General features: G+C 46.8%; 2 protein-coding genes and 1 long non-coding RNA gene across 4 annotated transcripts; 2 read left to right on the forward strand and 1 right to left on the reverse strand.

Annotated features, from left to right (window-relative positions):
* Positions 1-1961: 1961 nt before the first annotated feature.
* On the forward strand, positions 1962-9555 carry LOC146186884 (uncharacterized). Of its 2 annotated transcripts, none has more exons than XR_014708175.1 (3): positions 1962-2098; positions 3981-4130; positions 8987-9555. It is a non-coding gene; the product is annotated as an uncharacterized LOC146186884 (long non-coding RNA). The 2 variants fall into 2 exon arrangements; XR_014708176.1 differs by lacking the exon at positions 8987-9555 and adding an exon at positions 4383-4863.
* A 5082-nt stretch (positions 9556-14637) lies between these two features.
* Positions 14638-106583, forward strand: LOC146186885 (uncharacterized). Its single transcript, XM_084608135.1, has 12 exons — positions 14638-14680; positions 54726-54776; positions 57293-57391; positions 60341-60382; positions 60431-60452; positions 67625-67816; positions 75903-76071; positions 76199-76338; positions 80986-81115; positions 96256-96423; positions 103898-104029; positions 106407-106583. The coding sequence occupies exons 1-12, from the start codon at positions 14638-14640 to the stop codon at positions 106581-106583; spliced, it is 1365 nt and encodes a 454-aa protein (XP_084464261.1).
* Positions 106584-110829: 4246 nt separating this feature from the next.
* Positions 110830-111354, reverse strand: LOC146186886 (uncharacterized). Its single transcript, XM_084607482.1, has one exon. It carries the CDS (start codon positions 111352-111354, stop codon positions 110830-110832), a length of 525 nt encoding a protein of 174 aa, XP_084463608.1.
* Positions 111355-143455: the final 32101 nt, after the last annotated feature.

Below are 143455 nucleotides of genomic sequence, written 5' to 3' on the forward strand. Positions count from 1 at the left end.
ACCATTTTAGTTTTGGGCATTCACACGGTGGTAAAAAAAAATGACAGTTTTTCGTGCAGACTGCGAGCATGAAGGCCCCGGTACATTTATATGGCGCACAACATATATATCGCCAATAAACAAAAAAAAAATAGTTTTTTCCGCCTATTAGTTTAGAGTCTGACCATTCCAACCGCGCTAGGCGGTGGCAAAGGAATACAAAAAAAACTGTACAGGAATGAAAATAATGTGCGCTGTCGAGTCATTCGAAAAAACGAATGCAGCCTACAAACACTGTTTTAATGAGGTAGTTTTCCATGCCCTTTCCAATTCTTTCATTCTACTAAAATGATTTGGAATACATTGCTTGCTCATTGAACGTTATCGTCTTTTTGTGCAATCCGCGTTAAGGTGAAGGTGATTGGGAAAAACGTCTGTGTATTGCCTGATGCCACAGCGCTTCAGGACCTCGACGCGCACAAAATTGATTCTAAATCATTCATTGCTGTGTCTGTCACCGTCGATTTGCGAAGTCGAGACAAAACATGAGCGAAGAAATATTGTTACAGCTGGAGAATGATGAGGACGAAGTGGCGCGCTCGTTTGTGGAAGATTAAGAAAAAGAAGTGCGTCGAATGGGCGGCCCTCGTAGCCTGGCTCCTTGGCTGTTCCTCAATGTATATATCTTTAATCCTCTTTTGTAAATATATTTCTCCCTGTTACAAAATTATATGCCAAAATTTAAAAACCTTGAACAGTTCACAAATTCCGTAGAATGTTCAGAACAGCGCGGTGCGCTATAATTGGACAAAAGCTTTATCGATGTGGCCATAATTACTTGCGCAACAAAATTATGCAAGGTGTTTTAATGGTTTTGAAAGCTGAGGTAGTGTAGAATAGGTGGAAAAAGTTTAAACAATGTGAAAACTGTTTTTGTTTTCCTAAAAATTTTCAATGTTCGCTGTTTTCTGTAAATTAGCGCGATCGTATCTCTGTATCCAAATGTCATAAAAATATGAGCTTTAGCTGTTTGCGGATAATTATGCTGAGAACATATTGTGGAATTATTGCTGCTCTACCATGAACCTTTTCTGAAATAAAGGCCTGCAAATTAGGAAAATTTTCGTTTCCTGGGCCGATGTTTAGAATTTTTATAAAAACATCTACTCATACCCGAAAAGCGAACATTAACTGAATACAAATAAAAACATGTATATATTTAGTCGGATAATTTTCAGCTAGCTAACTTGAGCATAATTTGTATAATCTATAACCAAAGTTGGCCAGAATAGAAGAGAAGCTCGGAACTCCACCTCTTTGACATTATTAATCAGTCATCACGCAACCGTATATAATATTTTGAAGCAAATATAAAAGGTCGAACGACCATCCTTTGTTCGATCATATGTGGCGATAGGTAGGGGACGCGCGCATTTGTCGATGCACCAGCTGTATGGATTTACGCAAGAATGTGGATGGTAGATGCGGAGGCTTTCTATTTTTTTAGAAAATGTTTGTCCGTGGTTGGCTTGAAGAAACAATGCGTTTGCGAACACACAAAACAAAACTATTTATTAGAACTCGACTCGAGCGGTGCGCGCTGGCGGCCGCTCATCGGCACGGTCCGAAGTCACGGCTGGCCGGTGCAAGCAGAAGAGGGCTGGGTAAAGGAGGAATGGAATGTTGAGAGGGTCGTTGGTCCTTCGTTCCCACGCGCAGCCCTTGCGAACACAACACCGCGGCGGGAATCACGCGCTGGTTGAGCGGGTCGTTGTTCCCCCTCGCCTACGCGTCTACGTGCAAGACACAACAGACAGCATCCCCAGCTCCGCTGCTGTGCGGCCTCCTCCCGAAGCGTTCATTTCAGAGCTTGTTGGAGACGCTACAAGACTTGTGACAGCTTCTTAAACCTTTCTTTAATTTCTTCCCTGATTAATTTTCTTTTTCATTGTGCTGTGCATAATTTTCTCTTGCGCCTATACATGTCCATGTGCTCCGGTTGGTGCTTGCTACATATCAGTGAATAGCTGAGCTGTGAAATGTCGCCGGAGTGCGGATTACAGCAACGGCGGGATACCATCGGCATTATCAGACTCAGTGAACGCCGTCATCTTAGACCGTGAGTATATATCTTTGCAGCATGCCATTGCTTCATAATTGGTTCTATATAATCTCCTACCAGTCCCAAATGTTCTCTTTCCTTATTCTCCTCGAAACAACTGCGCGAAGCATGACTTCAAGAACTAAGCGAATTTTCGTCCGGGTTACATGCAAGCAATAAGTGCGTGGACGTATTTGCTGGCTGCGATATGAATAGCATTTGCGCCGAAAATAGAAGAGCCGTGCGTAACAGGTGTGTATGCCACCAACACGTGACAGAACACTGCAGGCAGCCATTTGCGCAGTTTTTTGACTGTGCAGCGCGCCGCAATCAATTAGTAACCAGATACTATGCGCCCGGCTTTGTACATATATTTTGGACAGCCTCTCTTCTGCGCGCAGGAAGCCATGTTCACACAGTTTTTGGATTTTGTTAAGAGTTAAGGGCAGTTTTTTGTTTTCAGATGTACAGACGAAGTTTTGAAAACTGTTCGTGCCGTCTGTGCAAGCGAATTTTACAGTGGGGCAGACATGTGCGTGATGCCGCTTGATGACTAGGCTATAATTAAGTCATAATGAACCTCCACTTTTATAATGGTTAATATCATATTGAGGAATTGAAAGCCGTGAACAGCGCAAGTGAGCCCCTTTTCAAAATTTTCTTAATCGACGCCCCCCTTCTGAGCACGTGCCTTCAGGTGAGGGCGTTATCAGAAAGCGGCGACAATAGGAGAGCGATTTCGCAGACGCGCTTCGAGGGTGGGGGAAAATAACAATACAAGCAAAAAGGCACATCAGCCGTGTGTGCACTGCGTCCCTGTCACTGCAAAGTAAACAACGTGCACGCGGGACACAATGTACAAAACATTGACGGCCGGTATGAGGCAACCATATCGTCCGAAATATTGCTCGCGAAGCGCTCGATGACGGCGCGCACTTTCAGGCGAAATGGGACAGGACGTCAGGTCCGCCTGTTCGGCAATTACAGCTCTTTGTACCTCACGTGCCGTACCGTATGCATGAAGTGCACGCCATAGTCATCGTGCAAGAATGTTGAAACCGAAGCAGCGATCCACGTATTCTAATTCTATAGGAAATCATTTGGGAGTAGAAAAGAGCAACTTAATATGATGTGCATGGTTCTTTAATGAACGATATGTATAAATGGACGGTTGAATAGTTACAGTAATGGAGTGTTCTGCTAGAATTGTTTACGGCCGTGACCGCAATAAACATGACTCATATTGCTCTTAGCTTTAAGCTCTGGCATTGATAAGCCTATCTAAAGAACCGACTGGCAGTGACAGGTTGTTTACAGCTGTTGATCAAAAGGTAGGCCATCATGCTATTATTGCAGGCATATTTGCTTCTTTTTGTACCTCTGTTTACTAAAACTTAATTTTGTTCCCCATTCCTAGGGACGCTGCATCTCTTACAACACTCACTGTTCAGTCGCTTTTATTCAAGTATACAAAAAGGAGGAAATGCGCATGCACTCATAGGATAGCCTGTCTTTCCGTTAAAAGCTGCAAATAAAACGCCACTGCTCCTCGGTACTTTGGATGAAGTTTTCAATGGGGTTACCTGAGATGCCTAGCAATTGCTGTAATATTTATACCAATCACTGCAGTGAAACAGAAAGGTAACACTGCATCACTGCATCACTTTAACTGCTGCATGCACCTATAAACGTGCCTTAATTTATTGCCTATTCTTATAGACGCAGGACCTCTTACTATAGGCTTTGTTCAGTAAGCAACCGTCTTTCATTGCTTCAATTTCTATCTCTCCACCACTTTCTTGTTGCTCTGGGTGTGATCATTTGATTTCATTGTTCAAATCATATTGTTTTATCATGTGTGAATGATTTAGCCTGCACATACATGCTTTCATTTTTTTAGATGCGCATCGGGAGCGTTTTCTACGTAGAAGTGGATCGATTGAGTTGTATCACTGGTGCGAAAACCGACAACCCCCAGAAGATATGTGTCCTGTGGTTGGAAGGGCAATAAAGAAGAAGAAAATCAGCGGAAAAGCCTGCCTAAAAAAAGGTAGCACTGCATCACTGTAACTGCTGCATGCACCTTTAAATATGCCTTATTTTTATTGCCTATTCTTATAGACGGTGGACCTCTTGCTATTGGCTTTTTGCAGAAAGCAACCGCCTTTCATTGCTTCAATTCCTATCTCTCCACCACTTTTTTGTTACTTCGAGTGTGATCCTTTGATTTTATTGTTCAAATCATATTATTAAATCGCCGGTGAATGATTTCGACTACACATACATGCTTTCATTTTTTTAGGTGCGCATCGAGAGTGTTTTCTACGTATAAATGGATCGATTAAGTTGTATCACTGGTGCGAAAACCAACAGTTCGGTACCCCCAGAAGATTTGTGTCTTGTGGGTGGCAGGGGTATAAAGAAGAGGATAATCAGTGGAAAAGCCTGCCTAAAAACTTACAAAGATGGCGCAAAAGCGAAATGCTGATCAGGGTTAGAGTCTGATTACTTCTGTTATCCCATTTCACTTGCTAGGTGATGTGACATATATGAAGCACCTTAGTATAATTTGTGGTATACTCACTGAAAATTGTGTAGACATTAACTTTTTTCTCGTTCAATTATTTTGAGTGACGCACGAATTGGAATAAAACGAAGTCATCCACACGTCTAATGCCCATAGACATTAGATGCGTGGATGAGCTCATTAATTGTGTTCCTATGTGAGCATGCAATAGTTTGTCGAATATATTAATATGTTAAAAGTTGATTTTTTTACTGTTAACCGGAGTAATACATATGCTCCATATCATAGCATTATTCGCCTGTAGTTTGTATCTGCTCTTTCCTAAATTGTGTTCTACAAAGTATACGTGTGTCATCTCGTACGTCTATTTAACTAGCGAACAATTTGCAATCGAATCCCTTTTGTGATGTTTCAGCTACAAATAATGTATGACAGTTGTGACAATATAGGTAGCTTTAGGTATAACATATAGTGCGAACATCTTTAATATATGCGATGATATTTTTATTCACCGCATTGGCTAAACCAGCCTGTTGAAGAGACGAAATGAAAACAAATATGGATGTCTTCGGACAGGAACAGCAATCGTGGTGCCATGACCGTTTTTTAAATTAAATTTTCATATGTCGTGGGCTAATGTCTCGACACAAAGGAATGACCCTTAGGTTTGCCAGATGCGGCGTAGTATTCTCGCAAAAAAAAAAAAAAACGCCTATCACTAAAGCTGGAAAACGCCGTTTTTGTCGTTTCAAAAAGTTGCACGTTTGGAGGCCGGCTGGTAGCGTAAAATTTTGTCATCCACTGTTTTTTACTCACCGCATTTGGGTAACGTTTACTTGTATAAGAAGTATTAAAAGTGTGATTCATTCATGCAGTTGATTTAGTAAAATATCGCAAACTTTGCTTCAAGAACAACGCGCTACAAAAATGTTAATGTTCAACCTTACATACTGGCGTGACGCATTGCGTTGTTTGCACTAAAATATTCTGTGTTTATTACGCAGGTCATATTGTTAATTTAAGGCAGAATTTGGAGCTCTAAGCTGCTATGTGTGTTCTCTGTAACGCCACCAAAAGCATTATGCTGGAAAGCGATTTGCTTAAGATTGTAATTATAAAAATTACACATTGAAAAATCATCTTCAAAAATATAGTATTGTTAGTGGTGGTCAAAGCTGACAAATGGAATAATATATTAATAACCTAGATTGAATACTATTGCACCTAGCAATAAAAAAGAATGCAGGACAGAGAAAAAGTTCAGCCTTCACTTGCGTTCTGCCATGAAATTGACAGAAATAGTGAATTAATACCATTTTAAGCTATATTAAGTATTTGTCCCAGAAGCAGAAAAACGGTGTTAAGCGCTGACAATGTTTTAAATTTTACTTAAGGTAAAATGTAACTAAATTAAGCAAATACTAAATTGAAGTTTTGATGCCTATTCCATAAGGGGGAGCCATATAAGCACATCTATAGAACAAAAACAAGCATTTTTATATTTCTAATATTACATTTTGCAGAATTCAATATATTTACTGACTCAAATTAACAAAGTACTTTGCATTGTTTCCACAGATTTTGATAAAAATTGATGTTGCGGCCGTTTCTTCAATTCTAATCAGTTTTCCTTATTTTACCATTTTTTTACTTTTGTCCAATTTCAAAATAATATGCAGATACACACACAAATCTAGAGCTTCAAATTTTTTCAGAAATAAAGAATGGAACCTAGATAATGTAGAAAAATAGTTTCTGTGCCAAGATATTATTGGATCTTGCAAGAATGCAGGCTGAGTTTGGCCATTATCAGCACAAGCACTCGGTTTAATATTTAATGTTATATTTTTAAACAGTATAACGCAACACTTTTTAGTCCGTGATATTTTTGAGGTACTGAAGATTTTTGAGAGGGATTTGAATGAAAATCGAACATGATCTTTTTTTAATTGCAGCAAATGTGCCCTTTACTGCTGTTTTCGAATTCTGAGCAATTTTGATGCGTTGTGGAGAACACACCTAGTGGTCTGGAGCTCCAGATACTGCCTGGAATTAAGAACATGCGTCAGGAAGTGAAAACATATTTAGTGCAACCAACCTAATGCATCATATGCCAGTACATAAGGTTAAAAATGAATATATTTGCAGCGTATCGCTCCTGAAGAAAAGTTTGCGATTTTTTAATAACACAACTGCAAAAACAAAATAGGTTTCTAATAGTGTTTGTAAATATAAAACCTGCATATATTTAGTGAGTAAAAAAGAGCAGCTGACAAAATCATGGCATCCAAACTTGCAACATTTTGAAATGGCAAAAACAGCGTTTTCTACCTCTAGAGATATACCATACAATTGTTTGTTTTTTTTTCGAGGAAACTACGCGTATCTTGAAAAACTAAGGTTAATTCTTTTGTGCCTAGATACTTGCCCACCACATATAAGAATTTCATTGGAAACGAAAGATGGCCATGGGACCTCGATTATGTTTCTTATCTAAGGCACCCATAATACGCTGTGAGAAAGCCAATATCAAGGGCTTTTTTTAATATTCCATATTTCGAACGGTTGTGCCATCTAAGAAAATTAGAAAGCTAGGCACACCTTAGGTGTAGCCAGCTCTCACTTTCTGTTACAGCTGCATTTGCTAAGCTGAATTAATGCGTTGATTACTTTATTTTAGCCACGAATATAGCGCTATTACGTGTCAATTTTAAAGAAAGGCCGCAGTGACGTGATTCCTGTAGAATTTGTAAGTGAAATCTGTAAACCTTACAAATCTACCCATATATATGATCTCTTGCAGGTTTTATTCAAGCTACATTACACCTGCTGCGCCCCATAGCTTGAGCCAAGGGTTATAAATAAACCATTAGAAACAGACGATGGAAACCGGTGGTGCATTGCTGGCAGCCACTTAGGACAGCGCAGAAAATTTTTATTTTGTACGTGGGGAAGTGAGGTTATTCGCTTCAAGTACCAAATATTCACTTTAGACAATAAATAGAACTTACAGAGTCGGTGAGCACGTTCGGAAACCCCTGTTTCAATATTTGCGGTTAGAAACCTCATGTGTACCTTTTTTTTCCAGCTGTAGATAAATTCCGGGTTATGTAGATACCGAAACCGTTACCAGCCCATTCGCGCACCTCAACTGTGCTGCTCACAACATGATTTTGAGCGGACAAAACAACCTGCCGCTGAGATTGCTAGCCCCATGCATGAGTAAGGGTGATATGCTGGCGATGGTTGCTTCGAGTCGGCCCTTTGGCGCACATGAAGGCTCGAGTTACAATGAGCGCGCCGAACTTTGCAATGCGGATAATGACTACAAAGCGGTAAGGATATAAATGAGTTTAACAGTATCTTTCAGCTGTAAAATACAAATACAGTCTTGTTGGACGATGTGCTGGCGCGGACGAAGAAACCATAGGCAACTTGTAGGTCTAACGCTACACAGGGCTGTCGAGCCAAGCCAAGTCCTCAATTGTATTGTCCGGGAATCAGATTTCTGTATTTTCGTGGTTTCCTATTGTATCTGGCGTTCAAAATGCAGACGTGAGGGTTCTTTATCACAAATAATCAAACGTGGATTGTGCCGGTACTCTTCAAAGTAGCAACACCCTTTATTGTGTAAGTCATTAATCAGTAATTTAGGTAAATAATGTCAATAAGGATTCCAAACAAAACCTTTTCTGTGGCGCTCAAGGTAGCTTCCAGCAATATATATCTGGTTTCCTTTGCCTGGCTCCGAAATGTTTTTTTTTTTATCCCTTGGATCAAATTTGCTTGGACAAGCAGTATATGTGTAAAAATGATGCACCTGTGAGCTACCCGTTTAAGTGAGCTCCCGTTTAAGTGAACTACCCACAAAACCAGTCAAAAGCGTATATCAGCTAACCAGCGGCCAGTGCAGCAGTCGTAGGCTTAGATCGCTTGTGTATATTATATCTAGCCATTTAAAAAAAATGAAAATGGTCGCCGAACATTCTCTTGGTAACGATTATTAGTATAAACTGTTTGCACATCGCAGAAAGCGTAGGAGCGGCAAAAAACTAGCGCGCAGGTCATATGCGGAGACAGCCGATAATCAAGCACTAATTCCTAGTGTGGGATGAAACACTGGCTGTCTCAGCCGTATTGCTGTGGAGGCGATCAAAATGCAACAGGGCACATGCTATGCAATGTATGTGCGTCTTTCATCCTAATAAACCCAAGGCAGCTGAAACTAGTCTGGAACTCATCAGTATAGTGTTTCTCATTGACCATAAATTTCGGTACATGAATCCTGGAATTTTCTACATCTTCCTAAAATAATGCGCGCGATTTTATATGCCTCGTAATAGTGTTGTAAATTTTGTTTCCTCATTGTTTTTGTGCAGGTGCCATTTGCGAAAAAGTTAGGGTGGACGATTTGGAGGCACACGCATTTATTCGCAGGTGGCTGCCTGGTTCCTGTGACAGGGGGGGGTGGAAGAAAAAGGCGTTATGCTGAAACCTCCCCTGGCAAATCAGGCATGCCACCTGTGAATGCAATTGCAGGGTCAGCCCCCTCACTACGCCTATGAGTGTGCCCTCCAACTCCCTGGCCCCTTCCACTTCCCGAGAGCCCGCCCTGCCCTGACCAACCCTGCCACTGCCCCGCTAACTGCTGCTGTGTGTGCCCTCAGCGCTGGCTAGTAACAACTGCCATCTATAGTAACAATTGCAATAAATATTATCTTTTTGTGAACCATGCCCTTGTTTTGTGAATATCTACTGGTTGCTCATGAGCAACAATTTGAATTTATATGGCCACTCCTATTTGAAAGGCCATTATTGTCCCAGCAAGTTCGATGTGCTGTCACGAATATGGCTAGAATGAAAAAGGCTGCATTTTATGGCCTGCACAGGCAGTGCCACAAAATGTGTAATCTTGACATCATCAATGGCACATGAATGGAGTAGCCGGTGTACCCATAAATCATTGGATTAATATTGGTATCGACAATATGCGGCATGAATGGAGTAGCCAGTGCACCTGCAATGGCTAACCATTGGTATGATATTGGCATTGACAATGGGCCATCTATGGAATAGCTGGTATTAAACAAATATTGGCAATACAATGATGGTATAATGCTGGACAGTATTGGCAAGAATCATGGTGCATGAATGGAAAGTCTAATATTGTGCCTACATTGGTGGCTCCAGCTTGGTTGAACACTGGACCAATCTTGGAACGAAAGATGGGCCAAGAATGGAGAATGTAGTAAAATGCCCAAATGCCAATATCAGTCCAATATTGATGCCATTCTTTTCCAGTGATGAACCATTGTTGGACCAATGCTGGTGTGCTGCTTGGGGTCTAATATAAAAAAATAACAAAGCAAAAATTATGATCCTCCTCCCTCAACTTGGCACACGGCTGAATGGCAATAAAATATGTAATATATCTGTAAACTAAGGGTCCACGCTCCGCATTAAAAAGTAGGCTTCAATTCTTAGAGACAATCTACAGACATGCATCGTTAGCATATGAAAGTCAAATTGTTTTCTGGGCCCTTTAAATCAGTAAACTGCTTTCAACACATACATTATACATTTTTTAATAACAGTAAGTCGCAAATTTGCCTGCAATATGCGCACTGTGATGAGCAAAGCAGGTAAACATATGCGACTAAGGCTATGATAACCGCTTCATATGTACATTTAAGCAAAAGACACAAAAAAGTAAACATCTGGTCAGAATCAAACTCTGTAATAGCAACATCCGGTACAATATTTGGCCACAGAATTCAAGCTGCCGACCTCTACTTGAATGCTGAGTAATGCGGTAATGCGGTAATGCGGTAATCAAGTAATGCGGTCAAACAGTTATGTTGAAATGTGACCACAAAAATAATGAAAACTGGATGGTTTGAACCACATCAGCTGACTTAGCACGTGTACAAGTGCCTTAATTGAAGTCTTGCTGAAAATAAAATACGTACCTAAATGATTCTTCGAGAACGAAAGTAAACGCCATAACAAAAGCAGCATAATAAAAATGCAACTTCACACTCCATGCAACCGCAAAATATGGTCCCCGTAAAATGAAAAATGCTGTCATTGTGATTAAAAAAGGCAAATCCAGACGCGGGGAAGTTAATATAGGCTGATGATAGCGGCATATAGTTTACGCAGTTTGGAATAAACTATTATGCAACCAGGCCGGCCGACCAGCGCACTTCGATGCCGAGAGCGCGAGCGCAGAGGCGTGCCGCGCTGAACGGCCGCCGAGAACGAACATAGCCTCCTCGAACAAAAAGTGTAAACAGAAGGGCTGCGGCAGGACGCTCCCCGAGCAGCAGGACGGCGCGCGCCTATGCTCCGAGTAAATAAAAAAAAAAGGGGGGGGGGGGGGGATCGCAGCGCTCCGAGTGAAAGAAGGTGACGAAGCATGAAGGAGGTTTCAGGAGAGCGAGCGCGAAGTGTAAGAGATAAGGGAGGAGGGGGAGTCGAGAGAGTGCTAGGAGAATTAAGGTAGTACGCCAACATGACCTTGCCGCAGGAACGGAAACGGTAGAACAAAACCGAGTCGTTGCGAACTGAGCGCAAGTATCACACTGTCAAGAAACGAAAATCGTTTCGTGAACCTCCTGCGCGTACAAAATGCAAGGAAACGTAGCACATAAATTATTTCTGTTCAAGAAAGTTGATACATGTTCTTGCGCGAAATCTGCGTAACTCGCCGCGACATCTACCACATGTGCGATGTCATTTTGGCAGCCAGGTGAAAACAAGCGCGTGTCCCACGTTTTCATTTCTGCACATTCTGGAGCGTTCCGGCACAAAAAGACACAGAATGCAGCAATCCGGTAAGACACTGTTCCCACAAAGCGCAATATGCGTGAGAATATGCTTACCTTTACAGACGATTGCGTCAGCAGCGCAGTACGCTGTCCGCCTTCGTATCACCGGCACCGAACCAACTAGTGCGATTTCAGCGCGAGTGCAATGTAGTCGGCGCATATACCTCTTAGTCAAGCAGAAAAAAAAATCGTCCATGCCTTCTTCTTTCGAACATCTCAAACATAAAGCGGTGCAGCAGTCCTTCCGCCTGAGCAAAGCAAAAAGAAGCCCGGACACTTGCCGACACGATAAATGCCCGTTTGCGTTTAAACACATGTAGAAGGCACTTCACAAGCGTACACACTTCTGTAACACATATGCATGGGAAATGCAACACATTTCACGAGGCTAAACAATCAAAGAAGCACATTCAGCATTCGCCGAAACGTGGTCGAAACGCACCCCACAATGCTAACGGTCATATTGTGAAATTTGAAAAGAGCGTTCGTAGCTACCGGCGGCCTCCTGGCGGTGAAATTTTGTTTCAGTTTCTGTTTCATTTTTAGAAAGCACTCGTGTGTAATTGTAATTTTAGCGGTACTTTTGGTGCTTTATTTAGGTGTTGGGTTGTATTAGCAGCACCGCTTGTGTATAAAAGGCTACAAAGTTACGCAGCCATATACCCCCAGCATGATAGGTGATATTGCTTGCCCGTAACACCCTAAGGCATATTCTCCAACCAAAGCACCCCTTTGGCATGCAAGAGGTGATTTCCAATGGCACGAACACCCTAGACTCAGGGTGTAAGGGTGTTTTGAGTCAGACAAATGCCCAAAAAGGTGTTTTTGTTTTTACAGTGTGCGGTGCTGGATCACAGGGTTCGCGCTTCGCAGCAAGGTATCCCAGGCACTTGTAATGATTTGTCCTATCCTTGGAGATTGTGGGCGCTCGCAAATGATGTGGTCGAGGGTCCCTTTCGCCCCACAGTGTTTGCGCAGATCATTGTCCCTAAGGTATGGTAGCGCGTGAAACGCCCAGACCGGTTTCATGAACGTATTAGTTTGTACCCGCCTTTACGCAGCAGCTTCTCTATAATTTAGTCTAACATCTGGCGGGGGTACCAGTCTACGTCCCAATTTATAACGGTCGATGATTTCCCCGTAATTTTGCAGACGCTCGTCGTATGCCCAGTGTTCGGGGGGCTCGACGGCTACCCGGAAGTAGAAAGCTCGGGCTAGCTCGTGAGCCACCTCGTTACCAGGAACGGCAGCGTGAGCGGGTGTCGAAATTAACTGAATTTTCCTATTCAGCGTTCTTTGGGTGAGGATTCTGGCCGCCTCCGGCGATATCCTCTCCTTCACAAAATTTTGAATGGCAGTTTTGCTGTCGCTAATTATGAACTTGGCTTCCGTTCCTACCCAAGCTAGCGCTATCGCAACTTCCTCCGCAGTCTCTGTGTTGCGGCCTCTGATGGCTTCCGCGGATACCGGTGCCCCTCAGCCATCGACTACCGAAGCTACTGCCGCACCTGTTCTGCCACTTACCGCATCAACATCGACTACTTCCTTTGCTCCCATGCTCTTGAACCGTCGCTCTAGAGCTTCGGCTCGTTTGGCCCTTCTTTCGGCATTAAATTCTGGATGCATATTTCTATAGGGAAAGGGGGAGGACTACCAAGGCATTCCTGATTTCACTATTAATTGTGACTTTTTTTTAACTCCTCTGTCTGGGTCGAGGCCTACTTTTGCAAGGATTACCCTGCCCGTCTCGGTCGTGCTTAGTCTTCTAATTAGGAGACTCATACTGCCTCCGCCAATTCTGCTCACGTGTTATGCACCCCGAGTTCGAGCAGTAGTTCGCTCGAGGTACCCATTGGCAGTCCTAGCGCCTTCTTAACGCATCTTCGAATCAGGCAGTCTAATGTCTTTTTTTCTCCGGCCTTGATGTCCAGGTAGGGCATGGTGTAACTGATTCTGCTTATTACGTACGCCTGGATTATTTTTAATAAATTGCTCTCCTTGAGGCCTCTTCCTTTAGTGGCGACCCTCCTCAAGAGCCCGAGGGTTTGCATCGCATAACTTACTATTTTTTTCAGGACCTCTCCGTTATGGCCGTGGGATTGAATGACCATCCCCAAAATCCTGATCCCCAAAATCCGGTTGCCCAGCGGCAGCTGGTGGACTGGGCTTTGGAAGTCGCCGGGAAACGTCACCTTCCGGCCACGACACGCACCCAAGAGCCATTCCATCCCTAGCATGTCACAGCTAAGGCTCATCTTAATAAAGTTTGTCACTACCACCACCACCACCGCGCTTCGCTTATTGTTCATTTGTCTGGTGGCAGTTGTGTACTTTCTAAAATTCTTCGTTTCCCCAAGGTACGGCGACTGGCACTCAAAGCAGGATTTGGTACACCAAGCCTTGGGTTCATTTCTCACAACAATGACCTTTCGTGTGGGGCGAGAGGCTAATTGAGACGGAGGTAATCGGCTAAGGCATTGTTCGCTGCCCTTCCTTTCCAGGAATATACGCGCCGAGGTTTCGCTGAGGGCCGTGTAGTTTCTGCTTTTAACGACGCACACTACTTCTCAAAATGCCTTACTCTAATCAAAGTAAGTTTTCATTCCAAACCTACGCTTCCCACAACTGAAGTGCAGCATCATTTGTGGGCGCATCTGGGACTGGTACATGCGATGAAAATCCCGATGGTCATTCGTGTGGAAATGGCATGCCATAATGACATTCACAAAGCCGCAGACAGCTGCGATCAGCACACAGCACACAGGTACATGCGGTGAAAATCCCGATGGTCATTCGTGTCGAAATGGTATGCCATAATGACATTCACAAAGCCGCAGAGAGCTGCGATCAGCACCCAGCGCAGCGAATAAGCCGCATCGGCAGCTTCCCCGGTCCTCCAAATGTCGTCACGCAACGTCTTGGCCAACCACAGGCGGCGGCATGACCCGCGGTGAGCCTCGTCGCGCGGGCTGCGCATTTCTGCTCAAAAAAGGCAATTTCTGCTTTCTTCTGCCCAATTTCAACCAGATAGTCGATTTTGCAGCATGAAAAACTGTGGGTTTCTGCTGAAAGCCCAATTTTCGCAAAAAGTGCTGCAGTGTCCCTTTAATATCTATAGCAACCCGAGGCAGAGGAAAATGAAATTGGGAACGATGTTTAGAAAAGCCATCAAACTGGCCGGGCCAAGCCCGTTGGTGATCATGGGGGACTTTAATGCGGCACACCAGGATGGGGGCACGCAAGGCAAGATCCGAAGGGTAGAATTCTCCTTGAGGAGTCCCAAAACCTCGGACTAACCTTGCATACCGACACGTGTGCGCCTACTAGAGTAGGTGGCAGTGTGAGCAGAGACACCACGCCGGATCTCTCCTTCAGTAAAAATACAGGCAGAGTAGAATGGGTAAACACCATGGAAAATCTGGGCAGCGACCACTTCACTGTAGCCACGAAGCTGGGAGAAGGAGTCAGGCTGAGGAAACTCAAACAGGCGAGAATTGTGGAGTGGGACAAAATCCGGGCGATTCGAAGAAGCCACAAAGCTAAGGGAATTGAAGACATTGCAGACTGGGCAAAACAGTGGAGGGAAGATGACAGCGACGCGGAAGCGGTTGCCGAAGGGAAAGATGTACCAGAGATAATGGACAGCAAACTAATGAGCATGTGAAGAAGAAGAAAAGGCTCAAGAAGAGAATGAAATCTCAAAAGTGGAACAGAAACTTATAGCACTCGTTAGCCAGACACATGAAAGAAATGGAAAGGTATGCGATCAAACTGATTGGATTGGATTGGAAAACATTTATTTCGTCGCTCAAGCAGGTCTAAGGAGAGACGTACTAGATGGCCGCTAGTCCATGGCTGGTGGCGACCTTATTAGCCCGCTCGATGGCCCGTAGTTGAATATTCGTGTCCGAGCTGACCAGCACGGCTTCCCACTGCTCGAGAGAAGGGAGCTGTATTAATTCCACCGCTGGTGGATCATTTGCGGAGTTCCAGAGAATGTGATCGTATGTTGCTCTTTCGCCGCATTTGCTGCAGTTTGGGTTGTACTGGCCTGGGTAATTCAGGGCAAGCACCGTCGGATTTAGGAGACAGCGTGTTTGTAGTCGGCGCCTGGTAGCTTCCTGCGCTTTTGTTAAAGATTTGTGGGGGGAGGGGTATATGTGCGCCTTTCCAGCCTGAAGTGATGGGTAATGTCATGAAAAGAAATTAACCCGTCCTTCGTGAACTTCGGGTCGGAGGGGCCGCTCACTGCCCGGTCGACGAAACCTCGGGCTTGCGCGTGAGCCGCCTAGTTCCCCGGATTAGACGAGTGGGCCGGGACCCCGATTAGTTCAATTTCCCTAACCGGAGCAGGGGTGCTTTGGAGGATGCGGAGGGAGGTAGACGTGAGGCGGCCCCTCACGACATTGCGAATGGCTGTTTTATAATCACTGAATATAATATCGGCGGACGTGTTTGCAATAGCTAAGGCTATAGCCGCTTCCTCCGCCGTCTCGGAGGAGGCGGTTGCGATGGATGCGGCCGCATACGGGGAACCGTTCCCATTCACAGTGGCCAGTGCGAACGCTTGTCTCTGGGTGTGCCGTTATTCCGCCGCGTCCACGTATGCTGCATTAATGTGTCGGCCGTACTTAGCATGTAGGGCGCGAGCCCTCGCCATGCGTCGGCCTTCGTGGCGCGCGGGGTGCATATTCTTGGGCAAGAGTTTAATGAATAGAGCTGTCCTAATGTGTGTAGGTAACTGTGTTTTCGCGTCCTCTTCTGAAAGTTGTTCGCACATGTGCAGTCTGTACAGGATGGACCTTCCCGCGTTCGTGCGAGTGAGTCGTCCGAGGTGGGAGACAAGGTGTGCCTCGCACAGCTCCGATAGCGTGTTGTGAACCCCAAGGGTCACTAACCTTTCCGTAGACGTGCTGTGCGGGAGCCCAAGGGCAGCCTTGTAGGCCTGTCGGATTAAGCTCTCGACCTTCATTCTCTCCGCGAATTGCAGTTTCAGGTACGGGAGGAGTAGACAATTTTGCTCAGTACGAAAGCCTGGACAAATTGACAGAGATCTTTTCCTTTCATTCCTTTTCTTTTGTTGGCGATTCGTCTGATAAGTCGTACAGTCTGATTCACCGTGGCAGTGCTTCTGTTGATTGTTTCGGTGTTTTTGCGATTGTTCTGTATGTACATGCCCAATATGCGAATGGTTTGAACCTCCCTGACCGGTTGGCCTCTCACACATACATTCAGGGCGATCGGGGGTGCCTGGATTGCATTTCTTCCTCGTGGCTTGGCCCTGAAAACCAGCAGTTCCGATTTCGCGTGCGAACATTCAAGGCCCGCTCCCGACGCGTAGGTTTCGATTATGTCGACTGCCTGCTGCAGCGTATCCTCTATTTGGCCGTTATTCCCCGTGGTTACCCACAGTGTGATGTCGTCCGCGTAGAAAGTGTGCTGCAGCCCCGGCAGGGCAGCGAGCTTGGGGGGAAGTGTAATGAGTGCAAGATTAAATAGGAAAGGCGAGAGCACTGAGCCTTGTGGTGTGCCCCGGCTTCCCAGAGGAATGGGATCTGATTTAAGCTACCTAGAGTGAGCTCTGCTGTCCGCTCGGATAGGAATGATTGGACGTATTTAAATATCCGTTCACCAGGGTCCAATTGTGAGAGATTCGTGAGGATTGTCTCATGACTGTGATGACGTCATCCGGATATCAGAGCTGCCCCGTCGGGCTTTAGATTCAGTCGTCTGTGCGGTGCCTTTCATTTGGTGCTTCCTCGAACGCCGCACCACAGACCATATAAACTCTATTCACTATCAAGTTTAGCAGGCGGCCGTTGTGGCAACCCTGCTTTGCGGAGATGCCATAACGTTGAGCAGTTCGAAACTAAAAGCACACAAAAAATGCTTCCGACGCGTCGGCGCCGGTCTACCAGCGTCCTCCCTGCTGCGCACCGCTCATTTGTCGGATACTTGAGACGCCATTCCAACCAAAGCTCGGATTTCACAGACACCGTGTCATGATTCGCCGTAGGCCCTCTACCCCCTCTTTCTTTCCCCCTCTCTGGTGTTGCGTTGTGGGTGCCATGGTAACCAGTAAAGGTGCGTTATGTGAATAAGCTCTATAGAAATATACGCAGTACAGCAGGCATCAGCGGCATTTAAAATTGGTTGATATAAAAAAAAGCGCAGTATCTGTCACAATTCTGCGCGGACACCTTAACTGTGCTGCGAAGATAAAGGTTTGGTTTGGTTTGTGGGGTTTAACGTCCCAAAGCGACTCAGGCTACGAGAGAGCCGTAGTGGAGGACTCGGGAAATTTCGACTACCTGTGGTTCTTTAGCGTGCACTGACATCGCACGGAACACAGACGCCACTCCGTTTCGCCTCCATCGAAACGCAGCCGCCGAGGCCGGGATTCAATCCCGGTTCCTTGGGCAAAGTATTCGAGCGCCGTAACCTCTGCGCCACTCCGGCGGGCCCCGCCGGGGTGGTGCAATGGTAAGACGCCCGACTACTGTGCCGGAGTACACGGGTTCGAACCTGACTTCAGCGGCTGCGCTTCGATGGAGGAGAAACGAAGAGGCGTCCGTGTGCTGTGCGGTGTCAGCATACGTTAAAAGATCGCCAGGAGGTCGAAATTACTCCGTAGCCCTCCACTACGGCTCCTCTTTGTCTCTTTCCACTTTCACTCCCAACTTCCGCCCTTCCCTTACGGCGCGGTTGAGGTGTTCACAGAAAACGGGAGACAGTTACCGCGCCTTTCCTTTCCTATAAATGAACCACTACGGCGGGGCCGAGCGGTTAATGTGTAGAGCTAAAGATAAAGGAGAAATGTGGCAGTGGAAAAAGAAAAAGCGGTGCCGTAATAGAAGCCTTCGGATGACCACAAACACGGCCGCTCGATGGAAGCGCACTGAGTGCGGCCTGCTGCGTCGCGCCGCCGTCAATGGGCAAGCGCGTCCTTGGGGAGTTTACAGTTGCGCCCGCTATTTCTCCTGAGAGCGCCACTGTTCGGGGACACGTCGTCGCCGGGGTCGCCGGCTCCGAGCGCGCGGTTTGCTTCCTTTCTGGACGCGTTCGCCTCGTGTCTGCGTGGTAAACGCAAACGTTTTAGTGTGCGTGTGTGCAAGCACGTTAACGTTGAGACGGGATGCGTTTGTTTTTTAAGGCGAAAGCCGCTCTAGGCTCACGGAGCGAAAATCTGCGCAGAAGCTGTGGCTGTAATCTGTGCGTCGCATCTGTGCACTGGTGTGTCAGTCGCAAAAGCGGACGTGCAAGGAGGGAGATTAAGAATGAAAATGATTGATGGTGATAAGTAATCAATAAAAGTTATAAATATACATTGATAGAGGTAATGACTAATGCTAATGACTAATAATGGTTAATAATGACTAAAATGATTGGAATGACCGCAATTGATTAGAAATGAGTACAAGTACATAGCGATGTGCGGTAATGACTATAGTAACTAGGCATGACTCATCATTACTGCAAATGACTGCGAAATGACCAATATGTGAAAGATGACATGTAATGACCACTGCTGATTCTAAATGAGTAACCTGCTTAGTTATGAGTGGTAAGGGCAACAATGACTACGCAGGCAGACTCATCATGACTGGGAAACGACCAATATATCAAACGACGACTTGAAATGACGAACTGTGGCAAACGATGAGAGGCAAATGATAGGACAAGGGTAGGCTTTCGCTGTCCTCCGCTTAAGAGACATCTAAGCGCCCCTCAAATTTTATCTGCTGAGCTCGCTTCAGACAAAGGCAGTAGCGAGGAGTGGAAATGCACTCGCTTTCTCTGAAATGCGCGCTGAGGTTAAAAAGTCCAGATGCTGAAGCATAATACCCTATCAGCTGCCATTGAATTTGCTAGAAGGGACAGCAGATTGGACTTGTTGGTGATTAATTATAGGTTAACAGTGCAAACAACGTGACAGGAACACAGGAGAAGAGGACGGCACAACCGCGCTAGTTGTGTCGTCCTCTTTTCCTGTGTTCCCGTCACGTTGTTTAACCTATTTGGTTACCAGGGAGCTGGCCAGTGAACTAGGATTTTTAACGATGTTTTGTGAAGCAGATGAACACGATGAAGTAGCACCAGAAGCTTTTCTCGCAGGTTATGTTGCGAGGACATATCAGAAAACGGTACGAAGCGTTTTTTTTTTAATATAAGCATACAATTTGTTCTAAATTTTGCCGCGCTAGTCTGAGTGGCCTTGCAAGCAAAGGAGCCTGTGCATACAACATCTGGGCCCGCTTGCACAAAACAATCTTAAGACTGTCTTAGCTAAGTCCAGACTTAACTGGAGTCTAAAGAATAGGCCACTAGCATGGCCGCTTAAGACTGGAGTCAAGACTGGGCTTCAGTCCTGACTTGAATAAGTCGCTTGTATGATTACGACTCTAGTGCTGTCTTGGTTAAGACACAAGGACGCCAGGTGTCTAAGTAGAGAAATTAGGGAAATACAGGGATGCGCTGGCACTGTCCCTGCTGTAAGATGTACACATTCCGTCAATGTTGCGTTGTCTAAAATCTGTGCCATTGCTTTTTGCGGCTTAAGGTTGTGTTACGAGGAAAAATGCCCCAAGTGGTTGCTGAGGCCGTTCTGGGAAGCCACTCTGGTGAACATGAACCCGAAGCGTTCGACGTTCAGAACACGAGCCGTCTTAAATAAGCTTAGTCTTTCTAAAGACACCATTTAAGTCTGGACTTAGCTCAGACTTTATCGTGCAAGCCGGCCCTATTTATGCTCTTGAGACTGTTTGAGTCGACGCGATAAACTGAAGAGCCACGTTCCACAGAAAATCCGGCGCCCGCTATGTCGGCGGAAAGTCGGAGAAATACCTCTCTGGTAAGAGGCACGTTCGTTGATGATATGGCCAGACACCTTTGGCGCAATGAGAACACGTGACATGTTCAATGTGGCAGGAGCTGCCAAATCAGAGAGAGTCAATAAGATGTAAGGGTGAAATGGGAATTATTGAAAGTGGGACCCTTAGATCTATACTCCTATAGGGCACGTTCGTACGGCTTCAGTAAAGAGGGGCTTTATATTGCTATGTGTAGGATGCTATTTCATATAATGCGGTGGCTTAAGGCTGCATTCTAATGGTATGCGACAGAGGCAGCAATTACGGGATACGGTGAATAAGCAGGTAGCAAAGAGCGGGTACTCTAACGAGGCTCTGCAAGGAGATTTAGGAGCCCCAAGTTTTGTTTACCACTACCAGGTTGTCGCTTAATTTATGCGATATTTGGTAATGGTTTTGAGGCGACATGTCAGTCGTGCAAAAGCCTGTTGCAGGAAATATGAGTCAACTGTACCAGTTACAGGTTGATAAAAACCAAAGAGAATGGAGGCTTGATGTACCCCGCAAAGGAAGTAATCAAGTTTGTCAGCTTACGAGCACCTTCATTAACAAGATTATGAAGTCTTAAGAGGTCCGGCAAAGTAGCAAGCTACTCGGCTGCTCGCTGAATCTCGGCTGCAGTTGCGCTTCAACATTGTTGAGATCGCTGCTAAGAGTTTCGCAACAGGAACACTCGATGCGCGTTCTTCCATTGAAAATTACAAACCAGCAAAAATTGTATGGGTTTACGAGAAGCTAATAAAAATAGTAATAAAAAATTACCGACGATTACGTTACTTCCTAATGCGAAATTTGAGCGCAGCAAATAAGCTGTTTCACCTTTTCGATAGATTGAGGCAAAGAAATTGAGCAACACATGTATGCGCTATCACAGAATTTTTTCGTATCGCTCATGGCTCAGAAAGAACTGGCAGATAATTTCGCAGTGGCGAACGGCAGCAGGCTCGGGCGGTGCACATATACAGATCCGCCGCCACCGATCTGGCTCTCTGATTGCCACCGCACAGGGGTTGCATTAGAGGAGGAGCGAAGAAAGGAATTAAGTTCGAGCCGCCGCTTTGACAACCGGAGACTCGCAGGAAGAGGGGGGAGGGGGGCGGCGTGTACACCCTGCGCAAACGATGGGGGCAGAAGCGCGCGCAGCAAGCGGACAACGCGATAAAGGGAGGAGGGAAGAGATAGCAGCGACTGACTGATGCTGACGCCGATAGTGAGTCAACCCCAGCTGCGGAGTTAGTTTCAGTGACAACGCCACCGATGCCGACGCATACAATATGATACCCTCGCTTCCGCAGCGCCAAGAACCAGGCCTAGCCGTGGGAAGGTACTCACGTATTCGTCGACGTGCCGGGGCCTACGTGAAATAACCGGCGCGTCGGCAACTGAAGAGCACCCTATCCGCCACACAGGAACAGGGGGGGGTATAGTGCTCTAGAATATTGGGCAGTGTGACAACCGGCGCCGGAGAGCGGGCCGCTTTTGCGATGACAGGAACCGACTCCCGCGAGAGGGCGCGACGTGCAACAGGGGTGCCACGTTCGCCGCTCGGCGCGTAGCGGCCGCGGGGATAGCGGGGGTAAAGAGGAGGGGCGCGGTTCTCTTTGGAGCTATTTTGACACGCTACGCAATTGGTGCGATATTTAATAAAGGGGCTACTTATTACAAGTGCTTAAACTCATCCCTGCCATTCCATTACGTTAATCTGGAGACGCCGTGCTCGTTTGGGCAGTCCTACGGGCAGCGCGCGATGTTTGAATCGCTATTTCAAACTCTTTCAGCATTTCTTCCTGCGGACAGCTATAAAACGTCCAGATGAGCTTGTACTTAATGTTTTCAACGAAGCGTGGTGTTTTGCATTCGTTCTTCTAGTAAGGGAATAAAGGCTACTGCCGAGGAGCGCTATTGACACGCGGAGAAAAACAGTATACATGCGAATCAAAGCTTGTGCTTCGTAAGATCTTTTAGTAACAGCTTATTTTTTACGAACCTTATTTACGAACACCTGCTTACATTTTGCAGCTTGTGCTTATTAATAAATAACAACGTTTATCTTAAATCGTCAGTAATCTGTAATATATCTCTTTAATAGGTGTTCTTTATGTGCCCTAATCACCGCTTATAGAAATTACAAATACAGTGTGCGAGCAAAACACATTTATTTATTACCGTTCTAACATAAAGCACTGCGGTATTTAGCGGCAAAAAAAAAAGGAACACATACACGCCCAAGCATTTATTCTCTGTTCGTAATTAACAAATACATATATCGCGGACATTTGTTTACGTGCCGCTGACCAAAGGGTGAACCAGCTGTTTAGATTTTAAAAATGTCAAGTACAGCTAGGGCAATACTTCAGATAAAATACGAAAAATTAAACCTGTCACATATGTATACGAGGGAATACGTTCATAGTGGGCACTTGAGAGCGGACGCTTTGCTGGCATCAAATGGTACAGAGCAAAAAAAAAAACACTTATAATTGCGCGTCGTATTGGCAAATATGATGCAGTTCTTGGCGCGCACCGCAAGAAAACGAAAAATGCGAAAACGTTGACGGGAACCAAATGCACGTCCAATTAATATAAGGTCTAATTCAGATGCGGACACTAATGCGTGTTTATTCTTCGAGTGTGTGGTATGGAAATGTGAGTACTCGACTGGATATACTCGCCAACTACTGCTTGCCGGACTATAATCGGGCTACTTGCCGCGGGTACTCTTTGCAGAACTAATCAGGCTATGATTGTTAACAAGGTTGATATTACGCGTGGAATACTTCCAAGGGAATTCAATTATTTTCCCTTTGAGAACTCTTGTCGTGGTTTGCTTACTTCGCAAAGAGCGAAGCCGCAAAAACACATGAGATTTCATTACTTCAAGTGTGAGCTTTCTGGTGCTCTAAGTATAGGTAAAATTTTTGAACCTCCACATTTTAGATGAAGGTTGCAAAATCTGAAGTGCAAAGGCGTCCAAAAGGATCGTACACCCGAGCCAAATTTTTGGGTAAATTGCGACTATAGCTTGGAGTCTATGGCGCAGTTTTTGTTCGTGGCGAAAAACCGTGCCGGCCTCACAACCTCTCTTTCGCTGAAGGATTATGTAGCGGAAGCGAATTAGGCGTGCACGATAGCCTCTGCGTCCTCTATTTTCCATCGTTCTTTCTTTTTCAAAGCTACTCTTTTTTTTTTTTCATTTGATATGTGCAGCAAAACAGGACTAGAGCGATCTTCTGGGGTCAATGACTTACATATTACCGGTTGCTTGAGCACGCAGAATAAAAACTACCTAGAATGAAAACATTTTCTGGAACAATTAAGTCATTGTCAAACTATAATGCATTGAGATTAAATGTCTTTAGTATAGCGCGCATCTCTGGGTACTTAAAGCTACCCGTCACAACGATGTTCCAAGTTATGGAACAAAAATAAATGGTTTGTTCTTACATTAGTGTACAGTTTTACAAAGTTGACTTAAATTTCGACGCCTATATGTGCGCGTTCGATTGCAGCCTTTTTGTGCACTGCTTTCTTCTTAATTCCCAGGCCTCCATGTGGTTCTTAAACTCGATTGTTTCCTTTTTTTTTTTTTTTGTTGCCTGTCATATTTCTCAATTTTTCTTCGTCTTTAGCTGTCTGCTTTCTTCTCCGTCGTGCGTTTGCCGTGCCGCACGAGAGTTCCAAACCTTTGTTCACATTCGCGGTCGCTCTTTTCACGGCGCTGCGGGCCTCCTTTCTCCCTCCCTTGTAGGCGACACGTTTCTTTTCTTTGTTTCTCTGCATCCTTTACTTCCCACTTCTTCCACCTTTCCTGACCCACTGTGTTTAGTTATTTAGTAGCCGTTTACCTGGTGTAGTGTCGTTAGTTCGTAGTACCTCTATGCGGGGTAGTCCATATTTAATTCATTCGAACTGAATGCCAACTTTTTTTGTGGCTTCAGGTGACTTACTGTAGTCGGCATAGTCTGCGCGTGAAATAACGGAATATAACATTTTTGACTGTTTTGATAATGGGGTTACTGTGGCCAGCTTTAGTCAGCGCTCGAACACACATGTTGCATGTTTGACTTCTTCATACATCCTGTCTCCGCACTGCCCTCTTTTCAAAACGAGCGCATTTCTGGACGTCAATTAGGTGCTTCAGGAATGCTAAAGCAAGCTGTACGGCGAGTGAAGCATGGTGTGCGAGTCTGAATTTGTACGCCCTCTCCAAGCTGTTTTTTTCAGAGCCCAGCTCCTGTCATGTTGCTTCCGCTAGGTGTTGCCGACGGCCAAAAGGGAAAATAAATTAGGTGATTGCTAACAGTACTCAGCCCCATTAACCGGCATATTTATAAAATCTTGTCTCGAACAGCTCGAGACGACGCACAAGCAAACAAAAACTTACAATGCGCGCGCTATCCACCCTGCTGCAAGCGCGCATACGCGGGCGCCCGGACGGCTGACACACCAGTTGCTGGTGGCGCCCTCTGCGCTGCGGCGCCTCCGTCATCGCAAAAGCGGCCCCCCGCTCCCATGCATTTCGCGGCGCGGTCGACACACTGCCCAATCTTCTAGAGCACTATAGGGGGGGACCCTCCCCTCCTCTTTCTGCATGGCGGCTGCGGTGTTCTATGCAGTCACGTTATCTTGACTCTCTAGCGGCGTCAGCGGCATCCAGCGGTATCAGTCGGTCGCTGCTAGCGCTGGGGGGATGAAAGGGGGGCGGAGCTGGTTACGAAGCCGACGCCGACGCGAAACCCAGGAACGGACGCCAAAGAGCTGCGCTCTAAAACTTTCGGCGCATATACGTAGCAAGCTTGAGGCAGACCGGCTCTATGAAGCGCGCTTAGTTCGGTCATGCAAAATGCGGGAATCCATGACGGATAGTCTTCTGGCGTAAAAAGTTTAAGGTCTCCAACTGAGTCGAAGATCCCAGGTTATCATGTAGATTTAACCTAATAAACATCTTCATATTTACAACGTAACATTTGTCAGAATGAGATAGAAAGGTTGGTTACATGTCGCATTTTCACAAAGGTTGTTAACACTAGTACAATATATTTTTATTGGATAGCGTTGTCAGCTTAGAACAGGTTAACATCAATTTGCGCATAAAAGTTGTATGCAGGAATGAGTAAATGGTATGAAAATGACACACGGAATTCGCGACATAGTTAAGTGGTTATGCATTAGGCTACCATGGAAGCTGAACAGCTTGGAGTTGTTCACAGCCGGGTGAGATTTTCATGTGACAAACAACTTGATCCGAAAGCAACATCACGGTAATGCGAGCTCTCCAATCGAGTGGCCTTGACCCACCGTATACATCGTTGCCGAGCAAGCGCTAAGTGCTGACATGGTCACACTAGACCTGACAGTATATACTAATTCTTGTTGCCAAATTGTGTGAAGCGGAGTTCTTATATCCTTAAAATAAAAGGCTTCTACCACGGCGACTCCTCCCTGAAAGCGCAGCCAGGCGCAGCATTCCGCGCGCGGCTGTCCCCGAACGGTGGCGCCGCGGCGGTGGTGACGGGAAGTAGGCGCCTCCCGCCGGTTTCGGGCGACGTAGCAGGCCGCACCTAGTGCGCTTCGATCGAGCGGCCGTGCCACAAAGCTTCCTTCGTGGCAGTCGAGAACTGTTAGTGGACTGTTTCTTGAAGGATATGGGTGAAAAATTAACATAAAAGCTATTCTGTAATTGTACGTACATGTCTTGCCCGAAATCTTTGCCTCAGTCTATCGAAAAGGTGAAACAGCTCATGAGCGGCGCTCAAATTTTGCATTATAAAGTCACTTATTTTTTGACAAATTTTGTGCTTTCTTAGTAACAGTGTACATATCGAAACCAGCATTGTGCCCTAAATTACAAGTACTGCCATTCTACATTCGCTACAGCAGCGTTGAATCATTGTGCCCTAATTAACCAGTGCTGCTATCCTACATTCGCTTCAGCAGCGTTGAACACGTTTCATCTAAACTCAAGCCAAGGTAAGCGTATTGCAAATATTTATTTGAACAGAGTCTTACTTAATGCTTCTTTTCTTTATAAAGTTTGATAGGTTCACTATAAAAGCAATAGATGTTCTGCAATTCAGATGGTAATGCTTTTATGATGCCTCTCTAGAACAGGGAGAGATAAATTGCAATGCGCAAAATGTTCGCACTTGTTTTGCAGCTTCTCCCTCGTTTTTCATCATGACATGTGAGCGCACCGGTTTCAGCGTAAGTTTGAATTTTGGAGTGGTTGCAGTTCGATAAAGTCAAAACGGAGAGGCGTCTGTGTGCTGCGTGATAATAGTGATATCAGAGCACGTTAAAGCTCGAGTGGTCGAAATTGTTCTGCGGCCCTCCATTATGACAATATCGCTTTCACTCTCTCTTTAGGCGTACTTCAGAGCTGTCCACAGAACATCCTCCACATGGTTTGGAACGGCCCCGAACAACTAATTCATACGGTTTGCAGAAAATTAGTCATGATCAGTGGGAGGTGAAACTGGCTCACACGGAGCTCCCCCTTGAGCGCCAGTTGATCAGTCAGGCCTGGAGGGCCATTCGCCGATGGTTTCCTGGACCTGGGTGAACCACCCGCGTAATTAATTTGTATAAATATCGTTAATTCTCTCTCTGTCTCTCTGTCTCAGTCCCGCCCTCCCATGTTTAGGAGCGGAAGCTCCTGTCTTTCATGCTTTACTGTTAGTGTAGGTTCGTTCGGGGTCGTGTCTCGTTGGAGGCGAAACAGGAAGGCGTCTCTGTGCTGTGCAATAATAATAATTGGTGATATCAGTGCACGTTAAAAATCCCCAGGTGGTCGCAATAACTGCGGTTCCCTTCATTACGGCACCTCTTTCTACCACGGTGCAAGCTTTCTACATTCACTCCCGTCTATTTCCCTCCCTTATGGCGAGGTACAGGTATCCACAGAACAAGTGTGACATATACTGGGGCTTTCCTGCGAAGAATTATTTTAAGCAGTGTTCATCATGATGGTATGCCAGTGATCCAAGATGGCGTCCACCCTAAGGTTCGAGGTTCGGATCGGTGCTAAACGATGTGTTTGTTAGGTTAACTCACAAATTTGTTAGTCGCGTCGACCTTTAGGATGTGGGACGTACGTTGTCGTACCGTCGCCTTTTAGGCACTGCAACCGTAGCGAGGGTGCAACATCCTGCGGCCGTGGCGATACATTGGCCTAAAAGAAAGGCGCATGAATCTGTCGCACATCTCAGTGAGCACCTAACCTAAACCGCACAGTAAGGAAAGTGTGGCGGTGGGAATCAGAGAAAGAGGTGCTGTAGTGGAGAGCTCTGGAATAATTTCGACCACCTGGGTATCTAACGCGCACAAGACATTGTTCTTTATTATCAATCTTGTCATAGCCTTTACCCTCGCCCAAGTAAAGGTCTATCTAAGACGGAGGAGCGGCTTCTACTCCGTCTTTATACCAACACTCTGCTGTGCCCGGCGGCACTAAAACATTTTAATCCCTCCTTCACGGGCAGTTGTCCGCACTGTGCGGAGAAGTCTTCGGACATCTGTGGGCTTGCCCATACAATCCAGCTATTCCTCCTCACCCCAACCCCACTCGGGAGGACTGGGAGGCGACCCTGCTCGGCTGCTATAACCTGCAGGCCCTAAAGGCCTTGGTCGAGCGCGCCCGGGCAGCGGCCGACGCTACTGGGGTCCCGTACTAGGGACCCCACCCGGTATCTGTAAGGGCTGGATGTTCAAAGATCCGGCCGGTGCATACATCTACCCCTTTTTGATTCAATAAACGTTTGTCACCACCACCACCCCTGACCTCGGACCGCACTCGGACGGCTTTGCGTTTCGCCTCCAACGAAACGCTGCCGCCGCAGCGTATTAGCAAACCATATCCCGTAGGCGCACTGGAGCAGACGATGCTTGCAGCGAGACAAAAGGCGATTGTTGCTGAAACGTCTCTCTGAACGCAATCTAGAGGTAACATACACTCACTGAGGCAGGAAATGATTATGGGAATGTAATTGCTTAAGGTAATCTGTTGTCATACCGGTTGTTACTTAAAGGTGACTGTGAACGCAACCTAAAGGTAACATACACTCACTGAAGGCAGGATATAATTTCAAGGAAATTAAAAAAAATTTATAAAAACATACAATACAGGATTCGAACAGATGTTTAAGTGGCATCAGTACAGAGATGGGTGGTGTTATTCCATTGCGCCACCAAAACGACGGGAACGGAGGCCTTTCATGCGTTCTTATTCGTTTAGACAATATATCCACTATTTGTCGCCAGGTGGCACTGCTCAGAGGAATCAGAGGTACAGTCGACATTAGAAACAAATCAGAGATCCGTTGGACGATTAGCGCTAGGTGCCCACGGCAAAACTACAAATGAGGCGGTACAGGGAGATATGGGCTGGGCATCTTTCGAAGGGCGGGAAGCTCAGAGTAAAATATTATATGAGGAACGCCTGAGGAAATTGGACAGTAACAGATGGGCAGGTAAAGTATTTAAATACCTGTAACTAAAAAGCGTTGACTCACAATGGAGGAAAAGAACTAGGAAACTAACTAGTAAGTATGCTATTAACAAGGGCGGAGAAATAAAGAGCATTAAGCAACAGGTGAAAAACACAGAAGGTAAAAATTGGATAAATTCGATGGAAAAGAAGCAGAGTGTAGAATTATACCGAAAGTGGAAAATGCAGATCAGGAAGGAAGATTTCTTTGATAATTCAAGAGGCAGTGCCCAACTTTTTGAAGCTAGATCAGGGTGCCTTAGAACACGCAGCTACAAAAAGAAATTTAACAATGGAGATGACGCATGTGCTGTATGTGGAAACTCCAGTGAAACAATTGACCATATTATACTCGAATGTAATGGTATCCATCCGGAAGTTGGTGCAGGCGCAATCACTATTCCTGAAGCTCTGGGATTTAGAGATAACAGTGGCCGGGTGAATAAACCGGTGGTGGAAACTAGCAAAAAACGACTGGAAGATTGGTGGCTTAAGAGAGGAGAAGTGATATAATATTAGTAATGTAGGAGCAAAATTTAATGAATAGAATGATGGTTTAGTTAAACATTCTAAATCAATAATTAAGATATAGGGAGAAAAATGAGCGTGATAGCTACTGCTACCACCCCGTTTCGAAGGGGACGCTCCTATATTCCATCCATCCATCCATCCATCCATCCATCCAGAGGGGGTCCGCGAGGACTCCGTGCACAGAGGTACTTAGAAGTGAAGCAGAAGAAAATGTAATAACGGAGGCTGGGCCCCCAAAAACGGCAAGGAGGAGGCCGAGAATGAAAAGTACAAAAAAGAAATTTACCACTAGGATCAGCTACATAAGCATGCAAGGAGGTAGAAAAAGGGCGGAATGGCTAGAGATAGAACAGCAGTTGAAGGATGACAAAATAGGTATGTACGCTCTTTGCGAGACTCATCTCAGCGATCTAGAAGATCCGCCGTTTATAGACCACGTCTGGGAAGGGTGAAACAGAACGAGAACGGAAAAAAAGGGTGGAGGGGTAGGTAGTTGATACACCAGGGAGCAAATTGGCAAAGAGTTAAATAATCTTGTAAAGAACATATGTTGGTACCAGGAACAACTGCCGGCATAAGGACATGGCTAGGGGTAGTTTATTTAGGAACAGGACACCAATGCAGGCAAGAAAGCAAGGATCGTGTTGAATGTCTCAGTGACGATATAAGCCAGTTTGGAGACGGGGACAATATTATTCTGCTGGGAGACATGAACGGCCACATCGACGATCTGGATGGATACACGGATTGTAACGGGAAGCTAATGCTAGATTTCTGTGAGCGACACGATATAGTTATAATAAATAGAGAAACAAAATGTGAAGGCCAGATCACGTGAGAATGCCGCAACAGGCAGACGACCATTGATTACTGTCTAATGTCGCAGGAAGTTTATAACAAGGTCACAAAAATGGAAATAGACGAAGAAGGGGAGGGTAGTCTGGGAAGTGATCATAAACGTATTAGTCTGCAGATGGGACCCTTGATGAAACGAGAAAGGAAACTTAGACAAAAAGTAAACGCAAATTTAAACGACGATCAAATAGCGCAGATAGCAGCAGACATAGAGGAAGCAATAGAGAAAAGCCCCATAGAAGACTGGGATTATGAACAGGTAGAACTACTCATAAGGAGGAAAATTTAGGAGGTTAAAGTAGCAAACCGCTGGAATGGAAAGAGGAAGCCACGGAGCTGGTGGAATAAGGAAATTAGGGAAGCTATTGAACAACGACGGGCTGCTTTAAGGGAACATCGAGTGGCAAAGGAAGCACAGGTATCTCAGGAGGAAATCGACCAAAAATGGGAATCATATCGCCAAAAGAAACTTTAGGTACAGGCCCTGGTCCAAAGTAAAATAAAACAGTCCACTGATCGCTGGATGGCTGATATACACGATGCCTCTAGAGGCGGAGCAAGAAAATTCTGGAACCATATAAGCTGGCTAGGGAAAAAGAATAGAAGAAAGCAAGTGGGATTCAAGATAACGAGATAAATTTTTTAAAGGGAGACAACGCAGTGAACTACATTACATCAGTTATAGCCGAGTCATTTAAAAGCGACACTAGGGTAATCTCCGGAAATCACGAAGCAACACAAGGTAGCAGAATACAAAGCAGCTTAGAACTGACCAATCTAAACTGGAAAGAGGCAGAAAGAAATATTCCTAAAACACATCTACAGTAATAGATGGAATTCCGATCAAGCTGATTAGTAAACTTGGTCCGAAAAATAAGGAAACATTGTTAAAAGCTCCGGAAACAGTCATAACGAATAAGCAAATTCCGGACAGCTGGCGGCTGAGTAAAATGAATTTGATTTATAAAGGGAAAGGAGAAAGGATACACATAAAATCCTGCAGGCCGATTACCATAGCATCTGTTATGTACAGGTTGGCCCTGCAGGCGGTGAAATTAAAGGTTCAATCATGGGTAGAAAGTAACAAGATACACGGAGAACTTCAGAACGGCTTTAGAAATGGTAGGCGCTTACATGATAGCCTGTTCGTGCTTACCCATATCGAAATATCTAGAGTGGAAAATAGACCTTTGTATTTGGCCTTCCTGGACATAAACGGGGTGTACGACAACGTAAACAGGAAACTCCTGTTGAACATATTAAAAGAAGAAGGTGTCGGTTATGAGATAATAGAGTTCCTACAGGAAATATACCGGGATAACAAGGTAGAAATTACACGGGAAGGGATAAGAAGCACGGAAAATGTCAAAGTATGCAAAGGATTAAGACAAGGCTATCTATCACCGCTGCTGTTCATGCTTTATATGATAAACCTGGAACGGAGGATACAAGACAGTAACCTAGGTTTTAACCTGTCATATAGATTGGGTGGAAAGGCGGTAGGGCAGCGCCTCCCCGGTTTGATGTATGCAGACGACATTGTGCTGCTAGCTGAGAGTCTGCAAGAATTGCAAACTCTAGTTAAGTATTGCGGACACGAAGGGGACACTGTAGGCTTCAGTTTCAGCGCAGTTAAATCGGGTCTGATGATTTTCAACGGCTGAACTGATCAGGGTCTTAAAATACAAGGGCATGAAATACGTAGAGTAGCAGAATATAAATATCTAGGGGTATAGTGAACGAAGGATTGGCATACATTGGAAAGCATGAGCAATCACTTAAAGCCAAACGGCGAATGACTGCCGGGATAATAAAGCAAAAGGCATTATGGGGATACAATAGGTATGAGGTTTTGAGGGGTATTTGGAAAGGAATTATGATGCCCGGACTTACTTTCGGAAATGCGGTTATGTGCCTAAAATCAGAGGTACAGTCGACATTAGAAACAAATCTTAGAAACATTAGAAACAACAAGCTAGATCAGGGCGCCTTAGAACACGCAGCTACACAAAGAAATTTAACAATGAAGATGACGCATGTGCTGTATGTGGTAACTCCAGTGAAACAATTGACCATATTATACTCGAATGTAATGGTATCCATCCGGAAGTTGATGGAGGCGCAGTAACTGTTACTGAAGCTCTGGGGTTTAGAGATAACAGTGGCCGGGTGAATAAACCGGCGGTGGAAACTAGCAAAAAACGACTGGAAGATTGGTGGCTTAAAAGCAGGGAAGTGACATAATGTTAGTAATGTAAACAAAGAAATTAAGAAATAGAATGATGGTTTAGTTAACCAATTTTAATCAATAATTAAGATATAGGGAGGAAAATGAGCATGATAGCTACTGCTACCACCCCGTTTCAAAGGGGACGCTCCTATTCGCCGCGAGATCGACCTGTAGGTGGCGCCACCGTCACTCCGGTAGTTTGGATCAGCAGCCGGCGGCTCTCGCAGAAACGCACGCTGCGTATAGGTCTGCTTCCGAGTTTACGGCGGGTTTGTTGGCGATGAAAACGTGTCTTCTGCAGTATTTCTGCAATATTGCAGAAAAAAAATCCAAGGATTTCGCCAATGCAGCAGAAGAGTGGATTTTAGGAAAACAAAGCACGCAACCACCAGTATTCTAGATTTACTTTGCACGTTTCTTGCGCTGTACCGCGCTTACGCGCCTAATGCTTGGGCCTGCCTAATGATAGCTTTGTTTTTCTTATCGACTTTTAAACAGTTTGCACGTGTCTCATGCGAGTGAGACCGGCGAATTTAGTGTCAAGCCCACGCAGATACAAGGTTAGTGCTCTGACCTGCAGTAATTTAGATTGAATCGAGGCAGCCTGGTTCACTATATCGTACTTGACTCGATGATTAGGCAGGTTAAATATAGCATTGGCAGCGCACTGCATGGCGAGTTGCTTTAGACTGAGTGCACATCAACTCTGGCCCGGACAACCACGCACAAGTATTCCCCAAAAATTAGATCACGCCCACACTATACAGGAAACCTCGGCCCACAGGAAAGCTGATTGTTCACGTGTACAGCGCTGAGTGGATTGAATTTGCCGATATGCTTTTTGCGGCCACTGTCATAGAATGTGATAATTTATTAATGCATGCGCTACTAACTGTAAATGATTTCCTGAAACCGAGGTAAGTATAAGGGATTTCTGATGTGTGTGGTGGTAATATATAACCCTAAATTAGAAGTGTAATTATTTTGTTTTGCGGTGCGAATAAATTTCACCCTGTGAGAGAACGTTTACACACTTGACAGAATTTACAATAATCAGCGATTAATTTTCAGTAGCGTTAAAGTGCAAGCTACGAATTACTCGCTGCGAAGACATCGTTATAAACTGCGCATGGGCACTGTCATGTTCTGGGAAGCAATTTTACAGGCTGAAAATTTCTTTATCACTAATTATTTAGCAGTGACTAAATCTTATGCGAAGTAAAATATTAAGGTTGCTTCCAAAACAGATGCCGGACATAAAACTATTCCGAAAGAAATGGAGGTATCTTATCATGCGACTATAAATAGGTATTTATTCCGGAACTAAACACTGATATTTAAGCCCGCATGAAGCTGTTTTACTCCCCTTGTCAGAAATGACGAGTTTTGTAGGAAGACAGCACTTGGACGAAAAGGGATTATAATGTTATAATAGACTACTAGTAAAGTACATTGATCTAGGTGTATTATGTAATATTTATGGTAACAATTAGGTGCAGGGAATATGTTTCCCAAACATTCGAGCATTTCTGTAAAGCAAAATGTGCTCACTAAAACTTTTACGGATGCACAGAAGCCTTCAACAACAAAAGAAAAGAAATGCATATTGGCCCGGGTTTAACGCATGAAAGCGGCATCGGCCATGACGGATGATTGCAGAGGCTGGTTTCAGTGTAGTTTTTTTTATTATTATTAACACCACATTTACCACGTGGGATTGTTTATTGTGCAGTCAAATCCCACAGCAGATGAACGCCTTTCGAAACGGTTGTAATTGAATCCCCCGTTCTTAAAATCAGCAGTCGAGCGCCCTTACCATTGAGACACCGCGACAGAGGTTTAAAAGAAAAAAAAAATACTCACATAACTCTATCGTTCATACAGACGGCGTAGCAGGCATAGAGTGGTCTGTTCAAACTGCATTCTGCTATATTGGTTGGTTTGGTTGGTTTGTGGGGTTTAACGTCCCAAAGAAACTCAGGCTATGAGAGACGCCGTAGTGGCGGACTCCGGAAATTTCGACCACCTGGGGTTCTTTAACGTGCACTGACATCGCACAGCACACGGGCGCCTTGCTTTTCGCCTCCATCGAAAAGCTGCCGCCGAGGCCGGGATTCGATCCCGCGTCCTTCGGAGCAATAGTCGAGCGCCGTAACCACTGCGCCACCCCGGCGGGGCGCATTCTGCTATATGAAGCAGTCTGCGGTGGCATATGTTTTAGTAGCGGCGGTATTCCAAACAGCAACGGGAATATGCGATTTCTGAGCGTTTTCATTAACTTTTATTGACGGCAACGACCTGTTTTGCTTTGACACGGCGGTAACGACAGTACCACTTCGTTTGAGACATTGCATGTCAAAGGATCTCAAGCGCCGAAGACCGCAATGTACGATGTCTTTATCCAAGCATGACATGCTCGATACGGACAAGTATATGTATTTTTTAAAGAAGCGTGGGGTTTATAGACATTTCATATTTATTTTGCAAGAGGCATATACGTAAGCGAAATCTCACAGGAACTGCGAAACAAACAAAAACACTCCTGTACACGCCGCATGCGCGCGCGTAAGTCGCTGCGGACTGGCACGCGACGTGAAAACGCATCCACACTGAGTAGGTTTCGCCGCCGAGCCGCAAGGTGGCGACTCTGCTCGATCTCGAGGCCAATATTCCATCCATCCGTCCATCCATCCATCCGTCCGTCCGTCCGTCCATCCATCCATCCATCCATCCATCCATCCATCCATCCATCCATCCATCCATCCATCCATCCATCCATCCATCCATCCATCCATCCATCCATCCATCCATCCATCCATCCATCCATCCGCCCGCCCGTCCGTCCGTCCGTCCGTCCGTCCATCCATCCATCCATCCATCCATGCCAGAGCGTCGTCTGCTCGAGTGCTCCTACGGGATATGGTTTGCTAATTCTTGCCGCCCGCAATGGGTGGTGGTGGTGAAAAACGTCATTTGGTGGAGCCGCGAAATACTTGTTACAAGGCCTGGGCCGGCTCCTGATAACGGGTGGTGGCCGGCAGGCCGTGCCTGATAACGACCGCTTCGCCCCAGTCGACCAGTCTCATTTGTGAAGCCGGTTCTGAGCTGGAGACCGCGATCTCCCAAGCCTCGTCCGTAAGGCCCCATTCGGCCGGTGGTTGATACTCCGGGTATCTGAACAAAATATGCTCGAATGTAGCTCTCGGAGGCTCGCAGAGGAGATGTTCGGATTGATGAGTAGAGGGGGAGATGAGTGTCAGCAGTGCTGGAGAGGGACAGGTGCGGGCTTGAAGGTGTCTCTATGTTATTTGCTGTGGTTTAATTAGGGAAGGGTGTGGGCGAGAGTAGTGAAGTCTTTTAGACCGATAGTGTAGTGTAATGTCGTTGTAGGTGATCAGCCAATCTCTGGCGTTGCCTAGGTCTTCGGTATCTGTTGCTCAGTCTACGTGTGCTCGAGCAGCAGAATGGGCCGCTTCGTTACCGGGGTTGCCTGAATGGGCTGGTACCCAGACAAGTTCTATGGGTCGGGGTGTTTGAACGTTGGTAATTAGGATTTTGTGAGAGGTAGCATGTAGCTGGCCTCGGGCGAAATTTTGTGTGGCAGTTTTAGAATCGCTGAGGATAAGGTGGCAGTGGAAGAGACTATAGCGATGGCTATAGCTGATTCTTCGGTTTCTATGGACGTTCGGGCAATGATAGAGGCTGATGTGATGTTTTCGAAGCGGCTGGATACCGCGCATATCGCATAAGATGAGCGGATATTCTGCTGCGTCCACGTAAACCGTGTCGTGTTCGTTTGCATGTGCTCTGTGTAAGGCACATGCCCTCGTTTTCCGTCTGGCCTGGTTATGAAGGGGATGCATGTTTTTAGGAAGTGGGTGGATAGTGAGATGATCGCGGACTGTCTTTGGAACTGCATAAGCTTCTACTGGAGGGGCACCTAACTGCCTAAGTTGGAGATGTGAAAGAATGTAGCGACCAGTTGTGGTAGTGGAGAGCCATCCTAGTTGGGCGATACGGTGGGCTTTCACCCATGCCTAAGGGTCGATAGGTTGGGGTGCGTTTAGGTAAACCGAGGGCTGCCTTATAAGTCTGTCTGATGAGAGCATCCACCTTGTCTGTCTCTGATTTTGTTAGATATAAGTACGGAAGCGAGTAAAGAATGCGGCTTATAATAAATGCCTGTACTAAGCGTCTGAGGTCACGCTCGCGCCTTCCACGGAGCTTGTTGGCTATACGTTTGATTAGGCGGGTGATCTGATGTGTTGTGCTAGTGAATCTGGAGAGTGTATCCGTGTTAAGGCCGTTGACGTTGTCATGTATGAACATACCTTGTATACGAAGTTTGTGAACTGGGTAGTACTGGCTGACCATCTATGATGATGACCATAGCGGGGTGATGGTCTTTCTGCAGGCTTGGGTGGAGTATCAGGAGCTCAGATTTGGTGGAAGAACATGCAAGGCCTATGAAGCTGCGCATCTCGACACCATGTCCGCCCTCTCCTGAAGTGTTTCTTCCATGCTACCTATATTCTCAGTGGTGGTCCACAGGCGGATGTCTTCTGCATATAAAGAATGGGAGAGGTTTGAGATCTGTGACAGCTTTTTAGCCATGGGGATGAGAGTGATGTTAAATAAAAAAGGGTGAAGGACTAATCCCTGCGGAGTGCCTCTATTACCGAGGGTAAAGACGGGGACTTTAAGGGACCGAACCGGATTTCTGCTGTGCGATCCCGGAGAAATGCTGAAATGTAAGTATGTGTTCGGTTTCACACATTCAGAGTGGATAATGGAAGTCAAGAGCCATCAATGCTCTTGCGCGTTTGCAGTGTCCGGGATGGGGAATTTCTTTGGATATCTGTAACATGACACCTTGGGTGCATAGGTGGCTGCGGAAACCCAGCATTGTGTGAGGAAAAATTTCGCGGGTTTGCATGTGTATGTAGCCGATTCAAGACGTGTTCAAAAAGTTTGTCGAACCCGGTTACTCTGGTTCTGTAGCGGAATGCCTTACTCACTCAGACACTGTGGCGGGAAAACCAGTTGCAGCAGGATGCGCAGGTGCTTCAAAACGAATCGTGGTTTCGGACTCGGTATTTTTATACCCGAATGTTGAACCTAGAATTAAAATCAAATGTGCCTACCACTCAGCGCGGAAACGTTTTCGGCAGGTAATGCTCTTCAATGATAGTGCGCTGTTGCTGTCGATGTCATTGCACGTTAAAGAACCCCAGGTGGTCGAAAATTCTGAAAGGATTTTCGAAAGGATTAGGTGCGTCTTTCTCTCCCTCTTCTTCTCATTTTTCTCTACTTTCTCTGTCTGCACGAGGCAGCGGAGGTGGCTCAGCTACAGAGCCAGTAGCAGGTCCGTGCATTTTCATTTCTTTCTTCCCACAGCCGCAACAACAACAACATAATTAGTCATTATGATAACATTGTGACCCTATGGATGGTAGTACAGAGACTGCAGTGGTGTCTATGGATTAGTTGAATTCATACGCGTAAAATTGGAATTGAATCTACATTTATTTCAATGGGGGAGTCACACATTCGACCTTTGTTGGTCCAAAATAGTAAAAAGTGAAGAGCACTGCCGTATCTGCATTGGAGTAATGCGAAAGCACGGATGCAGCTGTTGATTGCTTTTACCTGCTTAATTTACTTTTTGTTTACCCAATCCCTTCCTATGCCCTTTTGCGACTGTACTTCTGATTGCGTGACGTAACATCCTCTATGTCGCAATACCTCTTGTTTATCAATTTTAGACTACGGTGCTTTAAAATTAAAAGGCTGACCGCCGAAGAATTGACGCGTTTGAATTGTGGTGCTGGCGAAGACTCTTGAGTGTTCCTTGGACTGCCAGAAGATCAAATCCGTCGATATTGTCGACCATAAACCCTGACTGCTCATTGGAGGGTCAAATTCTAAAGTTAAAGCTCAGCTACTTTGGTCATCTCATGAGAAGAGAGGAGTCGCTGGAGAAAGATTTGATGTTGGGAAAGGTTGAGGGTCGCCGGAGAAGGGCTAGACAGCGAACGCGATGGTTAGATGGTATCTTCGAGGCGCTGCAGATGAAGTTATGTGATGTTAGGAACATAGTGAGAGACCGGAAAGCATGGCGTGACATGGTCCACAGGGTCACGAAGTGTCGGACACGACTGAACGACTGAACTGACTTTAAAATTGTGCGCCAATTCCTTCCTATGCCCTTTTTCGGCTCTACTTCCGGTTGCCTCACGTCACATTCTTCACAACACCCTAATTGACTACCCTAATTAGGAGAGAGAGAGAGGACTTTATTTACACCGACATGGACCTCGGGGCCGGGACTCAACACTAGGCATGTTGGCCTCAAAGGACACAAGTGTTTACGCAACTCGCGGGGGGACTCGGCTCAGGTGGCTACTGTGGTAATAACAAATTATAATAAAAAAAAATCAGGCACTCTCTTAGATGTCTCTTAAGAGGAGAACGGCGAAAGCCTACACTTCCTATCCTAAAATTTGCCTCCCATCGTTAGCCTCTTGTCAGAATTCGTTGCAGTGCTACATACAATTATAATTGCTTTACAGGAAGGAAAGGCGCAGCATCTATCACACTTTCTCTGGCAAGTGTGAGTTTGAACGGTGCACCATCGCTCCTGTCGCGTGGTGTCCCTTGGTGCGCGTTCAAATGTGGCATTGCTGATGGCAGGGACGTATCCAGCCTCGGCCAATCAGAACGCCGCAAAAGCGGGACACAGTTTGTCCACGACAGCATAAACCATTAAAGGCTTTCGCCTTAAACGCAGTTAAGGTTGCCAGCTGCGACCCACTTCTAACCTGCGGGGACTTTAATGCTAAACACCATGAATGGAGATATGATGCACTATGCCGGAAGGGGAAAGTCCTGTTTGAATCCATATTATCCAATGGGCTCTCTCTAATCACGGATGCGGCGACGCCCACGCGCATGGATAAGAGTGTCTGTAAAGACACCACGCCGGATCTTACACTAACTCACAGGTGCGGCCCAGTTGAATGGTGGAACACGGGAAAACACTACGGCAGCGACCATATGGTCATAGGAATTCGGCTTAGATTTAATCTTCGGGATACCGTGATACGAGGCAAAATAATAGATTGGGATAAATTAGGTCCATCAGAGGCGTTGCAGAGTACTCTCCTTCTCTGACTGATTGGCAAAAAGATTTTAATCGGCGTATAAAGGAGGCCACGAAAGAACCCTACTGAAAAAACCTGGCCTTATTTCAGAAATCATTAGAGAATTCTTCTTTACCCCTTGACTGGAGAAGTGCCATGTCGTTCCGATTCATAAGAGTGGTGATAAAACTAAAACATGCAACTATAGGCCCATATCGCTGACGAGCGTGTCGTGCAAAACACTGGAACATGTCATTTATACTCAGTTAATTAACCATCTACAAAACAATAGCTTTTTCTGTTCGACACAACATGGATTTAGGTCCGGCTTCTCATGTGAAACACAGCTCGTGGAATTCACACATGACATTTCTGTTTCCTTAAACTCTGCCGGTCAGGTAGATTGTATTTTTTTAGATTTTCGAAAAGCATTCGATTTAGTTGCTCACAACCTGTTGCTACAGAAGCTTTCAGAATTAAATATTCCTACCTCACTCTTATCCTGGATTGAAGCGTATCTTGCGGAAAGGACACAGTGCGTGGTTATCGACGGTGTCAGCTCGGAAAGTGTGGGTGTGACTTCAGGTGTTCCGCAGGGGTCGGTTTTGGGCCCTCTTCTTTTTCTCATTTTTATAAATGACCTCAGTAGTAACATTTCAAGTAAAATCAGACTTTATGCTGATGACTGTTGTGTCTACCGCAACATTTCTTCCGAAGCAGATGCAATTTCACTACAGCATGACCTCAACTCTGTATTTTCTTGGTGCAACAACTGGAATATGGCGCTGAATATCTCCAAATGTAATCTGGTCCAGTTTACAAAAAACAAACAATTCCTCCAAACAGACTATTTCCTTGGTAGCTCTGAATTATCCACAGTTTCAACTTATAAGTACTTGGGAGTCTTTTTTTCTACTGACCTATCATGGAATACACACGTAAATTACATATCTGCTAAAGCCAGCCGCACATTAAATTTTCTCAGACGTAACTTTAAGGACGCTCCCCTTACGCTGAAGCAGACATTATACATGTCTAGTGTACGTCCGATACTTGAGTATGCTTGCGCGGTTTGGGACCCGCATACAAAACTGAATATTGAGGAGGTGGAGCGCGTTCAGAAACGGGCTGCTAGGTTTGTGTCTGCCGATTATAATTTCCAAAAAAGTTCTTCTGGTTTGCGCGAGAAGTTGGGATGGCCGTTACTTGAAAACAGGCGCAAATATTTGAGACTCTCTTTCTTTTATAGTGTGCTTAATAATAAAACTGGAATTCCAAAAGAGAAATACATTCATGAACCCAGCTACATTTCCGCCCGCACTGACCACCCACTTAAGGTACGCGAGTACAACTGCCGTATAAACGTATTTAAATATAGTTTTTTCCCACGAACAGTGCATGACTGGAACTGTCTCCCTTCGCGGGTCGCTACCGCTCCTCCTACATCGTTTCTGACTGACCGATTTGCAAAGCCACCTGTCAATATAAGTGCAATAATTGTTGTCCGAGTGTATTATTTGCTTTTTTTTTTTAATTTTTTTTCAAGGTTGATTATGCCTAAAGATTTATTCTTTAAGCAGTGCTGTATTTTAAAATGTATCGTTTTTTTGTGTGTGCGTGTGTGTGTGTTAAGGGTATGTTTGCCTTTCTACAATGGTTTTTATTTTTTCTTTGTTTCTGCTTCCACAGTGCTTGGGTTTTCTGTATTCTGTGTAGACCGCATCATTTGCCTAATTTATTGTGTACTAGATGTTAGTTCTTATTTATGATGTTTCCCCCTACAATAATGCCCCTGTGGGGCGCTGTAGGTGCTGTGTATAAATAAATAAAATAAAAAATAAATATACAATTCGCACAGAAAATCGTATACAGGTTTACTGTACAGAATCTGGGATAAGGATTGGGGGGCTATTTCAGGAAATTCCTATACTGCCTAGGAAAGTCCGGAATGAAACCGCACGGAGCTCTGATACCGGAATGGCCTGTATGGTTGATGGCCCTCGTTTCCGGAAAGAAACGCGTCGCCAGGGTGGAAAAAGAGTGCAACAATATAAAATAAAACGACTACATTTAAAATAATAAATAAAATAAAAAAATAACAAATGTACGACCAAGTGTGGAATCGAACCTCGGTCCTCATGGTCTTTAGACGGGCACCTTAAGCGCTAATCTACACTATTTTTTCTTTATTGCCTGACTTCGACACAATACACAAAACCACTTACAGGGCACAGTGAGCTTTCATTAATACAACAATCATCCAGGTGGGTTGTGGCGTCGTCATGCTAAGATTCTCTTAGGGTCACTAATGGCTCCAATCTTCCGAGCCACTCGGGAGCTTCAGGGGCAAGATTCTGAATTTCAATATATCTATTCATGCCTTCCCGAAAATAAATCCGTGCTGGCCGTGCGTCAGGATCGCAATGGTACCCTGGCACTCTCGAGCACCAAATACAGTGGAGGGCCATTAGCATAATAAGGTCCAAAGGCACCTCGTCCTCATTCTCTACTGGCAAGTACCTAATACCATGCGAGTCTAATGGAAATTCCTTTTTTAAAGTCCTTTGTAAAATATCCCAAAAGTATACCCCTTCCCAACAATGTAGGAAAACGTGGTCTATAGTTTCTGGCTGTATACAAACTAGGCAATGCGAAACCCAAGGTAAAAATAAATTCTTCCTTTCCAAGAACTTCTTTACTGGCAGTGTTTCCGTGTGTAACTTAAAGAAAAAAGGTTTTGCATTTGACGGCACCTGCATCGCTTTCATCCGCTTAAGTACGTCGCGTCCTGGTCCTCCACTGTATAAGGCCCTGTACATTGGTTTGGGAAGAACTACGTCACACAAATCCTTGTGCAGCTTCTTCCTGCCAACACAAGAAAAATATTCACACGAAAATCGAACAGACAGGAATCGCACACTAGCGATAACTTCTCTAAAATAACCAAAAATGCGTCCCGATACACTTTCGGTCGAGACAACAAAGTCCGGCAGTGCATTTCCGAGCTTTAATTGGCACACAGCACGCAAAACTGGATCTTTTACATCGCGAAGAAAAAGAAATCTGCTGACAATCTGTCGTAGAAATAAATGCCCCAAACCCAGACCACCGTCCTTCACCCGCCTAAACAAACTGGTCCGGCTACATCTTTCCCATTCTGCTGCCCACAAAAAAATGGGAAATATCCGGTGCAGTCTCTGTACGTTCATCCTTGCACAATGAAACACTTGCATCACCTACCAGAGCTTCGACAAAAAAAACATATTGCACACTGTGGCCCTGGCAAAAACTGACAATTGTTGCCCTTTCCACCCCTCCACCTTTTCCCGCATGGCTTGAGTCTGTGCCCTCCAGTACGATTCGCTATCGCGATAACTATCTAGTGGGACTCCCAAGTACTTTACTGGTGTTGTCACCCAGGACATGTTTGCGAACTTCTCTGGCGTCGTTGGCCATTCTCCGTGCCAAAGCCCCAGGGACTTTGACCAACTAACTTTACTGCCGGAAACTTTTGTGAATTATTTTACAGACGAAATGGTCTCGATTACCCCTTCGCGATTCACTGCGAATACAGCCACATCGTCCGCATATGCCAGCAGCTTAACCTCTGCAGCTTGCAAATAGAATATGACCGCTTTCTGTAGATAACGTCCCGCCCAATTCGATCAGTTCAATGTGGTTTCTCTGAGCACGCGTCTTCTCGATTCCTAGGGCTCGTTTCGACGGTGTCTCTCCAGCAGCTATATCTTGCGCCTTCGCCCGCACAAGCGCACCACGATAGCGCTCTTCTTCGAACAGTTCAATCCTGTTTTTATTTTCCTAATATCGTCCATCCATTTACCAGGCTCTTCGCTTTCTTTTTCAAGTAGTCTAGCCAGCAAGGATCTTAAATTGTCCTCCTCACGCTTATCTTCTTGTCGTATACAGCTTGACCGTTCGATTGCTGCTATCTTTATTTGCTCTTTGCAAAGTTCCCACTGCTGCCATATTTTCATCTCCTCTCTAGACTTCATTTTGTCAATTTCTTCGCTTACTATCCTACTAAAGATATCGTCTGAAATGAGCTTATTATTTAATTTCCAAGTCTCCCATGAAAACTGACTGCCTCGATTTTTTGTCCCTATCCCGCACTCCACTAAACAATGATCAGAAAATGAAATCGACACTACATTTTAACTACTGCATTTTGATATGACGTCCGTAGACACATAAATGCGATCCAGCCGCGCGTGGCTTGACCGCTGGAAATGTGTAAACTTCACACAACACGGTCCTTCTAAACATTCCGCCACGCCGTCAAGGTTGCTAGTGTCTATAATTTCTGAAAGAGCCTCAGTACTTCTGTCCCTAAACGCTCTTGTACTGGATTTATCGCAGCCTCTCAAGACGCAGTTAAAGTCGCCCATGACAATAAGGGATTTCTCACAACTGATGTACTTTTGTACGTTTTGAAAAAAGGCTACCCTCTCATCCACAACAATTGGAGCGTACACACTAATAGTGCGCCAATACTTTTTGTTGTACAGAAAATCAACACAAACGGCGGGATATGGTTAAAGTGGTTATTATTCAGTATATGTACATACTTTTGCTCTTTCGTACTTTGTATATTTTCCTTGGCTGTATAATTTGTCGCCGTAATTCACCGATCGCCCTTTAAACGTGCTGGATATCTTTTCAGGCTATCACGAGGGTTCACAAATTTGCCGTATCTTTATAATGCGTCGCTTTATTGAAGACAAACCTCAAGATATTATAATTTACTAGTGCTGATGTGTTTTTCATCGTCTACGAATGCTTGTAAGTTTTCCTACGTACATAGATATCCGGTTCACTAATACTTGTAATACTTGACATTTTAGCTCCACGTGCTACCAGCGGAGTATCAATGTCAACGAATACACTTCCGACTGAGCGGTTTCAACATGTAAACATTCGAGAACGCGTCGCCCGGTGTGCGGCTATCTGCGCATCTTTCGATGGTCAGCGATGTTTGTTTATTTTTTCTCGAACAGTTTTTTGTCATCGCTAGCGAAACGATACGTTCCTACTTCCACTTTCGCGTTGAAGGCGGCAGATCTTCAGTCGCAGATATGAAGACGCACCGCAAGATCGTACGAGCTGCAGCGACTGTTGTACGCGCAAAAGCGACGTGATGTGCGTATATGCTTGCTAGCGCACACTTCGACGGCTTCGCATTTTCGAGGTATTTGGGAAACGAAGCGTGCCCTTTATATACAGAATAGTTGTATAATATGTTTGGTATCATGCTTATTTAGTGCGCTGGCGTGTCCGGCATGGTCATTCTGGTTGAGCTTCGTCGATCGGCCCGGCTTCTGTTCAGAAGCGGAATACTCTGCCCGGTATCAGTTCCAGAAATGACGCGTTCGTCCGGTTTCTGGTTAATTGACACAGGCTGAACCGAAATGAAACCGCGCGGAGCTCTCATTCCGGAAATTCCTGTATGGTCCGTGGCCCTTGTTTCAGAAAAATACTGGACGCCAGGCTGGAAAAAGCATGCAGAGCTATAAAATAACTCCACTACATTTGAAGAAGAGAAAGAAAATATAAAAGAAAAAATTTACATGTGATTCAAACTTCGATCTTAGCCTGCAAGCACGCACTTCAACCACTACACCACGGCAGGGTACGGTGGTACGGTTATATTTCTGCTTATGTAGTCGCCATTGCTCTTTTGTAGTTTGTGTATTTTTGTAGGGTGTAGAGTTTGTGGTCGTAATTGACCGATCGCCCTTTAAACACGCTGAATCTTTTTCCTGGCTGTCAGGAAGGGTTATCCGTGTCCTACATCTTTACAATGTATCACTTTCTTGCAGACAAACCTCAGAATGTCACAATTTACTAGTGTTGATGTGTTTTGTCATCGTCTTCGAACGCATGCAATTTTTACTACATATAGATGTATGCGGTGCACCAACAATTGTAATACTGCTTGTTTTAGCTTCACCTGCTGCCAGCGGATCCGCGAAGTCAATGAATTTACTTCTGACCAAGTGTTTTGCATACATAAACACTCGAGGAAGCGACTCCCGATGTCCGGCTGACCTGTGCATATTTCGATGGTCAGTGATATGTTTCATTTATTCTCGAGCGTTTTTATCCTCGCTAACGAAGCGCTACGTTCTTGCTTGCACTTTCGCATTGAAGGTGGCAGATCTTCAGTCGCAGATATGAAGATGCACCGCAAGATCGTACAAGCTGCAGCGACTGTTGCACACGCAAAAGCAAAGCGCGATGGAAAGGGTCTGCTCTGTCTTAACTCGATACCGGACTGGACCGTCCGGTTTGAGATTCATACCGGATATGACCTGTGCGATATAAACCCATTTAAGCTTCATAAAGGACTGGTCGGCCCTGTTTCGTATCCATACCGGAGTGGGATGTCATGTATGAGATGCATATTAGAAATGGTCTGCCCTGTATTAACTCTATACCGGACTGGACCATCCGGATTGAGATTTATACCGGACATGACCTGTCCGATATAAACCAGTTTAGGCTTCATACAGGAATGGTCACACCGGTATGAAATTTATACGGGATAATACAGGACCAGTTCAAACCCGTTTGTCGCGATACGGGATTTTTCACTAGGAAACAGGCAATAAATCTCCAAGTCCTGAAATTAGACAAACACCTCTACAACTCATAAATCCAAGAGAGAATTGGAGGGCAGGTGGAAAACTCAAAAATGGAACAGAAATCCTAGAAGGTGGCTTGCTAAGTTCAATAAACAAATTGAGCAGTACGCAACCAATCTGTCCGAAAGAAGCTGGGCCGAGGTGTGTGATTGGATCAGCTTTAGCGTGAGACTTCCCAATACCTGGGCTATCCTCCGCTACCTCATCGATCCCGATAACACCAAGAGATGGACCAGACTAGACCAGAGTAAGATCAAGCATAAGTTCTAAAGGGGAAACGAGGAACTGCTATACAAAATAAGGACAGCATGCACATGTTAGGATTTCGGCTCCCCTCTGCCTTGCTATACCGGGCCCGACAATAAAGCCATAGATGCTCCAATTGAATTAGCAGCAATTAGGGTGGTCCTGCAAGATCTCGAAAACATATCTGCTCCAGGGCCAGACAACATCACAAACACTATGCTTAAAAATCTGGATGAAGACTCTTTACACTTCATTTGCGAAGTAATGAATAAAATTTGGGAAGGGACCGAAATCCCAGAAGAGTGGAAAATATCCAGAAATATCCTTATTCCGAAGCCGGGTAAGAAACTTGAACTATCCAACATGAGGCCCGTATATATCGCCTGTTGTCTGTGAAAGCTCATGAAAAAAGTGGTCAACTAAAAAGCTGTAGGCATATAGAAACCAAGGAACTCTGGCTAGTGGAGATGGTAGGGTACAGGCCGGGTTTAAGCTCACAGGATGTCATGCTCATATTACAGCAGGAATTAATGAACGCTGCCGAGATGATGCCTCATATAGAGCCATTATGGGACTTGATCTCACTAAGGCGTTTGCCTTCATTAATTCATTAACTACTCTAGTCTTTGTTACTTTCAAATTGCGCGCCAATCGCTTCCTAGCACTAACGCTCATAGCCACGCCACGGCCCGCTTCTTCGTCTATATCGACTGGCCAGGTCTGCCAAAATTTATTTTCGGAAAAGCATGGACAGGTTTTGGGCAATCTAGGAAGCTGCAGCATAACCTCGCGAGTGGCTCTCAAGGCTAGAACCTTTGTTTTGTATGCGTGAATTTTAGTGTGTCGTATGTATATAGCGTATGTAAGTAGTGTTTGTGTGATTTTTGCTGATTTTGTTGGAAATAAAAAAAAGAACGGACGTGGGGCAGTTAGTTGTAAAACTAGGCTGGGGATCAGAGAGATGGAGGTTCGATTCCCAGTGGAGACAAATTTTTTTAGTGAAGAGGAGACGCACACCTCTTAAGCGTTGCTGGGCAACGCTGGCAGAGCTTGACGAGAGGGCTGCGCAGCTGGCCTTAGCTGTGACGTCGTGCGCATGCGCAGAACTAGGCTATGTGGAGCCACGCGAAGCTGGTCTGACACGGGTAGTGAAGCTTTCGCTTCAAAAATTTGCGTTTGAAGTTAGATGCGTACCTGGCGAACCACTGGTCGTATACATCTGCGGATGGTAGCAATCGATTCGCATCGTCAAAATCCATGCGAAATGAGATTGCGACGGATTACAGCTTAAGATCTTGCATTTCAACACCTATTGGCTGCGGCTGCATTTTTCTTTTTTTTTATTTTTCTTTAAACAAACACTGACATGCTTGCAGATGAGTGGAGTTTACGTACATGCGCTTGAACCTTGCAGATGATGCACCACGAAGAAAATACACACCGCATGTATCAAATTCATGCTAACCTGCAAAGCTTGAAATGACCTTTTTTGCTGCTCTCATGAAAATGTATTGTAATCATAGTAGGTTAAGACTTAAGTGTTATTTTGAATTCTGTGTCTTACTTTGCTTGCTCGCTATTCCCCAATTAGATTGCGATGCTGAAGGTTGAAGTTTTTCTCTAAATAGAGGCTAAGTATTGTATAAACTATTACCTTCCTTCTAGATCTATATTCTTGAGATGGAAGTGAAGGAAGATTGGAGTCAATTGAACCCACTTATCAGCATGACTGCACTCATTTCGCGTCAATGGCATCTTTCCTTTTACTGAATTCAAAGTCTTCATCGCATCTTTGCATTTGAATTTCTTCAGACACAACTGCAAAATGTATTTGCAAAATATCTTTTACTTCAAGTAGGAGAATGAAACTGCGTCTGAGAAACATTTTTTTCTTCATGAAAAACGAATGTGCGCTGCAGCCGAAGGCACGACAATCAAACAGGGGCCGAGTACGGTCCCTTGCCAGCTGCCGCTTAATAATCTCGCAAGCTTTCTATTCTCACAGACCTACCAATCTTTCTGCCCCTCTCTGGTACGCTCACCTCCTCTTTACAATCTAATCTGTCACATTTAGCGGAGATGGTTCTGTTGCCTTGCTAGTTCGTGTCCTGCACACGCCCGTTTCTTCTGGTTCCTTTCGCTATGACTGTTAGTAACACGCTTTTGTTCCCTTACCACATCTGTCAGATTTTTCAACGTTGCGCCTTTTATTTTCCTCTCCATTGCTCTGCGTTGTTCTCAACGTAAGTTGAGAGCATCAATAAACTTGAATAACACAGCGGGGGCTAGTTGGTTCATCTCAAGGCAGAACAGCGCAAGCTGCATAGGGACAGGAAAGGAAGAAAAGACACAAAAAGCTCTGTTAAGATGCGTGATGCTTACTGCTTCAAGGATCTCTGTGTGTGTCTCGCTGTGTCGGTCTCGTCTTTCTTTCTTGTCCCTGTTTAGCTTGCGCTGTTCTGCCTTGAGAGCATCAAATGATGTTGTGGTGCTCTATGTTCTATACATGGAGTTGCTTTGTGCCAAAAACCGCAAAAGCGTATAAACAGGCAAGAAAGATAGCACAGCTCAGCACATGCAGATGATTCATTGTTTAGCTGTTCACTTTCTGATCAGTATATAATAGACGACAATCGGCATTACGAGGCATTTCATAGCCGAGCGCGTTTCTGTGGACTATGCCAGGGATACAATCGAGCCCAACAAAGCAATCCAATGCTGATTATGCAATTCGGCGAAGACTGGCAGGTGCCATTCAATAATATCATCTTTCAGGCATGACTTTAAATCAGTTTGCTACTTTCATCGGAAAAAAAATGGCTTTTATTGCGAAAGCAATACTACTCTAGATTTCGAGCCTTCAGCGTGGCGCGGCCGCAACCATGTGACGCTGAGACGTCACACCCCACGGGACACTAGGGTGAGAGCTGGGCTACCAACTCAAGCGGTCAGCGTAGCGCGGCCGTACCCACGTGACGCTGTGACGTCACACCCCCCGTGACACTAGGGTGAGGGCTGGGCTACCAATTAAAGTGGTCGGCGTAGCGGGATCGCAGCCACGGCACAGCGCGGGACGTCACACCCCACGTGACACAAAAGCGATCGGCGTGGCGCGCTAGAGGCGCAGCAGGTGCTCACGTGATACGTGAGGTCCGGAACGTTCATACGTCTCGGGTAAAGCGGGGATTTATATGTGGGCTGGCAGGAGCTGCCAGCTTGGGTCTCTGGTTTCACATGGGGCGGTTATGTCAGAATAAGCCGGCTAGGACTCTGGCATTCACGTTACCCCTATAGGCCACTAAGGCACGTTCATACGGGTTGCTTAAAGCGGGATTTATATGTGGCCTGAGGGAGAAGAAAAAAATATAAGAACGCTCGGCAACCCGCAGTTAATGGTTTCGCTCAAAATTATGTTCAGCAGCGTTGAACACTTATAATTGTTTGAGTCTGCGGGCTCCAAATATAAATTCTAAACGTTCTACAAGCTCTAGCAGGCGTGTGTTGTTCAGCCACACGTCGCGAAACCAGCCATTCGCGTCAAAGGTGGAATCCGTATTAAAAGAGGGATGTGAACAGACATGCCTTAGCTTCCATGTGTTGTTGTCGAAAGAGCGGGCCTAAAGCTTAAAGAGGGTGAAAAAGATTAAAAAATGATTTATGTAGATAACCTGAAGCACTTGACCTAAAGCTTCACTTTACGGGAGAACGGGGCAGAAATAAACGAAGGGGATATCGAGGGTGGGGGCGGGGGTGCATTATGAGCAGCACAAAGAAGTGCGCATTGTGTGGCGGTGGTCGCTACCCTTCCGCGAAGAGAGGTTCGCCGGGAGAACAGGGCGTAATACTGAGAGCTGGAAGTGCATTGCAAAGTTGCTTTACTCAATTTCTTCGTCCTGAGAAGCAATTAAATGACGCGATAATAGGAACCCTGCTTTCTCGATAGAAGCCTTCTGAAAGAGAAAGCGCCTATCTATGCCTTTGTTTTCACTAAAAGAGGGGACAGGACCGAACCGAACCTTGAGGAATGCTTTTCGATTGAGAAAATGTGCGAGATGAAAGGCCACCCTGATAACAGTAAAAAAAAACCTTCATGATAAAAATTTTTCAATCGAGCGACTATGTAGTTCGGAATTTGAGACTTTGTCAATTGTGAAATTAGTAGTCTGTGATCAGCACTTTTTTAAGGTTTAGTAGAGCAGGGTAGTAGAGCAGAAATTTCACGAAACCGACGAGCCAGACGAATTATCCTCTCCAGTTCAATGTAAGCAGACCGTATTGAGAAATCTGGACGGAATCCAATCTATCTGGAAGAAAAAATTGTATTTCTTGAAATGAACAGAGAGAAGCGCGCATAAATTATGCTGTGTATTATTTCATCAGAATAGGAGTTAAAGAAAACGGTTTGATATTGTCAATGACTTAGCCAAGGCTTTAATTCTTTAGTAGTAGAACCACTTTGGCAAGCTCCCAGGAGCTAGGTATCCTGGATTACTTTAGCGAACAGTTAACAACATTTAATAATTCCTGTGAAAAAAATCTGGAATAGGATTTTTAGCATACCAGCAGTAATACCGTGAGGGCCTGGAGCTGAAGCTGTTGCTTTTTAAATTGCTAATTATGACATTGTCGCTTCGCAAAAATCTGTCGCAGCGACCGGGAAAGCGAGAGCGGCCTTAGGCATGGCGACGAAAAGCAAATTTCTAGACCCGCGCCTCGCTAGGACTCAGTACCACAGATGTGACCAGACTACTTGCTGCGGAAATTTAGCACAACTCAGGAAACGAAATAGTGCACTCCGGTGCTTACTATGAGAACAAATGTAATGTAAATCAGTATTATCTTTTTGCTTTGCTGATGACACAGCACGTCTAAAAAAGGCAGCATGAAACGTACTGTAACCAATTAGAGGGGGACTGATAATAATGCAGGCTCTTCCATGCAGCTATTCGGCACCGATAAGCACTAGTGTTGTTAAGATCTCGCCAAGAGGAATTTGAGGGCTGACTAGGTGAGACGACAGAAAACTCAGCCGCTTCAATCGCATCGTGCAGCCATGACACCACAGACACCGCCCGTGAATGAGCGTTAGAAAAGGTAATAGACGAAAGGTAATATCGAAGAACGGTTTAGCATTTACAATAATTTAAAAAGCGTCTCTGGCGAGCCCTGTAGTCAGATTTTGAAAGAAGTAGATTATAGGTAACAGGAAGATGATCACTGCTGATTCCGCTATCTATGGTCGCCCATGATGATATAAGAAGGCCTGAAGATATAAAAGATCCAGAGCTGAGGAGCACTGTCCCCACAGGAAGGCGATATTCCCAGAATTCTGGCAATGAAGGCAATTGTCCTGAATCCAGTCCCACAATTTATGCCCACAAGAATCCGTTTCAGACAACAAGAAACATGATGCGAATTGAAATCACCCCCTAATAGAAAGTTTTGAGAACAACGACTTAATAAAGTATTCATGCTGCCAAGTATAAAGAACATCATCTGGAAAGTACGCATTGGCCAAAGTGAAAGGGGTACAACTGGGTAGCGTAAACTCCAAACCAAACTTTTCACAATCTTGACAAACTAATTGAAATGGAACTGAAACCTTACGGCATAACTTGGAAGAAACTAAAACCACTAACACACCGCACCTGCCAGGGTGATCTAATCTAAATGCGGGAAAGTTGTTAAGCGAGAACCATTCTTGATATGAAAGCCGAGACGCTTGAATTAAAATATTGTCACGGAGAATTTTAGGTAGTAAGCAGAGGAGATCATCAAAACCAGAAATGAGTGGCAGTTCCGTTGCAAAATTTTTCAGTTCAGTTCAGTCGTTCAGTCGTGTCCGACTCTTCGTGACCTTATGGACCATGTCACGCCACGCTTTCCGGTCTCTCACTATCTTCCTGACATCACATAACTTCATCTGCAGTGCCTTAAGGATGCCATCTAACCATCGCGTTCGCTGCCTACCCCTTCTCCTGCGACCCTCAACCTTTCCCAACATCAAATCTTTCTCCAGCGACTCCTCTCTTCTCATCAGATGACCAAAGTAGCTGAGCTTTAAGTTTTGAATTTGACCCTCCAATGAGCAGGCAGGGTTTATGGTCGATAATATCGACTGATTTGATCTTCTGGCAGTCCAAGGAACTCTCAAGAGTCTTCGCCAGCACCACAATTCAAACGCGTCAATTCTTCGGCGGTCAGCCTTTTTTTACAGTCCAACTCTCGCATCCATACATCACAACTGGAAAGACCATAGCACGAGTTATACGGATCTTGGTTGGCAGACTAATGTCTCTGCTCTTTACTAGGCGGTCAAGGCTTGTTTACGAACAAAAGGGGACGCTCGCGAAGCCGCAGCCGACTGGGGGTTAAAAGTAGGGTTAACGCCCATAGGTTTTGCCAAGAAAACCCTATGGCAAAAGTTTTACAAAGCCTGTATTGAATCAAAGAGTAGACATCAGCACATCATGTGTCCGCTGGGGCTCACGCTAACGATTTCTCTTAGCTCGAGATTAAGAGGGCTGATTCTGGAGATTTTGAAATGGAGAGCTCCTGCTCTTACTGCATGCTCAAGCGATTTCTGAAATAGAAGCACCGGAACTGAGAGAGCCAGGGGCCTTAGAATTGATAAATGACTTAATTGTAGCGTAGGCTTCTTTGTTGGGAGGCGCATTTATGTTGGAGACGACGGGCATAGCAAGTACTACAGAGGCATCGGTTGCCAAAGATTAGAGAAACGTCTCCATTCTTGCCACAAGCATCTGAGAAAATGTCCCCGCAAAAGAAACAAAGAAGCGCTCCATCACAGCTGGCATAGACGTTTCAATGACAGAGGCCACAGCAGACGAAACGGTAGATTCTAAAGAAGCTGACTGACGCTCAGTCCCAGCAGTAAAACCCGAGTTGCTATCCTTTAATATTGCCGCAGGCTGTGGCGGTCGGGTTTTAACCTGTACTACTTATTTACGGTTCAATACCCTGTAATCGTAACCACTGTGCCTCCGCGAGGGTCCCAACTGATACTGAGTACCAGGATCCGAACCCGAGTGTGGTGCTGCTAAGTGCCGCTGTGTGCTTTGTGATGTCAGCGCACGTCAATAGTACCCTGGCAGCCGAAATTGTTCCGGAGCCCATCACTACGGCATCTCTTGCTCTCTCTGCCTTCAATCCCATCTTTTCGCGTGGGTGAGGGGCCCGTGGATATATGCGACAGATACTGCGCCTTTCCTATAGAACAACACCTTTTTTACGAACAAAAGGGGGCGCTCGCGAAGCCGCAGCCGACTGGGGGTTAAAAGTAGGGTTAACGCCCTTAGGAATACATGGAATTGAAAACTTTCAAAGCCGTTTTCTCATTTCTCAGGGCACATATGAGGTCGTTATTCGGTGCAGAGTAACCGTAAACATCCTAGAACAGATTGTGAAAGTATGAAATCTGATTACCGAGGCAAAGTATTTTTAAAACAGCGTGAAACCTATGGGGATGCGAGCTGGGAGGGCGACCCATAGAAACACAAGTAAATTCAACTTACTGCAAAATTTTTCTTGTTTCGCAGAGCACCAGAAGTGGTGCCCGGTCGTTAAACGTTGGCCAGCGCTTTGAAGAAGTGTGTGACAAAGTACGCTGTGTTATTGCAGAGGCATTCTACTTTTAAAACTCCCCTAATAATCTATGTTGTGAATCCGGACACCCCCAAAAGGCTTATGTTGCGAATCGCGCAGTTTTGTTTACAGTTTGATATGCTGCCGCATGGGTTAAATTAGCTTGAAGATACTGTCACTCAAGTGATACATCCTGGACAGAATTACATTTAAAAAGCAGTTATCAAGCACCATACGACAATATGGACCGAACTAGAGTCGCGTATTGCAGCAGACGATAGCACCGCTTGCGATACCCATCGCGGCCGCCTCCAGCTCCGGAACCTCTGCTAGCGACGGCGGCGGAGGGGCATGGTCGTCTGCAACTGTGCGCGGTCAGTTTATCGTGCTGTGAACAGTCCCGCAAGTCGTCAGACTTGCAGTACTTGCGAGGAAGTATATGTGCGCTGCAGCAATGTCGGACTAGGTTAAAAGCTAATCGGAATCTGATGAACAGTGGTACAATTAAAAGCTGTACGTTGACGGCGTTGTATACCCGGACCCATTTGCTGTGCCTCAAACACATTGGGAAGTCCTCCAGACTGACTCGGGCGCTCTTCCACCATCGGGCATGGAAACCATTGTATGGTATTTGATTTTTTCTCCGTTTGGCTTAACTGCAGAGACCGTCAAGGCGTACAAGTCCCTGGAGGCATACAATTATTTTAAATCAGGTGGGTGCGCGCAAGGTAATCAACGGGCATGTGTGCTAGGTAAATATTTTCTCGCTTATTTTTTCCCCGTGGTATCGCTATGGTTCTCATATATCTTTCTGCGCTTTCTGTGCGGTTAACTCCTCTTTTTTTTTTTTCCGTATGGCGCAGACCATCCGGCGCGTGTACGTATATCGGAATATAAAGCCTCTCAAAATATTTGCTTACGACTTGCTCACCACATGCAAGTATCGTGACGCAACTACATATGAATTAAATTTGATACTTACCACCTCAACTTAACCACGATTGATGTTTTCGGAATAGAATGAGCTCGTGTGCGTCATTTCGCGTTTTATTCCTCTCAATTATCAAAATGAACCGTGTCTCGACAGCATCATTATACTGACTTACGCGGCTGATGCGCGTCGCCAGCACTTGGAACCTTTTTTTCTTTTTACTTCCGACATGCAACGCGATATCGGCTGGTAAAGGATGTTCACAAAAAAAAGTAAACCTCTTGGGCGAGACCCAAGAGGTTTATTTACTTATTTTTTTTTTTGGGGGGGGGGGGTTGTCTTAAAACGCGTCACACATAGTTATTGATAAATATACTTTACAGAGATCTCCGCCGCGAAATATTGTTGCATTAACATATTCAAGGTCTTAAAGTTATCCATCAGCTCTTAACAAACGACTAACATTCGTAAGCACGAAGTCAGAGTCTTTGCGAACCGTTCTTTACACATATTCTAATGGGCCACGCTACCGCAATGTATATCTAACTCAGATTCTATACAGCAAAGGGTTTTAAATGTAGATTACCTCCCCAATGACGGAGCGTACTTTGTAACACACTTCTCCAAAGCGCTTTTCAACGTTTAACGACCGGCCACCACTTCTGGTGCTCTGCGAAACGTGAAAAATGTTGCGGTAAGTTGTGTTTGCATGTGTTTTTGTAGGCCGCCTTCCTAACTCGCACCCCCATATGTTTCGCAGTGATTTAAAAATACTTCCTTTCGGTAATGAAATTTCATACTTTCGCGACCTATTCTGGGATGTTTATGGTTACTCTGTGTCGAATACCCATGTTATAGGTGCCCTGTAAAATGAGAAAACGGCTTTGAAATATTTCGGTTCCATGTATTTTATGGGTGCTAATCCTACGTTTCACCCCCAGTCGGCCAAGCGTGGTGACAGAAGCGCCACTGCATCGTGCTTACGTCATAGATCGGTGTTGGTCTATAAATCGATTTACAGTTACTTAAAACTAGAAGACTTCAACGCTGGTGAACCGAATAAGGAGCGAAAGCATTAGCAGCGGGTGACCGAGCGTTCTTCTTCTTCTTCTTCGTCTGTTAGGCGCAGCTTCGGCTCGGGGACCAAGGACATGGACACGACACGCAGCAAGGAGTGGTTAGTCCTGGTGTAGTAGTGATTTCGCCATTACAAATAGCAGAAAAATGGCATTTTTAAAAACATTATCTTGTTCCCGGCTGCGGTAGTTCATGTGCACGACCTCCGGTGACTGCGTTTTGAAGGATGCGGAGCGAAGAGACGTCCGTATGCTGTATGATGCCATTGCGCGTCAAAGCTCCCCGGACGCACAAAGTTAGACTGGCTATTCCTTCACCGCAATATGATTTACACTGGTCAAGACCGCTCTTTCGAGCATCAATCCGCAATACCGGCATCAGCTGCTTTAGCGTGCCTGCAGGACAGAGGCTGCACATGAGGCCCGGACAGAGGGCTCCACTAAAGAAGACAAACACAATAAAAGGTGCCCTTCTCCTCTTCCACTGGTCAATAGTAATCCCATCTTGCGGTGCAGTTACTTGTGGTTTCGTGGCGCTGGCGAGCTCAGAAGGTTTGAAGGTCTATTGTCCAAGACCACAACAGCATTCTGCCATAATTGGCATGTGCCATGAGACAATGATCAAGAACAGCCATTGTAGTTTATGCTCAGTTCCTCACTATAGATACGTGCCATATGCACAGAGGCGAAAAGAACAAAAAATACAATCCCACTTCGTGGGCATGTGCCATTTAACAAGAAAGAAGAAGGAGATGAATCCGATGGTGCAACAGCAGCTCCCCTGCCTCGCCTCTTAATCATTTCTTCGAGCTACTTTGCGCTGCCTACACCAGCGACCACACGTTGATTCGTTGGCAAGCCTACAAGCAAATGGGTGAGCGAGCCTCGGGTTTGATTCTGACAGTTTTTGCATGCTCCCCAAGCAGTAGGTTACGTAATCTAGAGGCCTGGCCTGCTGTTCTCATGTGATAATCGTATGTGAATACACCTTAGAAGAAATGGAGTAGACTGGAACTAATTGCAACACTTCGTAATTGAGGCAAATTGTTAGCCGTTGGGTAGGTTAACTCTGGCTGGTGTTCTTTTTCACTTTTGTCACCACGGGTACTGTTACTCCTTCAGGGATTAATTGATTTATTACCAACAGACCTAATCTGTAGGTGTCGTACACCCAGCAGTTTTTGGAAGCGTATCTTATCTACAATATCTGCATGGTTCTCAGCCCAAGGTGGCAACATCGCCACTCCCGCTGGTGGCTTCCTGTCCCCCTCCTCTTCGGAAAGTGCAGCCAGCAGTTCCCCCACCAGCACTGAACACACGGGTGAGTCTATTTGGTGCATCCCTTTACGACTCGGAGTGCTTCAGAGACACGGTGGTTGTCTTTTCTGCACGGCTTCTACGTCGCAGACTGAAAAACACGAACTACACATTTATATTTGTTTACCCATGGTTTAAGGTTAGTCTCCGTTGCCTGAAAAATCGAAGGCATCGCTTGGAGGTGAAGAAAAAGCTCTTGGCTGACTAGCACGCACTTTATAGTTCTTGTAATGGGTATAACAATGAACGCACTATAGAACAGCATGAAATGAGAACAAAATGAGGCAACTGTGTGGCAAGCTCTATTACACTTAGTCAATGTTCGGCGGAAGATCGTCTGTTCAGGGTGAAGCATGATTGACATATTAACATTGGGTCGCTGACTAAATAAAAAGTGAAGGCCATAAGGACCTTTGCACACAATGTCGGCAACCGAAAGAAACATATCGGCAAAGCTACATTTGTTTTCCCTAATCATATCCAGACGACGGCCTGTACACTGAAGAATCATGGCATGCTTAATTATATCTACGGAAAACGATGATGCAGGATTCTGAAGGCATTATGCTTTTTCTTCTTCGTGACTGTCCTGTTAACTCTCATCCAGAGCAGTCATAGGCAGTATCGCCGATACATCTTCAATACTATATTTAGATACATTTTATGTATCGGTATTAGGTATCGCGTGCTGAAACTGAAAGTATCGGAGCATCGGTATCGAAAATAGGTTTTTAGTGTATTGTGTATTTTATAGTTATTCGATACGCTAAAAAAAGGATACAGAACTCTGCAAATACTGAAACCGTTGTGAATCAGACATCAGAATGTACAAGCCGGGATGCAGTTCGGCTTGTACCACCACCTGAGTTCCCTCCTGCTCGCGGTTTACAAAAAGCGCCGTCTCCTCAACCACACCGACCTATCCATATTTCGTTTCTTTAAAACTGAAGGAGTGAATAGAAAATAGGTGCTCATGAGATTTACTTGTGACTACTGCGTGCATACCACGAAGCCGCTAACAGGCACACAGAAACATAGGAACAAAAGCGGCAACGAAAACGAAAGGGAAACGCGCACAAGGGACCACGCTCATTGCTGTACTCCTAGCCACTTTCCCACCCTTTGCCATCCGCCCCCATGTCCGTCTCGGAAGCATCTGATTCTCAAGCAGCGGGCTCAGCTGAGAATCGCAGTAACGTATGCAAGACCCTATTTTTCCAAAGCCCTATGATCTGCATGTTGGCTTTATTTGGAGGCAAGGACAAGCACTTCTAAGGCCTCAGTCGCCCATTATGCAGTCGACTAACCACCGTTCTTGTAGTTGACATCATCTGATTTGACGTACTCATTCTTTGTAACTAAGCCGGAAGATCCTGGGCTTCCACTAGGTTTTTTTCTTTAAAACCTATTACGTCTAAAAGATTATTGAAATACACTTTTCCCCTTTTCCCCTTTCCCTTTTCCTTTGCCCTTTTCCCTTTCCCAGCACATAGGCTTGAATAAGGAATTATGCATTCTCAAACAATTTATTTCCCAAAAACATTTTAGCAAAATTTGAATAAATATTTAACGGTACCCTTGTGCCGTGAAGGAAGAAGTGTTAAAATTTTTTGAAAATATGCTAACTGATTTGAATCTTATTAGCCACTACCCAGAAAAAAGAACACTTCTATCTTTTATCTACAACCAACCGGAGTTCTCAAGTGACGCTAGTGAAACTTGATTTCCTTAACAACCTCCAGGATCCTCGAGATGACGCGGCTATGCTTTACTCTTATCTGCTGATGAAAGAAATCATCAAATACAACAGCGCGGCATGGTCGTCTACTTAAGTAGTTTTTTGTCAAGTGCCATGTGTCAGGCCACATCGCAGAGCTCTTTTGGAACAAATAAAAACGTCCAGCCATATATGTTTGTGAATGTTTTCTAGCTTTTTGCAAAGACAGCACAGCTTCAAAAGTCTGTAATGGCACTAATCTTGAAATAACTGCTCAGTTCCCCAAGCGCACGCACCTAAGGGCATTTTAATACGGAGAAGATGGAGTGTCCACCGGGTGAGTAACGTGCAGTACATGAAATGAAAAGCAAAAGAAAATTTTTCCATGACCTATTTGGTTTGGTTGGTTTTGGTTTGTGGGGTTTAACGTCCCAAAGCAACTCAGGCTATGAGAGACGCCGTAGTGGAGGACTCCGGAAATTTCGACCACCTGGGGTTCTTTAACGTGCACTAACATCGCATAGCATACGGGCGCCTGCTTTTCGCCTTTGTAGCTAGATGATCACAAGTCAGTTAAAATGAAGAAATGTTTTGCTCGGCGGCTTTTCGAAGTGATCGCTTTATTGTAACTAAGGCTTCAGAACAATGTGAAACTGTGACAAGGCCAGTTGCCCAGACAGCGGAGTTTCAATAAAGCCGTGCTGTCACATTCCTCCAAGACCTTTAAAAAAAACTGGTTATAAGAATACACTGAAGGTCCCAAAAAGCACGTTAAGGTTTCTGAATTTCGCAAACTATATTACCGCCTGTATTGTATTGGGAGTTTAGTGATGTATCGGAGTATCGACGATACAATATCGAGCATCTGTATCGAAAATCCATTTCAATTCTGTATCTTCTATTTGTATCGGAGATACAATTTTTCAGGGTATCGAGTATCGGTATCGAAGACATTCTTTGAAGTTTCTTGCCCAGCTCTTATCCAGAACATGGTACGGAGTGTACCGAAGGTCTAAACTATCTTTGGCGTTCACAAATTCATTGCCAAACCCCTCGCCAAATTTTCGGTAAAAAATGCATATCTTGGTCACGAGGCAGACCCCTGCTTCGCTGCGTAGCCTGGTGGTTGGAGAATCCACTCTAGTATGACTCAGGTATTTCGCAAGCAGAGTCCAGCTTGCGTCATGTTACAAAATCAGAGCTGCCTTACGGTTTTTATATTCTACATTCTTCCAGAAGTTCGAGAGCTTCAACAGTCTCCTCAACCGCTGGACCAAGGTGCGTGCGGAGTAACTCTCAAGCATTCTCTCTTGTCTTTACTTTTAGTCTTGAATGTGACAGACTGGAAGTGAGTCGAATTGAAGGCAGTGTGCATATGCAAACCGAATTAAAAGGTGCCTAGAAGAAGGACGCGTAAATCTCGCGAAGCTTCTTTGAGGCAGCGCGAGAACGATGTCATGGGAAAGCGGGGCGCTGCCGCTTGTGGCACCCAAAGGTCACCAATGATAGTGACAAGTGGTAGTGTCACAGGAATGCGTGGAGTGCAGCCATGTGACTGCTTGCACATGGCTGCACTCCACGCATTCCTGTGACTCTACCACCATCTTTTATGCCGTGTGGCAAACTCAGCGCCATAAATATATAAATAACAGGTGCACTGGTCACAAATATCGATGATAGGTAACCTGGGTCCCTATTTTCTACACACATTGCGGCGGTCCGGCGCCATGTTTTTTCTCTGATTGATGCTCAGTATAATCACGTGTTTCCAATTTGGGGCGTGAAATTGCAGTCTGTCGAAATGGCTTTTTGCAGTGACGTCAAAATGACTTGAGCGTGAAAACGAATTTAAGCAGCGCTATTCATGATACCTGCATAATATATATGTCATTTGTAGGGACAACGAAGGTATTGATGGTAGAGGAGAGAGCACTTAAGCTTGTATTACAAAAGGGCTTATATGAGCTGCCCACTGTCAACAGCCGCTTCCTGTAATGTGGCTGACGTTGTGTGGTGGCAAATACGTGATGCATAAACATTATATGATGATGTCAAACTGACGTTTCATTACGTAATCGATATTCTGCCATTGCTGTAAAAGACCAAAGTTGGGCGCCACAGTTTGGACCACTTGAAGCGACTGTGTAAAGTGCTTGGCGAATTCGACGTGGAATATTGGCGGCTATTAGCACACCCCAGTTTGGTGGGTGGTGAAGTAAGTTTGACATCTTGTTCGAATTGCAGAAATCTCTTAAACGAAGTCTACGGGTACTTTTCAACAGCGTAACATTTTACAGGATTAATAATGAAGGCACACATTTACAGCCTCTCGATGGTCCTAGCTGCCCTCCCGTTGGAAACGCTTTGCCCTCATAGAGAAACCATCGATGCGCGCGGTTGATGCCAAACGCAGCGATGGCGGCCTGTCAACTCAGGCGGTGATCTGCGTGAGACGAGGCATTTCAGAGATCACCGCATGCTTACTAATTATCTCTCTGAACGGTTCGTGAGTATACTTTGAGGTTGAATATGGTACGATGGCTGTGGAGGAACTTCGCGCGACAGGCACGGGGGATCTCACTTAATTTTATCAATTGAAGAGTCTTCCGACGATAGAAAAGGCAAGAAAAAGTACTGACAGCTTTTATTTTTTAAAGGAATGTATGCTCCATGTACATTTCACATGTTTGCTTGCCACATCAAATGTGTTTCAGGTAATTTAGTTTAGTGAAATTATTGCAGCCGAACCTCAAATGTGATGCCCCGTACCAAAACAAGCCTTTCCGAAGTCTCATTGTCGCTTTCCTTTTATTGATCAGTACACCTCGGTCAGGAGGCGCTGCGCCGCTCTGTGCGCCAGCGCTCTCCGTGAAGACCTTGGCAAAATTTCCGCGCAGCGCGACCGCATCATCTGCTCCGCACTGCGTTCGAACGAGTGTTTACGTGCGCGAGCGTGGTTGTTGCTCTCTTTCTCCTGTCGCGTTGCAGCTGCCGTCGCCTTCTAAGAAAAAAAAAACAATTATTAAATTACGGCCCGCTTTTTTGATAAACTTCGTAGTCAACCGTAACGGGGTGCTGGTCGGCTCTTTTTTGTCAAAGTACCTCGCACCGATGTTCGTCCCTAGCGGCGCCTCAGCAATTTTCGAGGAGCCGAGTCAGCCTCTAACAAGAGCTGTGTCAATCGTTGTATTCAGATACGCGATCCTGCTTCCGGAGCTGAAGCACAGCGCACTCACTCGAGCAGGTAAATAAACTAGAGATTGCTCAGAGTAGCTGTAGAAATACGAAGATAAAGATTTTCTTGGAGAGCTGTCCCCATCTGCATCGAACGTCGGTGAGACATATCCTTGATGCTCGTCTCGTGCAGAATGAAAACTGCCTCAAAAACGGAACGCCTCGGCTTCTGGTCAATAACCCAGGTCGTTAGAACCCACTCATGTTAAAGGAAGATGGGCAATCGTTTTCGGACAGCAGCGTCGCTGCAGCGAACTTCCACTGACCATTGTCGGCATGAATCAAAGTGTAAGACGGTATGCTTTGTGCCATTGTAGGTGACACGTCCAAAATGCGCAGAAAACAGGTACCACGATTGCGGTAGCGTCTTGTGTAGTAATCACCGGGCTGAAGCGAATAGGTCATATTGGGTGTCCAAGTTTAGTTTTGTCGACATAGTTGTGGGGGAGGGGGGGGGTTGGTTTAAGCGTCTGATCTCAGAGTTGATGTGCCCCTTTCAAGCGAGGGGTCACAAAGGGAAGGGAAGACACCTAACCGGCGCCCGGCGCATTCGTCGCTGAGATGTATCAATAATTCTCTACGAGAAGGCTACACCCTTCATTCTCTGAAAAGCAGATACAGATACATCGGGGACTCTGCATTATTCTTTACCCTCCTACATACACCTTAACAGCCGAAGAGGTGCCGCCTCGGGTCCTTCAAACTACCTGTTAAACTACCTGCCTCTCGCGTTCGAGTAGCGAGTGCCTGCCAAGAAGCGCTCTTTGAAAACAATGTTAGCGGTCATCATGTTTCAGGATCTGAAGCGGCACGCGTTGACGACAGTCTATCAGTCAATCATAATTTGCCGCTTTCATATGCTCCGATAAAACACATGTTTCCAAACAGCCTCTTTGTCGAGTAACGGGAAAACGCAAAAATGAGAAGCCCCACTCAAACAGCGCCGGCTGTGCGCCTGTTTCCGCGCTACTGTTCATCCTCCTCCTCCTGATTCTACTTATACAGCTCCCTGTGAAAGTGCGGCTGCGCCTGCTATGCGCTCCCGCACGGGCGGGCTGCGCAGGCTTCGCAGTGTATTCCTCCTTCGCTTTCAGCAATGACTGCGTTATGGTCATTGTTGCTGCATCGGGGAAACGGTAAAGGTACAAGGCAGGGAAATACCGATGGCTGTACGTTTAAATGTGTATGTGCATAAAATGTTTACTCAGTACAGCTGTTGATGTGGCTGATTATCATCAGTTTATGCAACCTCGGTCGGCTTTCCCAGTGACAGGCTACATCGTTCGAAGTGCTATTTTCGCCACAAATCTTGATCCCGTTATTAGTTCATGTCTTTTAACCGTGGGCTCCTTCGTGGTCACGAAAAAGCGCCGCTGACTTCTGTTTCATTGCGGACTGCTGTTGGCTTTTTTACCTTGGTAATCTATAAGGTAGCTGAAAAACCATACCATTTATACATAAAATATCGATTGCATTAGCGTAGTGACATAATATGGATTGGTGCTGGAAAAGCGCATTTTTCTGTACATTGCCGGCGCTCATTCTCTACTTTATTTCTTCCAGCGCACATGTAAGTATTGTGGCAATTACAGGGTAGGTGGTCTCCTATCCAGCTCAGGTCATTGAGTAATCCATGCTAAAGAACACAAGGAAACAAAGGAATCACGACAGCTTTCCTATACACTCCGATGCTGCTTACCGCAATTTAAAATGGTACACAGTGGACAATCACCGAAAAACCTCCAAACTTTCCCTAGAAAGGGCAAGGTTATTACGAAAGGCTTCCAACTTAGCGGCTGTGGATGGGGTCCAATTTTTGTGGCGAACGTTTTCACGCGCCGAGGACGGCGGATCTTTCTGTGCGCGACGTACAAATGTGATCTTTCGAAGTTGCGGAAGATGAGGGGGACAGTGCTGTATTTACCTCTTGCTTCACTACCCGGAAGCAGACGAGCGGCAGTGTGTCGCGTTTCCTATCGTGCTCCGGCTCGAGGTATCGGGAAGAACTAGCGGCCACAGCGCTCTCGTCAACGCCGGATCTGGAATCCACAGAATTGCGCGTAGACGTCTATCCGGACACTAGTACGGAACGAAGCTACATATAACTCTCAAAGGAGGCCTTTTTGCAGTGGTGTCGAGCGATTTTCATGACGCAGGGGTGAATCCTTCCGTGATACGTGTTCTCTTTGATAAGTTCCCTTTGATCAGCGGCACCATATGACGTCACGTAGTAATGTCCAATGGGATTATCAATGACATCAGCAGGGTCAGTCGACACAATTGGCTCGAAGAATTCTTTGATGGGTATACTTGCAGCTTCGTTCTAGCCCCCTACGTCCCTATTTGCTTTTCTCCCTTGAGGGAACAAAACTCGCCCTAGCGACGGAAGCGAACAACCAGATTTCACAGCATTTAATTCTCATTTGAGCACCTTGTCCGCGAAATCATTAATGGTACTGATATACGCTTTCTTTATAAAAAAGTCTATTGTCTCCCTAAAGTCTACACCAAAGAAATCCATCATGCATCATCAAGTCAAGTTTTTTTGGACACCCGTTAATTGTGAGGCACGTTTGTGGCACTGTAAAGTACTTTCGTAAATACATTGATAGAAGTGATTTGGTCATCTGGTACATAGTTTTTGCGTTATTTAAAATAAATAGTAAAACAAAAACCATCAAAGTGGCGGAGGATGTTTGCCTGCTGAATGTTTTAAGATGTAAGTAAGACACGTGCAAAACAAAAAGTGCTTCCAAGGTTACTTTCCTAGTATTTGCCGAACATTTCTGGATATGATTGCTGCATACTTCTAGAATTCGAGCGTACCAAAGTTTCACTGCACGACTGTTCTGCTGGGGCTGCCTTCAGTGGTCGCACTTGCGGCACGTTTGGAAAACCTTCAAGCAGCAGGCCAGGATGGGCATAGGCCGATTCTGGAGTAGCGAGAACTTCGCGTATATATTGCTGCACGTAAAGAAGTTCAAGAGGTTGCTGTTAGTCTGGAGTATTTGGCAATAACCAGCTGGCTGGTTCGCATTTGCTTCTTCAGCTCAAATACTTCGTAGTCTCCACGAGATTCAGGGAAATGTCCAGACATTTTTATTGCTTGAAAAGTGAGCACAGAAACAGCGCCACGCTCAAGAGATAACCACTGTATTGATTTATGTGGCATTCATTGCGTTTGAAACCCAAACTCTGCTACGAATGATCGATGCACAAAACTGAGTTGGTATAACTTTAGAAAAGGAAATGTTCGAAAATTGTGGAATTGAAGGTTTAAATAATTGATTTTGCAATATATAGTCTAGCATACATAGACGTGAACAAACACGTTATGCAGCCCGTGGTAGTCTGGAGGGGTCTCCCTGTGTAATTATGTGCACGCTGCAAGTATAGAACCCGAAACAGGCTTCTTTCAGAAACAAGGTGCTGGGTGAGGGAGGACGGGAGGGGGGCAAAATTGCAACGCTTATTCATCCGTTACCTATTCTAATATTAGGCATGCGTTTCTCTTTATTTTGCAGTCCACTTGAATTGCACGGCACCGCCTCACCCTCTACACTCACATCTGGCTCTTTGTACGTATACAACCCTCTGAATAATAGTTCATTTTGGACTATCATTGAAAGCAGGTTTTTTTTTTTTGCAGATATCTTCGCTGAAAACATGTAGAACGTCTTTGACTGCGCCAATAGACAATAAAACAAGTAACACTCTAAATGCAATATAATGGGATATATTGATGAATAACCAAATAGCCATCATACTCTTGGACGCATATTTGCGCTGCTAGCGAAGTCAAGCAGGCAACCGGCTTTATCTGTTTAGTCGTTCCTGTGACAGCGTCGCTACACAGAGGTTAGCAGGGACATGAAAAGCGTTGATACTGACTAATCAAGTGTGGCAACCACAGATTCCGGCGAACAAGCTTCCGCGGTTTAAAACTGTCTTTGCAAAAGAGAATCTTTAAAGATTAGTGAAGAATATTTGTAAAATCTTCGTCGTTTGAATGAATTCGTGTAAACCGATTCCAGTGCTGGGGCACTCATGGTGGTTGTGAGGTTGAGGAGATTACTACATTATAATTATCGTTGCACGAATCCTGTTTTATGTGCGTAATGTGACAGACGAGCTTTCAGTTCTACTGATTTTCGTTTTGAAGGGCCACTGCGGAGAGCTCCGTGCCATCATTTGCCGATCTTTTTTTTTACCCAAGAAAAGAGGTATTTGTTGCTAGGAATGTTAGGTTACTAAACATAAATTTCCGTTACCATCACTCTACTCAAGACGGGACCACCAATAAAAATTGATCCCTGGTCTTCGCTGTGATGTGAACATCGCTGGAAGTAACCTCAGTGATTAATAAACCCACCAAAATGCACTGATGTCAGACAATGCAGTTTGTGAGAAAAAGTGATGTGTGGCGGTGATACCAGTACTACAATTCAAAATAATGGTGTAGGGGGCTGAGTAAATGGGAAAAAGTTGCTTAAAACTGCTCCGTTTCTCTTGAAAGCAGCTTCTATTTTACCATTAAAAAGCTGTCATCTACCAATAAAGACAAACTTAGTTCGGTGTCATGCGTCGTTTCTTTATGGAAAATATTAAATTGCTGACTGCTCTTCCTGCCCTGCCAGGGGGAACCTGTGCGTCGTGATGCTGCTCTTCTCGTTCCTCATCGCACTGCTGGCTCTAATGGGTTACCTTCTGCTCATCCTCTTGAAGGGCAAGTGCCGAGATGTTTGCCGCGTGCGTGGTATACTGCGCAGCTATGCTTAGCAGGAACAATTCGCGGCCTCTCCATCTCATATATATATTGTAAAGTCTCATTTCTGTTTCATTTGGTAGCGACATTTTTACATAATGAAAGGGGCGGGATGAAGTGGATGGAAACTATACCATCACGGTAGTTTCCATCCAAAAAAAAAGGGCCGAAACTACCGTCACGATCATGACGACATCACCGCTACATGCACCCCAGTGCCCCCTAAAATATGCGTTCAGAATAGCTATATCCACGCGGCTGCGATTCTTCGCACGACCGAGTACATCAACGACGGTTAAAAACAAGAATGCAGTGTACTGTAAGCCTTGATGAGCCATTTAACTTAGTGACGTCCTCACCTTGTTGTCACATTGTGCTTGGCGCACTTTTGTTGCAATCCCTTGGATATAAATTTGTGTAGCACTTTGAATATTCCCTAGAATGCATGCAAGACAGTGTGCCTATAGCGCCAGTGAGCCTTTTAGTATACATTGTAAGTTATTGTCTCTTTACACTCCCAGAACCTCAGGAAGCCACCAAGCATACAATGACCCCAACTACCACCACAACCACCACAACTACGACAACCACAACCACGACAACTACAGCCACAAGTACAACTACGACCACAACAACGAGCACTACCACCACAACCACCACAACTACTACTACCACAACAACAACTACGACGACTACGACCACAACCAGTACAAGTACGTATAAGAGTACTGTGCAGCGGCACGCACAAGCTCACTGCTGATGGTCAGGAGTGCTTCTGTGAAAGTGTAATGTGTCTAATAGTGCTTGAAAACGAACTTTAGTGAAATTGCTTCGTTTTCTTATAGAAAGCGTTGGTCTGCAAGACAAAGTACTATTCAACATTCGACTCAAATTTATTCCCGATTATGGCACTTCTGTCTCGGCGCCCAAAGCAAGGGATGATACCTTAACCTTCTTCAGTGCCTTCCTATTCTTTTTCTGTGCCTTCCTATTAGTGATATACATAAGCACTTAATAAATGTATGGCGAATGGTCTGACGTAAAGGTAAGGGTAGGTAACACGCAAAAAGTGAGTCTGTGGACAGATTGTTAACTGATTCTAGGAAGCCAGAATCTATAGAAATGTTACAAGGGGATATGCATTTTTCAATAATGGCGGCAACTATATCTGAGGCTGTCCAACGTTGAGCTGTGTGAAACTTGTTACGCTTCATGGCATTTGCAGATAAACAGTAAAAAGAGACATGCCATAAACACAGGATCAGGACACAGTCTTACTGCAAGCTTTTCGGGAACCACGTAAAACTAGAATCCAGCCTTGCACCACAAGGGAGCACTCATGATCACTGCTGTTTGTTTTCACAGCACCGTATCCAGCACCACAGGGTCCGGGACCGATGCCAAGGGGGAAGGTGTGGTGCGTGTTCGGCACCTTCCGGCAGGACTACGACGCGATAACCCTCGCACAAGCGTGCGACTTCGCCTTCATTCCGTTGTACGCGCGGGCAAGCCGGGACACCTTGCTAGACGACAGCAATCCGGACCTCCAGAAGTTGCTCGGCATGGTCGCCCGATTTCAGAGCACAAGCTTCGCCATCAGCTTCTCCCATAGGCAAGATCTCTGCTCCTCCATTCGGTGTGGCAGGTTATGTCCGAGTGCCAAGTAATAAACCCATATACGTACTGAGGTTTATTATTTCACCATCGGGTATTATCATACCGTATATATAGCTTTCAAACAAATCACTAGATGTCATCAACTGCGTTTCCGCCACAGGGATATTGAACCCGGCCCGCAGTCGGTCCAGGACTTTCAACACTGCCATATGCCTGGTATAAAGTGTTGTTAAGATTGTTTTGCTAGAATACTTCTCGTGACCTCATTTTACTTAGGATTAATGGTCTGTCAACGGTTGGCTACCAGAATGACTGTGTCCTCCGCGACCTTCGTCCTCTTTTTTTTCATTAATCATATCTTCATCCCTTTGCCACACCATGCTCTTCTTGAGATTGCAGTCACGCTCACTGACGAAGTTAGCTTGGTCTCCCCTACTTGTGCGTTTCATAGTATCAGCAAGACAGACGCATATCTGGGCTGGTAGATATTAACTATCAAAAGAAACAATACTTTATTTATCCTACATTACATGCATCGAAAGACGCAACTGTGTATGAACCAACTTTTGTATCGAACAGGCACAGCCACTCTAAAGTGGCCGCACATGATTTCAGAAAGAAATGTTTTGCAGAGTTCTTTTCACCAACATCTCTGCAACTGTGGGACGTGTTGAGTGAAGGGTCTTTCTCTCAGATAATCATGATTTCTTTCTCATGGATGTTTGTGAGATTGCATCATTGTCTACTTCTTTTGTTGAACCTGGTTTTAGCCCACGCTTGTGTAGTTTATTGCGTATTAACCTGACCTATGAACACATCCCTCTAAAATTGTCTCGCCTGCGATAATGCCCCCATGGTGGCACAGGTGTACTGGGGACAAATAAACAAAGAGGTGGTAATTAACAATTTAGTTTGAGAACTGTGAGGGTTGTGCGGCTTAAAACGTTTCGTCTGGCTTCGAAGGAAGGGGTCTCTGCAAAGAGGTTATATAGAATTTCTTAAGCAGCACTTCTCCCGCAAGCGCCAGTGAGAGCGAGTGAAGCCGGCCTAACAAGCAGCCTTGCTCCAAGGGGCGAAAAGAACGGAGTTCCGTGCAGCTCAAGCTTATCGCGAGGAATTAGCCAGAATTTGAGCGCCGCGCATGTATATTAGCGAAACTCATAACAAAGTTTGTGCTTCATGCGTGTTGCGTTGTGATAAAGCTCGATGTAACCAACGGCGAGATAGCATGTCCTGCTGATTTTGCACCACTTCTTGGTCTTTCCCGTGGGATAAAAGGGCGTGCGCGTTGCGCGCGTAACACAGCCTTATAGAGCTTGGAACTGATGAGTACCGTTTCGGGAAGCGACGTTGATTCGCCAGAAAATAATGCGCAAGATGTCATCCCGTCGGGTAATAAACCAATGAAAGTTGCCTGATAACTCTTTGGAAATATGTTAAATTAACCCGTCAGTATTCTCAACTTTTCCGGCTTTGCGCTCGACCATCTTGGTCTTAAATAAACTTTGATGCACCACAGTAAGATATTACCCTTTCCAGAAAAAATTCCGGCAGAGTTAATTTTTTGTGCTTTTTAGCTCGCTAATTTAAATGAAAAAATAATGAATATTTATTAACTTAACCTACAAAGTAAGTTCGTCCTCCGCAGTTTTGTTGGTTTCGCAATAGGTGACAGTATTTAGAAAAATCCAAGAAACAAAAATCTGACGGTGGCACAAAAGTTTTTTAACGTAAACGAACGAAATTAAGGATATTTGCTTTGCATGCACTTTCATGTTAAGTCTGACAACAGCTTACTGAAGTGATGCGCCAAGAGCATGATGACGTATTTTGTTTTCGCAGAGCTTAGACTAGCGCCGAGCTGCAAACTTTAAAAGTGAATTGAATCAATGAATCCAAGTATTCTTTACCGAGAGTACACTGCGCTACCAGTCGAGGATATTACGGTGGTCAGGAGAGGCCAGTTCTCCGCCGTGCGCTTCGCCATCACGGCGGCCGCGCGGCCGCTCCACTCATCATCATTATTAAAACGTTTTATTTCCACCGAAATGACACTCCTTTTTGTCGGAGCCGTGCGTGACGTCACGCGGTGTGCGCAGCTGTTGTGCGCATGCGCCGATACCATGATAACCACGGAGACCCAACATTTGCACCGCGCTCTTTGTCGCCGCGTCGCAGCACCACGCTCTATCACGATGCCTGGGCGCAGCCATCTTAGTCTGATGGTGGCGCCCCCTATGAGCTAAACGGTGAAAGTCCGTTGCGGCTCCACTTGACGCCATCTTGGGCTGTGCAGCGAGTGCTGATGCTGCGATGCGCCAGTGTAAAAGTGCTGTTTCGTCGTGCTCGTGAAAGTTATCCCACACCTTGGTGCTATTTTGTGCTTTGCACGAGCACCAGCAAACCGTGTACCATTCGTTTGGCATGGCGGGAGCTGTTGTAAACAGCACTAGCAACCGGGGTGACTGCGAAGGACTGCACTCCGCTTCCGCAGGCCAAACTCGTCAGAGCTAACTGTGAGAAGGTATCTGTTGTATCTTTCACAATAACATGTATTTTCAATTATATTTTACAATCGCAATGGTAACTGTACGCACAAACACAGCGAATGAACCGTACAGGCAGCTACCGAACGCGGAATACAAATACTACAAAAAATTCTTTCCAGTCATCGCCGCATAGATTTAACGTGAAGTGCGATCCATCTCAATATACGATTGAGCTTTCCTGCTTCAACAATGTATACGTTGAAGTTAAACAATGGTTCAAGAACAGCACATAGAAGAAGTAGTGTCTAAAGTACCACCCGTCGACGTTTTAATGAAGCCTTGGTGTTCGTCCTGCGGCGCAACAACACCGTATCCTCGTGCCGTACCTCTTAGCAGCATCGTTTGCTCGACATATTGTCGAGCAAAACGTCGAAAAACGTGTGCTCTCAGCTGCACCATCAACGAAGGCGACAATTTCTCAGCACATACAGCAGCGCCTATGAAAGCGGCGCCGCCCGCTGGCGCGGCGGACGACGGCACTTTCGCCGAGCGCTACTCCCTAGTCGTCGCAAAGTATAAATCATTGCCCATCGAAGGCACATCCGACGGCGCTTTGTAATTGCTCAGCGCTAGAGTAAACGGTCTCTCACGTAACTCACCCATCTCTCACCGATCCCATTGTATCACTAAAAGAAAGATGTAAAATTCAGCGACGTCTTAGCAGCGGAGCCAACGTGCAGACACTGAGGCACGCCGAACTAGCGGTAGCTGGCTGTGTGAAAAACTTCATTGTATCAGCAACATGGTATGGCTCAGAGATCTACAAGCAAGATTATTGTTGCTGTTGTTGTAGTTTTTAGGGGAAGAACAAATTTTAGCACCCTCTTCTTGGGCTGGCGGAAGAGATCCACCGTATCGTTGGCGCGGAGTGCTTACGGGAAGTACGGCCTGCCCGGCGTGCGTGTTTACTATGCCGGAGGATGTAAAATGGGCATCATATTCGTGAGTCCGTCATTGTTACTAAGTCTGTATGGCTTACACAAAACGTGCATAGGCAAATTAAATCAGGATAGACAGGAAAACGGTGAAGCAGAAGCACACTACAGCCGCACTCGGACTGTCGTTGCATGCTTCCCGCATACGCTCTCGGCAGTCATCTTGAGATCTCTTTGATTGTTTGTGCATTCCACGTTTACGCATTACTGTCCCGATGCCATTGCCACTAAAAGGGGTGCTAATAAAAGTATTAAAGTATCTCAAACAACAATATAGCGAGGTGCAAGGCCACTCTTCTATGCATGAAGCGTGCGAATGCACAGCGCACTCGGTACTGGCAACAATTAAAGGGCTGGTGCAAGAAATCTTTAGAGAGTATTTTTCTCCTCTCCTGCTTGCTCTCGGTAAAATGGTCTATACCAGCCTACGGCACGATTTCAGAGTTGTGTGCGACGCTGTGTGATTTAAACAGGAAACAGGGATGTCTTATTCAGTGTATGAAAGAAATGTTTGGCTTCAATGTAGCTTCGGCCTCAAATTTTCAGACTATACAATTGGGAACTACTATAAACTTTTGTATACCAAACACACTCTATCAAAGCGAAATACTGTATAGACAAAATTGAGACTGCTGCATGGTACTTGACATATAATCAGGCAGTATTCGTCTCTGTAAAGCAAAACAAATATAAGACGTGTGTAGTCAGTATCTCTCATTCCTAAACTGGCTCAGCCAGGGAAACGTACCTCTCACTACCTATACCCTTGCATAGCCGAGCTAAGCCGCTGCCAATTTTTCGGGTCAAGCCTTCCTCGGTAAACGTTTTTTCCGTTAGGCAGAGCCACATATCGGACGTTTAATGGAAGGATTGTAGGGCGGTACGTCCTTTTGACCCTTTTCAAGATGGCAGATGCCGGCTTCAGTTTTAGCGCAGCAACTTCGGAAATTATATATTCCTCCTTGGGCCTGTAGGCATTCCAGCACATGTGCAGAGAAAAATAAATAGCAGGTGGATAGAGAGAGAGATAGAGGGGGAGAGAGAGGGGGAGAGAGAGGGGATGTCAGACTGCTCTAGACATCGTTATATGTAAATAGGGATAATTTCTACAGTTAGTTTATTATAAAATATTAACACACTCCAGAAAAAAGGTAGGGTTTTTACGTGGTTATGCTGCATTGTCGAGGAAAAGCTGCTGAGCTTGGTTTCAGGTATAACGAGAGGAAGTAGATGGTTTACACGGTATGAAGGAGCACTGAACAAGGGTAAATGGGGTACGCCTCAGTTCACAGGTCGACACAACGTTTCGACCAGTGGACTTGTCTTCGTCAGGGAACAGCGATCATTACTGTGTGCAATAAGCTATCAGGCGTGTCCCATAAAGGGGCTCACATCAGAACGAAGCATCGGCGCCTGTGATGATCGGTTTGCCCAGATGAAGACAAGTCCACTTGTCGAAACGTTGGCTCGACCTGCGAACTGAGGCGTACCTCCTTTACCCTTGTTCAGTGCTCCTTCATATTAGCTTGGTTTAGTGTTTCTCAGCTAATGCTCTTATCCCAACGTTAGTATACGCATAAAACTCGGTTTTCCAGGTTATTGGAAACCCTTTGTCGCTGTCTATGACGCAACCTTGATGAACGTATACGTGGTACAGGTTTACATCAACTGATGCGGACATCACAATACACATTGGCTTACGGTACGCTATTGCTACGCTAACAAGTTTAAAATAAGGCCAGGCTTCGGATATAACCCGAAGTTTGCAGTTTTGCTCGTCAAGGAGACATTTTGCATTAGAAATTATCCACGTACTCTCGCAGTGTTCTCGTAGACGTGTGCCATAAAGGGGCTCACATCAGAACGAAGCATCGGCGCCTGTAACGGATGTATTCTCGAAACCAGTATTCTACAGTACTCGACGTCGGAGGCAAACGTATTATTTTTGTGTAGTCTCCAAAGGATGTTTTTGCAAATGAGTGTGTTTAAAATGCAGTTTATACAAGATATGCGAGATTTAATGTGCCACATACAGCTCGTATAAATTGCCAGTTTTATTTACACTTTAGCAAAGTAAACCGTGGGGGAGAAAATAATAAACAATTTTTGCCGCAACAAACTAAACCAAAATTAACCAAAAATATTAGATCAGGGTTTGCCTTTTTAACAGGTGGGTAGCCTCCCAACTACGCATTAATATTGCTCAGCATTGACAATTTTCGCAATATCAAGAGTGGCGCAGGCGAAGAAAACAGTTCCGCCCTTTCTGTAGCTTGACGTACTTTTTACTTTTTTGCATCATCGACCATAGAAGACGTATTAGCGATCTCCTTTAAATGCACTAGAAACTTTTTCGCAATAATCGAGATCAAAAGTGTCCATCACCTCTGACAAGTGCGCTTGTCTCCTTCGCAGTCATGTAGTCCACACGCATTTGAACGACGAGGGCTTCAGATCCCGTTTGAAATTCAAAAGGGGAAGACGGGGCCGTGAAGCGGTCACCCCTTATTTTAAACCTTGCCTGTTTTACATTAGTCTAAAGGTAAGCGTGATGGACTGAAAAAAAAATGTTTTTGCTGTCGCTACTTTAAAAAACTTTCAAGAACATTACCTTTTTCGGAGCTTGTGTTGCTCGGTTGTTTTTCACCACTCAGTTGAATTCGTCTTCTGCCTGTATTTTAGAACAAGTAAGTATCTCATAATTTATAAATAAACATATATCTTCATTCGCAAGGGCAAGTTCAGCAATATTTAAAATGTCCGGCTTATGTATCTTGCTTTACAAAACACAGCATCCCCTTGACACGCAAGACGCATTAGCAGCTCCAAACGTAATTTACCGACTAATAGACCTCCCTAAATGAACAGCACAGTCACCTCCTCGCCTTTACCCTCTCCGAAAATAGGCGGTGACTTGCCGTCTTGGAGGAAACAAAAGCGAGTGGCCTTTATAAATGAAGACCACCTCGATCAAGCCGCTTATGCAAAAGCACACATTCGCCATTCTCACCGCTCCGCATTCTTTCTGAAACGTTTATGTGAAATTATACAGTGAAAGCGTAAGGTTCGCGCACATACCCTAATGAAAAACCAAAAGTTCTACGGGGCAATAACCTCATAAAATCTCATTTAATCGCATAGAGTCTCATACGGTGCACATCATTATCATAGAATATCGTTCATAATTTATGATAATGTACAAGAAACTATGAAAACTTATGCATTTATATGCGACTTGTACGTGATTCCTTATATTAATTGAGTGAGATTGTGTGAGAAAATGGGAGGTTATTGCCCCTTACAGTTTTTTCAGTAGGGTATCGCAAGAGGAAGATTTCTGAAATTTGCATGCATAATACTGGCATGAATACATAAGGAAAGCTCGGTCTACATACAGCCTCCGTTCGACATACATACATTACGCAAAAATGCATTCTGAAGCAACATGAAAACCACAAGAATGTCGCGTAAAAAAGAGGCCAAAGGCATCAGCAATGCTATATTGTTTCAACCTCTTGCAGGAGGATTTCCATTATTGTCGTGGAGATCGCACAGAACATTTCAGTAGAAATAAATGAGCCTATCTCTTGCAAGCATGATTTGCAGTATAAAGGTCCATTGTTAGATGTTATGTCTTCATGGTCACGGTTGCCACACTCACTGACCACTGGGCTGCCATGTGGCTTATACTATTGCAGAAGGATCGCTGACGCGATGGCGCACGTGAGGGGTTCACCAGGCCGGGTTAAGTTGCAGAATTACTGGTCCAGGAACATATTCCACCATGCCGTCCTCGATCTGCAAGTCAAACCATGGCAAAATGTGCCCATCCAGAATGAAGTCACTGCAGTTTTCAACTTCCTAAGGGTACGGTAGGCTACGAACTACTTTGCGACATATGTCTGTTTCCTCTACCTTAGATTGTGTGCACCACAATCAGAAAGTCTTGGCCTTGATGGCAAAGCTGAAGGCCGCACTTGAAACTCACTTGCAGGAGCTGAGGAACTGGCAGCGCGAAATGAAACGCACTCAGCCTAGCGCCCAAGCTTCCAGCAGCGGCTTCATAATCATCGGCTTCCGAATCTGGCCGGACAACCAGGTGCCCTTTCTCGGAAACATCAGCGAACACCTAGAGTGAGTGTACACATTTCGCTATTTTAGCTGACATTCTATATGCTGCATTTATTGCCATGCACGATATATTCGCCTGCGCGTCTTAAACGGTTTCACAACTTTGTGTTATAACTCATGACTAACCATACCACCTTGCAGGGTTAACCATGCAATCATGCATGATGCAGGCTTAACCATGCAACCATACAGGCGTAGGCTACCCATGCAGGCGCAGGAGGGTTAACAATGCAGGCGTCTGCATGGTCACGGCAAATAACTGCTGCCCATACTTTTAATGTCCCGTTTTCCACCTCGATGCACACGTATCTGCGCTAGTATGCTTAAAGGGCACCTTTAAAGTAACCGTATACTTGACTATTCTGCACTGTTTTAATGATAGTTAACGAATAAGATTCAGGTACGTTATTCGAGAACATCCTCGAACCCGGGGAACACAACGTCCAGCGATCAGCAGCACCATGCAACTTAAATCCGTCCATTGTGGGGCAGAATAATATTTTACGTTCCTCCGCTTAACCATGTCTTGCGCTTGACGCTGCAACTAACTCCACGCTACTTCCTAATCACACCCTGCCAGGCGAACGTTTGCCAATCTCTCTTACGCTTTCCTTCTAGCAAAATCCAATCACTTACTCCAAAGATGCCATTGAATATTTGGCCTTCACATTACGCCCCTGCTCATGTATATTTGTCGTTGATATCAACTTGTGTATTATGAGCTCGTTTTTTTTCTCGCTTTTATTTTAGTGTATTCAGCCACTGTGATATATCGAATTGCGTTATTGTGGGGTTCAGCTTTGGAAAGAAATACAAGGCCTATATTAGGATTTTTCTATTGAGAACATTAGGTTATTAAACATCGGAGCTTCCGCAACATGGCGTAGTAACCGCAAGCAACGACTGTACTGCGCTGCGCACAACAAACATCAGTCATTATTATATTTCTCGATGGATAACAAACCGTGGACGTCACCATGAAATGGAACATAGTGTTGAACTTTATAAGCAAAGAAGCAAAGTATGCTTGCGAGAAAAGAAACACAAAACTAGTGGGGCTTTAAGCATGGCTTCCGCTATATATACATTCCGTTCCTTGACGCTCCCCTGCGTTTTGCACCGATGCATTCAGCATTGCAGCTGGCGCAGTACTTGAACAGCACGTCACTAGAAGGCAGCCTCTCATTTTTTTCTCACAAAAGCTAAAGCCACCAGAGGTTAAATGCTGCACCTTCGGTCGAGAGCTCCTCGCGGTGTACCTCGCCAACAAGCACTGCCGCCACATCCTGGAGAGTCGGGTCTTTCACATCGTCACAGACCATAAGCCCTTGCCGTTTGCCTTCCAACAGAACCAGAGCACCTACACTGAACGCGAGATTCGCCAACTGTTCTTTATCTCAGAGTGGACCGGAAAATGCTGCTGCTCATGCACTTTCCCGTGTCAGTGCCATGACGTTCGACTCACCAGTGGACATGGAGGAGTTAGCAGCCGCACAGTGAAAGGGCCCGCAGCTGCATCGCCTTCATTCCTCGTCCACGTCTCTCTCTTTAACTGAATGTCCGCTGCCGCTTTCCTCCACGTTGATTACGTGCTAGACATCCACTGTGTTCTGCTCCGCTACGTATCTTTGGCTTTCCGTCACGCCATATTTCCCAAATTGCACCACATAATCCAACCTGGTATTCGTGCCACAAGAAGCTGGTTACATTGCGCTTCTTTTGGCCGAGCATGAATGCCGATGTCCGTCGCTAGGCACGATCCTGTCTTCAATGCTAGAGTGTGAACGTTCAACGGCATACCGTCACGCCTGCCTCTCCTTTTCTGCTTCCTGATGCGAGGTTCTCCCATGTCCACATAGACATTGCTGGACCTCTTCCGTCATCACATGGGGCCTCGTACCTGTTCACATGTGTGGCCCCCGCTGACCCGAGGTTATACCCATTTCTGATACTATGGCAGAAACAGTTTCTACGGACTTCATGGCCGGCTGGGTGTCTCGTTTCGGCTGTCCGTCTCTCGTTACCACCGACCGCGGCCGCCATTTTCAGTCGGCCCTGTTCACCGCCCTTGCAACATCCTGGGCGTCCGCCACATTCATTAAACCGCCTACCACCCTTCGGCAAATGGCATGGTAGAACTTTTTCATCGCCAACTCAAGGCTACCCTTACCACTTATCAACCGAGGGAACGCTGGTCCGACCATTGTTCCCTCATCATTCTGGGTATCCGCTCTGCACTGAAGGCTGACCTTGGCTGCCCTTCTGCTGAACTGGTCTATCGCGTTCCCCGGCGACTTCCTGGGGAGTTCTCTCCTTCGTCCCCTTTGCTCATCCATGATGGTTCATCCTTCCTCCGGGACGTCCGGGACAGATTTCGACTCATAACTCCGTCATCCCTGCTAATCGCCTCCCTTAATCCGTGTTTGTGAGCCAGGACCTGGACTCCTGCAGCCATGTTTTCGTTCGCCGTAATCTCGTCGATCCTCCCCCCCCCCCCGCCCCCCACCACCGGCCAACTACAGACCGTTCCGCGTGCTCCAGCGTGCGATGAAGGCATTCATTCTAGACATCAACGGTCATGAAGGTGTTGTGTCTGCTGACAGGCTGAAACGTGCCTATTTGCCACTCCTCCAACTGTGACCCCTCCACTCACTCTCGCTTCGACTCTGCCCCCACACCCATCTGCTGCATGGTCAGATCCCGTGGCGTCCGCTCTACGGGAGGAGGGGGGTGAGGGGGGAGCCCTGTAGCGCCCCTCGCGCCGCTTATCGCAAGCCACGGCACGGCGCTGGACAAAGAAGGGGTTGGCATTAGGCGCTTCAGCGCGAGAAGCGAACAAAAAAAAAAACGGTTCGAAACCGAACGCTGTCGGAGCTGGTTATGCCTCGTCTTAACTCCGACAGGCTCATAGCCGATTCACCATCATGCCTCGTGCGGACAAAGGATTGTTGGAAGGAATAAGGGAAGAAATAAAGAGAGAAACAATGGAAGAGAAAGGTGCGCGTCACAACAGCCGTCGTAAGCCACCGAAGCGGCGTCGAGTGCTATGATGGCAGGCACGACAGATACCAAAACACCGGTAAAGTATTCAAGGGGGGCGCATAAGATTGCTTAGGGGCAGTAGGGTGAGAACACTTTTATTATTAATTTTTCTTTTTTTCTCTTTTTCGTAAGATCTTCCGTAACGTGCTCTCTTCGAAAGGTCATTCAGGTCAGCTTGTTAGCCAAGTCGAAAACAATATTTTTCCTACGGCGCCGGAGTAGGTACCGGGGCGGAGGAGGAAGGTACGGAGGAGAACAGATCATGGATACACCGTGAATGTGCACCATCGTGCTGCGCCAAAGCACTTCGGCTTAGTACACACACCCGTAAACTGTTTCTTGATCTTGTTCTGAGAGAGCAAACTATCAAGTAACCATATGCACAGAGAGCGATAGCTCACCTACAGCAGGAGCGTAGCAAAGCTAAAAATCGCGCATTCCAGCCCGTACCACCTCGATGAACATTCCTTCGCCGCGATTCCTTCGCTTGTAGCCCGGACTAAATATTGAGCTCTCCTCTAACGGCTAACAAGTTGTTCAATTTATTTTGATTTTCCGTCTATCTCAAACCAAATGCGAAATCTCTACGGCAGGGCTGCAGCAACAGTGGCGATGCTTAGCTCGACGCGTTTCTTGCGACTAATAAAATACCGAGGAGCTGTGACACACTGAGAACGGCCAACGAGAGACTATTGGGCTGATCGCGCATAAATTTTCGGTCGACGAGCGAAATTGTTTTTCACCAGATCCGAGCGACCAAAGAAACACCGTACCCATTTCACTTCGCGTGACGCTTTCCGTCTTCGCGTTCGTGTGGATTTTGCGTACTGAAGCCAACACTAAAAGAGAAGTGGTTGTCAACAGAATTCTGAGCTCAAAACAAGAGCTATGAGCTGTGCATGTAGGATTCTTTTTTTCCCCCAGGTCTGATAGGAGAGAAAAGAGACTATCATAAGTTCTTGCTTTATTCTGGCGCTTGTCCACGGACTGTTGCCAATGTTTTATTGACTTTTATCATTCATTGTCATTTGGCTCACGCTTAGTGAGACGGTCAGCTGTATGTTTTATAAGGCTGACATGAATAAGCAAAAATGGTCTCTCGGGCGAGGCGTGACGCGAGGCCGAAAAGGCTACTGGTAATTTGGAGGCCTCCCAGAGTGTAAGAACTATCATAAGGCGAAAGCTGTCCTAAGCTGATGGTAAAAATCTTGTGTTCGTGAGATGTGGCTGTCAGCGAGCTGTACTTCGAGATTCCACGAAATGTGTCCGCGAGACGTCTCAATAGCTTCTGAAATCGACATAATTTCAGCGTTGTTCTTGTTAGTTCCCATCCCTATAAAACGTCTCTTAGGGCACGTATAAGTCGGTTCGTCTCCCATATCGAAGAGAGCAGTCCTCAAATGCCGTTTTCGCCGGCGATAAAACAAAAGAAAAGAAATAAATATAATTAAAATAAGTGCACAAACACGCAATATAGCGATAAAAGTAGATAGGTAGAAGCTAAGGAAGAAAGGCTTTCGCTATTAAGCTCTTAAGAGAAGCTAAGTTCAAACCTATTTTTTTTTTCTTTTCTATGTATATAAAAAAGTACTTTATTTTCTTTTCCAGTCGGTTTCCGGTGGAAGGTCTGATACCCTGGACACATTTCACGGAGGACGAGTTTGCTGCCGGCTACCCGCAGTGCATCATTACGGGTCCGTCGCCTCTGAAGAGTGCAAGCAACTACACCATTAGCATAGTGAGTATCACTATACGCGCATGACATGGTTTGCCTGGTCCCTGCCCATCCCAGACATTAAAAAAGCGTCCGACAAAATGGCACAATATACAACTGACCTTGCGAAGTTGAGGCGCAAAAAATAACAGGGAATGTCATCAGCCTCCAGTATTTCATCTTAACTGAATCTATTTGATATTGGACAATGGTAAAGAAATACTGAAACATATTCTTTGTTATTGGGATTGTGTTTGCAAACAGTAGTTGACAAGGGTGGCTTTCCTCTACTGTTCTCATTGCTACTGCCACAGAGGCTGCAGTGCGCTACTGAGGCACGATATTGTCCATCTGTTAATTAATCTTGCTTTTGTTCTATGTTAATGGAAATATAATTTTTTTCCTAATATTTATACTTAAGTGCCCATGAGTGCAGTGTGCGAATACCGTGTCGTGGGTCTCCTTCATTGTCTACAATCTGATGTGCACATTTTTGCCTTGCGGCATCCGAAACTGATAGACTACGCAACAAAATCATCAAAATCTTTGAATGCCTAATACTGACAGTAATGCTAACGTATATATAGGCGCTTACAGCAGAGCAGTGAGATAACTCTATACAATTCCCTTACTTGCAGGTGTAGCCTTGAGTTAGCTGAAATCGAGCATAGGTGTACAGGTAGCGTTTACAGTAACCAAGCTGTCTTCTTCTTCTGTTCATGCGTCTCTATGAGGTGAGATCAGAGTTTGGACATTTAAATCAAACTATTTGGCTTGTCGACCATTGGGGGTGTTTGTATATACCCTTGCAAAAATTGACGCTGCCCAAGGTATTACCCGTCCGAGCTTGAGCGCTGTAGCTGCCCGAAAACACGGACGCCTCATGCGGCTGAATGCGATCCGCGCTCCAAGCCCATTGTGCCGTGGAAGCGGTAGGGGAAAATTGGCGAGGTATAACTCTTCTAAAACGTTTCATACAGAAGAAAAAGCTCTGCTGGATGAGCGCCATGGCTTGATCGCGCCGCCACAGAGTTGACGTAGTCGCTTGAGCGCCCCTCATTCAAGTGAAAGGGGAGGAGAAACGGCCGGCGAAGAAACTGTTTTCACTGTTGTTTCCTCCCCCTAGTCACGTGGTATTAAAGCGACAAAGCAGCCGAACGCGAAGCGAAGCAGCTTTTAAGGGCCACCTGCATGGAGCGAACTTTCTTTGGGAACTTGATGCGATGCGACGGAGCGCACACCCCAGTGCTCATGCAACGAAAAACAGGCGGCCATCGCCAGTCGCTTAGGCACACGAATGAGGAAAATTTGGAAAACTACGAGCTTTCCCGCTTCAACAACGCAAACCTGTTACGCTAAATCACGTTTCAAGAGCACAACGTGAAATGATCAGTGTGTAGAATGCCATCCGACAGCGCTTGTATACACCTTCAGAATACTATACATACTTCCCACGCCCCAGCAAAAGCAGCAGGCCCACCTTGTCTTTGCAGTACGGGTTGCTCAACTGAACGGAACGGCGAAAAAGGTCCCACTTCAGATGCACCATCAAAGTTGGTATGAATGCAAAGCTTACAGCTAAGGATGACGCGAGCTTACCAAAGTGGTGCCGCCCGTTAGCACGGTGGACGACAACGCAGTGGTTGTGCTCTGCTCCTTAATCGTCGCTGTGCCTATATTGTTTCGCATCGATGGCTTATCACAAAGCTAAATGAAGTTCTGCGCTGTAGTAAATGGTCTGCTAAAGAAAATCTCTAACTCGCAATACTATTCTCTTGCAATAAAATCTAAATATGAACAATTCCGGCTGCACGTTTTTAGCGGAGCTAGCGTGCAAGTGTAACGCAACAACAGCACCGCAAAGGAGGCAGCTGGCTGTTAATGGAAACTTGATTGTATCGCACCTATCCCTCCTTACAGAATCTTGATAAGAGCCAGCGATCGTCGGTATTCATTTTTGACATTGGATGTATTATTTTCGAGAACAACTTAATTTAGCACGCTTTTCTTATCGTCGGCGCGGACATATATGGTGCGGGCGGAGTCCAAAGTTAGACTCCGCCCGCACCACTAATGTATCTCGGGGAGAGAAAGTTCCGCAATTCGAAAAATAAATGAATAGGTCAATGAGACAAAAGTTTTTGATTTGAAGTTATTAAATAAAAGGGGGGATGTGCTACTAAAGCGACCCACAGCCGAGGAAGCGGGCCCGGGGAGACCCCACGTATCTCCCCTGGGAAGTAGCGGAAGGGATGGGTTGTAGGGTAATGGGAAATAGGAATTAGGATATTGTTATGGGAAGTTTGGAGGGGAATGTGGGCAGCGTAGGATTTGACTGTCAGACAATTCGAGTCGAGCTCCCATATGGGCCTCAGTAGAGGGCGAGCACTCGCTCTTAGCCGAATATGCGGCCCTCGGCCCTTGGATCATTCCGCCACAGCAATGCGTTTGCCGGGTCTCCGGCTTCTGAGACAGGTTCCCTACTTGAAGCCGCTTTTGAGGTTCCCCGTCCCCCCAGCCCAGTTCCCCCACCCCGACTCTAGTTGAAGTACTGAGAGATAGATTTTGCAACGTTCGTGCCTACTTCAAGGTACTCCGCAAGTGACCAGACTTTAATCTGGCGCACACTGATGGATACTCTTTCACGGTTTTCGCTCGGCCAATTTGAAGAAGGCGCAGCCGGTACAGTGCGGTGGTGGTGCACCAAATGTTGCCATCCGTCCGGAATCCCGGCCTCAACGGTTCTCGCTGACATATTGCATTGGCCTGCTCTGGCGAGCGGCCCACCTGCCGACCGCAAAGAAAAAAAATATCTAGCTCGACCTCATCGACTGTGGACGACTGGCGGCGGCCGGCGAGATGCCCACTAATAGCCAATCACAGGTTCTCCGCGGGAGAGTCGCTCCACGCATTTGGGCTTTTAAAGCCTCTTTAATCAACTGGTATCACATCGGCGGAGCTCGGTGAATGCGTCTGTCTGCTCCTCTTCAAAGTGAGTCGCGCGGTAAATCTCTATGCATGCCATGCTTGCGCTCCTCCAGATCAAGGGCGAACGCTCGCCAAATTGGACCTTGGTAGACATGGAGTAGTAGATGCAGTGTCTCAATGAACTGCTCTTTAGGAGCAAAGCATTTCGCACATTAAGAAAATGGTTGCAGGTGGCTATGGTTTACCCCGTTTGCTGGCTGGCCCATGGTCGCGAGACGCCCTCTAGTCATAACAGCGGTGAGAATGTGCATTGACAAACGCGAGCTCCAATTGCCTGACAACATTGTATTATATACGCCTCATAACATCATAATCATCTGCCGGATGATACCGCTACTGCAGGGCTAAGGCTCCTCCCATATTCCTTCAATCAACCTGGTCCTGTGCTGGCTGCTTCCACTTGACCCCTGCGACCTTCTTAAACTCAACCGCTCACCTGATTTTCGGCCGCATCCTGCTACGCTTTCTTACCCTTGGTATACAATTTGTTACCCTTTTTGGACATAGGTTATGCTCTCTTCACAATAGATGCCCTGCCAATATCTTGATTTCCACTAGAACGTCATTAACCGCTTCTTTCTCTAACACGATCTGCACACTTCATATTTCTTAACGTTATACCCATCATTGTCATCTTCATAGCCTCTGCGTTTTCCTCAAATGAAGTGGAACCCTTTTTGTTAACCTCCATGTTTCAGCCCCTTAGGTAAGTACAGGTAATATGTAACTTTTAAGTACTGTTGTGCGGTAGGAGTATGGCCGGTAGCTCACGTCACTCTTGTGATCGTTAGCTGCCTGCTCTCTTGGCGGTAGCGATGAAACCGAGTCAGCGTTGAAGAGATGAACAAAGGCATATTTATACATTATGTAGAAAAAATCGGCACCGGGCGAAGGACTACAATCTAGCCACAACTGTATTCGCAGAACGACTACCGGGAGCCTACGGCGCGACCCGGCCTTGCGAGCGGCACGGCACTCGACGAACGCTCGTGAAGGCCAGAAAAAGGCGTTGGAGCTCAAATTGTCCAATCTGAAAGCAGCACTACACGGCGGCTTGAGAGGCCCATTCAGCGAGTGCGCTGATCGCTGGTTTCAAATTTTCCGCTTAGTGAAGGCGGCTCACTGCTAGGGGACCGATGCAATGCCGTATCGTCTGGAATTCCGGGCGAGTAGAAACAAGTGCCCCGCCGATGCTTTCTGGCAAAGCATCGCCACCTTGCGGAGCAGCACTAGGGTTTGCGAAGTGTGTGTTACAAGGAGAAGTTTAGTGTTTGGATGAGCGGTTACCATGGTCAAGCGGTTGGCTCGACCAAGGTGACTCGAGACTTCTGTTCGAGGCTCGGTCGGTTCGCTGCTTCGGTCGCGTTGCCAGGCCGCTTCGCCAGGCTGTGTTTCCTTTTCTGGTGCAAGTTCAATTTGCTCAGACACTTCCGCACTGGCGAGCCATTCGGTTTCAACTGATACGTCTAATCCAAGAACGCTTTGGTGCAGCTTTTCTCGCGTCGATATTTGTCTCCAAGCTCCTTCGCTGGCAGCCGATGTCTTTTTAGTAACGACTCTTTCCGGTCATTGTAGTTTTTCAAGCGGTCGCCTAAGACGCGCTTGATTTCTTCGGACGCTTCAGTCTCTGTGCCCAACTACCTTGCTCAAAGCGCTTCCTTCGTCAGACACTCGATAAGTCTGCCAAATATTATGCCATATCCTCAGCAATGTCAAACGGCTCCAATCCGTCTCGCGGATTCAAGTGGTTACCTTTAATGGCAAATAAAGCGTTTCGCCTTTCGAAGCTCAGTTAAGGTGATGAAAACTCCAGCTGCATTGGCTACTTTAAACGGGCAAACCGCTGTTCTCTTTTCTCTCTCTCCTCGCGATTTTTATGCCAGGCCTCTTTGGCTACCTCTTCCATCACTTTATTGGCCCGTATCATCTCACGAATTTTCTTTTTTGATCCAAAATCAATGACCAGCTCATCCCAAATTTGGAGTTCTCTGACCTTGTAGCTCTCCATCTGTAAAGCGGCCTCTTGCTGTGTGGCCTCTTTTATATTATACTTGAAGTTGGCTAAGTTATTCCAGCAAAACACGCCCAAGTAATTCACACAGTACCTTGTTTACCTTCCTAGCATCCCTTGGTTTTCGAACACTTTTCTCTTGGTTTGACACACGCAAGGTTAGCACAATGCTACACCCAAACCTTTCTCTAAGCTATCATAACTTGAGTCACAGAAAGTCTTGCATTTGAGGGAAACATAGTTACTCACAGCACCGAGCTGTCCAACGTCAATTGATCCGCAGCATCCATTCAGTTTTGCGAGGTAACCGGTGCCAGCCAGTTTCACTTTCAAACGTGGGACAACCATCCACTTCCTACCAGTGCAGCGCCAAGGTCACGTCTGGAAAATCCCAAAGCTGCCAGCCAATGCTGCGCCGAAGTTCGGCGATGGCCGGGGATACTACGAGGCGTCCTTTCCTCGTTAAGGTCTCGTTCTTCAGAGGCAGTACGCTCGCTTATATAGCCTGGAAAAGGCTTTGCAACTAAAATTGTCCAATTTGTAGGCAGAAGGAGACGGCGTCCCGGGAGGTCCATTCAGCGTGCGCGCTGATCGCTAGGTTCAAATCTATCGTGGTGCGAAGGTGACTCACCGCTAGGGGACAGGCGTCATATAGTCTCTAATTCCGGGTGAGTTGAAACAAGTTGCCCGTCGACAAGTTGTTTCCTGGCAGAGCGCCGCTGTCTTGCGGAGCAGCACCGGGGCTTGCGAAGGAAGTATTAGCAGGAGAAGCTTGACGTTTGGTTCAGCGGAATCCGGGCGCCTTGCCCGGGCACAACAGTACTTTAGTTTGAGCGACACCGGTAAACTGCTAGTCATAATGTGTGCGCTCTTCCCAAATGCGCTCCGTCATAACCTTACTTACCCAGTTATTTCCCTTTCATGATCCGGATCTGGGTTAACCATCTCTCCTAAGTAGGCATATTCGCCTGCAACTTCCAGTGCTTCGCTACCTATTGTAAACTGCTATTTCTTCCCGAGGCTGTTGAACAATAATTCAGTCTTCTGCATTGTAAAGAAGACAAAGAACAGAAAACGCTGCGGCATCGCCATCACCATCGCTTGTCTCCGGCGCCCATCTCGCTCGCGCTGAAGCTGTGCCCTGCGGCTGGTAATTCGATCCTGCTGTGCCCAAAGTACTGCCAGCGCTAGACGTTCCAACCAACCATTAAATCCACATTTCACTTGGTGGAGGTCAATCTGAGGTTCTCTGTACCCATCTCGCCCTGGAACTTCGCAGCAGATTATTGACTACCCGAATGACGGAGCCTACTTCCTTGCACCTGCCTCCGCCCGTCAGCTGCACAGGTGCGCTTCGTCAACGGGACCCGGCTACCTTCAGTGGAAGCAGCGATGACGACGTCGACGATTGGCTGACCACTTACAAACGGGTCAGCCGTCACAATAACTGGGACGACAACCGTAAGCTCAACAATGTCATCTTTTACTTGAGCGACGTCGCTAATCTGTGGTTTCGAAACCACGAGTCGGACTTTGCCACCTGGGCGAATTTCAAGACGAAATTTTCTGATGTCTTTGGCCGCCCCGCCGTCCGAAAACTCCGCGCGGAACAGCGTCCTCGATCGCGACTACAGCTGCCCGGTGAAACGTTCACCAGTTATATTGAAGACATTGTTGATTTGTGTCGCCGCGTTGACCCGACCATGACCGAGGCCGGTTATATACGTCATGTCCTCACAGGAATTGATGCCGGCGCTTTCAACATGCTTATCGCCAAAGACCCCAATACGGTCAAGGAAATCTACGACCTCTGTCAAAGCTACGACGAACTCTGCAAGGAGCGTGCTTTGATTCGCCAGCCTCATGCATCGCTCGCTGGATTAGCCGCGGAGAGGGAGTCGTCTAGCCTCTCTGAAGAAATCAAGGCTTTTGTACGTCAGGAGGTCGCGCGACAACTGTCCCTACAGCCATATGTTAAGGAGTCGTCAACAACTGGCCTTGTTCCGGAGCTTCGCCATACAATCCAGCAGCATGTATCTGAAGTCCTCCTTAATCCTGTTCCTCAATCAACTCCGGTCGCACCCTCAATGCCGTTACTCACGCCCACAGTTTCATCGTCCGGCGTTGCGCCACTGAGCTACGCTCCAGCATTCGCGCCGGCTCCTCCTCAAGTATTGCGTCGCACGTATGCCGAAGTTACTTCAAGTCTACCTCCTGAGCCAGCATATCCCTATGCTTCGCCCCCCATGCGGTCCGCACCAACAGCTTTTGCTCCCCCCTTGCGTCAGACACCATCTCCATGGCGCACTGCAGACAACAGGCCTATTTGCTACCACTGCGGCATCCCTGGACACACTACACGCTACTGCCGGCGCCGAATAAATATGGCCTTTGCTGCACGGCCTGCGCTACCTTATTTGGCCCCCCAGTTCCCAGTTCCTTCGGGTCTTCCAACAGCACCCCCTGATCCTCCGGACTTCCTCCCTTGTCGTTCGCCATCACCACGTCGCCGCTCCATTTCGCCAATGCGCCGACGACCCGTTACCCAGCCGGAAAACTAAACGCCGCAGTTCGCGAGGCACGAACTGCGTATTCGACAGAAATTCAAAGTCCTCGTCCTAATCCTGCGAATGTTATTCCTGTCATCATTGAAGGTGTTCATACTCTTGCGCTCGTCGACACAGGTGCCGCTGTATCAGTTATCAGCCAAAAACTCTGCCGCTCCATCCGAAAGGTGACTACGCCTCTCGAGGGACTATCGCTTCGTACCGCATCCGCTCACAGTATACAGCCGACAGCTATCTGCACTGTTCGCGTCGTCTGTACATCATCGAATTCGTCGTTCTCCCCACATGTTCTCATGACGTCATTCTCGGCTGGGATTTCCTGTCCCAGCATCATGCTATCATTGACTGCGCCAGTCCTCAAGTAGAGCTCATTGAATCGAGTGATGCACCATCTGATGCCCTGCTCCACGAGCCGTGTCCTCGTTTTGCGACCAAACTCCTCGTAGCTCATGACACAACCAACCCACCCGTTAGCGCTGTTCTGGTTCTCCTCACTGCCTCTTTTACCACCGCCGCGACAGTTCTCTTTGTGCCCTCTAACGTTGTCTGCCGCCGCCGCCACTTGCCGCTGCCGTTTGCAGTCCTTGACATGAACAACGGCGCTAGCACACTTCTGGTAGCCAATCCTCTTGCGTCTCCCGCTATGTTGATCGAGGGGGAGTGCCTCGGCCGCATCGAGCCCGTGGACCTTCTGTTCGCCTTTGATGATTTGTCATTCCCTGTTTGCCAAGGTGACGCCTTGACTCCAACTCGTGTGGCTTCAGATCCGCTACAGCGGGATCTTTTTGACCATTCTGTGGACAGCGCTCTAGAGCCGCGCCACCGAGAACAGCTTCTTGACCTTCTACACCAATTGCGCTCCTCCTTCGACATCCTGCAATCTTCCTTGGGCCGCACGACGACCGTTACTCACCTCATTGACACTGGCGCTCACCCACCTCTCCACCAGCGGCCGTATCGAGTGTCCCCGACTGAGCGCCGTGTTATTGCCCAACAAGTCGATGACATGCTGCAACGCGGAGTAATTAAAGAATCCTGTAGCCCATGGTCGTCCCCTGTGGTCCTAGTTAAAAAGAAGGATGGCTCCATACGATTTTGTGTTGATTATCGCCGCCTCAAAAAAATCACTCGTCGTGATGCGTACCCGCTCCCACGAGTCGACGATGCCCTAGACTGTTTGCAAGGCGCAGAATTCTTTTCCTCACTCCATTTACGCTCCGGGTATTGGCAGGTGCCCATGGCAGAGGCGGATCGTCCGAAGACCGCCTTTATTACTCCAGACGGACTATACGAATTTAATGTTATGCCATTCGGACTCTGTAGCGCCCCAGCCACATTTGAAAGAATGATGGACACTGTACTGCGCGGCCTGAAATGGAACATCTGTTTATGCTACCTCGATGATATCGTCGTCTTTTCAACCGACTTCCCGACCCACCCGACTCGACTTCGCCAGGTCTTCACCTGCCTAACCCGCACCGGTCTTCAACTGAACCTCAAAAAGTGCCGATTTGGTGCTCGCCAGCTCACAATACTCGGACATGTTGTGTGTAAAGATGGAGTTCTGCCTGATCCTGAGAAGCTGCGCGCCGTCGCTGACTTTCCGAAACCGACCACTTTGAAACAACTGCGAAGCTTCGTGGGCTTCTGCTCGTACTTTCGTCGTTTTGTTCGGAATTTCGCGACCATCATAGCCCCCCTTACACAGCTCTTGAAAGGCACCCCTAACCTCTTCTCATGGTCGCCAGCCTGCGATGATGCATTCGCGACACTGCGCAATGTTCTGACGTCACCACCAATCCTTCGCCATTACGACCCTAGTGCACCTACAGAACTTCACACCGATGCCAGTGGTGTCGGCCTCGGCACCGTCCTCGCCCAGCGCAAGCTTGGCTTCTCCGAATACGTTGTCGCCTACGCAAGCCGTGCTCTCACCAAAGCCGAGTCCAACTACTCCGTTACCGAAAAGGAGTGCTTAGCAATCGTGTGGGCTGTAACGAAGTTCCGCCCTTACTTATACGGCCACTCCTTCGAGGTAGTTACAGATCATCACGCTCTCTGCTGGCTCGCGTCTCTCAAGGATCCGTCTGGCCGTCTCGGGCGCTGGGCTCTCAGGCTTCAGGAATACGACATCCGTGTAGTGTACCGCTCTGGCCGCAAGCACTCTGACGCCGACGCTCTTTCTCGGTCACCGGTGCGCTCGCCTAACTCATCGTCCCCTCCGCAAGCATTCTTGTCAGCACTCACCATTGAGGATATGCCTTTCGAGCAACGACAAGATCCTTTGGTTTCTAACCTGCTAGATATCCTTGGCACTACTTCCGCGGCTACGCATCCTCGAGCACTCCGCCGACAGGCCTCCCATTTCGCCATTCGGGACGGCCTTCTCTACCGCAGGAACTACAACTCAGACGGCAGAACGTGGCTTCTTGTCATTCCGCGCCACCTCCGCTCCGAGGTTTGTGCCCACCATCACACTGACCCGCAAACCGCTCATGCCGGCGTCCTCAAAGCCTATGATCGAATTCGTCAGAGGTACTACTGGCGGGGAATGTACAATTTCGTACGTCGCTACATTCGCTCTTGTACCGCCTGTCAACAACGCAAGATTTCTCGCCACCCTGCTGGCCCTCTCCAGCCTTTACCGTGTCCAGCTCGCCCGTTTGATCGCGTGGGAATTGACCTTTATGGTCTGCTACCATGCAGTGCCGCTGGTAATCGATGGGTCATCGTCACCGTCGACCACCTGACCCGTTACGCCGAGACTGCTGCACTTCCTGCGGTGACAGCCCGAGAGATAGCCCATTTTCTTCTGCACCACTTCATTCTTCGACGCGACGCCCCTCGCGAGCTACTGAGTGATAGAGGTCGTGTCTTTCTTTCCGAAGTAGTCCAAGAGCTCCTGTCGTCTTGTAAATCGATACATCGGGCTACAACTGCGTACCACCCACAAACAAACGGCCTCACGGAGCGCTTCAACCGTACGCTTGGGGACATGCTCGCAATGTATGTTACATCGGAATCGGGAAGCTCCAACTGGGACCAGGTACTGCCATTCGTAACGTTCGCGTACAACACTGCCACCCAAGCAACAACTGGGTTTTCGCCCTTCTTTCTCTTATATGGCCGTGAACCATCTTGTACTCTGGACACAATTTTGCCATACCATCCAGATGCCTCTGAGTACAGTGCTTTGTCAGATATTGCACAGAAGGCCGAGGAATGCAATCAGCTAGCTCGCACGTTTACCTCCAACACTCAAGGCTATCGCAAAGATTAGCATGATACCGATACCCCTGCTCCCACGTTCCTGGCCGACAGCTTCGTTTGGCTATGCATTCCTGCCACCAACAAACTAGACACCAAATACCACGGACCTTATCGCGTCTTGGAACGCACACCCCCTGTGAACTACGTAATCGAGCCAGTCACCCCTTCTTCCGACCACCGCCGTCGCGGCCGCGAGGTTGTCCACGTTAGCCGCCTCAAGCCATATTACAACTCTCTGGTCGTCTCTTCTCCCTGAGTCGCCAGGATGGCGACTTCTTCACGCGGGGGACATGTAAAGAAGACAAAGAACAGAAAACGCTGCGGCATCGCCATCACCGTCGCTTGTCTCCGGCGCCCATCTCGCTCGCGCTGAAGCTGTGCCCTCCGGCTGGTAATTCGATCCTGCTGTGCCCAAAGTACTGCCAGCGCTAGACGTTCCAACCAACCATTAAATCCACATTTCAGCATATTGATTTTTAGGACTACATTTCTGCCTCTCCTCTCTAGGCCTACAATAATTGTTTGCAGTGCACCCACTGAGTTACTTAGGAAGGCAATGTCATCACCGAATCGCAGATTACTGAGATATTCTCCATCATCATTTTCCCTAACTATTCCTGTTCCAACCCTCTAACACTTCCTCTAAGTAAGCTGTAAATATTATTTGGGAGATCGTGTCTCTGCCTTACACCTTCATTTATAAGATTGTTGTTACTTTCTCTATGCACTGCCATGGTTTCATTGCAGCGACTACTGATGTCTCCAGACTTTCACGTACGGCCAATCCACCATGATTTTGCAATGCCTGAATGATTGCAGTGGTTTCGGCTAAGTCAAATGCTTTTTAGTAATGAATGAATGCTACGTATAAGGACTGTTTATATTCCGATCTTTTTTCTGTCACCTGGTTTAGGGCATGGTCATGGTTGATAGTAGAGTACCCTTACCAAAAACCAACGTGATCCTTTGGTTGATTGAAGTCTAAGGTTGCCTGATTGTATTAGCGATTACGTTTGAGGTACCTTGCACATAACGCATAGTAGGCTTGTTGGTCTAAATTTTCAATTGCGTCTCGCTATGTTATCCAAGTAGAACCCAGTTTTCAAATGAAATCTACAGCACCACAGGCTAGCGAAATTAACTTGGTACTTTTGGAAGCCCCATTTACGTGGACTGGTCAGCGGTATGCTTTTTTCTTCTCAAAAGTTTTGTAATAATGAACAGCTTACATTTGGAATATTCATTTTGGGAAGAAAGTGTCAGTATGGAAGTTAAATATTGTGTTAAAAACGTTAGTATGAAATGTGTACAGTGATGTACCCTTCATCGCATTAAGAACCAGCGTGAATTAGTGATCAGGGTAGTTGGCAGGAAGCGTTTCGGGCAATTAAGAATTTAAAAAAATGCAGGCTATTCTACTTGGTTGACCACGGAATAGCGTGCAGCAGCAGGACGTTTTGACAAGATTGTCTTTGCTGTGTATCAAATATTAAACTTTATTTTGCTGTGCTAATCAGGCGTTCATGCTTTCAGGCCACACATTGCATGCGCTTCACAGAAAATATATTCTTAAATAATTTTATTGGCGATGGCATTGGATAGGAATCATACTTTGTAATATAGTTTAGCAAACACAGTTTCTTGGTCAGTGAATAAGTTTGACGCAATCGTAATGTCCTTGAGAAGAACATCATTTTTAAATAACTGATGTCTACAGCTTTTGTATTGTCTTTCTTATCGGTTTATTGCTGACCTGTTTTTTGTACATACCAGTTCGGTGGGTCAACATGTTTCTGTCGCTTAGCAATGACATAGACCTTCGTTGATTCCTACTGCCGCTCTCGTCTTGCCCGCTGTTGTTCCCGTCATGGCACATCGCGATACTCTGTGAGACACCCAGGATGGCCTCGGACGGCCTCCCATGCTAACCCGAGAAGCAGAGCCACGACAGAAAATAGTCGAGTGCGCCTACGGGGAATGCAAAGCAGGCGAGCTGCCCTCTGGCCGCAGTGCCGTAGCTTTAGAGCAGCAGCTTTTTCGTTTCGCTTCTGAACCTGCTTTGTCTTGTCGAGCGTTTCTTCACCGCCAATCTTATTTGTTAGTACGCATCGCAGCCTTTCCTCTCCTCCCTGCACCACGCAATATGCTTTGCTCTCCAGACGACGAACAGGTGCCAGCTCTCCGTGTTTACTTCACTGTGACGGAGATCCGTTTCTCCTCCTCCTGCGCCACTCACTCCCTCGCCTTAAAGGTGAACGATCATATTGGCTTCAAACATAGGGTTGCAGCGCTCTGGAATAATTTCTACTATCACATATCATGACCTCCACTATCACATCAGCACCCACATTCGAATCCGACCACTGTGGCGGCGCTTCAATGAAGAAACGCGAAGGCGTCATGCACTGTTCGATGCCATGTAGGATGGAGATACTCAGATCGTCGAAATTATTCCACAGGCTCTACTACGGCCCCTCTTTCTCTTCTTAAACTCCGACACTTCTCTTTGCGCATACTGTGCGGTTTAGGCGTCCGCGGTTGTCACAGATACTGCGCTTTTCGTTTCCGGTAAACCGACTGGTGTTTTCTTTTTTTTGTTTCCTTCACGCGTTACGCGGTGTTGCTGCGGGATGGGCTCGCGAATCTGGCCTTGCGACCGCCATTTGTTTACGACTCTCGGAATAACGCAACCTCGGCCCTAGCGAGCTGTCAAGGCGGCGCTTTAAAGAATAGACACCGCAGGCTAGGCCATACGACTCCCCAAAGCACTGGCTTTCACTCGTCCTTTGGGCATTCATTCTTTTAAATCGATATCTTGGGCACCTCGTTCGGTCGCAAAGCCGTCGGCGTAGTACAGTAGTAGTCGGCACCGCGTAAATAATCGGGGGCTGCGTAAAACATTGTATCATTACAATTTCTGGTTCTAGTGACTGAGGATTGACTGGTGTGTTATTAGCCATGACGAGGTAATGTAATCATTGTAATTTGCCTATTGTATATGCCTAATCAAAGAAATAAAAAAAATGTAGAAAGGGGAAGTTCAAACCTGTCAAACTGCTCAGAATAAAAAGCCAATGCTTTGTGAACCTAAAAAATGAAAATTAGCGTGTGTAATTGATCTATAAGTTAATGGAAGTCATTGAAGAAATGAAGAATTAGAAAAAAGCGTGTTCAAAGATGTCAAAATGTTCTGAATAAAAAGCCTGTGTTTGCTCATGATAATTACCGATGTGTAAAAAATGAATTTAAAGGTGTAAAACATCGTCCGTGTGTGTGCAACGCTGTCACATTATACCCTGAACGGCTGAGTTTGTTTCCCTAATTTATTATAGCGTGAGCATTGTACGGCGATGTTTGCGGTTTCATGTCATCACGAGCTTGTCCACACCATTACTTTCGAAAGAATGAGTTCATAAAAAAAATAATGGTTGCGTCAGCATAAACAAACCCCGTATGGGAAATCGGGAGGTGCATGTGGAATAAATAATTAAAGCGAATTGTCAATCAGTCTTTGTAATAGCCTTATCATGAACGAGCGGGAAAGGGGGTCATTTGCGTGTACAAGTGGGTGGGAATGGTTAGGAAGTGTGTAAAGCAACGTAATCAAGCAACTGCAGTCTGAAAAATTCCGAGAGCACTGCAGAATCTGCAAAGGAGAAATGCGAAAGCAAAAACACTGCCGCTGCACATGGTACATTGCGCGCCCCCTTGTTGAACAAAACCAACGTTCTGTTGAACACATCAAAGTTAATCGGCGTTCTTTAATTCGTTTACAGGAAAGGAAAGACGCTCAATCTGCCACTCGCGGCATACCGCTGACACATCTCGCAGATTACACGACATGGCTCAGGCTTAGGCATTTCTTCAGTGCAGATTCTGCAGTGATCTCGGAAAATTTTAAATTTTACGATTGGTCACAGCTTGCGTGGCTGACCGATATGGTATATCACCCTAAAACACCCACGGCTTTAGTGTCTAAATGAAAGTACTTCTTCGCTGACTGATAGAATGCGACCAGTTTTACTTTGATATTCAGTTTTCGTATTCAATAACTAAAGCAAAAGTTCTACAAAGTGATGCTTCGAACTCGACGCCTAACAATTCTAGAATAATTTCTTCGTGCAGCCTTTTCCTTTGACAGAAAATACCTTTTTTGCGTCACTTACTTCCTCTCTTAAGGCTCTGACATGAGCTAAATTGTACTGAAGCTACGCAGAAAGGATCGATTTCTTCATGTTTATGATATACAAGCGCCATATTGGAGAAGAGCGAAGTGCGTTCGCTTGTAGGCTGTTCCTTTCGTTGCTGTGACGGCTGTGGCTGGTCAGTTCCAGGCCATGGATTGGGTGAACATGAGCACCTCGTGGAATATCTACCCGTCGGTGGCCATGTCGCTGACATTATGCACGCGCGTCTACATGACTGCTACGCAAAATGACGCCCAATTTGGGGATGCCTGCGTGAACGGCGCCACCCCACCGGGCCCCACGGAAGAGGTGAGACGACATGCCAGCCCCAAACGCCTGTGCACCCCCTTGGCTGCTGGTTTTGGCCCTTACTATTTTCTCTACACTTGCCGCTATCCGGCCTCGTACTTCTAAAGGACGCGGATCCAATTTCAATGCGCATTAAAATGCATGCCTTTCTAGGCTCATGGCCTGCGGAAATGCCTGCCGGAAATGTTCGCATGAACTCAAAATTTAAGAAGAAAAGCATGAGAGCAAAGCAGAACCTGCAGGAGAGAATTGTGAAAGCCTGAGCGTTGTTGCTGCACACCGTATATACTCGCCCCTTGTATAGCTGTTGCTGCCAAGGCCAGGGCTCGTACAGCACAGTAGTAATCTCGTTTTCTTGGTCCAGGTTCGTTGCAGTGCTCTTGTCAGTGTGAGATTGGACGGTGCACTGCCGCTGCTGTCGTGGGGCTTTCCCTGGCGCATGTTCTTTGCAGTGCTCCGGCAGCTTTGGTATTCGCGGTGCGGACAGACAGACAGACAGGAGGACACACAGATAGACAGAAGGACAGGCAGACAGACAGGCATAAGGACAGACAGAATGCCAGATAGACAGACGTAAGGACAGACAACAGGACAGACAAACAGACAGAAGGAAAACACACTCACAGAGGAACAGACAGACAGAAGCAGACAAAAAGACAGACAGACACACAGGAGGACACAGACAGACAGAGGGGTCGACAGACAGAAAGACAGACAGACAGACAGACAGACAGACAGACAGACAGACAGACAGACAGACTAGATAGATAGATAGATAGATAGATAGATAGATAGATAGATAGATAGATAGATAGATAGATAGATAGATAGATAGATAGATAGATAGATAGATAGATAGATAGATAGATAGATAGATAGATAGATAGATAGATAGATAGATAGATAGATAGATAGATAGATAGATAGATAGATAGATAGATAGATAGATAGATAGATAGATAGATAGATAGATAGATAGATAGATAGATAGATAGATAGATAGATAGATAGATAGATAGATAGATAGATAGATAGATAGATAGATAGATAGATAGATAGATAGATAGATAGATAGATAGATAGATAGATAGATAGATAGATAGATAGATAGATAGATAGATAGATAGGTAGATAGGTAGATAGATAGATAGATAGATAGATATATAGATAGATAGATAGATAGATAGATAGATAGATAGATAGATAGATAGATAGATAGATAGATAGATAGATAGATAGATAGATAGATAGATAGATAGATAGATAGATAGATAGATAGATAGATAGATAGATAGATAGATAGATAGATAGATAGATAGATAGATTATCAGCATCCCCTTTTATAATGGTGTGGTGAGAAGTATCACCTAGGTCGTAATACATTTAGTGCTCAATTTTTTTAGGTTAACTCATTATTTCCTTTGAACTGTCCAACACAACTTCCTTGACCTTTTCCACCAATCCTCAATTCGCCTCTTAATTACTTCCACTGTTTCATAATTCAGCCAGCCATGAATGTCCTCAGACCAAAGTGCTTCTCGAATTCCTGTGTCAGCGTCGTGCACTAGTGGTTGAAATCTCTACATTCGATAATAATATGTTCCATGCTTTCCTTGCTTTGCACGCAGCAGCAAATGTCATCTGTGCTGTAAACTTTTGCCGGTAGCATTGCGTCCTCAAGCACTCAATCCTAGCCTACCACTACCTCCGAACTTGTCCAAAAACGTTTCCTTTTGAATTTTCATAGTCGCCCTATAAAGTTCCATCGTCGGTTTGTCAAGCATTCTCTTTTGCCAATGAAAAATTTTTTTAGGATTTTACATTTTGTTTCAAGCTGATGTTCCATCATTTGCTTCCCCGTGACATTTGTATTTATTTGCAAGCCATCTAGGTATTCTCCTCCATGTCGTATCTATACTACACCGGTACATGCATCTGATATTTGCTGTCCAGCTAAATTTCCATTCACTTTCCTCAACCATTCTTTATAGTGCCCCAAGTGTGCTTCTCCCGCACTTCGAACGTCGACTATCCTATATCACCTTGAACTGCCACATTAGAAGTTGCTCCATGGCGCCCCCAAATCAAGTTTGCCGACTGCCGTCTGCTTTATTTCAAGCGCCGAAGTTGAGGCACATCCCAAACACACCACAGTTTGTGAACTTCAAGCCTTCTACCACTGTGATTTTCCGAATTCCTCGAATAACCTCGTATTTGTTATATATCCAGTGCCCACGCTTTTCATGAGAGCAGTGTTTCTTTTTCCTTTGTTTGCAATTTCCTCTTCGTGATACCGCAAGTAGTTTGCGTCATCATTTCTCCAAGTACTAAAGGTGATTGTACGCTTTAACTCTAGGTATCTCTAAGTTTTGTAACGTGATAGTACCGGGCGCATCATTGAAAACCATGGCTCCTAATTTTTCTGGGCTACTTTTTAATCTCAGAACATCCGTCTCTCTTCGACAGCTGTCTGCCAAGTCTTGGAGGCATTTCTGGCTATCTGCTCGAAGGCCAATAGCACCTGCACGCATCAATTCTTGTGAGCAGCAAGTTTCCAGTTGACCCGTGTTCCGCCATGACATCGTAAAACCCAGTCCGTTTGATTGTAACATGCGTTCAATTACTCAGATATAGACAATGAACAGAAGTGGTTATAAAGGACATCCCTTCCTTACGCCTGTATTCACAAACGTTCCTCGATTACGCTACCCCTCCCCTCCGTGGAGTGGAGAACACAGCCGCTTCTTGAACGCCGCTTGGCATTTCCTCCGACAAGGTCTCCTCGAGAATACGTACTCCACTTGAAGCAGTGCAACTGGCGAATGGGGAAGAAACTGAGGTGAACATTTGGCCAAAACCTGCGTGCTGAAGGGTGTAACCCACTCAGTTTGTTCATGTTGAGTCTTCCAAACAAATGTCGCAAGCAAACTTGACGTTAACAGTGTAGCGGAACTTGTTTTTCTGGTTGGATGAAATAGGGGCTGTGAAAATGGCTGAGAACACTTTCGCATCTGGCAACAGCCCCTGCAAGTGACGTTTAGTTTACGTAAAACATGACGTAGGCTTTGAGAAATGGTGTGAATACTGCAGTTTATTTGTTTGGTGTGAGACTACGTTCTCGTTTTGGCGCTGTGCCTATTTTTTTTATTACCGGGCTTCGAGAAACATCAAAACACATTACTGTAAACAATTATGCGCCGCCAACTCCTACAAACATGACTCCGGCCTTCAAAGGGCTGGGCGAGCGGTGAAAACCAGCCTGTTGCTTCGTAGCGCATAGCAGCGCATGTACACTGAATTAGACTCTGCAGAAGCAAATGCTGCCTGCGGTTTCCAAACAAGCTGGCAACCGTAATTGAAAACGTGCGTCGAAAGTCATACCCTTCGCCGACTGCCAATATCCCACTGTAGAACGAGCAAACCAACGCGCTCCCTAGAAAGCACAGCGCGTCCGAAGACGATAGTAAGTGCCATCAGGCGACGGGAAGGCCACTGATGAGCGGGGTGCAGCCCAGATGTGCACACAGCTTTACCGCACCTCCGTTGCCCTCAGCTTACTCATGCAACACGTTTTCCCCACACAAGTTCGCCGCCGTCTGTAGAAGCCACCACGTAGGCGAGCCACGGAAGGAGCGCGCTGCTGCTGAGTTCGGCCACGGGTGAGCTCACCATTAACAGCGCGCCTCAACGTTGCACTCGGTAGGCTCGGAAATGTCATTCAGTTGTCCGGTGACGACTTGAAATCTGCCCGCGCCACACAAGCGCAACACAATAATTCGTTCTCCGGTGACGACTTGAAATGGGCCAGTACCACACAACCGCAGCGCTATGATTCGACGATCAACACAGCACAGATGTCGGTGGCTGATCACGGTTATCCATGTTCGGCATGAGCGACAGCGACGGCAGGAGGATAACCATTGTCGCTTCCGTAAACCTCTAACGTGCCATAAGTCCCGGGTGGCTGTGACTCTCAGCCGATGGTTTGGAGAAAAGTTCGGTGTATGTTCGTCGTATCCAGTTTCGTTATAAGTTTGGTATACCGGTGGAACAAAGTTCACACAGCGAGCGAACGATGAGAAGTCCGCCATGTTTACAAGTGGAGTGGCGGTCGAGAAGCGGGCCAAGGTAGTATCGTCGCCGACTCGAGATTCTCGAGAAAACTCATGTTTTCTCCGCCGCTGGAGGAGCGATTCGAGAGGAGGTTTCTTTCTGAAACAAAAAACAGGCCTCCACGGCTGCATCGAGTAGAAGTTCGAGTGAAGGCGTGTTCGTGAATACAGCGGTAAGCCCCCGTTTAAGCACAACTCTTTTTGCATCAGCCTAGTGCTGCCACTTCGCTGCTACGTTATTCTCCTAGCAAATATCTTTCAATAAACTTATCGTTTCCTTGCCCATACCCTCCTTTACTAGCATTTGCAACATTAGAGCGTGTTCTACATATCGTAAGCCCCTTTGATATCTAAAAACGTACTCCACAGTGGTCGTTCTTCAATTTCCGCGATTTCAATGCATTGTGTGAAAGCGAACAAATTATCGTTTAGTCTATGACCATGCCTGAAGCTGTTCAGCAGTTGTCCTAATACCCTCCTCGCCCCTCTCCTCATTCCACCCTTGTAATTGATCTTTGATTGCCTGCAATGGTATTCCATACAATACCGATGTCACTGTTAACGGCATAAAAGAATTCATACGATCTTTTTCACCTCTGCGTTTTTATAGAAGGCTCATTCTACTTTCTCGCCATCTTACTCGGATATCTTTGTTCTTCTGTGTGTCACTTAGAGCAGCGTACAAGGTCGTCGTTTTTGTTTTTTTACCTACGTAACCCTGCATTTAGTTTCATTGGCATTGCGTCGAAACCTGTTGCTGCATGAAAATCCAATTTTTCAATGCCGATGATAAACACTTCCTCTATGTAACGATTAGTATCAAGATTAATAACACTGCCGCCGTCACACTCTCTAAAAAGCACTTCTAGCTGTTCGCAAATGACTTGCACAGCCTCTTCGCTTTTCAGTATATTATCATCTTCGTTCTTTATATGTCTCGGATCTCGGCATGTGCCTTCAGATTGTTCTAGAACTTTCTAGGTGCCTGCTTATTGTCTTTTGAATATCTGCCATCAACCTGTCGGTGGTAGCATATATGTTTTCTTGTAACAAAACATGGGCATGTCTCTTTTGTTTTCTTTGTTGTATTCATCCAATGTCTGCTGAAATTTAGACAACTTTTTTGGCTGTTCGATGGGCCTTGAAAGCTTCGTGGTGGATTTCTATTGCTTCTTTAACAACACATCAACATTTTGGCTTCTTTTAGCAACTCCACTCGTTTTCCCTTATCACAAAATCTATTTCGGTCTGAATTACTTCCATGACCGATTTCAGCCTTTTTTGTGTGCTGCTCTACCGCTTTTGATATGGCCATCAAATGTTGGTCGTTCATATACCAAAATCCGCACTGTACCTCATGTTTCTGCACTCCTGCGTTATCCTAGCCCCTATACCCAAACCTTACCATTAAGCTTTTGTGGTCGCTCCTATATTTACAATTTATTTATTATTTTATTACTATTTATGCTTTCCTCGTCAATTTTTATCGCATCTAGTCTTTCATATACACCTCCCGCCAGTATGCGGTAGTCAATACTGGAGTGGGAAACGCCAGATTCCCACGTGATTACACAATATCTTCTCTGTTAACATTAATAAGGTCGTGCTGCTCATTGTTCATCATTTTTCCGTAGCAGTCTACAAATCCATCCAAATCTTCTATGCGAGTATTCTCATATCTACTAGCGTGAGTACCTCCCCTTTGCTTCCTATTCGTCTGATATCTTTCTGTATACATTTCTTCACAGCTTCCTTTTCGACCTTATGTTGCTCTGTCCGCAAGTGCACTACTTCTAACAGTACTTCTTTGCCAGCCATGTTACATATAACTATTACATGCTCCTCATATCGTTTGTTTACTCACTGCCAAGTAATTCTATGTCTAATCAATACTCCTACGCCACCACATTTGCGTTCTCCACGCTGTCTATTACAACTTGCGAAACTGTAATCTGCGATAAGCGGAGCTTCTTAAAGATCCCCCATATCCCCCATACATCGCAATAATCTCTGCTTCTACCTGTTGCTTGATTTCAAGCCAATTTACTGCTGATCTTTCTACCCAAATATTATTCTAAGCCATATTGTTGGCCTTAGTCTTCTTCCTCTATCTTTTCTTACGACTCCTCTCAGTCTCATTGTGTCTGCATGGTTCTCCAGGGCATCTTTCGTGCTCAGCGAAATGGCCTTCAGTGCAGCCCTTAGAAGCCAGAAGTTGCCCTTCGTCATTTACACCCCCATTCTGAGCGCCTTTGTGCCCCATAAAGGGCTACAGTTCTACCCGCAGGGCGCCACCCTAATGTTTCGCCCATGCCTATGTTGACATTAAAAAGTCAGGCACGCTGGCAAAGCAGAACACTTATCGCGGAATCTTGTGGACAGATCTCTCAAGCAGATCTCGCGCACGCGAGATTTTCACCATGGATCAAGAAAGGCTCTCGTCTCGAGTCCTTCATGTGCTGTGCGATGTGAGTGCGCGTTAAAAATCACCAGGTAGTCGAAGTTAGTCCTGAGCCCTGCACCGCAGCATCCCTTTCTCTTTCCGCTTTAATTCCCACCGTCCTCCCTTTCTCTACGAACAACGCGGGTCAGGTGTCCAGAGAAGTGCGACAGATGTTGGGATTTTCCTTTCCTGTGAACCAATTATTACTTAATGAGCTGTCTCCATCGGAATTCGAAACATTATTCCTCCCAGCACCAGCCAAGGGCGCACGCGAATCAGCCATGCCGGGCTCATCAGAAACCGACTGTAATTCTTGTCTAGTGCAAGGATAATAGTAGCGACAACCACGAAAATGCATTCAGTGATAATAGTATTTAATGATGGTAGTAGCGATAATTTTAATGGTGACGATACTGATAGTAGGAATGAGAATGACGATGCAGGTATTGAAGATAGTCCGGCAAGGTGACGTTCGCCATTTTCGCTCTTAATCAGGTTCAAGTGCAATCCTGTAACATTTTTTGTAATTTTCGGAAAAACACACACCGCACCGCACTAATAAAGGGCCGTATAGTTGTTTCGCTATGAAGATTAAGCTGCCACGTAGACCCCAATACGTTTCCCTTGTGGCCGGGGTTCCTAACGGACGAATACAGGTTTTCTACGGACCTACCAACGACATTTCTTAAGATAATATGTTTTAAATTGTGCGTAGTAAAATAATAATTCTTACGAAGGCATGGCGAGTCCCTAACGAAGCTGTGGAATTGATATGTCGATTTGATCGTCAAGGTCGTCACCTATACAAAGATAACTTCGAGATACTTAAGATGACATTTGTCAGATAGTGGTTATGATGCCCGGACATCATCTATGCACACTGATTTTACAAGACTTTGTACGTTCTACTTTTTTTCAGTACTGCAATGACCCCAGGGCATTTTATCTCGACTTCATCCACGTGCCAGACGAAATTGTTGCGTACGCTGTTCCGGTTAACTATACCGAATACTTAACAACTTTTGAAAACTACTACACTGCTACGTTCAAGGTGAGGCACTTAAACTAAGTACGCTGCACCCTGTCGTTTGTTTTCGGTCGGTTCCGGAGAAGGAAATAATTATCCGTTTAGTTTTCCAGCAAGAAGCATTGCCGTGAAGAAAGTCAAAACCTGCGCCAAAGAAGCCATTGTCACATTTCATGAACCGGTTAAAATGCTCTTCTACCGACATCTGTTGCACTGCACACTGGTTAGCCAACGCAGTTAGAACTTAACTTCAGTGAGTCAAATGAGCACCGCGGATATAATACAAAGCTTTATCAAAGCCAGACAGACGGAAACACATACACTTGGCTCGCGCTATAATCACCTGACGATTCTAAAACCCAAACATTGCTGGAAAAAGTGAATTTTTCGCCGAGCTTTGATCAAGCTTTAATGCGGCTAAAACCAAGCAAGGTGTACGCACTTGACTCCTATGCCGCCTATGAATTCCGGCTTTAACTAAGCCGTATGAACATGCTTTCCACGCATAGTTTTAACGTGCTTGAATCGAAGTCCAAGATCACTGGAAGGTTGATTCCTATTGCATCTTTTCACATCAAAGGCGCAATCCTTGTTGGCAGCTACTCCCAACTTTCTCTTATGTGGTCTCATTAAGTCTAATTCTGGATCAAGATATCTGTACTTAGCCATGCCAACTGCAATCCTGCCACCTGCGAGCACCATTCCCGTGATATTTTATCCAAAAGTTGACGCCTGATTTATTTAGTAAATTGTCATGTAACGAAATGGCGTTCATTGTTTGGTTGTGGCTCGCAGCCGCCGTAAGCTTGCAGGTTTTTAGAGCTAGACTTAAGCCTCAGGGTCATCATAGTTCGGTGGTGTGTGTGATACGGCCTCAAAAATAAGCATACGACATGTCACCACAGAAGCCACCGCACAATGCGCTTGCGTTACAAAATGGGTATATCAACAATTTCAAGAAAGATCGCATCATGAAAACGGCGCTTGCGGCAACGTGCGTCGTCCCCAAGGACAGACTGACATGTATGGGTGTCGGCATTAAAAACGTATTTGGAATACTTAAGCTCCACCCTGAAACTATGACGTCACAGTGCATAGTCTATCACCCCGAATATGAAGCCCCGCTTTAGTGAGGCCGTATGAATGCGCCTGCACGGCTTAAGTGTTAACGTGAATGCCAGCGTCCTGCAAAGCTGTTTCTGATATCACTCTGTCATATTAAAGCTTAGACACGGGTTGACAGCTCGGCCAAGCGTAACTTCTAGCACTATGCTCGTGATTGTTTGCTCGCAATGCCGATGCCGACATAGGCGACGGAGGAATTTCTGGTCAACGTGGCCTTTAACGGCATTGTTTTATTATTGGCAGCAGCAGGCAAATATAAAATATATATATATATATATATATATATATATATATATATATATATATATATATATATATATATATATATATATATATATATATATATATATAAATATAAACACTGCAGACCAATCTAAAATGACTTTTCACCAGTCAATAAAACACAATGCAGTTCTTGCTATATTAAAGCGCAAGCCTTTTTTTCCGCATGATTGACGTAATCAAATTCCATGCGCAGAGAATGTGGCCACAACGTGCCCACCACAGCGGATGCCAAATTTCAAGGTTAAAGGTCAAATGTTAAAATGTTAACGTCATAAGTCAAAATGGAATGTCAAAGGTGTGTTTTCGCCCTGAGAAACAGTGGGTCCTCTAGTAAAGTGACAGAAATGCCAGGACAAGCCTTCGAATCTCCATGAAAATATACGTGGCGCCACTGCGCCTCTGCGGAGGACACGAAATAGAGTTTGCTGTCAGCTCCTGAGGCAGTCTCTCTCTGGACGCGGTAGCTATTAAACGAACGAGGTGAGCTAAGCATTCTCCCATGCCTCCTAATGCTAAATGGGTTCACGCTACCGACACTAAATAATAAAATAAATGAGTATTACTAACCACGAGAAGCGAGTGGTACTTGACGGACCCTTGACTCTCAAACTGCCTAAAGTGCCTCCTAAACGCTACAGAAGACACAGCCGGCTTTCATCTTATCTTCTAGAGGGATCTTCAGTGCCTTCCTCAGTATTTTTAACAAGCAGGTAAAATAACTTGTTTATAAATATTTTATTTCATTCAAAAAGTACTGTAAAAATAAAGCCTTCTACAGCTAACTACAGCGCAAAAGAAAACTTTAGCCCATTTTATTATTACAAAGAGTTCGCATATCGGGATCCGTTCCCTCGGAGACTGCCACCTCAGCTCGCGCCTGTTGCCTGTGCTTCAGCACACGCAGTTTCCTGCACTGTAACGCGGACAGCACTTGAGACTCGCCCAAAGATAGTTCTTCATAGCCATCTTCTGCATGCGTCCTTCCATGCAGTTGTGCGAGGTCAGGCACCGATACGGATCGAACGTGAGCCTGGCCCTGTTCGACATCGAGTGCGAGGACTGGGCGGACGCGTGCACCTCCACGTACTCACAAGTCGTCAACGGAAGAATCAGGATCATCCAAATCTACCGATACAGAGAGAACCAGACGGACCCCACCTGTCCGTGACGAAAGATACCATCCCACCTGTTGCCTCTTTATTATGAGGCCGCGCGTCCACCTTTTAAGTGTCGTACTTGCTGGCGCATCTCAGGATTTATAGCCCTCTTCACGACAGTGCAAATATTCCTTTGTGTGAAAACTTTCTGCAGCAAATCTGTACGAAGTGCTTTAGAACTATGTTCTTTGCTTCATGTCAAGCGTGTATGCGAAATTCACGCAGTAGTTTGAGTATTATCCCTGGCGTGGTGATATATGTGCTATGACTGAATGTAAATTTAGATGCACGTTGCAGTTTACGATGCTGGAACGGGAAATGTGTGCGCACCCTGGTCTCTACTTTATATAGCGTATCCTTGTAGCGCGGTATTTCAGTCTGTATTTAGTCGTGTGTTATAACTTGTAAGTGACGTGACATTTTGTCTCCTGCTTTATGGGATATCAAACAGAGTATCTAGTTCTATCGAGTATACTAACTACTCGATGGGCTCATAGTCGTAAAGGATGCTCCATGTTGATTAAGTGTTCAAAATATACGTATGCTAAATAACGGCCCTAGCTCTTTACACAAGTCGCAATGAATCGATTTCTTGGGCTAGACAGCACAGCAGTTCATTATCGGTCCTAACACCATTGGTATGAGTCTAATTACGTCTTATTCCGAAATACTCTTATTAGAGGAACCTCATCTGGGCTTTACTCCAATTTGTAGCCTTGTTTTCATATAAATAACTAACTTTTAGATTGAATTGCGGTTACTCAGAAACTTCAAAGCTTGCAAAATTGCTCTTCGTCACAACCTAAGCAGCAAATAAAGTGCTTCAATAAATTCCTCTCCTTCGTTTATACTCTGCGGTTGGTGACTTTTTACGAAAAACGTTTGAGTCCAATGGTTTCAAAATTACAACAGCAAAGCTAAGAGGCAGGAGAGGTGACAGAAGAAAGCATTCGAGAAATGACAGACCAAGCGAGGAGAAAATGTAAAGCTGCGAGGCAGATTGAGATAACTGGCCGAAGAAGGGCAAGTTTTCGTACTAGACGTGATTGATAAATTGCAACTCACCTTTTCTGAGCCTAGAAAGTTGTTATCGGTGATTAAACCCGCGTTTACTATAGTCGTGCTCTCAAAAATCAGTTGGCGCCACCTATTTTCCTCCACAATACAGACACCTGAGAAGACAAGGATGTGGCTTGCTGGACTCAAGTGACATCCTCGTGTATATCTTAATGGAGAGGGAACGTCAAAAGCGAACCCATATCGCAAACAGGTGTATAGTTTTCGCCTAATGCAATGCATTCCTTATCTGTAACAACAACGTATCGATCCCAAGACGTGCTCGCATTTTCCTGACTTTTCCGACCTGAAGGAACACTAGCTGCCGAACCCCAGACATCTTTCCATCGCTGAGGACGCTCTGGAGGCAGGCGACTATCGCAAATGCTGCGTTCCTATGGTGAGCGTTTGTACACTCACAGTGACAATCTGCAGGCTTTATTGTTTTTTTGCTTAACACTGACATTTTGGTTTCCCACGCCTGACTCGTCTGTGGCGTCGCCGTTGTTGAAAAGTGCGAATACACCAACAGTTCACTTGGTGCGGTTCGCATTCCACGGGTGCACAGGAGGCAGCAGCCGCTCCTTTCGGCCAAAGCAGCTTAAGTAGATATGCACTACCTCTCATGTCCTGGGCTATATATTGCGATAGGGAGATTTCTGCTTTTTTTTAATTCGGAAAGTCCGGCAAAGGTGAGTCAGCGGGCTCTGCAGCGATCATATTCGCCTTTTCTCTCCATAATAACGTTATACATCCCTTTGCCTTTCTTCCAATGGCTGTGCTGGCCTGACGACATTAATGGGACCACATTATTATAAAATATGAGTTCACTCATGATTACGTCCCGCCTGGGGGCACAGTGGTCCCGACATCCGACTACTGTACCGAAACAACCGGCCTCGAACCCGACCGCCGGCAGCTGCGTTTCGATGAAGGCGAAACAGAGTGGCATCCATGTGCTGTAAAATGTCAGTGCATGTTAAAGAACGCACTCAGTCGAAATTTCCTGAGTCCTCCATCAAATAACCTGAGTCGCTACGGCACGTTAAACCCTACCAACGAAACCATCACTCATGGATACTCTTTCTGCAAACCCAGCAGAAGATTGGCACAGCATTAGAAAAGTGGGTATTGTGTAAATAATTGCCGGGGCAGCTTGCGCGCATCCATTTTTGTAGCGAGAGCTACGTTACCTGCGGTCTCGCTGTGGCGCTCGCTTCGCCAGTTCTGCGCAAGGGCGAGTAGCCGAGTAACGTCAGAGCAGCGCAGCTGATGCGCTGCGCCGACCGCGGTGCATACGTCGCCCGTCTCCGACCGAGGAGTTTTGCGGTCTGCTGCGCATGCGCGCGTCACCGAGGGTGTCGCGTGCACAAGGGGGAGCGCAGCTGATGCGCTGCGCCGACCGCGGTGCATACGTCGTCCGTCTCCGACCGAGGAGTTTTGCGGTCTGCTGCGCATGCGCGCGTCACCGAGGGTGTCGCGTGCACAAGGGGGAGAGTTCGCCCATGCAGACCACTAGTGCGCATCCCCGGAAACCAGAGCTATTTTCTGTTCTGTCTGCACGAGGCAGCGGAGGTGGCTCAGCTATAGAGCCAGTAGCAGGCCCGTGCATTTTCTTTTCCTTCTTTCTACAGCCACAACAACAGCAACAGAGTGGAGCAACAAGGGCGCTGCGCATGACATCAGAGCTCTGGGCCGCCGCGGCTGCCTTCCAACTCCACTGCCGACGGAGCAGAGACAGAGCAGAGTCTTAATCATGACTCGTGAGCAAACCCGGTGTGAAACTTCTTTTTTTCAGCAGGAATACGTTAAGACGGTTGTGCAAGAAAGTCAACCAAACAATTAGAAAGAAGGCATGTGAAAAAAATCACCGAAAGATATTTGTGAACTGTTGTTGTGGTGTTGCGTACAAGACTCCGCTGTCATGCGGCCCATTTTACACCGGTGAAACTGAATGGTGCGTGAATGAGCGACTACGTGAGCACGCGAAAAACAGAAAACCGGTCGGGGCGAAATAACATAGTCTTCCATTTTACTGATTCCAAGGACTATGAAGCGTTTTTAAACCATATCACAATCATCGCCAAATATAAGGATCGTACCTCACGCCTAATTTCAAAAGCATTTAACATTCGCAATTGTGGTGATACAATGTATCAGTCGACCTTCGGTAGCGCTATTCCCACAACAGCTTACCTATTTCAATCAGGGACGGTTTTGATAGCTCCCGTGTAGATCTCGGGACCAGGATTATGCCTCAATTGATTTTTTTCCTTGCGCGCTTTGGCTATCTGCTTTATGTTGTTCGTTGTGTCGCAATAAACCATTTGGTTGTGAGTCAGGGCATGTGTCTACCTCACCTTTCTACTCGTCCTGTCTGGTAGCGCTGATTCATTTAGTTCACCTTTAGCTATTTAAATTTAAATGTCCCTGAAAGTAGACTGCAAGCCATACAAGCTGTTTTAGATGGCTACAGAAATTGAATCTTCCTGGGGCTGATAACTAGCGATAATGCCATTATCGTGTCAATGCCTTTAATACTGCTGCCTGCAAGCCATATAAGCTGTTTTAGCTGACTATTGAAGCTAAATATAACAGTAGTTACAGAGCAATCTTTAGCTGTCTATAGAAATGTAAATACCTCTAAAGCTACAGACTGCATGTCAAAGAGGCAGTTTTATCTGGCTACTGAACCGTGCATATAACCATGCATGTATAAGCTAAAGCCCAGCACCCATACAGTTATCTTTAGTTGTCTATAGAAATTTCCGTGCTTCTAAAGCTACCGACTGCAAGTCATATAAGCTGTTTTACTAGCTTTAGAGGTATATGCTCCTGAAGCTATACACTAGTATTTATGCAGTTATTTGTAGTTGTCTATAGAGATCTGAACGACTCTTAAGCTACAGATTGAAGGCCATGTCAATTAAAGCTAGCTAAGAAAACTACGTATTCCTGACGCAATAGATCGGTCTTCATACAGCTGCTTTAGCTGCCTGTAGAGATGCAAATGCCTTAAAACTGCAGACTGCAAGAAATTGTTTTGGCTGGCTATGGAATATTGTACAGTCCAGCCCACTTATAACGAACTTGATCGTCACGCGGCATTTGTTCGTTGTATCCAAAGTTCGTAGTATGTGGACAATCTATACCATGGACCACCTATACGGGCAAAAAGAGCAAGCGAGACGAAAGTTAACTTTATTTTTGAAAAAAATCCGTGATGCATGTCTGCTTCTTCAAAGCTGATCGCATCACTGCCGTTTCTAATTTTGCCGGCGTAGTAATATGTTCATCGCCAAGGCCTCTGCTGCACACGAGTTCCTTAAGCGACGCGATGTAATGGATCGCGGTTGAAGCGTTCACAGCAACCGGCGGTAGAGCAGCATCTTCGTAATCGTCCTCGTCGGTCTCTGGGCAGTCAGAAAGGGCTCGCACTTCACGCACAATAGCTTCATCAGTGCATGGCTCCGCAATGTCGGCGTCGTCATCAGCAGAAACTAAGTCGTCCCAGGCAAAGTCACGTCCGGCCAGCTGCGTGTCAACGACGCGTTGCCACACATCCTCGTGCGATCGGCCTTCCGGTTTGTGATCTATGGCGTCCTCGGTGCCTGGGCCCATAAAACCCGCCTTGCGGAAGTAATTTGCTATGCACTCCGCGGTGAGTTCCATCCACACCGCTTTCAACATCTCCACGGCGGCAAGCAAGCTGATGCGGACTGGCATGGCTGCATCAATCGCGATCAACAAGCGTTGGATGACGCGCCGCCGGTAGCACACCTTAAACGCATGAATGATGCTCATATCCAGCGGCTGAATTTTTCAGGTTGCATTGGGAAGCAAGAACAGCACTGTCACCGCACTCAAGGAAGGCTGCACATGGTGCGCCGCACACTTACCCAGCATGAGCAGGATCTTCCTGTTTTTTTCGTGCCAAGTCGCGGTCGAACTCGACAAGCCACTCGGAAAATACGTCACGACTCATCCAGGCTTTTGTATTGTTCTTGTAGCGTACGGGCACGTAGCTTTCAAAGCATCGCGGCTTACTTGACTTGCCAATGACAAAAGACAGCCGCCGGTCACTGCCGTCCATATTGACACACAGAAGAACGGTTATGCGCAACTTGCTGTTCTTCCCTCCTGCGCACTTGTCGCCTTTCAAGGCATGCGTTTTAATGGCAACATCTGATAAAACAACGCAGTCTCGTCGGCATTGTAAACGTTCCGTGGAGCATAGCTCGTGATTGTTGGGAGGTTGTCGGAAAGCCACGCATCGACGTCCTCGTTCACAGACGCGGCCTCGCCGACGACCGCCTTGAAAACAATTCTGTGCCGATCCTTAAACCGCTGCAGCCATCGATTGCCTGTGCTGAAATCGGGCAAGTCCAAAAAGAAGGCGAAGTCTTTAGCCTTGGAGAGCATCAGCGATCCACTGATCGGAACGTTGCGAGACCGGGCGTCAGCGAACCACTTCAGCAGTGCGTCCTCAACGTCCGCGTAGGTCGCCTTCCGAAGGCGCTTTCTAGTCGTCGGGTCGGCATTCACGGTAGCACCAAGAATCTTTTCCTTGCCCTTAGCAATGGTTGAAATGGTCGATTTCGACAGTTCGTACTTCTTGACCAGTTCGCAGTTTTTTGCACCTTGAGCAAGTTCATTAACAATGGCCATCTTCGTTGCGATGTCGACAGCTTTTCTTTTAGCACTTGAAGAGGTCGGCGTACAGTCCTCCATCGCACGAGGCGCAAGTCAAGCCCTTGGGCTCACGCGTTGAGGCAGCCTTCAACTCTCCGATCTGGGAAAGGCACGGATGCGGAAACGATGTCAGTGCCATCGCATAGAAAGAATCGACGGCGCAATGCCCTCAGCGCGGGGTGGCAACGGAGCAACAAATGAAAAACCGGTTTGAGCCGGTAGAGCAGGCGCCTGACTTTCCGGATTGGCCGACGCAGATCACGTGGATGCATCACAGCGACGCGGGCGGCGCCACTTTCTCTTTAGTCACCGCGCGCGCGCGCTTTTTCGTTTTCACTTTTCAACGCGCGCTTTTTCTCTTTTTACTTTATTTTACCCGCAAAAGGAGCGCCGGAGGACGCTTTGTGCGCTCTGGGTTCGCGTCGTGTCAGGAGAACACAAAGTGCGCGAAATTCGCCTGCCGCGGGTTCGCAGTCGAGCGAAACCGCGCCAAACACCGCCGGCTCGGTCGACTACGGGGGCCCGACAGCTTCGCGTTCGCTCTAACCGAGTGTTGAGACCACAACAGGTCGTTCTATGTGAGACACTGTGCCATTGCCCTAATATATATTTTGACGGTAGCACCGCCCTCGTTCGTACTAAGCAAGCGTTCGTTATATCTGCGGCTGTTATAAGTGGGCTGGACTAAAGACTATAAAACCAACACCCATACAACATTTTTTAGCAGCCTATAGGAAGTCGAGAATGCATAAAAATACCATAGGTTTGAATCCTTCAACTTAGCCTCCAAATTGAGTAAGAGTTGTGTGCTATATGGAACAAGAAATCGTATGATACAACCCGGAAAGATGTGCGACAAACGATTTTTTTCGCAAGATATATTTGAATTTCGAGGCATACACGAATACGTACACATAGACATACATTTAAAGGTGCTTATATTGTCAGTTCAAATTGTTCTCACGGGCTGCCTCGGGGTTGAATAGTTTAGGACACGGTAAATCGTATGAATTCCACCGCAATGCTTTACGACACATTCATTGCATCACACTCTTGGTAGTAGGTACAAGTAGTGGGACTATTGTATTCGCATGAAGACCACTTACGGTGAGTACCCCCGACACACAGTGTTGTTCGTCATGGGGACCACTGGCCGATTAAAAATTATTTGGGCAAAGAATTGAAAATAAACGTCCGAAGAGGTATAGCACGGGTTTATGGACCTGTCAGCAAGCTGTACAACCGTCGTATAGCATTTATAGCTGGCCATATAAAATGCTAACAGCAGGAGTCCATGGGATTGGTTAAATACGTCTATAGCATTGACTATAGCAAAACCTATTCACTTCCATATGGACACCTATATCTTTCTGGATTAATTATCAACAACCGACCACAGCTGACCATTCAATTTGTACCTGACGATAAAAAATGCCGAATACTGCAGTAAATATGCAATCAGAAGTTTAAGCAATAGGTTAAAGACTTCTACAGCGTTGACGCCGGGTAAAATCTCTATTCCATTAAACAGATTTCTCTCTTTTTTGGCCAATTATATATAGCCTACCATACAAATTTCTATAGCTGACCACAAAAATTTGTACTTGCCCGCGGGAAATGCTAAAGACTTCAATACGTAGGCAATCATAATCTATAGAATAGATTAGGACGTCTATGGCACAAAGTATAGCAAAAAAAGTATAAATTTTTGGGCTAAATATCTATTCCCGATCATACAAAGGATTTCCCATAGCTAACGATGAAGTTTGTACCTATGCTATAGCCTGCAGTACGTAGGGAACCATAAGTCTATACAAAATTTAAAGGTTTCAATAGATACACTACGAAAAACTTAAAGACTACTATTGGACCGGATATTTTGGACAAATATCTATACCCGAACATGTAAGGGAGTTCCTATATAGTTAAACGAATGTAAGATGGAGTCCGAAGGCAGACTCCGCCCGCACCATTAACGTATCATAGAAAATTTTAGCATGGGGGCATTGAGGTTCATCTACACCTATGCTCACTCCAGCGTGTTCAAACAACCTCACAGGTACTTACGTCACTGCTGTAGGCCATCTTTAGAAATCAGTTAATCTTGGAGTGCCACTGCACTCTTGTAAAATTTTGGATTCGGTTGCTGCCACACAATTCAATGTTCTGGTTACGCACGCTTTGCCGACCTGTGAGCATTTTATATTAAAAGCGCATTTCGCTGAGTTATCAATGCACACACTAACTCCGAAACAAAACAAATAAAATGTTTCTCACTGTAACAAATATTTTAACAAGAGCGGCTAGCCGGCACGTAGAATATCTGTGCTGATGACAGTTTGGATTGGTCCAAGGTAGTAGCTGTAGCTGTGCAATAATGCAGTTAATCTCCTACGACCAACACACCATTTATTATGCTCCCCGTGTAAGGGGCCGACGACACCAACGGATAAGCGCGAGGAGTCGGGGAAGGTATATAAGGCTATGAGCCCAGCGCCTCTTGGCAGTCTTGCAGCATGAATGGATGCTGGCGGTGTGCAAGCCAGGGGGACACCGCAAGGCACCTGGCGAAGCACGCAAAGCCATTTAGGATGACTAGCGTTAGTAGCCAAATGACATTCAGTGAGTCCTCGAAGTGGAATATATAGACGACATTGTGAAGAGCAGCTTGCACGCACCGCCTCGGCTCCGCAGTCGCAGGTGAGACGCCCATGCACGCAAGCACCCGATGAAATGCGGTGGCGGGCACCTAACAAAAGCAGTGCGCACGTGGCGACAGGCGAGTGGTGGCAGGACCACTGATCACTCTTTTCTTTTTCCCTTTTTTTTGCGCTGCTTAGTCGGGGACGCGAATTTGGCAAGGAACTGAAGGCGAATGGGGGAGCTACTCGCATTCACACAAAAAATAAATAATGAAAAATAAATAAATAAATAAATAATGACTTAGTTCTGCTCCCCGCCGGGGTGGTGCAGTGGTATGACGCCCGATTACTGTGCCGGAGTTCCCGGGTTCGAACCCGACCACGGCGGCTGCGTTTCGGTGGAGGTGAAACAAAGTGGCGTCCGTGTGCTGTGCGATGTCAGCGCACGTTAAACATCCCCAGGTGGTCGAAATTACACCGTAGCCCTCCACTACGGCTCCCCTTTCTCTCTATCCACCTTCACTCCCACCTTCATCCCTTCTCTTACGGCGCGGTGCAGGTCTCCACAGAGCAAGTGTGACAGATACTGCGCCTTTCCCTTCCTATGAACCAACCAACCAACCAACTTAGTTCTGCTATGCCTAGATAAACGTAGCGAAAAGCAGTGACTACGATCGGGATCAGAAGTTCATTTCTCCAGTCTTCTGCGCCGTTCGGCAGAAGCTAAAATTTCCTTGGCTTCCATGCCTAGCGCGTTCTATGATTCGTTTACAGGAAAACAAAGGCGCCACATCTGTCGCTCTCGGAAGGCAAGAAGCGCCGCCCGGCTGTGTTGGAGCGAACTCGTTCCCGCTTGCTCCTCATAGCTGACGGCAGATGGGTGACGTCACATCCTTGACATCATCCCGAGTGACTTAACTATTTGTCTTTGATACTTTGAAATTGCGCGTCAATTGCAGTATATATCACTCGCGGAATTCCGCTACCATCCTTCACGGTACACAAGCGGAATTATGAAAAGCGGTTCACGATCCGTTGCGTGGCACAGCGGTAGAGCGCTCGGCTAGGGACGTAAGGGATGGAGGTTCGATTCCCGGATAGACTGAATTTTTTTCTGTTGCGAAAGCAATACTTCTAGCACTTTTCTGTCGTCGGTGGAGGTCGTTCCTTCGCTCCGGCGCAGCTGCGGCGCACGACCACGTTACAGCTTGGCGTCACGACTAGAGGAGAGCAGGGACCCCAACTCGTCTCTTCGGCCGTAGTCGTTCCTTCGCTCCGCGCGGCGGCTACCACGTGACGGCCTCTTCGGCCCGCCGCGTGAGGGCGCTCGCTAGGAAAGGATAAAGGACGGAGAAATAAAGAGCATTAAGCAACAGGTGAAAAACACAGAAGGTAAAAATTGGATAAATTCGATGGTAAAGATACAGAGTGTGGAATTATACCGAAAGTGGAAAATGCAGATCAGGAAGGAAGATTCCTTTGAAAACTCAAGAGGCAGTGCCCTACTTTTTGAAGCTAGATCACGGTGCCTTAGAATACGCAGCAACAAAAAGAAATCTAACAATGGAGATGACGCATGTGCTGTATGTGGTAACTCCAGTGAAACAATTGACCATATTATACTCGAATCTAATGGTATCCATCCGGAAGTTGATGCAGGCGCAATCACTGTTCCTGAAGCTCTGGGGTTTAGAGATACCAGTGGCCGGGTGAATAAACCGGCTGTGGAAATTAGCAAAAAACGACTGGAAAATTGGTGGCTTAAAAGCAGAGAAGTTACATAATGGTAGTGACGTAGAAACAAAAATTTAATAAATAGAATGATGGTTTAGTTAACCAATCTAAATCAATTGTAAGGTGTTTATTAGAGAACCAAGACCGCAAGCAACGTCCGCAAACCAAAGCGACGGGGGTAGCGTTCGAATCAACAGTGCAGTGCCAACAAGGCTCCGGCTCCACTTCGTCTACCTCTTCGGGTTGGCGCGTGAGCTGATGGCGATCAGGATTACTACAATACCCCCCGGCGGAAAAGGAGCCATCCTGGCGACTCATGGTGAGGAAAGGGTAGGGGGATCATAATACGGCTTGAGGCGGTCGACATGTACAGTTTCTCGGCCGCGGCGGTGATGGTCTGAAGATGGGTTCAAGGGCTCTACTACGTAATTGACGGGAGAAGATTGTTCGAGAATGCGGTAAGGTCCATGATAGCGCGATAGGAGTTTGGATGAGAAGCCGGGTGCAGAGGAAGGCACCCAGAGCCAAACGAGCGCACCTGAGGGTTATGAAGGCGCTGGATTTGTAGGGTCCCGGTTATGCTTTTGTTGAGCCTGGTTCTCCGTTGTGAAGGAGCGCGCCAATTGTCGGCATTCTTCGGCAGATGTGTGCGCTTCAGACAGTAAAGTGGTCTCTGAAGCGTCGGGGTGGTAGGGCAGGATAGTATCCATGGTGGACGTGGGTTCACGACCACATATAAGAATAAAGGGGGAGAACCCAGTCGTAGTCTGCGTAGCCATATTGTAGGCGTACGTTACGAAAGGCAGCACTTGGCCCCAATTAGAGTGAGCGCTATCAACGTACATGGCTAGTATATCACTAAGAGGGCGATTAAATCGCTCAGTCATGCCGTTCGTTTGGGGGTGATACGCTGTGGTGCTCCGGTGAATGATCTGGCACTCTTTGAGGAGGGCTTCGACAGTGTCGGAAAGAAACGCACGTCCGCGGTCACTGATCAATTCTTTCGGTGCGCCGTGACGAAGAACGAGGCGATGCAGAATAAACGAAGCAACATCCCGTGCGGTGGCAGACTGCAAGGCCGATGTTTCCACGTAACGGGTTAGGTGGTCAACGGCTACGATGACCCAGCGGTTGTTAGCCGACGTGGTCGGAAGCGGGCCATACAGATCGATACCGACACGGTCAAAAGGGCGGCTGGGGCAAGGCAATGACTGCAACGGAGCGGCTGGCTGAGGGGATGGATTCTTGCGACGTTGGCAGGCGGTACAGGATCGGATGTACTGACGAATGAAGCGGTACATGCCGCGCCAGTAATATCTCATACGCAGTCGAGAATAGGTTTTAATGACACCTGCATGGTCGCATTGGGGATCGGCGTGGAAAGAGGCGCAGAATTCAGCACGGAGGTGTCGCGGAATCACGAGAAGCCACTTTCGCCCTGTAGGATGGTAATTGCGCCGGTATAAAAGTCCATCACGAGTGGCGAAGTGGTGGGCCTGACGACGAAGAGCACGTGACGGAGACGGCTCTGCGGGCGTAGACAGGAATGTTAAGAGGGAGGATATCCATGGATCCTTCTGCTGCTCAGATTTCATGTTGGTAATGTTGAGCGGCGACATATCGTAGGCACAAACGAAGCCAGCCGTCGAGTCGTTAGGAAGCGGTGAACGGGAAAGGGCATCAGCGTCGGTGTGCTTGCGTCCAGATCGATAGATGATGTGGATATCGTACTCCTGAAGACGTAACGCCCAGCGGGCGAGGCGGCCGGAGGGGTCTTTGAGGGAGGATAGCCAACAGAGCGCGTGGTGGTCGGTAACAACGTAGAATGGGCGACCGTAAATATAAGGACGAAACTTGGCAATGGCCCATATGATGGCCAGACACTCCTTTTCGGTCACAGAATAGTTCGATTCCGCTTTCGTGAGGGTACGACTAGCGTACGAGACGACATACTCGGAATATCCAGGTTTCCGTTGAGCAAGAACAGCACCCAGACCTACGCCGCTTGCATCAATGTGTATTTCGGTCAAGCAGGCAGGGTCAAAATGGCGGAGTATAGGGGGAGAGACCAGTAGACGGCGTAGTGTACTGAACGCGGCTTCACAGGCTGGTGACCAAGAGGAGAGGTTCGGGCCTCCGGCGAGAAGTTGCGTTAAAGGGGCGATAATACTGGCGAAGTTGCGGATAAAACGGCTGAAATACGAACATAAACCGATAAAACTCCGAAGTTCTTTCAAGGTTGTGGGCTTGGGGAAGTCTGCGACGGCACGAAGTTTGGTAGGATCCGGTAGAACGCCATCTTTGGATATGACATGACCAAGTATTGTGAGCTTGGTAGCGGCAAAGTGACATTTCTTCAAGTTGAGCTGTAGGCCGGCTTCAGTAAGGCACGTAAGAACACGCTGAAGGCGCGGAAGACGGGAAGGGAAATCTTTCGAGAAAACGACAATGTCATCTAGATAACAAAGACACGTTTCCCATTTGAGCCCACTGAGAATGTTATCCATCATTCTCTCGAAGGAGGCGGGGGCATTGCACAGTCCGAACGGCGTCACATTGAATTCATACAAGCCATCAGGAGTGATGAAGGCTGTTTTCGGGCGGTCAGCGGAAGCCATCGGTACTTGCCAATAGCCAGAGCGCAAATCTAGCGACGAAAAGAACTCTGCTCCTTGCAAACAATCTAGCGCGTCGTCAATTCGTGGTAGTGGGTAAACATCTCTGCGGGTTATCTTATTCAGACGCCGGTAGTCCACACAGAAGCGGATCGTGCCATCTTTCTTCGTCACCAACACTACAGGGGAGGCCCAAGGGCTATGAGATGGTCGTGTGATGCCCCGTTGAAGCATATCGGCGACATTGTCACGAATGACGCGGCGCTCAGTGGGCGACACGCGATATGGTCGCTGCCGCAGGGGAGCATGAGGACCAGTGTCGATTGCATGAGAAACGGTCAAGGTGCGGCCCAAGGAAGGCTGGGACACGTCAAAAGATGCACTGAAGCGTTGAAGGAGGGCGACTATTTGGTCCCGTTGGGCGGACGGAAGGTCGGTCGCGATAGCTCGATGAAGGGCGTCGACAGGAAGCTCATCACTAGTAGAAGCACAAGACGTCAGGGCAGCGGCGTGAGGAAAAACTTCAGGTTCGGAGAACATGTAAGTGCGATCAGGGTCCAGCTCTTCAATGTAGCCGAGGCACTCCCCGCGAAGAACAGCCGTTGGGCAGGGAAAAGGGTTGGAAGCCTAGATGGCACAGCTGCCATCAGAAATTGTTAAAAAGGCGAAAAGAAGAAGGAGGCGGTTATGGTGGGCGTAAAGAGAACAGGACTAGGGAGGGCAGATGTCGAAATAAGGGGAACGAGAACTGAAGAAAAGGGAGGAATGTCGGTGTCTGCAGCTACAAGGAGTTTAGCAGGGCGCACAGGCGGGTCACACAGGGAAACATTACACACAGGGGAAAGCTCAACTTCAGCACGGGCACAATCAATCATAGCACTGTGAGTTGACAGAAAGTCGTAGCCGAGGATGATGTCGTGGGAGCAGTCGTAAAGCACCACCATCTCGACGAGATACGTAATGTCTTTGATGCAAACTCGTACCGTGCACGCTGCCACAGGGGTGATGCGCTCTGAACTGGCTGTACGAAGCGAAAAGGCAGAAAGCGGCGTCGTGACCTTGCGAATTTTGCGGCGAAGGGCATCACTAATTACGGAAACGGCAGCACCTGTATCCACCAGCGCAAGAACGGGAAAACCTTCTACGAACACTTCAATGACGTTGGCGGGAGTAGGCGGAGGACTTAACGAGTTCGTCAAACGCGCAGTTCTTGCCTCCGGAACTGCGGCATTTAGTTTTCCCCTTGCGTAGGGCCCTATCGCCGGAGCATTGGCGAAATGGAACGTCGGCGAGGCGAAGGCGAACGGCGTGTCGAGTCTGAGCCCGCGGTGGAGACGATCCAGAAGAGACGTTGCTCAAGGGCGGCTCGGGATCGTAGTGGTACTGACGGACTGTGTTCTCAGGATGAAGCGGGTGCTATTAGAGCTTGCGTTGCTGCTTTTAACTTCGCCCTTCGCTGCGTCCGCCCAACTGATTCTGTCACGGGAGCGCGAACGCTTAGCGTCGCGTTTGTTCCTGTGAGATGAGTCACGGTCACGCGACGCGCTGCGCGACGCTCTTTGGGATCCGTTACGGGAAGCACTGCGCGAGTGAGAGCGTCCGAGACGTGGAAACGTGCTTGAGTCGAGTGCTTGCTTGTGATGTTCTTCGGCGTTACTGCGTTCGACTGCTTCCTTTTGCTGTTCTTCGGCGTTACGGCGTTCCCATCTCCGTCGCCGCACGACGTATGGAACTTTGTATTTGGCTTTGCAGACGCGGTCCCCGGTGGGGTGTTGCTCACCGCTAAGCTTGCATTTGGGGACACATGTTTGGCCCTCTCTTGGATTAGAAGCACCGCATGCAAGGCACACACGTGCGTTTGGTGTAGGACACACGTCGCGCCTGTGGCCGATTTTGCCGCATACCTTGCAAACTTCTATTTGCTTCTTGTAGAGACTGCACGGGTACAGCGTGGATCCGTATCGCACATGCTCAGGAACCTTGATACCATTGAACACTACGATGACTGTCGTCGTATTTCCGATACGCTTCGCACCCGCGGCGAGGGGGTTGTACTTGGTTACGACCTGCTGCATTATTTCAGCTTCACTGTCTTTGAGTGATATGCCCCTGATCACGCCCGTGACTGTGTCGTGGGCGGCCGTTCCATAAGCACTCACTTGGTACGTGTTGCCTTGGACATTAATAGCTTGAATTCGAGCATACTTTTCCGCCCGCTCTTCGCTCGGAGTGCTGATCACCATTATGCTCTGCTGCGCATTGGGGCACGCTGTATCCTCAGCTCGATCTGGCACCTCAATTCCTGCTGCCACCATGATGGCAGTAATGACGCATGCAGCTCCTGCCTTGTGAATATCGAGCCCTCCGCGGGGGCGCACGACGATCTTAATTTCTTCTGCTGGCATGGCGGGCATGCGAGCCGCCCGAATAACTGCGGCCCTAACGCTCTTGATGAATTTAGGGTTTTTCTGGGAGCTCGGTGTATCAGGTTGAGAAGTAGACTCACCCGGCGTTCCTTGCAGGCGTGGTCGGCTCCTGTGCCCGCCGATGTGCAGCCATCCGGGCGAGCGTTGAAATTCCTCGGGGGTAATTTCTTCTCCTGCTACTTGTACGCTCATCGGGGAAACCTGGATGTTATGCACCGAAGTGGCGGCGGAATCCTCCATGTCGTGGCTGAAGTACGGCCGGCTAGGCCTAGCGAGCCCTGGGTTCGCTTCGGCCTATAGCGTCTCCTCTTGGCGGTGAATCAGGAAGTCCGCTAATTCGAAAATGACGCACATTTGATAAAAGTCAGGTATCGGATGATGGCAGATACCTTCACGAACACGGTGGTATTAAAAACTTCTCGATCCAAACGCGAAAGCGTTACTTCGCTATGTTCACAGATTTCTTTTCGCAGGCCGCGTCCGCAAAATCGAGTCCGCAGCAGTTACGAGTAATTGAGAACTGATAGAGGTAAATGAGTGGTGTCAATCGATAGAGGCTGGCGTAATGCTTCTGCAGAAAGAGTAATTAGACTAATAGGTTAATTAGCTAATAAATTACTGGCAAAAAATGTAAAAGATGTCCGCAGCAGTTGTGAATAATTGAGAAGAGGTAGAGGTTATTGAGGGGTGTCAATCGATAGAGGGTGACGCAATGTTCTGTCCGAAATATTAAGTAGGTAAATAAACTATTTGGGTAATTATTAGAGGCAAAACATGCGAACTTGGGTCCGCAGCAGTTATGAGTAGTTGAAACGTCGTTGAGGTTAATCAGTGGTGTCAATCGATAGGTGGGTGATGTAATATTGTGTGCGAAAAAAAATTTTGGCTAATAATTTAATTAGTAAATAATTAGAGGAAAAAGTGAAAAAGCCGAGGTGAAAATGGTCTCATAAGTGAATGGCTTGGCGCCACATTTGAATGTATCAAATACTACAATAATTATTAATATTTGTCAATTAGGGTGACGTCGAGGATTTGACTCCACGCAACCGGAAGTAGAGCCGGAAAAGGGCGTAGAAAGGGATTGGCGCGCAATTTGCAAAAATCGTGTCCGCAGCAGTTGTGAGTAATTGAGAAGTCGTACAGGTTAATGAGTGGTGTCAGTCGATAGAGGGTGGTGTAATAATGTGTGCCAAAATAATTATGCCGATAGGCTAATAGGTAATTAATTAGAGGCAAAAATGGAAAAGTAAAGAGGAAAATGGTTTTATTAGCGAATGGCTTGGCGCCACATTTGAATGTATCAAATACTACAAAAGTTAATTAAATAAGTCGATTAGGGTGATGTAAAATATGTCACGTCACGCAACCTGAAGTCGAGTGAAAAAAGGTCATAGGAAGGGATTGGCGTGCAATTTAAAAGTACCAAGGACAAAATGAATAAACAACAAGTGAATAATGTGACGCAGAGGATATGACGTCACGCTACCGGAAGTGGAGCCGAAAAAGAGAATATGAAGGGATTGGCGAGCAATTTGAAAGTACCAAAGACTAAAATGGGTAAGCAAGAAGTGAATTAAGCAACTAGAAGCAGCCGGAAGCAACCAACAGCAGCATCCGTGGTTTCCCGTTACTCCTATGGAGATTCTGCAGTGCTCTTTGTTTTTTCATGCTTCTTTTTCCTTTATGCTCTTTTGTTACCCGCAGCTCCACCTCATGATGTGTTCTCGTAGGAAGTGGTTTTCTATGGCACCTTTAACGTTATGACAGGTATCAACATTTTAGCTAGTATACTCGCTTTCAACAGAAATTCCACTCTGGTTTCTTGTTTTCCCTGCCAGGGGTTATTTCGGAACAATTTTTGTTTTTTTTCTTTTGTTTTTTGCAAAGTCAGCCTTCGCTAGACAGCAGCCTGGCACTTGCCAAAGTTGGTTTTGCGCTTATTATTTGCTGTGTTTTGGGCCCTGCGTGGCGAAGACTGCTAAATCTGTCCAGGAACCAGAGGTCCAGGTTTGATACGTGGCTGGACCAACCAGGCTGATCCGACTCCAGGTCTCTTTGCGAAGTGGCATTGGCTGCCCCATTGCGAGACCTCTTCGGGCGGCAGACGGGCTATTGTGAATGGGGCTCCAGCTGAGGTTCGCGCAGTCTCCAGCAGCTGAAGACAAAAACGGGTCTAGCGGATGCTGGCAAGGGACCGCTGCCAAAGGCATCGAAACGGCGGCGCCGGCGGGGGAGTGGCCCTTTGTCTACTGCTGCAGCGGCCAACCTCCCCGCCTCCCCCACCCCCACCCCCCTATTCGGGATAGAGAGGCCTTTCGGGCCTTAATACCCCTTGGCGACCACGGCGGCGACAGCTGGGAACGTGTCCTTGTGTTGAATGGACTAGAGGTCCGTCACCGAGCAGCCTTGACCCCGCTTTCTGAATTCTCCAAAGATGGCGGGTGGTCTACTTGAACATAAGCGGGGAAATGACCGCCGCCAGCGCGCGACGTCCTGGGATGTTCCGCCTTGGTTCAGGATCTCCACCACCCGCACAATATCGTCATTGACCCCACAGAACTTCGCTCTCGCCACCAGAAAATGTGAGAGGAGGTTGATGGAATATATGCGCGTCATTCCGCTCACTGATAGCGCCGACAGCCTCATGCGCTGTATACTCGGTGTTCAAGATGGCGCCTGTCGTTTGCTGCGTACAAAGCTCACCCACAACATTAAATTGGAGCTTCGTCACCACAAATGAAATTGAAGGACTCTGGTTGCACTATTATACTTTTAACAATGAAAGAGAAACGTTATCAAGCTTAGCACTCGTACGAACGATATATACAGGCATTTTTGCCTTTCCAACTCTGAGCAGTTTTCAGGGGTAACTTCAGATCATTTCTACTTAATCGAGTGTTGTATCTGCTGCTGTATCAAAGGTCATTTTCATTAAGCAGAACTATGTCATTACTACGAATTCACTAGATTGCGCGAACATAAAAGCTGCGTATACAATAGCGAAAAAAGACGCAACATGCCGAGCTAGCGCCAAGTAAAAGCTCACAATGCGCGGATTAGCGATCGAGTGTCCCAACTACGCAATGAATTGCTGATAAATGCTGAGTGTACGCTAAGCCTGTATTTGTTTGTTGTTTCCCATTCCTGAGCTCTTGTTTGGAATGAGCTAAATATATATTTGAAACGGCGTTGCTCTTTCTAGCTATGCGATTTCGTTCGAATAACTGAATATAGAGCGCATAAAAAAAGGTTAAAGGAGGCACGTTTTGGCCCCGAAGCGAAGAAAGAGCTGCTGCCACTGTCATGATGCCTTTTGTGTTTATCTTTCAGTGCAGACAGGCGAAGCTTGAAGACATCCGGGTCGGCGCTGTTGACACGTGCCTCCCAGAAAAGCACTTTCTCAGCTCGCCGAATGTCCACGGCAGCCTGTGGCCAGCAAGGGGACTCTTCCATCAGGTGCACGCCTAGAATCAAGGAGCACGTCGCTACCATGTACACAACCTTGACCATCCTCCAGTCTTATACCAGGCTGTACGCAAGAGCATCGTACTCCATTGCCGTGAGCGTGCCCCCAGCAATGGCTACGCTGCAGAACAGAGCCCTGTGCGGTGTGTCGGTCGCCTCTAACAGCAGCAGGAGAGAAGGGCGCAGAGAGCGGCGAACGTAAGTATAGTCTTGGCAAAGATTAGTGCAATACCGCAAAATATCAGTAGGAAAACCGAGATGTACAACAGCCTTCGTATTCTGTCAGCCGCGATTCCTGTCATTGGGAAAGCAACCATTCCGCCAAACATATAGGCAGCTGTCAAGGCATTTATGATCCAGCGGCGGCTGCAGACGATGTTCCACCCTTTGATAATCGAGTTTACCGGTTTTCCAGAAGAGGCATCTACTTCGAATGCCCAACCGTCATCGCAGGGAATTATTCTCCGTGTTTCAAAGTCGTCCTCTTCCCCCGTGTGTACCGGCGGATCGTACCGAACACATTGGCTGTGCGTCACGTCATCCGCCTCAAGCGGTAGGCTGGTGTTTTTCCATACTTCGACGGGCATCTAGATGAATTCTTCTGGTGGCCTGCACCAGTGGTCCACGGGGCGCGCCAGGCTGTGCATCGCCGCAAAGTGCAGCCCTGATGTGAAGGAAGCCAGTGTTGTGCAGAGCAGAACGAGCCACTGGAACCAGCCATGGCCGACGATGAGGATGTGGTCCAGGGCGACGACAGCACGACCGAACTGTTTACTGTAACGGAGGAGATGACTTGGTGTCAGGCTCTAGAAGAAGTTTGTGGAACAACATAGTCGTGAAGGCTTCTGCAGGGTGGTATAACTTAGAGCCGGTTTCCTGCGGTGTTTGGGGGGACAGGACGCTCGAGATTCCTGCTGTAGGTGTGGCTAAATTGTTGCCGGCCTTCTGCGGAGTGGACAGCTGTTCCGTAGGTTGCGCTGCGGAAGGCCGGTTACCGGTGCGTCTACTTTTCTTTGTCATACGACTCACCCCCTTCAACAGTGCCCATATCTCATCGCAGGTGCAGCGGTGCTCGAATACCTGCTAGAAACCTGTCGCAATTATGACGGTGCTTGCGTTCTGAATGGCCTTCCTCGTGAGCACGTGCTGCTCTTGTGTTCTTTTTGAAGGCTTTGGACCCATTCGCCAGTGGGGTCATGCGAGGAGGAGAATAACGGCATCTGAATTGTGCCTGAAGGTAAGAAAGAAACAAAAACACTCATTAAATGCACAGCAACGAATGTATTACATGCCCCCCTCCCCCTCCACCCGCAGTATGAAGCGCAAAATACTTCTTAAGAATTTCCTCTCCGCGCTTTTTCCAATCGTTACAACGATGATTTGGCGATTCGAATTTTCACTCTTTGGAATCGCTTCTGTACATGTGGTGGCCGCCAGTGGAAAATAGTAGAACCATTCTTTCAGTTTTGCCGTTGATTTTATTCTTTTCATCTTGCTGCGCGCGCCCAGACGGGTTTCTGGTGTCAGGTGATCGTTACTCCTTGTGCGCATCATGGCGTCGAGGTCGCGCGCTGCCGCTCGTCGGAAACGGCGCGTTGCTGCGGATATCGACGCATCTGAAAGTTCGTTTTTGATGCTGACAGAAGTACTGACGATTTTGAAGATGACTTCAGCTCTTCAGATTTCAGTAGCGACGACGGAACTGCATCAAATCAACCTGGAACGTCAACGGCCATGCCCCGGTAAGTTTCTGGTTGTCATCCGAAAAGTTCCGCTTTTGCTACGCGCTAATAGAAAGAGGTCAGAATGATCTTAAAGTCATAACCGTTATCTGCAGGGTCTCAATGTCATTCGGGCGGCACTACTTGCCGCTGACAGTGCAGAGAGTCGTGTTTGCGGCAAAGAGAGAGCCAGTGTCCACCTCGGCGTTGTACGTCGGAGTTCCGCTCGGCGCTACTCTAGAGTCGTCGATTTCTTCCTGCTCTTCTTGACAACGGAAATTATCAAGGAGCTATGCTCGACCACCACAAATATGCGTGGATGCATGTTCTCGACGAACCTTGCTACGGCGAAGCAGATGGCTCTTAGCGAAATGTTAGTCCGGAAGAAAAGAGAAAGTTTATTGGGCTGATCATATACATGGGCATTGTTCAAGTACCGAGATTCCATTGGTACTGGAACACGGGAAGTTTGTTTTCAGGCCTGGTTCCGCAGAGAGTGATGGCCAGGACACGCCATCCCTTTTAATTTTTTTTTGGCTACTCTTGAATAAAGACATTCATTTCGCCTACTTTCATTGTAAAAATAATTTCCTCATTTACAATTTGATACTAAACAAACCTATACCACGCAAGTGTGACTAAAAATGTTTTAGGACACCACCCAAGGAGGAGGAGGAGGAGGAGGAAAAAACTTTATTAAACGAGCGAGTTTGAACCCGTCAAGGGCCCAGGGCTACCGCACGGCCCTCACATTACGCGCATGTGTCCAGGTCACGTAGGGCCATGGCACTGGCACCCCAGTCCACACAGCGAAGTTGTATGTCCAGGTCCTGCGACGTAAGGAGGGACTCCCATTCCTCCCATGATCCGATGGCGGGCTGTCCCTGCGGGGAAGGATCGGCAGGGCAGCCGAAAAGAATGTGGTCCAAGGTGGCGTGCAACTCTCCACGGAGAGTGCACTCAGGGGAAACGGGTCGGTAGTAGGATAGGCGTTGAGGGGTGAGAAGCATTCGGGTTTGAAGACGCCTCCAGAGGATTTGTTGGGAGTGAGACAGCTGGGAGTGGGGAGGGGGTAGAGTCGACGGGCAAGGCGTGCTTGCTGTGTGAGCTCAGAGAATGTATGTGCCCGCTCCCTCTAGAAGTCCCGGCATGGGTCGCCATTTGCCCGGCTAATAAGTCCTCAGGCTATGTTATCGGCGGCCTCATTTCCGGGATTGCCAGAGTGAGCCGGCACCCATATAAGCTCAATACGCTTGTCAGAATTCAGGGTGCACATTCACAATATTTGCCACGCGGGAGGATGGACGCGTCCTCGGGCAAAGTTAAGTATGGCTGTTTTGGAGTCGCTAAGTATGTAAGCCGCATCTGTTTGGGCGATTGCTAAGGCTATAGCCACTTCCTCTGCTTCTTCCGAGTTACAGGGAGGGTCTATGAAGTGAGTGAGGGGGGGGGGGGGGGGCTCCTGGATTGTAGGCCACAGCTACCGAACGGTCTGAACCACATGCGGCATCCACCCAGCGGACATCCTCTGCAGTCCCATAGTGTTTATGGAGAGCTTTGGCTCGCGCGACGCGGCGGGATTGATGGTAGTCTGGGTGGACGTTCTTAGGAAGAGGTTTGAGGATAAGCGCTGAATGCACGGCCTGAGGGAGAGGGTTCAACTCTTCAGCATGTGCGGGTATGCGAATGCCGAGAGTATCCAGTATATGTCATCCTGTTTGCGTGCCAGCCAACCGAAGGTACTGTGTGTACCGATGTGCCTCTATAAGTTCTTGTATATTGTTGTGCATTCCTAGCTTTAAGAGCCTGTCCGTGCTGGTGGTCTTCGGTAGGTTGAGCGCTGCTTTGGAAGCCATGCGGATTAAGGCGTTTATTTTATCTTTGTCGGCACAGGAGAGGTTCAGGTATGGAGAGGTGTAAAGAATGCGACTGAGCAGAAAGGCATGTAGTACCTTTAAATTGTCAGCTTCATCTAGGCCGGCTCGTGGGTGTGAAACTCTTCTCAAAAGATGGATGACCGAGTAAGTAGACTGTTTTCGTGCCTTTAGGGTAAGGTCGTTTTCTCCCTGTCCTGTAAGTTCAGACCAAGAATGTGGAGGTTGGGGGTTTGTGGTATGGGAGTATCGTGCAGCTAAATTGTTATGGGGGCGGTAGGAACACGCCGCGGCCGGAGTAGAAAGAGTGCTGACTTTGTCGGGGAGCATTCAAGGCCAATTTTTTCCGTGTGGGTAGATAAAGCTGTGGCCGCTTCTTGAAGTGTAGATTCTATGTATCCATCCGAGCCGTATGTGGTCCAAACCGTGATATCATCCGCGTAAATGGTGTGTCCCAAGTGTGGGATACTGCTTAAAGCCTTTGCCAGCGGGATCATGGTAATATTACAAAGGAATGGCGACAACACTGCGCCTTGCGGGGTGCCAATGTTACCAAGTGTGAAAGAGGGGGTCTGTATATCATCTATATGCAGGGAGGCGGTGCGTCCGTTAAGGAAGGCCCTGATATAGTTATAAACCTTAGACCCTAGCTGCATCTCTTGAATGCCTTCCAGGATAGTACTGTGCGTGACCTTATCAAATGCTTTGGTGAGGTCTACTGCCAGTATTGCTCTGGTGTGGTGTGGCATATCATTGAGGATAGCATTTGAAATCTGTAGTAGGGCGTCCTGCGCCGATAAATGAGCTCGAAAACCTAGCATGCTATGGGGATACAGTCCATGGGATTCCATGTGTTGCGTAAGACGGGTGAGGATGACATGCTCAAGTAGTTGAACCACTACTTTTCCCGAGGACAGAAAAGTGTTAAAAGGAAGACAGGATAAGCAGAAAGGAAAGCGATTTTTTTTAATACAATCTCAAGGGGGTCATGCAATGTCATCCAATATATTATAGTTCTGTAGTGCGACAGATAACATTAGACCATATTATTTTTTCCCGAAGTATTTGAGCTCCCTCGAAGCATTTTTTATTTCGAAAAAACTGACTGAAGCTGAGACCTCGAAGCTCCGCCTACTGATTGCCGCATTGAAAAGCCTGGTTACGCCCCAAACCAACACCAGCGGCGGCGTCGTCTGCTGCTCAGCCGGGTTCGATAAGCTGCCGATACACTGTACTATGTTTACGCTTGTTTACAGACCAGCATGACTGTACTCAGCATATTTTTGAAAATAACACAGGCTGCAGCAAATAGCGATACGGCGTTTGCAACGCCGCTATCGTTCGATGGCACGCCGTAAACAACGCTGCGCTGGCGGCACCGGTTATTTTTTCCGCAAGCCTTCCCTTCCGACAGTGTGAGATAAAAGTTGTTGTCGTGATGCTAAAAGGCCTACGAAGAGGGAATTTAAAAAATGAATGCTTCTTTAGGAGAGATGCCTCTTAAGGTGGGAATTTTCGCTCATAGCCGCATAGCTGCGGCCTCTGCGGCCAGCGCCCGTTTATCAGGTGTTTTTGTAAAGCTGGAAGCAATATGAGAGGGAACACGGTTGAGCATGGTCTGCGTATTTCCCAGAGGAGGATAAACCGTATTTAGTTTGGCAGGAAGTGGTAAATTACCATCAAATGTCCATGAGCTCGTGGCGCTCGGCAACTTCTAGGGCTTTTGTCATGACCCGAATTTGTGTGTCCAGGTCAAAGCTGAGCAACACGGCCTCCCACTGGTTTTGATTTGAGAGCTGCCAGTCTGAAGGAGGGGGGCCCCGAGGGCAAGCCCGGAGTGTGTGAGAGAGTGGTGTTTCGGCCACATATTATAGAGGAAGAGGAGTTGACTCTAGGATATATGCGAGCATATTTTGGGGTTCGGGACCGTGTTCGTTTGTAGTTGCCTACGCGCAACCTCTTGGGGTTTCGTAATTTCACGAGAGGATAGAGAAGTCTACCTAAGCGGTAGTGCATGGTGATGTCATGAAATTTAACCAACGATCTCTCGCCATCCGCAGAACGGCTGAAGATACAGCCCGTTCGACGAATCCTCGTGCGTAATTGTGGGCCGCCTCATTCACATGATGAGAGGAGTGCTCCATTGGATCACTTTTGGATCTGTAATTTGATATGGTGGACATGAAGAGTGGTGGAATGGAGGAGGGATAGGACGGCAGAGGAGACCCGGTGTTTGACGAAGATATGAGTTGCAGGTTTAGAGCTGCTGAAGATGGTTCCTGCAGAAGTGTTGGTCATCGCCAAGGCTATTGCCGCCTCGTCGCCCCTTTCAGATGATCTCCAAGGATGGAACGCGCAACCAATGGCCGTCCATAGTGGTTTACTGCCTCGAGCGATAAAGCTTGGCGGTTGGAGTATTCGGCTGCGTTGACATTTGCTGCTGTCCGATCTGTCGAATACTTTTTTTTTTTACAGGGACTTTGCCTGTGATTGCGGCGAGCGATGTGATATACTGGGTTGGGCACCGAAACTTGGTGCACGTTGTTATGGAGAGGCGTAACGGTGAAGTTCCCGTGGATGTAAGTTGGAAACTGAACCTTATCAGCGATGGTCGTTTTCCCTAAGCGCTTGCAAGTAACAGAAGACGAGAATATGTGGCATCAGGGGCATTTTCCGATAAAGCAGCCGACCAAGATTAATTTGCGCGCGCTTTTATCGCTGATTCTTATCGCAAGTCAGCTGCAGCGCTTTGCAAAGCACGCAGGGTACACGCTCCCGTGTTCCTTCTCGGCTTGCTGCTGGCTGCGCTGTAGCTCTGCTAAGGCGTTGGGAAAAATTACCGCATTCTTTCTCTTTCTTAATTTTTCAGTTTCTTTTTTTTTACTATGAAACCTTGCAGTTAAGAGTAAGGAAGTTTCATGACAGATCAGCCCATGTACAACATGCTGCTGATCAATCGCGAAGTGTCGTCCGCTGCGGCTTTCATGCTAAATATTCTAGGCCTAGCTGCAATTAGGGAGAAGCAGACGGCTTGAACGCTGTCGTACGTCGCTATCGTGGGCGGCACCATTGTGGTAAGTTTACGGCATTCGGTACTGTAAGCTTTTTGAGTTTATCGTCCACTTTCAAAACCCTCCTGTTGCTTTTTGACAACAAGCAGCGCGAACAATGCTGCTAAGACGGGACGGGACTGCAATATTCGGTGTGCCTCGATGTAGCGCGCCGCACCATATGCAGAGCACGCTTCTGCTGCGCCGTCGGCGGTAATCGAAGATTGCACAAAAGCGCCGTAAGAGGGCACTCTGTACACTGCGTAGTTGATGTTGTTATGGAGCGGTCAGCCAATGAAAACAGGAGAAAAGAGAACAGAGAAAGATGACTGACGTTTAATGAATTCTTGACGGGTCTGGCGCGAGCGCTCCTGCCCGAGCCACTGCCTGCTTCTTCCTCCTTCCTCGTCCGTAACATAACCCGCGGCCACTGAGCGATCTCCCTAATCATGGACGAGCAAGTTTGTCCATGTTGATGAGTCCCTGACATGACGATGGGCGTGTCTGGATGACTGAAGAAAAAAGAGGCAGATGGAAGAAGAGAACGGCTTGCCGGCACGATGATTCCCGATGAACCTTGACCAAGAACGCTTTCGGGCCACAGCTCCCCAAGACCTGATGGCGGAGGCCAAGGCACGCAGCGCATGGCATGGGCAGGGGAGGATGTGTTCAGGTGCATAGGGATTTGGGTCATGGGGGCGTGATTCCGTTCTCTCAACGGTAGTGCCCTCTGAGCAGCGTCACCTGGCGACAGATAGCGGAAATATTGTAAAAATTTATAAGATCACATTTAAAGCCTGCCGTACTAGTTGCCTCAGTGGCGCAATGGATGAACATTATTTACCTGAGCACTTAGCGAATAAAGTATATGTTGGAATCCTGCGTTTGGAAATTTTTTCCCAAACTTGTTTTTTAAATTGCGACATTAAAATGAGCTACTAATATCTTTCTGGAGGGTGTTACCGTTTAGGTTGCATCATGTGATGTTTTTAATTCTTAATAGCCACAAAACCTGCCGTGAACACAGCCGCGAGACAACACAATGACAACGCTTACACTATTTAATAGTTTTCAACGTAATCATTTCCTGCCATTAGTGAGTGTATATTACCTTATGTTGCGTTCAGACACACCTCTCAGTAACAATCACCGTTTAACCCGCTCAGACGCAACCAGTGACGACAAAGAAGTTGCGGGACCCTACCGTTGAGAAGACGGAATTACGCGTCATGGGTCCTTGGTCCGCACATCTGGTCAGTCAGGCCACATATAGAGATTCGGTTCCCTTTGTGTTGTGGTCATGTGTGGCATCTCGGGTCAGTCTCTCCTTCGTCGTGTCTTGTTGTCTGGACGGGGGGACGGGGCGGAGGAACGGCAAGGTCTTTCTGGGTCTGGCAGGCTGGGGACCAGCCATGCTATGCCTCCTAACCTTCTGCCGAGGGCGCAAGAAGTCGCAAGGCGCCGAAACTCTGGGCCAAGATTTGGGGTGATGATGACATACCCAGTACCTCCAACCAAATATTATGGAGCGGCATGCCGGTGAAAACAGGAGAAAAATGAACAGAAAGATGCTCGATGACCGCGAGATGACGTTTAAGGAATTGTTGGCGCGCCTAGCTCGAGCGCTCCTGCCCGCGCCACTGCCCGTTTGTTCCTCATTCCTCGTCCGTAGCAATATGTTGCTACTGAGACATATTTCAATACAATGTGTACGTTGTTGGAGTGGTTCACTTTGTGTGCCTTTCGTACTCGGGCACCGACATGCACCTAAATTCCATTCACAGACGTCGTTATTTCATAGGTAAAAGCGCAAACACGGATCGCAAAGTTCGACTTTCTATAACCGCAGTTAGCGGCATGACCGCGGTTTGGTCTGTCACATCGTCTCACCGCGGCTTCGTGTAACCGTTGTAGACGGTGCTCGTGCACAGAACGTCACGCAGATGACGCGGCATCGGTTTATGTCATCAGCACCTCTGCTATAGTTACCAAGTCTGCAAGCTGATCACGATGAAACAAAAAAAAAAAAAAACTTTTCAAAACATCTCAACTCCGATGGATGCTGAAACGTTGTTGTTTAGTTGCTTGGTGCATCAATGATAATATGCAAATAATACGTGATTGTCCAAAATTGTTTTCAATATCGTTTAACGTCGGAATGAAAAATAAACACTGTAAATAAGAGAACTTCTTGTTATGCTAGTTCGTAGCGGATCATGGTAAATCTAAAGGCTCGAAAACCACACACACACACACACACACACACACACACACACACACACACACACACACACACACACACACACACACACACACACACACACACACACACACACACACACACACACACACACACACACACACACACACACACACACACACACACACACACACACACACACACACACACACACACACACACACACACACACACACACACACACACAAGCGAAAAAACTGTAGTGAAGCTATAAACGGGAGTGTAGAGTAGTGAGTGGAGCTTGTGCCGTTTTCTTCGCTTGTGTGTATGCGTGTATGGTTTTTGGCTCCTTTCGTCCACTCTGAACCATATTAGGAAAATTGTGTAAGTATTATGTTTAACCTGCGCAAAGGTCTTAAACTAATTAATGCCTTGTAAACTGTGCGCAAGCGTATTTCCACGATGCCAGAAGTAACACCGAAGTCCTGTCCTTGGGTGCATGCTACCAGCCCTTACAGAACATGAAATGCTTTTAGCAACCTTGGTCGGCGATGTTGACTAACGTCGATGTAGCACAGATTGCCAACAACCGGGCACCGATTTCCTCTCATACGGGTGCCGAAACGCGAACATCCAAGCACCAAACGAGGTTTAACGACACGAGTTCACTCGCTCAGCCCTTGTACAGGAGTGGCGTCCAAAAGTTTATTGGCGTTCATTATGTTATTCATACGGGTGCCGAAACGCGAACATCCAAGCACCAAACGAGGTTTAACGACACGAGTTCACTCGCTCAGCCCTTGTACAGGAGTGGCGTCCAAAAGTTTATTGGCGTTCATTATGTTATTAACCAGTTCTAGTATGGCATTTAAAAATAAATCGCTCGAGCAAGCTTCATACCTGGTAAAGAAAGTTAATAAACAGTCACGAATCCAGAGCATACACACTTGGTCTGCTCTTGGATCTCCAAGGAGCTTTTGACTCCGTACCTCTCGAAATCCTCCTAAGCAAACTGAATGACCATGGAATACGGGGTATTCCTCTGAACTTGGTGAGCAATTACTTTAGCAAAAGACTTCGGCATAAGAAATGCAATAATTTTGTTTAAAATAGTTTGTGTCTTACCGAAGGTGTGCCGCATGGAATGTAAGTTAGGCCCAGTTTTTTATAGTTTACATAAATGCGATATTTCTAAAATACCTGATTCACCAGATTTGGCCATGTAAGTGGACAGAACAATATATGGTTTGGTTTGGTTTGTGGGGTTTAACGTCCCGAAGCGACTCAGGCTATGAAAGACGCCGTAATGGAGGACTCTGGAAATTTGGACCAGTTGAGGTTCTTATATTTCTTTCACAGAATGAACTCTGCCTTATTTATAAACTATTGTGAGTTAATATTATGCAAAATTACAGGCTTGGATGCAGGCGAATAAATTCACCTTAAACTTGTTGGTGTTGTTTGGTGTTTCGTGATTCTGTGTTAGGTCAGTTGTTTTAGATTAGGAGGTTCAGTACTTGTAGGGTGGAGAACTCTTTTTTCGTGTCGGTTTGTTGTTTATCAAATAATGTATGGCGCATACCCACACAGGTGGATCAGCCAAGGGTTGGACAGAGGACGGAGATTTATATATATAATTGGCAAACTCCTTACACATCTTTTTCGTTTTTTTATATAGGCCAGATACTTTTCCTGTCTCTTTCAACATACCTTAGCGGCTTTTTTTGGTTAGGTTGCTATACTTTCGATAGCCTCGTTTATATTTTCAAACAAGTCTGCTGTTTCTGCTACCGTTGCTTCCTTGCGCCCTATTTGCTTACAGGGACCGTGATGTTTGTGACATACTGTGGCCATAAAGGCGACGTTGACAAGAACGAAGTGGGCATCTGGACTGTCGGCACGAACGTTGTGACGGGTCTCTGAAAAATGGAACCACGGAGCCTTTCCTGGGGAAGGAAACTCGTCGAAATGCTTCTGTCCGCACTAATTATTATCTCCTTGTCCGCATGGGACTCAGTTTGGGTGAGTGATCGTACTGAATGTTTTTTTATTGAGCTATAATGTGGGAGTTAGGTACCTTTTCGTCCTAAAGAGAGGACGAACGTCATGGGCTCTTCCATGTTTTCCTGCGCAACGAGTTAGGCGATGCACCATCGTGCCCCGCCGGGGCGGTGCAGTAAGACGCCCAACTTCTGTGCCGGGATACCCGGGTTCGAACCCGACCACGGCGGCTGCGTTTCGATGGAGGTGGAACGAAGAGGCGTCCGTGTGCTGTGCGATGTCAGCGCACGTTAAATCTCCCGGTTGTCGAAATTACTCCGTAGCCCTCCACTACGGCTCCTCTTTCTCTCTTTCCACTTTCGTTCCCACCTTCCTCCCCTCCCTTACGGCGCGGTTGTGGTGTCCACAGAAAACAAGTGAGACAGTTACCTCGCCTTTCGCTTCCTGTAAATAAATCAGTTTTTTTTCCGGGGCAAGCACGCTTCCTTTCAACTTCTCCTCCCCACCTTCACCCCCACACCCCAATTCCTCCTCCTACAGGACGCCAATACACCCGCCACGCTCCCTAATCGTGCTTCAGTTCACTCCGACTCTACCCTTACCCTTCGAGCATCTACCCTCTTACACCGCTCGCTCACATTTCAAACCCATGACATTATATCGGACGTGCATTGCGTCATCACCGAGATTATGCACCACACACACACTATGCCATCTATTTTTATAGCCAACATATACTATATTGTTGAGAAAGAAGGAAAAGAACATTTGGAGGACGCTTAAGCCCTGCCTTCAAGAGTGGAACGCGATAGCGTCAGAGGCAAGTGGGGCGCCACGTGTCGGGGCAGCGCCGCACATTGCGAGGAGGGGTTCTTCTGTGTTTGCCGCAAGATGGCTCTGCATGTGCGCAGAGCGCAGAAGAAATGTAGCGGAAACGTACTTCGCTACTCGTGTAACTGCAACTTCTGTAAGTAACATGCTCATAATTACCGATATACACCGCAGTATAACGTTCTACGGCATGTTTCTAAGGCAACACCGCATTCACTAGAAGCGCTTTTGTACCGCTTTCAAGCATCGAACTCGTGGCTGAGTGGGACCCTGGTTCGATTCCCACCCAGCCAATCTTGGAAGCTGTTTTTTATTTATGAATTGCATTCCGGGATTTATCGCTCACGGCCAACGCTGCCGACGCCGACGACACCGGCTTTTCTGCGACACGAGCTCCTAAACGCTACCGCGTTATAATGCACGGGCCTGCTACTGGCTCTGTAGCTGAGCCACCTCGCTGCCTCGTGCAGACAGAAGAGAAAAATTGAGAAGAAAAGGAAGAGGAAGACAAAGACGCGCGCCGCAACAACAGCCGTCGTCCACCACCGAAGAGGCGGCGGGTGCAATGACGGCCTACAACAGGTAAAAATTTGAACAGGCTAGCCCCCGCCGCAAGCGGCAGTGACCTACCTGTCCCAGCCCCATCAATACCATCCCCCCTCCCGCCCAATGTCCTCACTGGAAACGCTCTTGCGAGATCGCCAATGAATCGCACCCATTGATCATTGGGGGGGACTTCAATTGTGCACACACAGACTGGGGCTATCGGGCCAACTCGAGCCGAGGGCAACGCCTCTGGTCCTTGGTACGTGGGCTCCGTCTCACTGTGCACAATCATTTTCACACTCCCACGCGAATCGGCAATAGCATCTGCATAGACACCAGTCCAGATCTGACGCTCAGCCGCCACCTCGTGGACATCACCTGGAACAGGACACACCATACACTAGGCAGCGACCACTACATTATCTTTCTCGCGGTGTCGTTTACACAGCCTCGTAAGAAATTCCTTACACACAAGCTAACAAACTGGGATGCCATCCGCGAAATGCGAATGGACTATCAGATTCAACCATCACAGACATCGGCCAATGGGTGAGCTCACTCATGACCGATGTCTCCACATACACCCAACACATCGAAACAACACAGGACATTCCTACATTAGACTCTAGACTCGCCCACCTCTTGCAGGCTTATCACAGCCTCCTAGAGCGCTGGAAAAAGAACAAACTTAACCGCAAGCTGAAAAAGAGGCTGGCCGCACTGCTGTCGCAGATCACCCAACATGCAGAGGAGCTCTGCCGGTTCAGCTGGGGACAGGTTTGTGACAGCATGGCCGGCAATCTGTCCACCAAGCGAGCCTGGCAACTCCTTCGACATCTCATCGACTCTACACAGTCCAAAATAGCTAGGCAACATCACGTCACTCTACTCATACACAACACGGACTTAAACCCGGACGTCCTTTTTAACAACCTAAAACAAACACGTACATAACCCGGCACATCCATCTCCCTTCCTCCCTAACAGGCCATCCAAATTCTACTCTTGATGTTGAGATTACGGAAGCAGAGGTCCGAGCAGCCCTGCTGACTCTCCGCACCTCTTCCGCTCCTGGTGTTGACAAATTCTCCAACTCCATGCTTCGCAACCAGGATGATCAATCGATCACCCAGATTGCGGACTACTTTAACAAATGCTGGGTGGAAGGCACCCTCCCGCAGTCTTGGCGTCATGCCAAAGTTATATTTATTCCCAAACTAAATAAACCACTCACACTAGCAAACCTCAAACCCATCTCCCTCACTTCGTGTCTGGGAATACTTTTCGAACGGGTCGTGCTGGCGAGACTCACTCAGCACATGACGGACAATGACCTCTACCTCCACAGCATGTTCGGCTTCCGCCCCCGTTTGTACGCGCAGGATACCATGCTGCAGCTCGCCACCGACATTTCTGACCCAGCTATCCCGGGCCATACAAAGGCCGTCCTGGCTTTGGATTTATCTTAATCATTTGATCGAGTTGATCACACCGCGATCATGACAGCCCTCTCCTGTCTTGATGTAGGTGTGCGTACGCACACCTATATCGGAGCTTTTCTTAACAACCGCACGGCTGAGGTCCACTTTGGCACACACACATCACCTCCTTACTCCCTTAATGGGGTCGGTACTCCCAAGTGCTCCGTCCTCTCGCCTCTCCGGTTCAACGCGACAATGATCTCACTCGCCCGGAATCTCACCACGATACCACACCTCCGGCGCACCCTCTATGCCGACGACATACACGTTGTGGAACACCCATGGCAGTGATGGCGAAATAGAAGGCACACTACAAAGCGCCGCCACATTAACACAAGAACACTACTGAAGCATCGGACTCTCATGCTCCCTAGAGAAGTCCTAGCTCCTCATCCTCCGCCCCACAACCCGTAACCCTCCAAGCGTCCCCATAACCATTGCTTTGGAAGATCGCCCCATTACGGAGGTGGACACTATCCGGGTCCTGGGGCTTCATATCCAAAGCAACAGTAGAAACAGCCTCACAATAAACTCAAGCGGGTGACTGGTGCGATCTCGCACCTCATCCGCAGAGTTTCGGGCCACCATAGGAGCATGAGGGAGCACGATCTATGTCATCTCATTCATGCCTTTATCCTCAGCCGATTTTTATACACGCTCCCTTACCTCAGACTTGGAGGTGACGAGATCTCCACCTTGGACGCGATGCTTCGTACCGCTTTCAAAACTGCCCTCCACCTACCCCTCAACACTTCAACAGAAAAATTACTTCATCTGGGTCTCCACAATGCTGTTGAGGAGCTTGTGGAGGCCCACAGACAGACCCAGTACATCCGATTGACACAGCCTGGCAGCGGACGTCACATCCTCAGAGCTCTCGATGTTCACATCCCAGCTAACGACCCCACACTCCTCTCCATCCCATGCCCTATCTACTCCAACCTTCTTGTCAAACCCCTTTCCCGAAACTCCCATCCACAACACCACGAGCCCCGCCGCTGAGCCCGGGCAAAGGCACTCCACAAATATTACGGCTCCGAGGCGGATGCCGTATGGGTGGACGCCACATGCTCGGGCGGTGCGGCGGCGGCAGCCGCGGTGAACAATACCCTTCAGTCCATTGCAACTCTCTCCCTCCCCTCTGTTACCTCCTCAGAAGTGGCCGAGGAGGCAGCTATCGCCCTTGCAATCTCCCACAAGGAAGCTAAATATATACTAACAGACTCAACAAAATTGGCTGTGGCTTAGCTTGGTTAAGCCTGGTGATTGCGAAGCAATACGTGGTACTACTATTGTACCGCTTGTGGTGACGCTTGGCTGTGCTATATTCACCATGGTGATGCTCCAGTTATGTTTGCTGTTATGGCTATGGTGACGCTTCACTGTGCTATGTTTAGCTATGGTTTTACATATGTCTGGAAGAAAGGCGCAGTATCTGACACACTTTCTCCGACAAGTGTTCGTTTGGATTGTACGCCATCGCTCCTGTCGCGTGGCGTTCCTTGGCGCGCGTTTAATTGTGGGATTGACAGGAACGATAGACAAGGTAAGACTTCTCAGGCTTTCGCCTTTCGCCAAACTGGTAGTGCTGCTAGTAGATGCACGTTCCAAACTATCGGACAAATTCGTACCTTCCTCTCCTGCTTCTGTCGTCGATTCTGCTACCGAAGACATTGACCGCCTTTTCCGCCTAGCTACTTCTTGCGCTCGTCGCTTGGAAAGCCGTTCTTCTCGCTCTTCTTCTGTCTATGTGGCTCGCTTTTGCTTCCTCTTTGCAGCCTGCCTAAGCGCTTTGACTGTAGGCGGCATCTCATGGCTTGACGAGAGGAGCGGAGTCAGGCCGTAACTGCCACCGCGCACAGCGACGGTGAGCCCCCGCTCTTACACAAATGGTATGACGTCACGCAGCGCGCAGCGCCACTGGTGAGAGGAGCAGAAGTCAGGCGGTAACTTCCACCGCGCAAGGCGACGACGCGAGTTGAGCCCCTCTCTTACACAGATGGTATGACGTCACGCAGCGCGCAGCCCCACTAGTGAGAGGAACGGAGTCAGGCCGTAACTGCCACCGCGCAAGGCGACGGAGCGAGTTGAGCCTCCACTCTTACACAGATGGTATGACGTCACAAAGCCAGGTCAGCTAAAGGTCAAGCGTGGCTGCCACCGCCGCGCCTTTTGACGGGCTGAGGTAGTAGCTAAAGCAGTATTGCTTCGCAATAAAACTGCACTACTAAATTTCGCACGTGGGCGAGTTCATGTTCCTGCTTTTTGCATACTGACCTCGCCCACTGCCAAGCCGCCCCGCCACGTGGAGCTTATCTGGGTGCCTGCGCACTCGGCGAACCCTGGCAATGAGGCCGCCAACAGCTTAGCCCGAGGTCTAATACGCCGAGCACAGGCGGTCCCCCTGTCGGTGCTCTCCCGGCAGCGCATGCACACGTTTAACGAGCTGATCCAGGCCTACCGGGCCGAGGCAGATCTACCCCCCACCTCACTCCTCCCTCAGCAATCCCCACCAAACACTATGGCGCCGCCTCCAGACGCGAACCCTCCCATCTCCGTACATTAGGTCCCGTTACCACCCCATTCTCACCGACCCCTCCTGCACCCTATGCAGCCACCCCACTGCCACCCGCGCCCACATTCTATTCCAATGCCCGGCGCATCCTCCCCCGCGGGGTCTGGAGCACTTCACCACCTGGGAGGAATGGGAGACTGCTACGCTCTGAGGACCCGCTCCGGCAAAAGACCGCCACAGACCGAGCTGCCGACGTCATGAACCGTAGAAACATGAACTTTTCAGTGTAGTGGGGCTGTGCAGGGACCCAGAGGCCTGCGCGCCCCGAAATCCTCTGTTAAAATAAATGTTTTTACTACTGATGCTACTTGCTTCCCCAATGGCGCGGTTCAGAAGTCCACAGAACGTGTGACGGATACTGTGCTTTTTCATTTTTGTAAACCAATTATTATTATTATTATTGTTGTAAGTATTAATATTGTTATGATTATTATTATTATTACTTCGCAGAAATGGGAAAGCTGCTTTCATGCTTGTTTTCCCTGTAATGACTGAAGGGCCTCTTGCTTCAAAATCAATTAATTTTAGGAAGGAAGATCGCATTTAGTTCCCGTCTTGTTGTTTGCTTTTCATTGTAGGGTCTAACGCCCCAGTGCGACTCAGGGTATATATGAGGAGCGTCGTCTAGAGGCACTCCTAATTATTTCGAACACCCCTTTATAATATTCACCGACATCGGACAACTCACTGAAGACTTGCGCTTCGCCTTCGTCAAAATTCGGCTGCCGCGATCAGGATGGAACCCGCGGGTATCTCTGCTCAGCAGTCGAGAGCCCCAGCCACTGAGCCACTATGGCGCCGAATTTTTTAAAAAGAAAATTTAAATGGTTTGAGACGGAATATATCAGTTTAAATTAAATTTCGTGCTGCATGAGAATTGTGGATATGAAGGTAAAGCTAGGCATTCTAATTTAATTTTTGCAATAAATATTTTTTCTCAACTTCGCAGCTATGATTGGTAGTAACGGCGGCGGAGGGAAAGTTCATGTGCTACTTGAACCTTGAACGATGCAGGCATTATTGCTGTATATGGCTGTTAATTTTTCCTGTGAAAATCTTTGTGTCGGTCTGCATACTGCTGAGCTAGTCGGCCTTCCTGTAGAGCAGTAATTGTGTATTTGAACATCTATCGCTGCTATTCTTGTCATGTTTAAACCGACCAGCACGTTGTCGTCAAATCAGTTAAATCCAATTTTACAATACGCAAAGTGGTTATCAAACTTGCATCCACTATTATGACAGCTGACAAATTTCCTATAACTGTCCAACGTGGCTAAAGACTCTGAAGGAGCAAGAGAAAGTAATCTGATTGTTAATGAAGGATTTCTTTGCGATGAGAAGGCGCATAACAGCCTGGAACACACAGGGCTCCTCGGGAGAGGAGGAGGAGCAGCACAGGTGCGAGAACACGATCAGCCCGTACCTAATCAACGCGAGCCACTCGCGCATCGAGCTGCTGTGGAAGAAGGCGCACCTGGCGTCTGCCTACTGCCTTTGCCACGGCAGCGTGGCCCACGCGGGATTCACGGCCGACTTCGAGGGCTGCGACGGCGGTCTCCGCTGGAATTGTCACCACAGCGAACCCAGGACCTCGGCCGCCATCAGCGCCGCGCCGCTGGAGCCTGCCACCGAGCATGTCTTCTGTGCGCGACGCCAGTGCTCCGGGGGCGGATACAGCCCGCACGCCGAGTGCGCAAGGGTGCGCTCAGCACAGAGGGAAGGTACATACGTACTTACGTAATGTTAAGGCTGCCCTTTTCCTGGCTGTGGGCATGCAGTTGAGAGGCAGTTGAGTAGTTAAATTGTAATAGGGTATGATAGTCCTGTTTTTTTTTCTCCCACCTTGTACCTGACTTGGGGGGTAAGCCGCCAGGTAGCGTTAGCTTGCATTCTGTTATGGACCCTTTGATTTGTGGTTTTCGTGTCGGGGATGCCAGAACTTCATGCGCTGTAAACTCGAGTAAAACAGCC

This window comes from Amblyomma maculatum, chromosome 6 (assembly GCF_055883805.1).
Source record: "Amblyomma maculatum isolate TAMU_Amacu chromosome 6, ASM5588380v1, whole genome shotgun sequence".
In the NCBI taxonomy this organism is placed as follows: domain Eukaryota; kingdom Metazoa; phylum Arthropoda; class Arachnida; order Ixodida; family Ixodidae; genus Amblyomma; species Amblyomma maculatum.

What these genes read in the sequence shown, in the direction of transcription:
- LOC146186886 (XM_084607482.1), bottom strand. Translation starts at nt 111,354, where the DNA reads ATGCCAGTCCGCATCAGCTTGCTTGCCGCCGTGGAGATGTTGAAAGCG.
- LOC146186885 (XM_084608135.1), top strand. Translation starts at nt 14,638, where the DNA reads ATGGGGGACTTTAATGCGGCACACCAGGATGGGGGCACGCAAG. An exon ending in ATACAATTATTTTAAATCAG is followed by an intron (nt 54,777 to 57,292) that starts GTGGGTGCGCGC and finishes CATGGTTCTCAG; the next exon opens with CCCAAGGTGGCAACATCGCC. An exon ending in CAGTTTTCAACTTCCTAAGG is followed by an intron (nt 76,072 to 76,198) that starts GTACGGTAGGCT and finishes ACTCACTTGCAG; the next exon opens with GAGCTGAGGAACTGGCAGCG.